This window comes from Cryptomeria japonica, chromosome 11 (assembly GCF_030272615.1).
Source record: "Cryptomeria japonica chromosome 11, Sugi_1.0, whole genome shotgun sequence".
Taxonomy (NCBI): domain Eukaryota; kingdom Viridiplantae; phylum Streptophyta; class Pinopsida; order Cupressales; family Cupressaceae; genus Cryptomeria; species Cryptomeria japonica.
This window is the reverse complement of record NC_081415.1, coordinates 736,539,689-736,683,867: the sequence shown is the minus strand read 5'-3', so window position 1 is coordinate 736,683,867 and position 144,179 is coordinate 736,539,689. Positions and strand designations below refer to the sequence as shown.

Below are 144,179 nucleotides of genomic sequence, written 5' to 3'. Positions count from 1 at the left end.
GTGAGGGGACATCACCGTGATCACTCCGTTCTCTATCCGAGTCACATGCTAATCCTGTTAATCTTCTAGCATATGTGACCTGGCCAAACAATACCCAGTTGATAAACCCCAAATTTCTTTCAACCCCAAACAATCTTCCAATAAACAACCTGCGCTAAGGAGCACCCTTCAAACCAAAAGAGGTTACACAAAAATGGAGAAAGAAAACCCCTTGCACATCTCTTCCTGATTCACTAGCACAAAATTTGGATGTAGAAGGTAGTGGGCAACTCTCAAATGATTCAGCTAAAGATGGTAGCTGGGCTCCAGTCTCGCCAAAGGTCAAGAATGCTGCTAATACTAGAGAATCAGGCAAATCGGAGGGCGTGTATAAGATCATTTTGCCGGACCATCTCATTCAGCCTCAAATAGATATGTTACATGCCACAACCCTCATTGGTAAACTACATTCTACTATTTCCTTTATGCAATTTTCATTTTGGGCTAAACGGAATTGGCTGGGCTTGAAGGATATTTTTTTTATGGATAAGCAATCTCTCTTTTTTATTGCCATTTTTTATTCCAAAGAACATAGAAATTGTGTGCATAGATATAAGGGATGGTTTTGTAAGGGGGTCGGTATTATCACTTTGGTGTGGGCTCCAACTTTTAGTCTGGATTCAGTTCCCCCCCTTTTCATGACTTTTGGGATTTCTCTCCCAGGGCTCCCACTTGAGTATCGAGATCTAGACATTGTGGAAATTTTGGCTAATCACATGGGTATTTTTATCAAGCATGACCTTATCCCATATGAACTTGCCCATTTAACCGTCAGGATATGCCTATTGCTAATCCATCAGCAGGGAGCTCAAAAAATCATCTTAGGAGGTGATTTTAATGCTATTTTATCTCAGGATGAGAAACGGGGAGGCAACTCTACTGCTTCTAAGGTGATTGATGACTTTAGATATTTTGTGTCTGATAACGCCCTTTCTGACATTTCACCTTCTAATGGTCAATTTACATGGAAAAACTGGAGAACTTCCCTTCAAATAGCAAGCAGATTGGAGAGGTTTTTCACTTCATATGAATGGATCCTTCAGAAATATACTTTCAACTCTAATATTCTATCCTTCTCTAGATCTGACCATTTTCCTATTTCATTATGCTCGGATAAACATGAAGCTTCTCATCATAGACCATCTTTTAAATTTGAAATAATGTGGTTTCAGCACCCACACTTTCATGCTCTGCTTGTCAATGGTGGGTAAGTGCCCCCTTCTGTAGGGGGAACAAAATGTTTCAACTTTATATGAAAATGTAGTTTGTAAAAGCAAATATCAAAGTCTAGAATAAGGAAGTATTCAAAAATATCTTTGCAGAGAAATGAAATGTAGAGAAGGAATTAAAGGACATCAACGAACTTATCTTTTCTAATGGGATTAACCCTGAAACCTTCTCAAGGCAGAAGCATTTACAAAGATACTGGGAAGAATTGTGCTCTAGAGAGGAAGAGTACTGGAGAAAAAAATCAAGGGAGCTATGGCTAAAAGATGAGGATAAAAATACTAAGTTCTTTCAGGCATCTACAAAGATTAAGCAAGTTGCATCTACTATCTTTTATATAAATGTCTCTTCTTTGGGGATAAAATTAACTAATGAACAAGAAATTAGGGAAGAGGGTGAACTCTTCTTTAAAAATCTTCTTGCTCCTTATCCTCCTTTTGTTCCTGAGAAGTCCAGTGTCGAGGTATTTCTAGATTCCATCCCTTGTTTGATTTCACAACGTGATAATGATTATTTGATTCAACCTTTCTCTCTTGCTGAACTTCAAGAGGTGGTAGTTGCAATGGCTCCTGACAATTCTCCAGGCCCTGACAGTTTCACCATGCTATTCTTTCAAAAGTGTTGGGACATTTTATGTTTTGATCTTTTAATGGCTTTGGAGGAGTCAAGACAAAAAACTTTTATACTCAAGAACTTCAATTTAACCCATATTTCTCTTATCCCAGAATCCAACAACCCTCAATCTTTTGCAGACTTTAGACCTATCTCCTTGTGTAATACAGTTTTGAAGATCTTCACAAAAGCTATTTATCTCTGGTTAAAATCCTTGATACTTAAAGTAATATCTCCTCAACAAGGAGGTTTTGTTCTTGGTAGGGAAACATCAGAAGGTGTGCTTGTGGCCCATGAAGCTTTGCACTCAATTAACTCTTCATAGTCCCCTGCTTTCATAGCTAAATTAGACATGTTGAAAGCATATGATAAAGTTTGTTGGTCTTTTCTTTTGAGAGTGTTTTAAAAGTTTGTCTTTTTAGATAAGTGGTGCAACTAGATAAAAAATTGTCTTTCTGGTGCACATTTCTCAGTTATTATTAATGGTAATCCTTCTGGTTTTTTTCGAGCCACTTAAGGAGTTAGACAAAGTGACCCATTATCACCTTTTCTCTTCATTATCATGGCAAAAGCTTTTAGTAGATTGGTCAATAAACAACTGACTCTGGGTCTTTGGAAGGGGATATGCATCCCAAATACTTCAATTTACATCACCCACACTTTATTTGCAGATGATACACTTATATTTGGTTGTTCCAACATTCAAGAAACAAGGCATATTAAGAAAATGTTGGGCACATATACTTTCGGATCTAGGCAGAAAATCAATTTTCAAAAATCTAAACTATTCATATTTAATACTTCTGATAAGGTGTCTAACAACATTATCCAAACATTGGGCTTTCCGGTGGATTCTCTTCCATCTTCGTACTTGGGCATCCCTTTCTTTGTGGGAGCAAGGAAACCCTCTTTTTGGAATTTTGTGATTGACAGATTAAAAAGAAGAATTTTTGTGTGGAAAGCTAGATGGTTATCTCTATCAAGCATAATCCTTCTTGTCAAAACTATTTTGGCTACAATCCCAAACTACTACATTTTAGTCCTTCAAGCCCCGAAATCTATTGTTTCCCATATCGAGAAAATTATTCGGAATTTTATTTGGAAAGGTAATCTTTTAGAAGATAAAAAGATCTCGCTTGTATCTCTCAACAAAATGACTACAAGTAAATCTATGGGCGAGGTTGGTCTACATGATATTTCAAAAAGGAACAAGGCCTTTGGGGGAAAGTTGGTTTGGAACATTTATGTAAAACCACATGCTTTGTGGTGTCAAATTATGCAAGAAAATTATTTAGATACTCCTACCCCATCACGTATTTTTACTATCCTTGATATTTATCTTGGCAAGTATATAATGGAAAAGATGTCAACTTTTGACATGATTCATGGAGTGGTCTCCCCCCCATTAATCTTGAGGAATCTCTAGTAAATACAATCCCCAAATTTATTACTCAATGGGGATCTTACCTTTATGATTACATAGATGATCTTGAGAAGCCTTCAAATCATGTCATTTGGAAGAATCCAACTTCACTCCCAATCTCCCCAGCTCAAAAGGTAAAATTTTCTTTGATTCTCAAGAACCGCATCAATTTTATCTCTAATGGTTCAAACAAATTGATATGGTGCCCTGTGAAGAATGGAAAGTGCTCTATCAAGGAAGGGTATAAGGAAATTCATCAGATGTCGGTTCAATCCTATTCACAAAGAGCTTATAACTTCTGTTGGAACAACAATATTTTTCCCAAGGCAGGGATGTTTGCTTGGCTTGCTCTACACAAGAGAATACTTACCAATGAGAGACTTGATAAATTGAACATTGCACCTCCATTTGCCTATGTACTTTGTGGTGAGCATAATGAAACGTTAGATCATCGCCTCCTCCAATGTGATTTTTCTCATAATTGTTGGATGTTTGTGCTTGCTAAACTTTCCTTTAGCATCCCTCTTCCAAATAATGTATGGGATTTGTTCCAGTCCTAGCCAGTCTTATGATCACTTTGGTGGGAAAGAAATAAGCGGATTTTTAGAAAACAGATATCTCCTCTTTCTAATGTTTTCAATTACATTGAAAAATCAGTGTCAGAATTGGTTAATGCTCATGTTTCAAATCAGTTCAATCCAAGTAGGGAATTTACTTCTTGGGATGGTCAAGTTATTAATTGCTGGTAGGGCATCTCTATTCCCGTATCACCTTGCTTTCCGAGAGTGACGATTACTAAAATTGACATAAATAAAATGAAATGGTGTCCTCTGAATTCAACACATTTTAAATTGAATTTTGATGGCTCCTCTAAAGGGAACCCGAGTGATGCGGGAGTAGGAGTATGCATTAGGGACCATACAGGGTGTGTTTTTTCTTTGAAATTTGTTTCCATTCCACCAGGTACTAACAATTACGCAGAGGCATATGATTTGCTTGAAGGCATTCTACTAGTTAAAAAATTGAACATCTCTTATATTCACATCGAAGGCAACTCAACTATTATTATCAATGCTTGCATAAAGAGAAATATTGACAATGGCAGATAAGATATTTGCTTGAACAAGCATGGGTACTCATTGATACATTTGTAAATTTTACTATTTCACATGTGTATAGAGAAGGAAACTGGGTGACAGATCATTTGGCAAATATGAGAAGTTCCAAGGTAGAACTTAATATGGTGGGGTTGAATTGTGATCTCGATTCTTTTCTAATCCTTAGAAAAATAATTTTGGGGGACATGGGTACAGGATAATATTGTACATGGTTATGCATATGTTTTCATAATGATAAAAATTTGGTATATGAGGTATTATAATTCCAAGGTTTCGTGGTTGTGTAGTATCTGAATGATGTGAATGGATGTCGATTTGGGCATCTATGAAGCGAGGCAGACTGTGGACTGCTATGTAAATGTGTACGACTTTCATGATGTTTTGATTCAGACTTCATCTAGGTCAACATACTTCAGGAAGCATTCGACACTTGGAGATGATTTGCGACATTTGGTATTCTGGACAGTATGATATATATTCTACTTTTGTGGCATATTAGGGATTTAAGTTTCACAACCTTTCTATGTAATATCGAGCAAGGATCGAAGTTTTTCTTCCTAGTTCTTTTCTTTGGGAGCTCTTTGAATCAACTTAAAGAAATATATAAATAAAATATAATAAGTGGCACTGCCACCTCTTTTCAAAAAAAAAATTAAAAAAATAGTTAACTATTGTATATGGTTTTGATTCAAACCATATAAATAAAATAAAATAAAAATTTAAATAAATACTTAAACTATTTCATTACAAGCATTACACAACAAATGTTTCTACTAGTAAACCTATCTTTAGAGGAATGTAGGTAAAGTACACCGAAATATCATATTTGTTCATTATTCCACTTAAAAAATTATTCTATCATCATATTATAATTAATCTTAAATTATTATAAGATATGATTATGTTATTATGTTTTAATATAATTATAATTATATATTTATATTTTCATTAAATTCTTTACAAAAGAAAAAATCTTTTAGTATCAAGTTATTATTATTATTAAATTGTATTTTTATGAAATTCTTGATCAAAACAAAAAAATTTATTAAGATTCATTGTTATTATTATATTATCATATCATTATATTTTTATTTATTATTTGTTATTATCCTTAGGATTTTATGTTGGGACACTTTCAATCCCCATAATTTATAGTATTATTTCTAATCTATTATTATACTACTATTTTATAGATTATTTGATATTGATTTTTATGTGGAAAACCTAAACTGAGAAAAACTATAGTACAAATCACATACAATATAATGAACTGATTACAATGTTTAGGCCAGAGGCCAAGGAGCTCACTGCCCTTGAGTGGACTTGCAAAACTAAGGCATACAACCTTAGGTCAAGATACAATAAGAACTTCCAAAAATTAATGATTACTTCTTCAGGGTACGATACACGAGTTTTGATACAAAAACATCAAAAAGGTTGAACTACAGAGAATGACATTCATTGAAATGTTGATCACAATTAATTATTCAAAACACGTCCCAAACTTCATTCATTACTACTCTGCTATACATATGAACCTCTATATTATTTCACATTCGCTTCAAACAATATACACAATTCATTCTTTTATCTACTTAATCATTCCATCATTTATATACCATCTGTAACCACAATATTATCAACTAGGTTAGCCAAAACAAGTGTAATATGTACATGCAAAATGGTCAGACCAAAAACCAATCTCCAAGACAATGCAGAAGACAAATGAAACATGTGAGGGATCACACCATGTTGGCACACCTTCTAGACACTTCCAAAATAGCTCTTATATAACTGCGCGCTACCACATGGACCAAAATACCATAGGTCGGCCCTAAATAATAACTTTGTTAACACACACCAACACAACTACTTTAGGCTTCAATGCGAAACACCAAACATACTTGTAGATGACCAAATTAGCTACACAAAACATCAATGAACTCAAAACAATGAACTACATCTCTCTAACCAACTGAAGGTAGAGGAATGCAATGCATTTGTGAACACTATTACTTTGTCATTGAACCAACTAGAACTCAAACCCGAATATCTTCAACTGTAAAACACATGAGCATATGAAATCTGAAATATGATGAGCATATATATTCACAAGTATCATACTACAATCACATGATCATCTGACACACATCTGTCACAATCCAGACTAAAGACTTGATTGATAGACTGTTTACCGAAACAATCATACTTCACTTAATCACAATTGTAGACCATAAAAACTATCACTAGAGGTTTGGAAACACCATAATAAATCATTATTTGTCTTCTTAAATATTTGCAAGCAATCTCCATTCATCCACTTAAATATTTTTCATTTAGTTATTAAAAAATACTTATTTTCATTTTATTATTTATATTATATAATTTTATAATTATTAATAGTTATTTTATTAAGGGCCTGTTAATGGGCCGCTGAGGGCTAATCTTCAGAGAAAGGGCAATACAATCCTGAAGTGGACTCTGCCTAAGAAGGGGTGGACTAAGATCAATTTTGACGGAGCGTCGAGGGGCAACCCAGGGACCTCGGGTGTTGGGGTGATTGCTCGCGATGATCGGGGAAACATTCTGGCCATTGCGGCCAGAAGATTGGTGGATGGATCGAATAATGTTGCTGAATGTCAAGCAACGTTGGAAACAATCCTAATGGCTGGGAAGTTGGGAGTCAAGAAACTTCATTTGGAAGGTGATTCTTAGGTTGTGGTGAATGGGATAGCTCGAGGGCGAATGGAAGCGTGGTTTTTAGACAAGCAGGTGCGTAGAATGCAACTTTTGTTGAACGAATTTGAAGATTTTAAGGTAACTCATGTCCTTCGAGAAGCAAATTTGGAAGCTGACAAACTTTCCAACGTGGGAGCAAATGGTTCCTTGGAAAATATGTTTAGTATGTTTGAGGACTTTAGAGATTGTAGTCTTCTTGAGTATGATATTGAGTAGATGGCTTTTTTGGAAAAGTGAACCCAAGCTCGATTTGATTTGTCCTTTCGTAACCTTGGTTCTGTGGGAATTTAAGTCCCTCGTGGTGTGTGTTCTTCAATTTTGTTGCAAGTGGCCTTGCGGTGTTGGATGATGATGGAGGCGAGCGGGGTGAGTGACCGGTGATGATGTTTTGAGTTTTGCGAAGCGTGTGAAGCTCTCATGACATGAGATGGAGGCGGCTTTAAAGGCCCTTGTGCGTTGATTTCTGGCATTTTGTGGTGAAAATTTGGTTTTTGGCGGAGTGCTCAGGGTTTCATTCTGTGCAACAATGAGTTAGGATGGAAGCAAATTTTTCGTTGGAATCGGATGGACAATTGCTTGCTTTTCATGGGCCGGTCTCGAGGATCAGGCTTTCGAACATCTTCAGAGTGTATGGAGACGTTCTTTGGAGGGCAGTTAGGCTTCTGTTGGGAGAGGAATTTCTTACCTAGGATTGGCGACCTCAAACAAATCTTGACATTTCGTCACTTTTTACTGCTTTGGCCCTGCAGGTGGGGAAGTCGATTGAGGAAGTGCAATGGATCACTTCCCTTGTATTAAGACCCAAATGGGTAGGAGGTTTATAGGATGTGGTGGCCCGAACTGTCATTGGTGTGGGGTTGAAGATGGCGAAAGGCTCGAGTAGGAGGATTGGAGTAGCCGTTGGGGGGCTGCAGCCTTTTCTCATCTGGTCGGCTTCTCGACCGGTCGCTTTGCAGGAGGAGGATGCAAGAAATGGCTGGGCTGAGATCGTGAACTTTATTCACCAGTTGGGACCGACTGAACGGGTTAAGATCCGCGGGAAGGTGACTCCCATTCGGTCCGAGGCCCCCCTGGACGAGAATGGGAGGGCTTTGGTGCAGCACCAGCTTCCAAAGAAAGTGGCGAAGGTGGTGGAGCGTGGGTCGCTGTGTGGAAGCAGGCCTGGAACGGTGCCAGGTGGAGGGAGTGCGTCGTAGGAGGTCGGTCCTAGCAGGGGTATTCCCAATTTCTCAAGAGAAGAAGCTTTGGGATGGTTTTGTTGCTAGGTTGGGTTGGTCGGGGTTGATGTGTGGTTTTTTTGTATATGTATGTGACCCTTTTTATGGCTATGGGTCTTGGTAGGATGATGCTTGGGTTCTTTTTTGTAGTAGGGGTGTGACCCCTTGGTATTGCAGATTGTCTATCTGCTCCTTGGATGTAATGCTTTTCTATTCTAAGCAATATAATACTCTATGTTATCGATCAAAAAAAAAGAAGTTATTTTATTAAGATTAGTTATGATTAATATTACATAAATAATATATAATCTTAAACTAATAATTAATAATTAAGTTTAAGATTAATTTTATAATTAAATTTATTTTTTTTATCATTAATGTTGTGATTTTTATTTATTAAGAACGCTTTTAACTGGAGCTACGAACTAGTGGGGGTCACAATGGGGGACCCCCTCCCCGAGGGATTACATGATGAGGTATTAACACCTCCTCGATGATTTGAATGCCACTCTTACATATATTTGTTATATCTATCTCTCCTTATCACTCCATACGCCTTATCTCTCCAAACATCTCCTTATCACTCCATTAAAATTCTCCTTATCTCTCCAACATGGGCTTTGTCACTCCTTAAACTAGTAGGGGGCATCATGAATCATCGATATTTTTTGGCATGAGAGGGACTGCAACACGAGGATTTTTTTGTGCTGCGTGGACTACGCACAATGAGGCATCAACACCAACTGCATCGTGGGTACCAATCGCCAGGGGGGACCACCGAACGTTTTGAAACAATCGGGCTTTCTCATTCAGCGTGCACAATACCTGCAAGGGCTCAAACATGAAACCTCCCTATCAACAGGGATCACAACATATCGTTGCACTACAGGGACATCCCCAATTTTATAATTATAATTATAATTAAATTAGGATTAGTATTCTTATAAAAAATACATATTTTCACTATAATATTTATTTTTATATTATAATTATTAATATTATTTTATTGAAGTAAGAGTTATAGTTAATATTACAAAAATATAATTAAAATAATATGATTTCAAATAACAATAATTTCAAATTATAATAAATATTTTTATTACAATACTATAAAGACAAGTATTCGCCAAACACTTGTTAAAAAATAAAAATGAGCATTTATAAAAACTTGCCTCTAATATTTATTTATTTTATTTAATTTTCTATTTTAAAGTGTATAAATAAAGTTATTAAAATAATAATAATAAAAACACAAAGATTCACAAAACACAAAGATTGCTTTGAAAAACCTAAAGCAAAAGAATGCAATAATAATAATCAGATCGGTGAAGGATTACAAATGGATCAATCCTTATAAAAAGAGATCAAAACCTAAAAGGAAAAATCCTAAAAACAATTAATAATTAATAATGAATTAATTATTATTATTCCTAAGTTTAGCTTCCTAAATTTAGCTTAAGTGAAGTAGAGAAAAGGTGACTTAATTATTAAATTAATATGATTTAATTAATTAAGTAAACTAATACCTTTTACTCTAACACCCCCCCTTAAGATGAAGTTAGGGAGAAGCTAAAAAAACTAAGGACTAGATGCTAGAAAGCTAAAAATGGGTCCCGACAACAAGGCCTGATGAGGTACCCAAGTACAAAGAAATCTCTGTAAAATGGAGAAAAAGGAGAAAACCCCATGAGAACAAAACTCCTCTCCAAGAAGAGATGAATGCTGAAGTGAAGGACTAATGACGAGGAGGTAAAAATAGAAGTTAGTCTCCTTTTTGAGATTGGTGGGCTTTTGTTCTCCAAGTGTTTCCCAAATCAATCCCTAGGCACAAATGGGATTCTCCTAAACCTTTCTCCTATCTCCTCCTCTCTATTCAACACTACTTGCACCCTATTGAATTGGACATCACTCCTCCTTACCTTCCATGCTAAGGCATTCAAGTCTGAAATGAGGTCCTCTTGTGTGTTACCAAAAATGAACAAGTTTGGTTGTCCAATTGGCTGAATCTCCTCTCTTCCGGGAATGGGCAACTGTTGGAGAACCATGGTTTACCTAATCTTAATTGCACCCTTAAGGATTTCAATCATATTAACCTGTTGATTGAGCATCTGGACAGATCTACAAAGATTGAGGACTGTACTTCACCTTTCAAGAATGAGAATTTCTAAATTGGATGTAAAGAACGTTGTATTACTCAAGCAACTTTCTAGGTTCAAATGATCATTTTGACCAAATGACTTAATGCAAGGCTATGGATATTGTAGTAGGGTGTCTCAGGCCTTTACTCATCAATTTTGATGATTTGAAACAACCAATTGCTTCCCCTTCCTTACCGATTTCATGAATTGGTCAAATTTGCTCCAAAAAGGCTACTAGAATTAGCCCTACTTTTTAATGAAATTTGTTCACCCTATTCAACCTGCTCAACTTCATGACAAACCCTTGGAGATGTGGTCATTTTATGTTGAAAGATCAAGGATTTTTTCTATGACAAGTACTGTACGGACTGTTTTAGTGCTGTCCCACAAAATATGCAATTTTCAAGGGTTTTTTTGAGGTTTCTAGTGAGGGTTTGCAATTTACAAGTCTTCCTCATGATAATAGACCAATTTAAATGCTTCAAACCTTGCTTCCACATATACCAAACACTTCCAAGGACTTAAACCTCATCTTCTAATATTGACATTTTATCAAATAGTTATCATATTGCTGCATTTTCTCAGAAATAACAGTCCAAAAACAGGGACAGCGATGTTTTCAAGGTTTTGTTTGCTTTGTTTAACTTTAATAACGTAAGTACAATGAAAATCTATCACATATGAATGCAATAATTCCTTGACAACAGTTGGAGTAACCTGCAAGCAAGTATGAAAGGGTCTTTTTATGACTGTTGGTCTCTTATCCGCCTTACTGCACTTTCACAGTCTTAGAAACTGTGACAACTTTAATCTCTCTGTTTTTGACCTGTTTCTTCATGCTGTCCCTGGCCTGCAAGAAGGTATAAATGGCATGATAGAGTAGTGCACATAACCTCTTCAAAGATCTTAATGAGTTGAGTACTTAAAGGATGACATAAATCATAAAAACATTATGTGACTGTGACAAAGAATACACTGTTTTTAGGATCCTTATTTAGGTCCTTTACAATCAAAATGTGTAATCTGTCTTCTTCACATTGAAACTATTTTCAAACACATTTCCATTTTGCATAAAAGAGGAATCCCTCATTTCACACTAACCATTTGGGAGGCTGGCAATGAGGTTTTATCCAATGAAACAGTGACTCACTGTTTTTTTTACAATCTGATTACACCTTTGTTTCTTGCCACCAACCAAGTCATGAGAGAGACAAGGATGGTAAAGTACAATGAAGACTCTTATCAACTTGATTCTTCTTCAACACTTCAAAGTACAGTGCTATGAACAACAAAGTACCATTCAAACAAATTTAAGAATACCCAAGCCAAGTTGCTCACTTCACACACTTGCCATGGGCTTATAAACACTTGTGCATTGCTAGAAAAAGAAAATAGATGTATGGTACAGTATGTACAGAGGATCCAACAAATTTCCTCAAAGCCATGGATGAAGAGACTTTGAAGAAATCAGTTGGACCAGGAATGTTCTTCCATTGGAACCACAAAACAATGCTTTACTCAAAAATGCTTCAACTAAAACTTATTCCAATCAATAATAAAACATCAAAGAAGATCACATCAACCAAAAACAGGAGTAGTACGGACTCATGGAGCCATGGTACGGACTGTACTCTAAAAAGTGCAGAAAACTAGTTAAAACTCACAGAAAATAAGAGCAAAACAAGTATTTTTCTTCTTTTTCCAATGTAAACTGCCCATACAATGATTGGAACATGGTTTTTATACATGTGCCAACTTGTTGAAGCCTTTGTACGGACAGGTACAGGCTGGAACTAACCAAAACCACCAAAAATCATTTTTTTCACTTTTTGACAGCTTTTTGACAACTTTTGACAACTTTTGTTGCTCAAAAAGTTGCATTTTGACTCCCGGTGACTTGGCACTCAAACCAATGACTCAAAATAATCTAGAAACACTAAATAAACATGCTCCAATGCATTTCAAGGCTTTCCAACATCAAAAATTCAAAAATGCTCATTTGGACCCAAAATTGACAATTTTTAGCCTGCCGAGCAAAAAAACAAAAATCTTGGAAACTCTTAAACACAAATGAGTTCCAAGCCTTATTACACCCCAAAACAAACCTATTAAACCTATTAGAAGCATAAAATAAACACACATGCTTAATTTTCAATAAAATGTTATACCTGCTAGGATTTGAGCATTCAGGTGCTCAGGTGCTCCTGCACCAACTAAGAAGCCTCCAAACAAGAGTGTTCCTAAAGATAGGAACAAAATACGAGCATGAAGAACCACTGAAGCATGAAGAAGTTGCAAACTCTATCGTAGAATGATTGCTAAGATGCTGAAATAAGAACCTCCTCTGAAACAAAAGATGATCAGGATCAAGAAGACGTGAATTTGCATGAGTGCCCTCAATGACACTACTCGAATCTGAATCAGATGACAAACACAAGCATAACATCTGGAATCCGAAGATACAAATGACATGAGTACCGACAGTCTGAAGAACTGATCAAATGAACAAATGGAAGGTCGCCTCCAGAAATAGGAATGCAAGAGTGTCCATATGGTAAGTATTCTATCTCACCAAAATGCATGGGTAACCAGCCACTGCATCTGCCTAGTACATAGGAACAAATATCGATTACATAGCTCACTCCAACGTGAAACCAAGGAAGCATTAGCACCAACAGTAGAAACCACCCCATAATGTTGACAATGGAGAGGTATGACATGTACACTGAATCTGAAAGCCATAATGTAGTGCATGAAGAAGAACCAAGAACATCTAATCTTGCAAAAAGTACAAGCAAATACAAAGGGTGTGCAAACCAAGGCACACACGTATGAGAAAGGTATGAAGGAAAACATCAAACCCCCATGACACTTTATATCATAGTGCGAGTACAATAAGGCACAAAAATGATGTGCAAGATCCCATAATACATGTGCAACAATGAGGCAGTTTATCTCAATGTGATTACAAAATCACAAGTGCTTACAATGAAAGCTTAGAATGTCAAAAAAAAGACATAAGACTGGAAATTCATGAAGAACGACAAAAAATGAGTCATCCCATGCAAACAAGACGTTTCCACGATGTCATATGTCCAAGTAATTCACTAGAGTGTGAAAACACAAAAAATTGAATAAAATATACCTGGAGTAAAATTTGGAAAAAGTGCATGGATGGTTGTGAAGAGCTCTGAAACACCGTCCCAACGCTGCTGCAATCGCGAAAAATAGAGAAATTGATGAAAAGTTATGGGCTTGAAACTGAAAACAACACCTCTGACTTCAAATGGCCATAGAATGCACTAGCAACAAAAACATGTGATGAAACCCACATATCTAAAAAAAAGACGAAACTAGATTTCTAACGATATCTTGTTTGCCAAAAAATGATATCATATGCCCAAAAGAAAAAGAAAAACCCTCTTTTAAGACACAATGAGGGTCAAAGGGGGCCATGCATGCCAACTGAAGGTACTTTTGTAGCCCATTGATTTTTTTAGAAAAAAAATTCTAACGCAAGTACTGACACATGTGCAAGCAGTACGACCGTACAATTTTTTGTGTCTAGTAAAGCGTGCCAATAAAGAATTATGCCCCAGATGCCCCTGTCACCGAAAATAGACAAAGTATATATCAAAATTCATGAAATCGGCCTTCTGAATCCAAACATGAGGTCCTTTTTTGCCCAAGTTGCTCCAAAAAATAGGTGCCCACCCGATTCAATAGTGAGGTCCAAATCAACCCAAATTGCACAGAAGACTCGCTACAGGTAGAATCTCCCAATCTAAAGAACATGAAAGCCTTAGGTCTGAAGCTCTTATACCATGTTAAAGTTGTGAAATACAACCTCACAGAACCCAGTGAACACCTATATGCAAATAACCTATCACAACAATGGAAGATTCATAAAACACAAAGATTGCTTTGAAAAACTTAGAGCAAAAGAATGCAATAATAATAATAATCAGATCGGTTAAAGATTACAAAGGGATCAATCCTTATAAAAGGAGATCAAAACCTAAAAAAGGAAAAACCCTAAAAGAAATAAATAATTAATAATAAATTAATTATTATTATTTCTAAGTTTAGCTTCCTAAATTTAGCTTAAGTGAAATAGAGAAAAGGTGACTTAATTATTAAATCAATATGATTTAATTAATTAAGTAAACTAATACCTTTTTCTCTAACAATATTGAATAAATGCAAAGAGATTACAATAAGAAATTTGTCAATTAGCTTACAAATGTAAAACATGATGGAAAATTGAAACTACACAAACATTCCAAAAATCAATAGAATTAAAAAAAATTGATTTTAACATTAATAGACATCAAATTTCCACAATTCATGAGATATTGATCTTGATTGTTTTCGGATTAGATTGTGTATGAGTTTTTTGCATCAACGTTTCAGATTACACTCCTTGATCCATCATCAAGATGATAGAGAGCATGCAAAATTGAAAAGATGACCAATGTAGCTAAAAAGAAGGAGGGAAGGGGCACAAGGAATGAAAAAGGTGTCAAGAGCCCTAAAAAAGGAAGGAGGAAAAGAACATAACAAAAAGAAAAAATAACAAAAACCAAAAATACAAAAAATCCCAAGACAACTAACAAAAAAAGATTAAAAAAAGAGAAAAAAAAAGAACCAAACAATAAAAATAAATATATGTGAGTGTGTGTACATATATATTTACATATAAGCGTAAATGTATATGTATATATATACACACATATCTATAAATATACAAACATACATGCAAACCTACACACATACATTGTCATAAAAATAATAAATAACTATAATAATAAATGGATGAGCACCAATTTTAATCCTAATTAATAAATTTTAATCATAATTAGTACATGACACGTGTTTCAAAGAAATGTGTTTAAGGACAAACTAAAATGCATGACACTAGTGTGTCATCTGGGTTTTGTTGTCAATTGATAATCATTCCGTTGGAATCGTTAATGTTTATGCTCCCAATGATGCAGTTGATAGATCATACCTCTAGCGCTGGATTGCAGATAATCTGCCACGTGCAACTTGGGTCATGTGTGGGGACTTCAATATGGTTGAGGTGGCGACTGATAAGGACGAAATTTTTCCCTTCCACTAGACAACTAGTGAGTGGGAAGCCTGGTACTATATGCATAATAAATTGGGTCTTTTCAACCCCAACACCAACCGTCGCCGCCCTGGTGGGGTCTGACACACCTGGTCTAATTTCAGAGCTGGCTCTGACAGAATTCTTAAAAGGCTTGATCGTGCTATGATAACTGCGCAATCTTTTTTTTCTTTTTTCTAGAAGATCATGATCTGCCTGTCACTCCTCTTGTTGATGTGACGTTGTCTGATCACTTCCCCATAAAGTTTAGCATTGAATGACAGCCAGCTAGGCAACGTCCTTCCAAAACACAGTTCTACCTCAACACATGTGAGATTTTGCCAAGATCAAGAGCTCAATGAAATGTACAAAATAGAGACATAATATGGGACAAGAATAAATAGTATTCTCATCAATAGAAAAATGATCAATAATAATGATTCAATTGTTACATACAATGTAGATGAGCTTGCTTATATAGGCAAGGCTAGGGATATGTGAGCACACAAACATGACATGTGGCTCAATAAGAAACAAGGGTAGGTAGAAAATAGGTGTGGATAGGTAGGAGAAATAATATAATAGTCCACATGAGGTGGATCACCCACTGAATGTGGAGTGTAACAACAAGATCAACACCATAAAAGGTGGAATTTCTCCTACACACACTATCCCAATGTGGCACAAACACCCAAGTGTCTCATACCCAAACTACTATGAAATGCATTATCCTAAGTAAACTTAAGTAAGTGTAATAATATCCAAGATGAATAATTATTTACACCAACACCCCCCCTTAAGTGCAACTTAGGGGAATGCACTTAAGTCTACAATGCAACTAAGCAATGCTAGATGGGTCCCGGCTACGAGGCCATGTTAGGTACCCATGTACAAATGCAAATGCATGCAAACCAATGCAATGAAATCTCTCACAAAGTGGGGAAAGAGAGAAAAACCCAATGGGAAAAAACCCTCCCCAAAAAGAGAGATGAAAAACATACAAGGGAACTCTCATAGAAGAATGTGAAGAACAAAACCCCATGTGAGGAAAAAGTCCCCCCCATATGAGAGAAGAAGAGAAGTCAAACTGTGACCCCCCCTCGATGGAGAATCTGCACCAATGATAGAAGCTCGATGTATGAAGAAACTGCTCCATGAACGTCGAACAACATTCCTTCCCTTAGGAAGAAACAAAACCAAAGGTGTATCCATGAAGTCTCCCCAATCATGAAGGGAATATGTATGAAGAAAACTCATGATGAATGGAATCTCTGAAAACTGCTCAAGTGTCCCCATGTCGATGCTGAAAGATACCCCTTCCAAAGGTGGTAAACTGTGCCACACTGCTGAAAAAGGCACTCCAAGATCTAGTGGAGATGGATGTAGAACATGTCCCAAAGACTCACATGTCTCCTCAAAACATAAAGAGACCTCCTCCAACTGCTGTACATAAGTATCCACAATCATGTCAACCTTGAAAGAATGATCATGTAGAGAATGAACAAGAGGGTCAGAGTGTTCCCTCGCAACAATCGAAGAAGGATCACCTTCATCAAAGAGAAGATGAATGTCATCAATGATGTCTCCCAAATCTGCAATGTAGGATTCCACAAACAAACCTGCAATATCTGTCAAGTAATCATCCCATGAATTTGAAGCTGGAAGACAATGAATATCCTGCTGCACTGAATCACATGAAGGCAAAACTGTCGCACTATCTGCATCATCAGGTGCAATAGGTGATGTGATATCAATATGAGGAGATGAAATACAAGGCTCAAGAATGGGGTCACATGTGAGAATCCCCATGTTCAAGTGTCCAAAGTTCTCCTCAAAATCTGAACCATCACAAGAAGTGTGATCATAATGTGTAGAATCATCAAATGTGAAATCATCATCATCAACAAAATCTGAAAAGGAGTATAACCGAGATGCATGATCAACCACCCCAGTCGCAATGATAGCTCTAGTCTCCATGTCTCTAATGAAAACTGAGTCAGGTGTGAACTCCACAACTCTCTTAGTTGCGCCATGTGTGATTTGATAGATAGAAAAGAGATTGTTTGTCAAGTGGGGTACACACAACACATCATTGAAGGAGTTATCCCCAATGTCAATAGATCCTTTCCCAATCACATCCATGTATGTATGATTGCCCATCAAAATCTATGGCATGGTGCAAGGCTCAAATGTAGAGAACATAGACTGCGAAGATGCCATATGATGAGAAGCCCCTGAATCTAGAAGCCATCTCTCTGAATTATGACTGATAGTAGCACATAGAGCTTTTCCTTTTCTTGTTCCAAAAGAGTGAGTCTTTCCACTTGTAGAAGCCATGAATGCTTGCCCTTTTCCTTTTGAATGTGAGGAAGTGGAAGTTGATGAATCATCCTTCTTGTAGACTTTAGGCAAATCAATGTTATGCTTTTTGATGATATGTGTGAGCTCATCAATCTTCTTAGAATGGCAACGATGCTCCTCATGACCAATCTTTTTACAATAAGCACAAGTAGGTCTCTCCCTCTTTGGTGAATTATCTCTCTTGGAAGAGGATGAATCTCCTTGTTGTGGAGAAGATGGTGCTTTGTCTTTAGGTTTTGATTGCCATTTCTTCTTGTTTGAGTTGTCCTTTCCTTGATTTGCTTTGTTCCCTTGATTTGCCACTAATGCTTGAGACTTAGAAGCCTTAAGAATGCCCATGCTTATCAACTTAGTTTGTTCCATCATCAACATTTCATTGAAAGCATCAAATGTAGGCATTTTGTAGCTTGAACCCATTGTCATCCTATGGGTTTGGAAGCTAGAAACAAATGCTGCATATTCTTGTGGAAGCTTGCCTATCAAGTTGAATATCAATTGAGTATCCTTTTTATCAATGCCACAATCTTTGAGTTGTGCCCTCAACTCATTTGCCTTAGTGACATAATCTTGTATAGTATCAAAGTTCTTAGGATCTAACATGGTGAGATCACTATCAATTTGATATCCCCTAATCTCATCAACTTGACCATACAAGTCTTGAAACTTTTGCCAAGCATCCTTGATTAGAGTACACTTCTCAATATGAAAAATGAGATCCTTTGATACATACTTTCTTAAGGTACCAATTGCCATGATATTTTTAGTGAGCCAATCTAAGTGACCAACTGGATCAACCTTAGGATCAATGGGAGCAACAATAGTTCCATCAATGTAATGTGTGAGTCCTTTTTCCATAAGTTTACTCCATGCATCAATTTTCCAAGCAGCATAATTATGTGGAGTTAAGAGAAGAAAATTAGAAGAACCCATAGCAGCAAAAAGGAAGGAACACAAGAGCACAAAAGCATAAGAGACACCCCCCCAAATTCACTCAATCAAAGTACCCCCCCCCCCCCCCAAAGTGATGACTTTGGCACTTTATACTTAGTGCGATTACAATGAGCCACTTGCAAAACAAGGCAAAGTGGGCTTATGATGCAAATTTTACAACTTCTCAAATGAGATACAAGAGACTTCAATCAAAAGTGCAATGAATCTAACTGAGATTCAAGCAAATATACAAGTACCAAGAGAGCCAAAATGGCCAAAATATGAAAGTACAATTTCTACTTACAATGGCATCAATCTGATAGCATCATGTGAAAGTAGACGAAAAAATACGCACTTTCAAAAAAAACGGCACCTGAAAAGGAGGTTGTATGACCCCAAACGAAGCCTCTGAAGTTGTAAAAACTGGGATTACTCAGGTACAGTCACCAAAAACTGCATTTTCTGAAAAATTCGTGCATCAAAACCAAAAATTTCTTCACCACTGCGGAGAGAATGAAATTCTAACCCATTTAAAAAAAAATTGCACCCAAAAAGGAGCAAAAATGAGCAAGTTATGGCCATTTGAAGTTGAACTGCAAAATCAAAAAGCTCAATGAGAGGGGCCTGCCAAATTTTTGAAAAATGCTGACGTGGCGCTGACGTCATCAAGTCACTGGGTTAAATTTGATGGCCGTATGACCGTCGCAAAAACTTCGCCCTCTGCTGACTGGGCGTTCATACTGTACGGACAAGTGACATGGCAGATGGCTGCGCAGGCCGTACCGTACAGATATGCTGACTGGGCGGTTCTGCGTGGCAGATGACGTGGCAATCCGTACCGATGACTGAGCTGTATGGGTTTGTACCTGTGGGCCAGTGGCCGCCTGCCATGTGGCAGGCGCGGGTCCTCCGGTCTGGTGGTCGTCGGCGGAGTGGGAGAGATCGACGGGCCCGGGCGCTGCCGACGGTGGAAGCTGAGGTAGCGGGTGCTGGGCGAAGGAGCTGGTGCGGCGGCAGCACTGGTGTCGGTCTGCGGCCAGGAAGCAGACAGAGTTCGGCGATGGCGGGTACGGGTCGGCGGCGCGGGAAACAAGTTCCGACAAACGACAGGTCCGGACTGACAGCGACAGGTCCGGACGACGCTGCAGACCTGCAATCTGCAACCTGCGGGTCACGGGGTTCACGGGGGGGGGGGGTTTGCGGACCCCCCAAAAACTTTTTGATTTTTTTTTGATGATTTTTTTTTTCGAAATTTTTCTAATTTTTTTGATTTTTGATTTTTTCAGAAAAATAAAAAAAATTTCTTCCGAAAAAATAATAAAAATTTTGGAAATCCGTACGATTATAGCAAAATTGGAGAAATTTTTTTTCTCACCAAAATAGGCCAACTTTATAGCCAAAATTCATGGAAACGACCTTCTGGACGCAATGGCGGGGTCGGATCTGGTCTAGGACGCCTCCAAAAGATGCTACTCCTCAGATCTGCCTCTTGACGTCGCAATAATGCCTCTTCAAGACGAATCAATGAAGCCCCAATGGCTCTGATACCATATGAGATTTTGCCAAGATCAAGAGCTCAATGAAATGTACAAAATAGAGACATAATATGGGACAAGAATAAATTGTATTCTCATCAATAGAAAAATGATCAATAATAATGATTCAATTGTTACATACAATGTAGATGAGCTTGCTTATATAGGCAAGGCTAGGGATATGTGAGCACACAAACATGACATGTGGCTCAATAAGAAACAAGGGTAGGTAGGAAATAGGTGTGGGTAGGTAGGAGAAATAATATAATAGTCCACATGAGGTGGATCACCCACTGAATGTGGAGTGTAACAACAAGATCAACACCATAAAAGGTGGAATTTCTCCTACACACACTATCCCAGTGTGGCACAAACACCCAAGTGTCTCATACCCAAACTACTATGAAATGCATTATCCTAAGTAAACTTAAGTAAGTGTAATAATATCCAAGATGAATAATTATTTACACCAACAACACGTCTCTCTGCATCATCAAACCACGATGGCCTACATTCAAAGGGTTTGGAATTTAGAACCAAGGCCCCATCATCACACTGGTTGGATTGCGTGGTGGCATGATACCATCACCCGCTCTGCGATGTTTTGGCACATTTATGGTAGACAACTTGCCATGTACAACAGGCGGTCATATGATGTGACCACCAAAGCTCTCTGTGCTGCCACAAAAGCTCTAGCCTTGAATCCTTTTGATTCTAACCTACAACTTCGTTTATCCCAGCTCTGCCATTAGAAACAAATTGCAGATAGCCACTTTACTAGAGGAGTTCAAATCAAAGCCAGGTTACACTGGCTCAAGGTGGGCGATAGGGCCTCCAAGGAATTTTTCCTAGCTTTGTGTTCCCGTCATACCTTTGTAGGGATCAAGAAAATCAAAGAGGGACAGGCTCTTCTCACTGAGCTGCCTAATATTCTGCAAGCCTTTGTTCATTGTTATGAGAAGGTGTTCACAACATAGGGAGACTCACCGACCAGAGCCCAAGCTTTGCAAGACTTCTTAACTGCTGTTCTCAAATGGCTTTCCAAGTCTCAACAAGCCTTTTGTGATCTCTTACTAACCATTGATGATCTCAAGGAAGCTACTTTTTCTATGGTAGATGATAAAGCCCTGGTTGTGATGGCTTCCCCTGCGAATTCTACAAAGCTCTTTAGCCTTGTATTGGTCCTGACCTCCATAAGGTCTATCTAGAAGCTTTTCATTCCCAATCCCTGGGAAAAATGATTAACCGATGCAACATCAAATTTATCGCTAAGGCTGGGGATCGAGAGGACATTTGCAATTGGAGGCCTATTACCTTGCTCAATGTCTCGTGCAAGATCATTGCCTAGTAAATTCCAAATTTGCTCTAAAGTGTTGGCCACCACCCATGTCTATTATTCCTCATGTTGGGCTCCTTCTAAGGCCTCTTACATGAAGTTGGAAAGACTTTTGTGAGCCTTTCTTTGGGCCTCTGGGTCTGACCATCAAGGCTTCCATAGGGTTGCTTGGGAGTATTGTTGTCTTCCCAAGGAGTCTGGAGGGCTTGGCCTTATTTCTACCTAGAAACAAGGGCTTGCCTTATGTGCTAAATGGATTATCAGAGCCTTATTTGGCGACGAGGCTTGGAAAATTCTTCTTCGACATTGCATTTCTTCAGGCTTTCTTGCCAACAGGATAGATTGGAAGGGGATTGCTTTTCAACCCTGCTCATTATGAAAGACCCTATTCAAATCTAGAGTAATTTTGTGGTTAAAAACATCTGGCGTGCTTGGGAAGTTCTCAAGCCTTGGCTTCAATGGGTCGGTGATGGATTTTGGGACGAGATATCCACGAACCAACACAACCTCTGGTGGTCACCTCTTTTTCAGATGCAAGGGTTGCCACTGGGCAAGATCCAAGGTGTTAGTGCTTTGTGTTTTCACAAACGTGACATTAGAACACCCAAGGATCTGTTTTTCAGAGCTTCTATGAGCCTCCAGTCATGGGAGGACCTCTAGGTCTAGTTTTGTCTGTCTTGGCCAGATCGATAGACTTATGACCTTCTAGTCTTGACCTTACCCTCAAATTTGTTACATAAGCTTGGCATTCAGTCTGTCAGACCTTGGTGGAAAGATTGGAAATGGTATCCTTGGACTCCTTTCACCAACTACAAACCCAAAATGGGTTATCTCTAGCTGGTTCCTCATTTTCCTATGGTCCATATTCTTAACCAGCAGTGGCACTTGCAGTCTTCTCAGACTTCCTGGAGATTCAGGTTTCTTGTTGTCTGGTCCGCCACCACTGAACCCAAGTTTGCACACTTTGCTTGGTGTGTGCTTTTCTAAGGGTTGCCTTTGGCTTCTAGACTTAAGTATTTGGGGGTTCTTGATGCCCGGTGTCCTTTTTGTGGTCACCCAGAAACTTTTATTCCTTGGCATAAAAAGACTCCTTGCCAAGAATACCCAAAATAGTATCTAGATGTGCAATGTATTTTGCCCGAGTCCTGACATACACCAAAATGTCATCAAAGAAGACTAGCACAAATTTTTGCAGCTGAGAATGAAATACCCTGCTCATTGTAGACTGGAAAGTGGTAGGTGCATTGGTTAACCCAAATGGCATAACCACAAACTCAAAATGACCACAATGACATCAGAATGTTGTCTTCTCAATGTCTTGCTTCGAAAGAGCTCAATAGTACTAGAGCTGGATTCATGATTTCTTTCGGCCTTTTCGGCTTGAGCCCTTTTCTTGGCATATGGCTCTTCTGGGCGATTCACCTAGAATCCCCTTTAAATTTTCCCAGATATGGCATGCTTTCAGAATGAAGATCCTATTCACTCTTTGGAAGGATAGAAATGTAGTTATTTTTACTCACAACTTTTTGGATATTAATGTCTCGCTTTATGCTAAAGCTTGCATTTGTAATAATGTATTAATGCAGATTCAGGTACAAGCTGACAAAGTGGCCCTGGAGGTGGGCCACTTATAGGAACTCCTCTAGCACTGGGGCAATGCCCCTTGTGCGGTTGCCAGAGTGCCGCTAGATTTTGTTTTTGCTGATCGCACTTTGCCGCGTGGCCGTTGCCACGGTCGTAGTTCCTCTGCCCGTCGCTCTTAGACCCCGCGGTCCCACGCTCCTCGGGCGGGAGAGACGATGCTTAGAGATGCCGCTCGACTTCTCCTCCGCGTCGTGGCTCTGCCTTTGGGTGGCCCTTTGCTGCTCTTGTGACTTTTGCTCCTCCCGCTGGTGATGGCCTTGGGTGGCCTTCTGTCACCACTTCCAAGTTTCCTCGCCTGGCTCTGGCGATTTCGCCTCCCAGGCAGGAGGAAGGAGAAACTGACAAAGATCCTGAAGATGGGTGGTCCATGCCGAACCCGACTCCTAACCTCGCTGATGTATGGGGCAAGAAAGATGATCTTGTTCCTCCTCCCTCAACTACCTTTGCTTTGGCTGCTTGAGGAAGTGTTTTTGATAAATAGCTTTGTTTTTTTTGCTTCTCGCCGCTGGCGGTGTGGCTCTTGCGGGGTGATCTTGTATCCCCGACCTTTTTTTGTGAATATGTACTTTAATATTTTAAATAAATAGAGAATACCTATTCATAAAAAAAATAAAAAAATGCATGACACTGTGTTTTAAATAAATGTGTTTAAAGACAATCTAAAATTCATTATTAAATAAAAATGTGTCTTTGAAATTACATTTTAAAATAGAAAATTGAAAATTTAGAAATTTCCAAATTGTTCGGCGTAATTACTCTATTGCTATTACTCTTTAATTGTTATTACTATTTATCTCGTAGCATTCCGTGTAGCATATCTTTCTAGGGCTAGGTAGTCCCACTCGGAGTTTGTTAGCCATGAATAATAGACGGTCTCATTAAAGAAACAATCTCAATATACCGGATTCAATATAAAATTGTTGGACCTTTACACTGCCATAGATCTTCGTCGGTCCAAAGGTTGCTCACTTTATCGTTATGTGTGAACGAAATCATTATTACTTCAATATGTCCGTTAATAAGTAGCTTATCCCGGATATCCATTTTTAATTACCGTGCTTTGAAACAAGCATCTAACCCGGGTTCGAATCTCAGCAGATTCGGAAGAGTAAAATCTTTGTTTATGTTTGTGAATGGTTTGAATTCCTGACCAAAATTGGTTCTCTTGTTCTGTTTATTAATGGCAATGGCACGGTCATTGCTGGGAAAACCAGATCCAATGGATGTACTATCGAATTCGTGGTATCATCTGAGGCTTTCGGTGAGGCATCCGCAGAGAGTGCCGACATGGGATGCCATAATTTTAACAGCGGCGAGTCCAGAGCAGGCGGAACTGTATGAGTGGCAATTGAGGAGAGCCAAGAGAATGGAGCGCATTGCTCACAGTACCATCACAATGGCTGTCCCTGATCCGCACGGTGCTCGCATTGGCTCTGGCGCAGCTACACTCTCTGCAATTCAAGCCCTCGCCGATCACATCGCCCAACATGATGAACCCCAGGTCTGCTCGACTATTCTCTTTTGCTTTTCTCTAACCTATTTTAAAGCAATTGCATCCTTGACCCGTAATGTGGAGATTGAAAACGTTGACGATGTGGGTTAATAATGCTTATTTGCTTATAAAGATGAATGGTGTACACGAATACACTTTTCTTTCTGTTGAAACAGTAATTTTATGTTGTTGTGCCTATCACAGAGGCCTGACACTCAAATCAAAGGAAGGCGTATCTTGTTTAACTGATATTTTAAGTACCCCCAGCCAAACAAAATTGTTTACTTCTGAAATTCTTAAAGATCTAATTTCCCCACACATTTTGTGACGCGTGTTAGTTATGCTTCTTTTCTTGTTAAAATGGAGATATAAAGCAAGAGTTGGATGCCATTTGTGACCTGATTTTAACACAATATTTGTTGTCAGAATTGAATAATCGGTGAAATTAAGATAGAAGGAAAATATATTCACCTGTGGAAATCTCAAATATATAGTTTTCCCTACTTCAATTATGTATGCTAGTTAAGTTTTTATTCTTGTTTAGGTGGATGCATGCATACCGAGAATTGAATGTGGTATATCACCTTATTTTGATATTTAATTTCTTCTCAGGATTTGAATCCCGGTATCTGCTATAAATGTTCGGATAAATTATCACTTAAAATTTAATTTCGCCCCTGTATCTTTTAAGATGGATGCATTTATACGGAGAGTTAGATGTACTATTTTACACAATTCCAACATTTTGGATGCCTCCTAGGACGTAAACATTGGGACCCAAGCTCTATCAAGTCGCCCCTAAAATGCTAATGTGCTTGTTTACTTGTTAAGATGAATTGATCTTTATCAAGAGTTAGATGTCGTATCTGACTTAATTTCAACACATTATTTCCCGGGGTTTAAGTCTTTCCAACGAAGGATCTCATGATTTGCAATCACTTAAGCTTATTCCATTAGAGTGTTGATAGATCTATTGAGTGATCACTGGCAGAGAGTGACTAAACTGAATTTATCAGTTCATTATTACTGGAAAGCATAGATTTTAGTTGAATCTTACTGGTTATGGAAAGTTTTACTCATTAGCCACCGGGTTAGCTCATCTAAGTTGGCACTGTAATGATAAAGTTTGAACTGTAACGCTTTGATACACTTATTGTTTCTGGATTTGATTGTGTGAGCAATTTTTATCATCAACCTCGAATCGCATTCTGTGAATCATCATCTTTCATCTCCTCTAAATTCTTGTTCATCCTGATGATCAATCAAGAGTGTGATTCGAAACATTGATGATAAAAATTGCTCACACAATCGAATCCAGAACAATAAATGTATAAAAAATGGATTGTGGAAATCTCATAGCTCTAACTGTACCGCTTTGTTGAAGGGTAGGTTGCCTAACCTTATTGAGTAGTACTTTGTGCTCTGTCGGGAAGGTGTTATTTAACGCAGGGCTGGTAAGCGTCATCATGGATCGTTTTACAACTTTGCTTCTTGATCCTCTGGAGTCACATGAAAAATACGGGGATCTATTTTAGTGAGATTTGAAATAAGCAGACCAATCTCCTTTTGCCCTTGAACCCCTTTCATGCCTTCCTTGAATACTGGAAAAGAACTTGCTTGACACTTGCGGTAGTAAGTTAAATGCTAGAAAAAAGGACGGCTGCAGCTAGGACACTGCCAGAGAGAGGACACTATTTCATATTGGCTTACTGGTGGTTTCAGTGATTTGTGATTGGACAAACACAGCAGAAGACTAGGGCCTTGCTAGTTGTTATGGAAGATTTATAAATGAGTTTTCACTATATGAATTGCGAAGAAAAACAATAAAGATCTATTTGGAGTAATGCAAAATCATTACAGATGTTCCTATTGTCGTTCCAGCAGACTCGTCTAATATCTTTACCATGTACACAGATGCCAACAATGCTATACGAAGAGGAAAGTTTGTAGCATATGTAAGTTGGAAATTGCTTATTGTGGAATTTTATATCTCATTTTGACCAAGAGCTTTGGCTACAGGAAAACATGAATTCTGAACAATGTACAGACTGCCTACAATTGCTGTACTTAACTCCTCAAGGAGAATTTTTAGACGATAAAACAATTTAGATGGTCATCAGTCGTTGATGAAGAGAGGGAAAAAATATTGTGGCCAATAGTTAATCATTTAAAACGACGTTGAATTATTATAAAGCAGTTTTTCCTGATAAATTATATCTAAGCAATGACTGTCAACTAATGCTGTAGTGTTAGTGTTTTCTCGGATCAATTAAATAAGTGTCATAAAGATATGGAAAGAACACAGATGAGAGCTAAATGGACACAGATGAGAGCTAAATTATACGATGATAAACATTGCTTTCTTAGATCTTTCAAGGTAGAAGATCAGTTTTTACCTAAATGTTCAAGATAAAGAGTTACTTATCTATAGGAAAAGATAGAAACTATCACCAGAAATAGTAAGATAAATGTGCTTCTAGCTTGCGGAAAAATGATCTAGTATTCTATGTAATTTTTATGAAGGCGCTATCTAGATTGTCCTTCCAACTTGTGTGCATGTAGCAGAGTAGCCGGATATGTCCATGCTGTTCCTTAGGCATGCGTACCACCAACCCTATATGGATACGGGTACTATATGGCTTAGATACGCGTTGGATATCATACCCTCATGTGCCCAAGAAACACTAATTTTTAGCTGTGTCGAATACTGTGTGATTTGATTTTTAGAAAGTCTAAGAGGAACCTTCCTAAACTTAATTTAAAAAACTTTATTCAGCAATTTTTTCTAATTTTTTTTGGTGTTTATAATTTTATATTTATATTTAACATTTTCTTTATGTTGTTGAAACGTTAGAGATTTAAAAAGAAATAAAATCTATTAATATATATTTAATTATTTATTCTTTATTAAATTATTAGTATTTAAATTTTAATATTATTTTGATTTACATTTTCTTATTTTATTATGGTTTTTAATTATCAATTAAGATTTAGAAAATTGAATTTGAGTGAATTTTTATTTTTTAAGTTCAAAGTATTATTGTTTATTTAGTTCTTTATATTTAAATTATTTAATGTATAATATATTTAGATTTTTTCTTTAATTTATATCCAGATTTTAGTTTGTTTTATTTTAATTTAGATTTAAATGACATCATTACAAATTTAATTATAGTTCCTAGTTTGTATATTGTAAATTGTTAAATCAACTTATTATTTATTTAGCAATTATGTGTCCATATTGCTTTAAAGTAATGGAAATCTCCTCTAATAACTTAGGAACTTGTGTGAAATATGTGTACATGTTTCTTATGAATGTTATATCCAACTATATGCATATTAAAGGTCTTTAAAAATGGTCGGATCCATATTCGATACCATATTCGTATCTATATTTGTATTCATGGCCATGCGACTTTGGCATGTAGAGGTAGTTGAATGAGAAGTACACGATCTATTTAGATTACTAGAAGAAAAGCAACATAATCATTGAATAGAGGAAGAATAGAGACATTATTACTTTGTGAGATCATGTGAGAGTCATCACATTTTGTGAGAGAATTAGGTCTTATCAAGGGAAATATGCCCATTCAAGGGGGAGGATGGTTATGGTCTTGAGAAAGTCAACCAAACATAAAGAATTTAGCAAATGCTTTTCTTTGACATTAAATGAATGCTTCATTGGCCAAACTAGGTGCAACAATTATTGTCAGTCAATTAATCTGTCATTCTAAATATATTTATAACATATTTCTTTTGATTGCTAAGATGGGATTTTTAGCCTTGCCCACACTTCTAGAGGCCACAAGGGGGGATCTCCTCTCCTTTATTTCAACATAGTTCCCAAAGGACACTAATTTAGTGAGAGTCTAGCTTGGGTGGGTGGCCAATCTCACACCAAGAGGTAGTGACCACCCTTGAGTGGTCATAGGTGACAACCATACCTAGGTGGCCAACCACACACAAGCTATGACCACACCTAGATGGCCCACCACACTTGGACAACCCACTACATTGTAAGCGGTGGTGACTACACTTGGGTGGTGTTGTGACGTTTTCACACATCGCCCCATTGCAAATGGGGACCCATGTTTTTTTTGCTCGTTTTGCTCGTTTTCGCTTTGTTTTTTTAGGGTTTTGTTAGTTTGTTAGTTGTCTGGATTTAGGGTCAAGCCTTAGGGTTTTAATTATCGTCTTTTCGGACCAAAATCCAGTCGGTTTTGAGAGCTTTTTGAATTTCCTTTTCTAGAATGCAAATTTTGAATGCAATGAATTTGCCAGAATGGTCTAATTTTCAATTGGAATGTTGATGCAGAGCTTAAATTTGTCTAAGTGTTGAAGACGAAATGTGAATTTTTGTCCAATTGAATATTTTTGACCAAATTTTGACTTTTTTGAATTTTGATCCTGGGCATTGGAATTGATTTGTTTTCGCCTCGTGAAGTGTTAAAATGTGAAAAATCTTGTTATTTTGGCCTGTAGGAGCAAAATCGCTCCTGTCCCTCAGTGAAGGACGGGAGCTCAATTTCAAATATCTCATCGTCCCTGCAGAGTCCAGACAAATTTTACGTTTGAAATAATGGAGAACGACGAGATCTTTCCATTGAATATAAATTGAAGATTTTCATGAGCACAGAAATGCCTCCAGAGGAAAGATCGCTCCTGTCCCTCAGTGAAGGACCGGAGCTACAAATTCAATTTCGCCTCGTCCTTGCAAGATTTTGATGACTTAATGATTTGAGGACGTCCAAAGGAAGATGCTTTGCCAAATGAATATAATTTGAGGTGCAAAAACGAAGGAGAATGACCTATATTGACCAAATCGCTCCTGTCCCTCTCCAAGGGACCAGGGCGAGGTACCTTGTAGCTCTCGTCCCCCTCCCAGGGACCAGAGCGATTTCCTTCATTATGCAAAATCCAGACAAAGGTCAAGGCAAGTTTACGTTCAAAAACAAGGAAAAACATGAGATAAATGCGTTGAATATAAATTGAAGATTTTTGGGACGTCCATAACAGTGCTAATTGCCTAAATCGCTCCTGTCCCTCAGTGAAGGACCGGAGCTACAAATCCAATTTTGCTTTGTCCTTGCAAGATTTTAACGTCTTGACGATGTGAAAAGGTCCAAAGAGGTACATTTTATCAAATGAATATAACTTGAAGTGCTGTCGGGGAGATCACATGGATAACCAAGTCCGGTTTGAGTGAGGTCCTGATCCTGAAATTTGGCTAAGTCTGGAATGTCCTGACCCTGAAATTTGACTAAGTCTGGAAACTGAAAAACCTCCAAAAACTAGATTTTGCAATATAACTCCTGGAGGTCTGAAACCACTCTCAAACATCCTGAAAGTATATATGGAATATAACTTAAAGTATAAGAAAGAAGAAACATAGAAGGAAATGTCACTTATACTTAAATGTTATATTCCATTAAAATTGTCCTGATTGAGAGTGCGAAAAGTCAAATTTCGCTCGTGTCCTTCTCCAAGGGTCCAGAGCGAAATGCGCTCGTGTCCCTCTCCAAGGGACCAAGGCGAATCGCTCGTGTCCCTCACCAAGGGTCCAGAGCGAAAATGCTTAGTTGAGCCATTCCTGACCTTGTTTGGACGAATCGAGACATCAAAGGCATGGTGAAGGACGAAATGAGCATGATAGAACATCCAGACTTGATCAAAAACAATGAAATGATGAAGTTTTGCCTAGAGGGTCAAATTCGCTCCTGTCCCTCACTGAAGGACCAGAGCGAAGTTCTTCATAAGGTACGATCTGGGCAAAGATCAAGCAAATTTTATGTTCGAAGGCAAGAAAGGAGGTCAATCGAACCCGTTGAAGACAAATTGAAGATTATCAAACGTCAACAAAGGACCAAAATGCTTAAGTTCGCTCCTGTCCCTCAGGAAGGGACCAGAGCGATTTTTGTTGTAGATGATTTTCTCGCCAAATTTCAACCGATCTCAAGGCATGAATGAATGAAAGGAGGCATTGCGAATCCGTTGAATATAATTTTCGAAGGTGATGAAGTGAAATGAGGCCCACAAGAGCAAAATCGCTCCTGTCCCTCAGTCAGGGACCAGGGCGATGAGGTACGTATCTTCCCACTTTTTCATTTTTGGGCGCTAAACAAATATTTTTTAAATTTATTTAAATGCTAGAAAAAAATCGATATTTAATTAAAAGCATTTAAATAGCGCATGGTATGTATTTATTAATTATTTTTTGCCTTTGTAAAAAATCGAAATTTATTAATTAAAAATAAAGGCATTTAATAATTAATTATTAATTTAATAAAAATCAAAAGGGAGCGCTTGGGTTTATTTTGTCAAGGTCGGCCTTTATTATTTATTAAAAAATCGTTTAATTTGCCTTATTAATTATCAAGTCGGCCTAAGGTCAATATGAAGGTGAGCGCCTATAAAGGAAGGTGTTTATTTCATTTTCACATCATCATTTATCATCTCTCATATGCAACTTGGAGAAGGCAAAAGAGGAGCGAATTTCATACAAAGGAAGGGCGAAATTATCATTCAAGAAGAGGAGCGAATTCAATCAAAGGTGGTGCGAAACTACTATCCAAAGGAGAGGCGAACTTGAAGTTTCTATTTGAGCGAAGTTGCCTAGGACGTCAAAGACATATCAAAGATGGCGAAATTGCTAACTTGAAGAGGAAATCACTTGCCAAGGACATATCAAAGGTGGCGAAGTTGTCTTTTTGAAGAAGAATCACGTTGATGACCATCTTACGTCAATTTTGCCTAGGCAATTGTATTCATTTTGCATTTTAGAGTTAAACTCTCAAGTAAGGTATGGCAAGATCTCTTGTTTTAATTTCAAATTTTGATTGTCATTGCCTTAATTTTGTTATTTTGTTTTGCCTTAGCTCAGTCTTTTTTAGGAAATGATTAATAAAGGACTTATCATTAAGTTTCCTAAAAAATTGCTCTCTAATTTATGTTATGTATTGCAAAATCATGGTACTAATTTTGAAATGTTGTGTAGGCATCAAATGGAGGTCTCTTCAAGGAAAATCAAGCCGGATCAAGGACGGTCTTCGCCAGGACGGTCTTCGCCAGGACGATCAAGCCAAGACATGGGCGACCTCTTTCAATCCAGCGTTCCAAGGCGAGGTACATCATCTTCCTGCACATCAAGGACGCAAGGAGTTAGAACAAGGGCTCGTTGAAGAAGCAAAATAGATCCAGAGGAATTAATTAAAGCAAGTTTCTCAACAATATCAAGATGAATATCTACCAAGTTCCAAGTGTCAAATGAGGTGGCGTCCTAGTCATCATTTCTCCAGTCAATGAAGTCCATCTCAGCATGTCCAGATTCAATGTACTTAACTCATGGAAGGTGGCACAAACTCCGATGTACCTACCCCGGCTATCCATTGGTCGATTTTTCTAAAAGGGACATGTGTCCAAGCAATACAATTTTATCATTGGTCAAGCATTAAATGTTATGTAATGGTTGTAACAAACCCTAATTAGGGTTTTTTATTGTAAAATCTTGGCCATTGATCTTAAATTGATCTAAGCCATCAAATTGTATTGTGGGCACTATATAAGCCCAAACATTTCATTTTGTAAGGGGAAAAATTTTAGATGATTAGAGAGAGTTGTAAATAGTTGGAAGAGTTAGAATATAGTTGATAGAATAGCAATTAGAGTAGAATAGGAGGACAAGGCAAGAAATTGTTGCCATTGATTGTAAACAAACTCCATTTTCATTGAAGTAATGGTGAAATATGTCGTTTTCTTGCAATTTGCATGGTTTCTTGTTGAGTCTTCAATCTTAGATGGTAGATGATTAAATGAATGGAGGGAATGTGATTGACTGATGGTGGAATTCGTACATCCATACTACTAGCAGTTTGTTGATTGCAGACTTGCCTTGCGTAGTCAACTGGAATCGTTCAGCTTAAGCTCAATTTCAATTTGTCGCCTCTTCATTGATATGCATCAACTTGGATGGTATCTATGCCTGCGGTGATGATTTGAACATCATAAAGCTCCCTTAGAAGATCGCACTAGTCTTGTGTAGATGTTCCATTGATGTCAAAACAAGATCTAGTTAGAGTTTCATCAAAAGGTCAAGTCATTGCTCCTACATTCTTAGTATTAGGATTAGATCCTCTCTTCGCCTTTATCCTTTTTCCATTTTTTTTTAATCTAAGTTAGTAAGAGCTTGTGTCCAGCAAAGCAGATCGGAAGTTCAATGTAAGTCCCCTTGTGATTCCAGCAAATCACATCATACCACTGGAGCTTGTCCACACGTGGAGACCCCACTAAAAGAACCTTGGAGTCTACCTAACTGATCCTTTACGCGAATCTTCAGCAGTTAGAGACTATTTTCTCAAGAGAGGATAAGATGCCTTTAGGTATTTTATTCTGTGTATGATTGTGTACAAAATACACGTCAACAGGTGGTCAACCATGTTAGCAACAACCAAGAAGGAAGACTGAGAGGGGGGGGGGGGTGTGAATCAGTCTTCACTGGATTAGCAAATTTAACTACAAAAACAGATCTGATAAACTGCAGTAATAAGACAGATAAGCAAATTGATAGCACAACACACAACACCAAGATTTTGAAGTGGAAAACCCGGTTAAGAGAAAAACCACGGTGGGAACCTACCCACAGTACGATGATACTTTGCAGTAGTATGTGAAAATATTACAATGGGGAATGCACATGCATTCAGGCACACTGCCTAGAGCTCACTGCTCAAATATAATGGCCCGGAAGGCTACAACCCTCAGGGAAGTCTCATTGACTTACAACAAGATTTAAACTACAAATCGGAAGAAATGAACTGAAAGAATAGCATCTCCAAATGTCTGATTACAGTTCTGGTTAAGCACAGTTGTCTGCTCTGCAACACCAATCTCCACACAACACTCCATCAAAGGATAAATCTCTTGTTCGCTCATAAACCTCTCTTTGATAATGCAAACACAACATTGACACCTAAATTACATGAATATATCACCTATATATATAGTTCATCAAGCTTTGATAACAAGGTCGGCTAAACCCTCAACCCTCAATTACAAAATTACATCACACGATACAAAGATCGACCACCGAACCAATATAATGATTTACATAGCACATCATGGACCTAAATCATAAGATCTTCCCAATCAGCAATCACCAGAGCAATACACAGGAATATGTTGATATCAATGACAACAACATATCCTAGCAACAACAATGACCAACAATATCCAACAACATATGAATGTGAAAAACAGTCAATGCAAAGCAAGAAGATATCTCCAACAAACTCCCCCTAAGATCAGGACATATAAAGTAGTTTTTCACATGATCTCTCTCCCCCTTTGACAACAATGCCAAAGATCTCAAAACAGAAAACCAAACTCTCTCTCCCCCAAAACACAGACTACACCATAGGAGCAACACCAACTCATCAATCCGGGTAAAAGAATAAGACTGTGAAGTCCACCGGATTGATGCAACTCAATGCATCTAGTTCTCAACAGGAGGGGTAGATTCCCCTAACTTGTTTCTCAAATAGACAAATGTATCTGCAGGCAAAGGCTTAGTGAAAATATCAGCTACTTGTTCCTTTGTGGATACATATTCCAGCTTCACCTTCTCTTCGCCGACTTGCTCTCTTAGGTAATGATATTTGATTGACACATGCTTAGTCTTTGAATGTTGCACTGGATTCTTTGACATGTTAATAGCACTGGAATTATCACAATATGTAACAATAGGCTCATCATAGATAACTCTGATATCTTTCAACATTTGCTTCATCCAAACTACCTGAGTGCAATTACTTGCAACAACAATGTACTCAGCTTCAACAGTAGATAAGGACATTGAATCATGTTTCTTACTAGCCCATGAAACCAATTTCTTACCCAAAAAGAATGCTCCATCAGTAGTGCTCTTCCGGTCATCAACATCACCAGCCCAATCTGCATCAGTGTAGGCACACAACATGAAATCATCATTCCTCGGATATCACAAACCATAATCCACAGTTCCCTTCAGGTATCTAAATATCCTCTTAACAACAGTGACATGACTCTCTTTCTGATCAGCTTGATATCTAGCAGCCATGCACACAGCATGCATAATATCTGGTCTAGTCTGAGTAAGATATAGTAGTCCACCAACCATAGATCTGTACAAACTCTGATTAGCTTTAGGAGATTCATCATTCTTGGACAATTTACAACCAGTCACCATAGGAGTCCCAACCAGTTTGGAGTCATCTAACCCAAACTTCTTTAGCAATTCCTTCACATACTTAGTTTGAGATATGAATATACCTTTTCCAGTCTGTGAAATTTGCAAACCTAAGAAATTTTTTTATCTCACCAATCATAGACATTTCAAATTCTTTCTGCATATCACCGACAAACTTCATGCTCAAGTCATCACCTCCAAAGATAATATCATCAACAAAGACTTATCAGGATGTTATCATTTTCTATCTTAAAATACAGATTACTGTCAGCAGCACCCTTAATAAATCCCAATTTCAACAAATATTTATCTAGTCTAGCATACCAGGCTCTAGTGGCTTGCTTCAATCCATAAAGAGCTTTCTTCAACTTACATACCATGTCCCCATCATCTGATAATGAAAATCCATCAGGTTGCTCAATGTAGACTTCTTCCTCAAGATCACCATTCAAAAAGGCAGATTTGGCATCCATCTGATATACCTTGAAATCTTTATAAGCAGCATATGCAAGCAACAACCTAACAGCTTCAAGTCTGGCCACCAGAGCAAAAGTCTCCTCATAATCAATTCCTTCTTTCTAAGAATATCCTTTGCAGACCAGTCTAGCTTTATTTCTGACAACTTCACTGACTTCATTCAATTTGTTTCTGAATTCCCGTTTAGTACCAATAACATTCCTATCCTTAGGTCTAGGCACAAGTTCCCATGTATTATTCTTTTCAATCTGATCTAGTTCTTCTTCCATAGCTTTCATTCAACTTTTATCTTTACAAGCTTCAGCAACATCTTTAGGTTCAACTTTAGAAATCAAACATACTTCTTCAGCAACTAACCTTCTTCTAGTCATTAAACCTTTATTCTTATCACCAATAATCAGATTTTCAGAATGATTCAATCTTACATACCTCAGAGTCTTTTGATTGTTCTGATTATCAAGTTCTTGCACTTCTTCATTGGCAGCAACAACATTCGGGTTAACTGCCTCTACCGGATCATTCTGCTTAGGCTCTTCAGTCTGAATAGGGGCTAAAATAACATGCTGACCATCATCATATCCACATGCTCCGATTCTTTCCCAAGGTTCTCATCCACCTTCACATTTGCACTTTCCACTATCTTTCTCAGTCTCTTATTGTAGCACCGGTAGGCTTTGCTCTTTGTAGAATATCCCAATAAAATTCCTTCATCACTTCTAGCATCAAACTTTCCTATATTCTCATCTCTCTTGATATAACATTTATTACCAAATACTCTGAAATATCTCACAGTGGGAACATGACCAAACCAAAGCTCATAAGGAGTCTTACCGGTATCACCTTTGATATGAACTCTGTTGAATGTATAAACAATAGTGCTAATAGCTTCTCTCCAGTAAATCTTTGGAACATTTTCCTCAATCAACATAGTCCTTGCAGTGTCCAAGACAGTTCTGTTCTTTCTTTCAACAACTCCATTCTGCCGAGGGGTTCTAGGAGCAGATAATTGTCTTCTAATCCCATGCTTCTCACAAAATGAATTGAATTCACCCGAACAAAATTCTCCACCTCTATCAGATCTGAGACACTTCACCTTCAACCCAGACTCAGTCTCAACCTTGGCTTTGTATATCTTGAATTTGTCCAATGCTTTTGATTTCTCCTTCAAAAAGACAACCCACATCATCCTGGAATAATCATCAATTAGCAGCATAAAATATCTTGTTGATTATAATTAGGGATGGCGGATTCCAATTGCCATGGGCAACATTGGAATCCACCCAAGGGGGCCAGTCCCTTCCCCAACGTGTAGGGCTGGGCCCTATACCTCACGACATCAAATGAAGATCCCACACTACACTCAAGCCAACACGCCACCATATATTGGGCCAACCCTATCCTAATGATTTCGGTTAAATAAATAAATTAAAGTCATTAAATCATAATGCAAGCCGACATGATTAAGATTATTATTCCCCATATAAATAAACTCCAACTTCACTCTATCATTCACTCATTAAGTTTTACATCCATGCGAAATTAAGAGGACGACTACATCTGCAATTAAAGGGATTTATCCCTGTCATATTAGCGAACTACACATGCCAGTTGTGGTGTGAAATTCATTAATGAAGAGAGCGAACTAAGGGATAAGGTTGCTGTCCATCAAAGAGCAAACTTCATACATTACAAACCTAGGGTTTGGACTTGATTGCTGTTGGAAGGGTTAAAGGTGCAGATGTGACTACTTGATGCTTTTGAAAGTGCAGTTTTGTGGAAGACATTATCAGTCCTAAGTGCAAACACCTTCAAGTACTTGAGATAAGTGTTGTAACCCTCATATGAACATAATTCATAATCAGATCTGATGATCTTTTCTGGCTGGGTTTTTCCTCCTAGGAGGTTTTCCCAGGGTAACCGTGTCTTGTTCTTATTTGTTCATTTCTTTGTTATGCCTAAATCTGGAAAACTATAAATCTTTCATTTAATCAATTTAGTTAGAAACTAAATTCTGGTTTTCTGAGTTTATATTAATCTGAAAGTGTTAAAACTAACATGGTATCAGAGCTATAGGCTAGATCAACTTTCAGATTTCAGATTTTAGGACTCCTTTATTTCCAGATTTTGTCTCATTCACAGGTCAGGTCAATGGGGTTGAAAGTTGAAGATAGGCTTGATGGGAATCTCAATTTTGCTGCCAGATTTAATCATGTAATTTCATTCTCTTGTTCCTTCCTTCTTTGGTGGTAGGTTAGTAAATATAAGGATCTCTCAATAAGACGACTTTGGTGTCAATGAAAACATTAAATGTTAAATGAATGAATCTTTTATTTAGTCCTTGTTAAACTGAATATTATAAGAGGATGTTTGGTTAATTAAAGTTGTTGTTAAGGGCTTATTATTTCGTTTGGGCTGCAACTTTATGTAGTGGTTAAGATCTGATTTAAATAAGAGTTGCAAATTTGATTGTGAAAGGTTGTGTCCCTTTCATAGGGCAGAAATAATGAAGAGTTGCACTCTTTCAAAAGTTGCTAATGGTGAAAGGGTGTGTCTCTTGCCAAAGAGCATACATGATGAGGAGGTGTGACCTCTCCCTCATATCGAGAGACATAAAGGAAAGGAATCAAAGCATCCAGTGATATCACCTCGGATCGGATCGGATCAGAACTGTTATTAAGTTACAGGCAGTAACATCTTTGTTCTAGGTGGTATGCATGGGGATGTGCTTAATATGTATGCTTAATATATGATACCTGATAATGTTCTTTTGCACTGCATTATGTATGACTGTTATACTTAATTTCATATGTATTCTTAATACATGACAAGTTAGTATACTTATAGCCTAATGCTTGTTACTATTGTCAGTATTTAAGAAAGTTGGGAATGGAGTTGTTTCCAAAGAGGGGCAGTCTAAATCCAATCAATAGGATGATTCCCAAGATAGGACAAGGATCAGCGTCCCGTAAACTTTGAGGGAACCTATTGTATTTTGGTCTCTGAGCGCTTTGGTAACATAGACATCCCCTTCTTCCTTAGAACTGAAGTCGTAACATAGGTTGACACTTGCATTAAGAATTATGGATGATAAACTAATTGAACCATGGAATATCACAAATTTGATTCATGTTAAGATAGAGTTTGTCTTCTAATCAATTTAGTTGAAGTCATAAGTATTTTGAAATAGATTAATTATGGTTAAAACATGCCTAAACCTAGTAAGGGAAATTTTGTGTACGTGCCTGATCAATTAAATACTAAAATTAAATATGGAATGTATGCCCACATTAAATATCTAGTGCTTAATTGTTCCAATGAGTGAGATCAAAACAAAGAAGAAAAGTTGAACTTCATATATTTGTAAAGACATTGTGAACTTGAATATTTCCTCTCTGTTTTGAACTTCGTTTAATTTTTTTATCTATGTGCATAAGGGAAAATAAGCCAGTTACATAAGTATCGCTGCTAATTGAGTAAATGAAGTATTCATTAAATAAATATCATAAATAAGTGAGCTAGGAATTTATTGTTCACAATGCTTGATCCGAAGATTAATTCCTTTGATGTATTTGCTGTTGGATATCTAGAGGTTTGATCTGAAATCCTTTATCAAAATTATTTTGATTATATATATTGCAGCTTACTAATTGCTATTGATTCACGGAAGTATAGGCTCTCACTATCATTGCTTGGTTAGTATCTTCATTGGTAAGTATACTTCACTCTCCTTGTAAACATTCTAGTAGTACTTCCTCACCTATGATCTGATTGAGTTTTTGAAAACTGATTTTTCAGTTGAGTATTTGCTATCATGAAATGTGAAGTATTATGGAAATTAATAATATACACTACATCCTCTATTGTTCAATTAGAATTATTCTAGTTGATAACTATCGTACTTTTGTGAGCTAATTGTAGACTCTATTAGGTCATACTAATGGTTGTATGCATGTACTCTCAAATCTGTGGAAACCCTGGTGAGGCAGAAAATGTTCATGACTTAACCCTTGTGAGTTTCTTTATGAAAATTAGATTTTTGTTGTAACCTGTATGGTGATGTACAAGTTTTCAAGGTTGTGTGTTACTGGCTAGCTCCTTTAATTTGTGTCACATAAGTATTGTCTCAGCATTCTATGTATCATTGGTTATATTGTTAAAGGTGATGTATGTTGAGGGCCAAGGCCATACTGACATCAGAAATCCATAAGCTTGGATTGATGTGGCTTCAGAGGAAGCTTTGAAATAAGGCATAAGGATCTTCACACTCATTTAGAAGAAGGTTGAGGATATGTCCTGATCATAATTGAGCCATGGGTCCAATTCATAAAAGGTGAAGTTGACATTTCTCATCCTTGTTTATGAATACTTATGATCTATGATTCCTGGCTATTAGTATGATATTGAGGATTAAGAGGGAGCCCTATGATCTTCAATAAAACTCTTGGTATGAAAGAGTACTTGATAAGCCTAGGGTTTTGTAAAGATTTTAACCTGTTCCTTAAAGTATTTGAAATGCTAATTCTGATTCTTTATGTGGATGACCTAACTTTGACTGATAAAGATAGTCTCATTTAATATAAGAAAGAATTAGCTCAGAATTGAGATGGAAGATCTAAACCTAAAATGTATTACTTTTAGGTTAGAAGTGTGGCAAGGATCTAATGAAATTATTATAAGTCAAGTTTTCTATTGTTATGTTAGAATTATGGATTGTAAACTTATATAGAAACTAACTTGAAGAAGTTGAGTATGTCTGCAGCCAACTATGATCTTACAGATTCATTTGAATAGTGGCAGGTTGATTGGTGAGTGCTTCAGCTAATCAAAGCTAAGCATATTGTTGCAGCCAAGCATTTTTTGATATTTGCAAGACACAATTGATCATAGGCTGAAGCTGCTTAGATTCAAATTGGTCAAGAAGTGTTACGGACAAGGAAAACACTTCAAACATTCACCCGCTGCGATCTCTTGGACCCACAGGGACAGTCCTCAGTCTCAGTTGCATTGAGTATTGCTGAAGCTAAATACATTGTTGCAAGTGTTGCATCAAGAGAAGCAGTGTGGTTTCTCAAAATTCTTGTTATGCTGTTTTGAATTATTATCAGGGTTGTATAGAGATACTTGACAATTCAGTGTTTTATGGCAGGACAATCATGTGTTGCAGATGTTCTCACCAAGTCTCTTGAAGCTTGAGATAGACTTGGAGCTGTGGAGAACACCGCCTTGGTTGAGAGGGAGTCTCAACCTCTATGATACATTGTGTTGTATCAACCACCGTCTGCGGACAATGTAAGGTGGTAGTGTAATCTTCTCAGGGAGAAGTGTAATTGTTAACCATCCTCTGCGGGCAATGTAAGATGGTATTGTAATCTTTTTAGGGAGAAATGTAATTGTTAACCATCCTCTGCGGGCAATGTAAGATGGTAGAAAAGATCCTCTCCACCCTCTGCGGGCAATGTAAGGTGGATCCAGTCTATGCTTGTGTGCGAGTTGGAAGACTATGTTATGTAGTTCCATTCTATGCTTGTGTGCAAGATGGAAGACTACAATATTCTGATTATGTCTATTCCATTTCTTGCTTGTGTGCAAGATGGAGGATTATGTTTATTAGACTCCATTCTATGCTTGTGTGCAAGATGGAGGACTATGTTTTCATTTTATGCTTATGGAAAGCAATGATTATGTATCTCCACTCTATGCTTGGGTGCAAGATGGAAGATTATGGTGTTACATTTTTCTTTGGGAGAAGACTGAGGTAAAGACAATGAATGATGGATATGCGTGATCGCTGGCATGGAAAGACTCCATGATGTGCATGAATAAGTTGTGTATGTATTTATGACTTGCAAGTGTGCATGTTAAAGTTTGAAGTATTCTCCACAGGTAGTACAAGATGGATACTATGGGATACTTGTTGTGATACTCTCTCAGGAGTATTTGAAGTTGACAGCTAAGTTCGGATTACAATTTAAACATTGTATGTATTACTTAGGGCTGGGCCTGAATCTTGTAACCTGGTTGTAAGATTATCTTTCTCCCTAATTAAGAGGGAGTGTTGATTATAATTAGGGATGGCGGATTCCAATTGCCATGGGCAACATTGGAATCCGCCCAAGGGGGCCAACCCCTTCCCCAACGTGTAGGGCTGGGCCCTATACCTCACGGCATCAAATGAAGATCCCACGCTACACTCAAGCCAATACGCCACCATATATTGGGCCAACCCTATCCTAATGATTTTGGTTAAATAAATAAATTAAAGTCATTAAATCATAATGCAAGCCGACATGATTAAGATTATTATTCCCCATATAAATAAACTCCAACTTCACTCTATCATTCACTCATTAAGTTTTTCATCCATGCGAAATATATGTGCCTACCAATGCGAATTGAAGAGGAAGACTACATTTGCAATTAAAGGGATTTATCCCTGTCATATTAGCGAACTACACATGCCAGTTGTGGTGCAAAATTCATTAATGAAGAGAGCGAACTAAGGGATAAGGTTGCTGTCCATCAAAGAGCAGACTTCATACATTACCAACCTAGGGTTTGGACTTGATTGCTGTTGGAAGGGTTAAAGGTGTAGATGTGACTACTTGATGCTTGTGAAAGTGCAGTTTTGTGGAAGACATTATTAGTCCTAAGTACAAACACCTTCAAGTACTTGAGATAAGTGTTGTAACCCTCATATGAACATAATTCATAATCAGATCTGAGGATCTTTTCTGGCTGGGTTTTTCCTCCTAGGAGGTTTTCCCAGGGTAACCGTGTCTTGTTCTTATTTGTTCATTTCTTTGTTATGCCTAAATCTGGAAAACTATAAATCTTTCATTTAATCAATTTAGTTAGAAACTAAATTCTGGTTTTCTGAGTTTATATTAATCTGAAAGTGTTAAAACTAACATATCTGTCACCTTGCACACTTCTAACATTTGTAGGTCCACATGGGTCAGTATGCACAAGATCTAGCAATCCATCTGATATAAACTGTTTGCTCTTGAAAGATATCCTTGTTTGCTTACCCAACTGACATTCCTTACATACCGGATTAGCAGGCTTAACAATCTTAGGCGGATCTCTAACAGCATGTGTAGAACTTATCTTAATCATTGAATCAAAATTTACATGACACATTCTCCTATGCCACAACCAACTCTCGTCAATTTGAGGAATCAAACAACTTTTCTCACCGACATTCAAATGAAAAACCTTCAGTCTTAGTTCCAGGTGCAATCTCTATACTGGAGGCATTTAAGATCTTGCATTTTCCATCCTTGAATTGTAGATCATAGCCTTTATCAACCATCTGTCCAACACTCAAAAGATTATGCTTCAAACCTTCAACATACAAGACATCATCAGTGTTATGCTTACCATCAAAAGAAATAGAACCTCTCCCACGGATTACACAGGCTTTGTCATCTCCAAATCTAACTATTCCACCATCATACCTTTCCATACTCACAAATTTGCTTTTATCACCGGTCATATGATGTGAACAACCGCTGTCAATTACCCATTCATCTTTCTCTTCAACCTTAGCAGCTAAAGCTTTCTCTTCAATAGTACAACTAGTGGTATCAACAAGTACAGGTCTATCTTCTTTAATGGCAATAAACAAAACTTCATCTCCTTTTGATTCTTCATCTGTAACACCTTCATCAACAACATAATAGCAGTTCTTCTGATTCCTAAACTTCCGGTTAGGCTTATAGGCTTATCATACTTCTTATGCTTTTCATTTCTATCATTCCTATCATGCTTATCAAACTTATCATGCCTGTCATACTTAGCCATTCTCTCTGGGCATCTAGAAGCAAAATGTCCTATCTTATTGCAAGAGAAACATTTCAAAGGCAACTTTCCATCATACTTATCGGCTCCTTTAGGCAATCTCCGGGCAATCAGTGCTTCAAGCTCATCCAACTCTCTTTCTTGCTCTTCCATCTCTCTTCTCTCTCTTTCATATCTTGCTTTTCTGCACTCATCAAGATCATACTTCTGCTTACCGGATACAGATGCAGATGCTCTAAATGCTATCTCAGACTTTCCATGTGATTCTCCAAATTCGCTCAGCTCAAATGCAACAATCTTTCCAACCAACATATCTCTTGTCACTCTAGTCACACTTCGGATCTCATCAATAGCAGCAACCTGTTGACGTGTATTTTCTACACAATCATACACAGAATAAAATACCGACAGGCATCTTATCCTCTCTTGAGAAAATAGTCTCTAACTGCTGAAGATCTGCAAAAAGGATCAGTTAGATGGACTCCAAGGTTCTTTTAGTGGGGTCTCCACGTGTGGACAAGCTTTTTTAGTGGTATGATGTGATTTGCTGTTTCCTCCAAGGCGTCTTACGGATTCCAAAGGCTCGAAGATTTTACTAATCTAAAAGGAACTTTCAAAAAATGGCAAAAGGACAGGGTTTAAGGAAGTCTAATCTAGCCTAACCCTATGAACGACTTAGCATGAATGAGATTTGGCAAGACTCAACCAACTTCAATTTTGCCATAAGATAACAACTCAATTGAAATTAGTGCGATCTTCTAAGGTAATAATGGTGTTCAATGCATCAAAGACCAAGGACACTACTATGAAGGTACATATCCTAGATACGAAAATGCTTGAAGGTTAAGGACGCAAAGTGTTTTCCAGTCGACCACGCAAGGCGTTCCTACAATCAGCAAGAAGCTAGTGGTTTGGATTGCGAACCCTACCAAATATCAAATCTCACACTTAGTCTTTCAAATTAACAAACTACTTTGATTGAGTGTGATTCAAGTACACCCAACAACCATGAAGATAACTTAAGAAATTTGCAACAAAACACCATAACTTCAATATTTTATTGATTTCCAAGTCATCATATACAACAATTGCTTGAATTTCTCTCTTCAAGACTCAATCTTGCTATAAAATAAAAATTGCTTCTAACTCTAATCTCTCTATTACATCAACTATTATCTCTTACACTATTCACTATTACCAAATGAAATGGAAAATGGGGGTATAAATAGCATCCCCAGTTACAATGAAAGGTCCAGATTGAAAATAAATCAATGGACAAGATCATGACACCTAAATCCTAATTAGGGTTTGTTACAAATGACCTCCTTTTTACTGAACAACTTTAAATACATAGTCAAATATTAAATTTGGCACAAAAATCTAGGAGGTATCAACCAATGAGAAATAAGATGTCATGTCATCTGTAACAACCTTTCATCTAGAATCTTATTCCCTTTCCAATTCTCTTTCTTAGCATATGCAATGAATTTTGTCACGATTCCTTCGATTTCTGTGCTTGGAATCTCGGGAAGATTCTTGATACTCTCTTCTAAGTGGATAACCTGATCAAATGCATCTAGAAGAGCTGCGTCCCAAGTAGGTTCAAGTTCCTTTGTTCTATCAATCAGGAGCATGGTGGCATACATCTGATCATACTGCTCATCTGTAACATCTGCGTCCTTGCGAAAGATGATCGTGATTCTATCCTCAAATTCTTGTAAATCCATATCTGTCTCGACCTCGATCCTTCTGCCAAGAATGGTACGAAGTACCTCAAATACTCTGTCCTGGATCGGATTGATCACCTCCTCAACTTGACCACATCTAACACTGATGTCCTCGAAGAGAACACTCTTTATATGGAGTAAGGTTGAGCACTGAAACAAACTGTGAGAATCACCTTCTAAGATCCTCTCTTGTGCTAAAATTCTTCTGGATGTGTGTCTTATAACTTTCAAGACAGGGATGACAACGTCCTTGGTATGGGCAAACGCAGCTACTGTTGCCATCAATCTGTGAATAATCTCAAGAACTTGGATAGCCTGATGGGTGATCTTCGACATCCTTGCAACAAACTCAATGGCCACCGTGTGAGATCTATCCATCCAACTACATGTACGTTGGACCAGGTTCCTGAATCTTTCTGCTTCATTGATCGATTGAAGGGGCAATGCCTGCAATGGTGATCTAACTGGATCCTGACGTCCCAAAGGTTCATTGATGTGACTGAAATATGTCCTCCATGCACCGACCTCTCTCTCAAGCTTTCTATTCTTTTCTACTTCTTCTCTAAGCTTGTCCTTCAATGCCTCAAATGTGTCGGTGGCATCATCTAAAGTCTGCTCTGCTGTGGATGGTCCTAACTCAATAGTCTGTATATGATAGTCTTCTGCTAGGACCTCACCCTCATATTTGTCTGCTGCCGGTGTAGCTATCTGCAGTTTTCTAGATCCAGTCTCATCTCGAATCATCTTGGACATCTTTGTAGCCTTCTTCTTCTCTGTTGTCATATGTGAACGTCCCACGAGGCTCTCTAAATCAATTGCACTGTCCTCGTCCTCAATTACGATCACCTTAGTCAATCTTTCCTTCAACCAATCTGGGATATTCGATCTTGTCTCTTGAACTTGAATTTCTTTGTGTACTATTTCTTCTTGTCTAGGAGGAGATGTTACTTCGTTATTTTCTTCTAAATCATAGTCTTGGAGAGATCCATCGGATGAAACATGCTGTGACTGTCCTTCCTCCTGTCTATCATTCTGTACCATCGATTCCATGGACTCTTCCACTCGAACTGTTCTATCCTTTGGTCTGGAAGAAGTACCTGGTGTTTGATCTTTGTTGGCACCTTGCTTTTTCTTGGAAGACTCTTTCTTTTCTGATCTTTCCTTTCTCTTCGAACCTCTCGAATGGAGATTGCCCTCACTGGCACATCGAAGGTTACCTTCACCTGAATTCCTAGGATTAGGATTGCCTTCACTAACACTGGCTCCACCTTCGGCTGGTTTCTCTTCCAAAGTAAAAGACATAGCTATGCCCTGTTCTCTCAACTTCTGATGCTGAACGTCTACCCATCTGCGAGTACAAGACAAGACTGGTGCCATCAAATCATCTAAATCCACGGCCTCGGGCTCATTCCAATTCAAACTTATTGTTTTGCTTTCTCTATCATATGAAGATTGGATGTGCCTGCCGTTGTCCTGAGCTTGGTCGGCCACTTTGTAAATCTTACATTTCCTGATGAAATCCAAAGGCAATCTAGAATGTATCTTTCGTTTCACTTCGAGATCATCTAGGAGATTCATCATAAAATCTTCAATCTGGTGCTCATGTCTAAATCTTCTACCGACCGTCTCCTCTAAATGTCCATGGGGATCAAAACTATTCCTCCAAGCAAAAGATGAAAAAGGATACAAGGCTAACTCCTTCTCTGCGTCATCCATGGCTGAGACATTGGGACATACCTCAACTGAATTACCCAAAATAATAGGTACCTGAACTCCATTCTGATGTCTGTGTCTGAATGCCTTCACATATGCTGCCAACTGCCTTGTTACTTCAAGTAACACAATTCTGTCTGTCGGGTACCTCGGCAACATGTATGGAGGTAAAGGACATCCATGCACTCTAATGTAAGTGAACTTGGGAAACTGAATGAACCAAGCACCGTACCTCTTGATGAATTCCTGGGCATCCCGAGATAATCTGTTGTGAATCCCTCCTTGCAACGTCCTTGTGATGTTCATCGTGAAAGTATCATTGACTAATTTGTAGTTCTTCCCTGGTGGATGATGCAAGTAGGTATAGGATTCACAAGCTCTGACCTCGCCGGGTCCTCTTCCAATCACTCCTCTGTGAGGTAGTCCTGCGTACTCAACGCTCCTGATTAAGGCATAGATGACGTATGAACTCATGTGGAAGGACTTAGTAGCCCTGAGTCTTCTCAACTGTACGTCTAAGCAATGGCTAATTATCCTAGCCCAATGTATCGTACCCTTTCCTTGAACAATCACCTGGATGAAGTAAAACATCCATTTCTCAAAATAGAAGGCATGAGGTGCTCCTGTAACTCTGTTGAGCATGGTAATCAAATCTCTGTACTCCTCTTGGAAATCAATCCGATGCGGTGTGTTCGGTACTTTGCTCAGACGGGGACGACTCTTGAGTAGCCAGTTCTTGTTGATTATACTTAGGCAAGCATCTGGATCATCATCGTACACTGATCTGGCTCCTTCAATGCTCTTGTATATCATGTCCCTGTGCTCTGGAAGATGGAAGGCTTCACTTATGGCTTCCTTTGAAAGGTACGCCAAAGTGTTTCCCTCATTGGACACAATTGTCCTGGACTGTGGATTGTAATGACGGGCACACTCGATCATCAACTCGTGGCACTGAATAGCTGGAGGAAAACCGGCCGCCTTAATGATGCCACTCTCTATTATTCTCCGGGCGACAGGTGATGGCTTGCCGATGTAAGGGACCTCTCGAAACTTCTTCGTGCTAAAGTTCCCCAAGTTTGTATCTCCAATGTTGCTCCACTTTGACACGATCTTGGTCTCCACTTCTTCGGTCTTCTGATCTTCTTTCATGAGAGCCGAGCGGCTGGTGGATGCTCCCGCCTTTGGGGTCGCCATACCTACACAACATTTCATTATAAGAAATAGATTTTGCAATAAATAGCGTAAATAAGAGAGAAAAGTTTTTAGGAAACCTCATGATAAGTCCCTAGAGTTATCATTTCCTAAAAAGCAACGATTGAGCCAAGAGATTCAAAAATTCAAAATTTCAAAATTTGAAATATGACGATGAATGAATAAAGCAATAATAATTAAATCGCCATACCTCGAGAGAGAGCTAACTCTAGAATGCAAAAACAAAATTTGCCTAGGCAAAATTGAGGTATAAAGTAATCTTCAATATGATCTCCTCAAAATTGACTTCGCCACCTCTGGAGAGAACGTGATCTTCAATTATCACCTTCGACGTGGTCTTCAAATTCGCACCACCTTTTGATAACTAAGCGCCACCCTTTGGATCGAACTCGCACCACCTTGGATAATATTCGCACTATCTTTGAACACACTTAGCACTTTCCTTCGTCTTCCTCAATTCGCATGTAGAAAGGTAAAATAATGATGTAGAAATGATAGTTTTTACCCCCCTTATATAGCGCTCACATCACAATTCACCCTCAAGGCCGACTTGATAAAATAAAGTAATTCCAAACGATTTTTAAATAAAATAACAAGGCCGACTTACATGCATGAGCGTTCTTATTCGACTTTTTAATTATTTAATTCATTAATTAATTAAATGCCTTTTATTTTAATTAATAAATTTCGATTTTTTAAATCAAGGCAAAATAATTAATTAATGCAAAACGCCATATTAAATGCCAATTAAATAGGACTTTAAATTTTATCGAACTTTGGCATTAAAATGAATTTAAAAAAGGTTTATTTGGCGCCAAAAAAATTTGAAAATGAAGTGGACGTACCTCATCGCCCTGGTCCCTTGGAGAGGGACAGGAGCGATCCACCATTTTGTCATGATTCTTGCGTTTTCAACGTTCAACTCCTTCATTTCCACGTTCCAAATCGATCATCTGGTTGGGTTCTTCGAATTAGATTGCCTTGCATGTGCGCATGAGTGTCTTTAGATGTATCATCGCCCTTGTCCCTTGGAGAGGGACAGGAGCGATCTCCATGTTTCCACGTTCATCTTGCATCTTTGATCTTCGAACTTCCATTGCTAGGCGAATAACATCATTGCTAGTCCATTCCGCGCACGTCCCACTTGCTTTTGCAAGGTACCTTCGATGTTATAAGGATCATCGCCCTTGTCCCTTGGAGAGGGACAGGAGCGATCCATGTTTTTTCTCCATTTTGAGCTCAAGTTGGTAACGTTTAACCTTGGTTCATTGTTTATTGCCTTTGAAATAACGTCCTTTACCTCGTCCATCCTCGCCTTGCCTTGCCTTTGAAGGAGTATGAGTGTTTTTGCAATAATCGCCTTGGTCCTTGTCCAAAGGACAAGAGCGATATAGACTCCTTAGCTTGATTAATAACATTTGGACGTTAAAAACCCTTGAATATCACTTTAAAAAGATGTCTTGAACCTCGTGTGACCTTGAAAAAACTTTGACTCAACGTAATTTTGCATGAATTGATCAATATACTCAATATCGCTCTGGTCCCTTCCTGAGGGACAGGAGCGAAGTTCAACATTGTGAGCTTGTTCTTGTTTTTATCAACTTGCAATTATCTTCAATGCGTGTAATGACGTCCTTTCGATCCTCTTGGTAGCTTAACACTTGCTTGTCTTTTGAAATCGATGCCTTAATGGAAATATCGCTCTGGTCCCTTCCTGAGGGACAGGAGCGAACTAGGCATTTAACACCGTTATGGACGTCCCAAAAATCTTCAATTTATATTCAACGCATTTATCTCATGTTTTCCCTTGTTTTTGAACGTAAACTTGCCTTGACCTTTGTCTGGATTTTGCATAATGAAGGAAATCGCTCTGGTCCCTGGGAGAGGGACGAGAGCCACAAGGTACCTCGCCCTGGTCCCTTGGAGAGGGACAGGAGCGATTTGGTCAATATAGGCCATTCTCCTTCGTTTTTGCATATCAAATTATATTCATTTGGCAAAGCATCCTCCCTTGGACGTCCTCAAATCATTAAGTTTTCGAAATCGTGCAAGGACAAGGCGAAATTTGAATTGTAGCTCCGGTCCTTCACTGAGGGACAGGAGCGATTTTCCCCCTGGAGGCATTTCTGTGCTCACGAAAATCTTCAATTTATATTCAATGGAAAGATCTTGCCGTTCTCCATCACTTCCAACTCGAAATTTGTCTGGACTCTGCAAGGACGATGAGATATTTGAAAATGAGCTCCCGTCCTTGACTGAGGGACAGGAGCGATTCTGCTCCTACAGGCCAAAATAACATGATTTTTCACATTTTAACACTTCACGAGGCGAAAACCAATCAATTCCAATGCCCAGGATCAAAAATCAAAAAAGTCAAAATTTGGTCAAAATATTCAATTGGACAAAAATTCACATTGACATCCAACACTTAGACAAATTTAAGCTCTGCGTTAACATTCCAATTGAGAATTAGACCATTTTGGCGAATTTATTGCATTCAAAATTTGCATTCTAGAAAAGGAAGCTCAAAAGCTCTCAAAAACGACTGGATTTTGGCTTGAAAAGGCAAAATTTAAAACCCTAAGGCTTGGCCCTAAATCCAGACAACTAACTAACTAACAAAACCCTAAAAACGAAAGCGAAAACGAGCGAAAAACAAGCAAAAAGAGGGGGTCCCCATTTGCGATGGGGCGATGTGTGAAATGGTCACAACACAACCTTATGTTTATAAGGAGGCAAAGATCTCAACACCTTAGCAACAATTTCATCTTCCTCAATGGTTCCATCGGCACATCTGATACCTAGGACAAGGTCATTCACCTTAGCCATGAAAGAATGTATGTTCTCATCATCTCCCATCTTCAATGTCTCATATTTTCCTTTCAAACTCTGCAGCTTAGCAACTTTCACTTGTTTATCACCTTCATACAAGATCTCAAGCTTCTCCCAGATCTCATGTGCGGTCTGAAGTCCCATTACATTTGTCATCTCAGAATCAGTCAGGGCACTGAGCAATGCTTCCTTCGCTCTAATATTATGTTCAACTTCCTTGATCTCATCAAGAGTAGATGGTCCATTCAGAGGAATAGTATAGGCATTCTTTGTAATCTTCCACTAATCCTCTCCAAGACATTTCAAGTGCACTTCCATCCGGTTCTTCCATATAGCATAGTTACTTCCATCAAACCTCAGATTGTCCTTCTTAAAGAAAACACCTTGAGCTGCCATCCCGGATCACCTCAAGCAGTTAAGCTTCTGTCAGAGGATCTAGCTCTGATACCAATTGTTAGCAGTAACCAAGAAGGAAGACTGAGAGGGGGGGTGAATCAATTTTCACTGGATTAGCAAATTTAACTACAAAACAGATCTGATAAACTGCAATAATAAGACAGATAAGCAAATTGAAAGCACAACACACAACACCAAGATTTTGACATGGAAAACCCGGTTAAGGGAAAAACCACGGTGAGAACCTATCCACAGTACGACGATACTCTGCAGTAGTATGTGAAAATATTACAATGGAGAATGCACATGCATTCAGGCACACTGCCTAGAGCTCACTGCTCAAATATAATGGCCCGAAAGGCTACAACCCCCAGGGAAGTTTCATTGACTTACAACAAGATTCAGACTACAATCTGGAAGAAATGAACTGAAAGAATAGCATCTCCAAATGCCTGATTACAGTTTTGGTTAAGCACAGTTGTCTGCTTTGCAACACCAATCTCCACACAACACTTCATTGAAGGATAAATCTCTTGTTTCGCTCATAAACCTCTCTCTGATAATGCATACACAACATCGACATCTAAATTACATGAATATATCACACCTATAACTTTGATAACAAGGTCGGCTAAACCCTCAACCCTCAATTACAAAATTACATCACACAATACAAAGATCGACCACTGGACCAATATAATGATTTACATAGCACATCATGAACCTAAATCAAATTCCCAAACGCACAACTCCATCGGAAATCACGCCAAGATCAACCGCAACACGCTACACCACCAGGAAAACCGCATAACACGAAAATCATCACCGGTTGATAGAAACCACCAAAAACTCGTACAACAATCAATGCGGATCACCAAAACAAATAGGACACGACTAAGAAAAACCAACAAGCACATGAGAATCATCAGAAACAGTTGCACCAATGCCACTTATCAAATCTTCATTGATCAACATTTGAAAGCTCAAGAACACAACCAATCGGCAACTGTCAGGAAGAAAGATAACTTGCAGAGCACCAAATCACGAACCATCTGAAATGAAAATACACAAGACCATCCCAAGCAATATCCCAAAATCTCAGCACAAGATTTGATCACACCGGAATATACCGGAGGATATACTGAACTTTGTAAAACAATGATTAACAACACAACACCGCAAACCGGATCATAAGATCTTCCTAGTCAGCAATCACCGGAGAATATGTTGACATCAATGACAACAACATATTCTAGCAGTAACAATGACCAATAATATCCAACAAACCACACGCTTAGAGGGGCCAACCACACACTTTGAGGTGCCAACTACAACAATTGAGCTAATATTAGATGCTTGCACTAGATTACTAATTAGATATATGCATTAGAAATCATGATGGAAGTCCAAGACTCACAACACCACCATTAGATGCCTCTTTAGGGATTTGAACATGGTTTAAAGTATGAAAACTCAATGCTTTAACTATTAGATCACAACCATTGATTGTTTATAACATATGTATCATATATAGACTTGACAAAATTTGCCACTTTCATCACCATTCTTTGCAAAAACATCCTATTAGTTATTTTGGAGATGCAAGCAATTGTGCAATATTCAAATGAGTATTTTTGTGCCCTTGCTTGACTACACAATTAATGACATCATATGTATTATGAAGTGACATTACCTAAAAGAGGGCATTTTGATATGTATTCTTGCTCTTACATTAGGAATGAATAATCACTCCAAAGAATTAAGGCATGCCCTAGCATCCAATTGCTATCTTTAAGATAGTTTATTTCTGGGCCAAGCTATGCCCATGACAATTTCCCACAACTATAGATGACTGCACAAAATAAATCTTTTTAAGCTTCAAAAATCACACGTCTCTAAAATGGAATTTCTCTCCATTCTTTTATGCAAGGGCAATGTGAACAATGCCTTCTCAATTCAAGTGGGAAGAGCTATCCCACCATACTTCCTATTTTTTCAGTGAAGTAAATGAAGAAATAGTTTGTCTCCCCCCTAGGTATGTTAGTGTTATGCCAACCCATACTCTTTGTCATAGAAAGTATGGTCCTAGAATAGTGAAGAGATTTTGGCAAGGATTCATAATTGAGAAAGCCAAATTTATCTTCCCTATGATTTTCAAGCATAGATTGCTATTACCTTTCACATCAAATCTTATCTCTCTCATGCATTTGATGAGTGAAATGCTAGGATAAGCAACCATTCCTAAATGCCATGTCATGGCCAACTCAACATAACACATTCTCACTTTGCCAAGCCACTATGACACATATATTGTCAAAATTTACCTATGATCAAAAGTATGTTGTAGCATGATATTTACACTGAAATATGCTAAAAGTTAGCATCTTAATTTTCTCTTTTAGGACAAATCAAAATGGAACCAATGTGTAAAGATAAATGTTTCTTCACATTGTTACCGATTTGTCCCTTGCCATGCGGTTTGTATCTACTTTAGAATTGGGGCCAACTCACTAGGGGATTCTATTAAGGCTTGTGTAGTCAATTGTGGGCTAGTCTTGGGTGAACCTATGAAGAACCCAACAAAACCCAATGTTACCTAGAATGAATCCACACAGGAAAGATTGAAGACCCATAGGTGGTTTCATTGGATTACTATGTTAGGTAAAGAGTAACGATATGGGTCACTAGCATTTCATCTATGCAAACCAATAGGAAAGGGAATACCATGTTTCTAATGATGGGCTTCTACCTTTTTATTCCTTCCAAAGTGACACTAAAAACAAGTATTACATATAAATTTTGCCCTATTTACCCCAAGGTATGGTTTTAAGAAAAAAATTATTATTATTTTTCTTCTAGGGTGCTCTCTTCCCAGAGTTTTCTATTGTTAATTGTTGTATCCTCTAGTGCCATCGACCTACTTTTTGTCATATGAGGACATTAATATAATTTCTTTCTTTCTTTTGTAGATAGTGTTCATACTTGCAACAACTTTATATATCCTTTTTCATGTGATTTTGGTCAATTACAAATTTTGGTAATTTTATGGTTGGTCATTCAAAATAATAGATTGTTCAAGAAAATATAAAATGTTTATTATTTTCTATTTGAATAATATATTTTATTTTTCATGTGATTTCTTTTCTGATTGCTGATATTATTTATTTTAGTATTGAACAATGAATACTTATCATGACAATAATTATATGGTGCACTATGTGTTATTGTGAACTTAACTCTTGTTTTTAGGCTGCAAATATGTATAATTTTTTCATTTTTCTGTATGGATGAACCAAAAACGAACCTAATCCCTTTTTTTTGTCAAATTTGCATACTGAACATCGGTACACAAATTTAAACTGGTTACCTAGTTTCTTCAAATAAGAAGGGGAAGCTCCTTTTGACAAAACTAAACCCAATAATTCTAAGTAATGTTTTATTTTTATTTTTTGTTTTTTAGTTTAATTAGTTGCGGGAATCTGTAAGGGTCATTGCTTGAGAAATAAAAACAGAACATATAAACATATAGCTAAGAAGCCAAAATAGCTAGAACAAAATTACAAAGAAAGGTAGAAGCTGCCAAAACATAGAAAAAGTCTTGTCACCTTGAGGATAGAAGGAAGAACTAGATGGCACTTGTGAACTAGATAGCAATCATGAACCAATGAGCTAGAATACATAGAAAAAATCCATAGCAACAATAGGTATTTGATAGCATGGAAAAAAGCCATATGAAACCACTTGAAAAACCAATAGCTAGACAACTACTCAATGCACACCCGAACAGCCTACCCTAGAGGCCTTAATACCTCCCCAGTTTGCCATTTGCTCCATCACATTTCCACTAGACCTAGCCATAGGTTCCTACGAATTGTATTGATTTACCATAGAACATTGGGATTGTATGGTCATCAGTTACTTTCAAACAATTTTTGTTGTGCATGACCATCACACCAAGCATGACTTTCCCCATATAAGAGTAGAAAGCGTAAAGCATTTGAACCTCCTATTGCAAAAATTGCATCATGTTTTGGCCTATGGCGGAGATTTTTTCTTTCTCATTCCACCTGTGTTGGAGCTTCTTCAAAATTCAGATCTTTGATGATTCTCATGACGAACATTCCGGATTAACTCTCGTGGAAATGAGACAATTCCAATACTTAAAGATTTGGCTTTTGATGGGAAAGGTAGTAGTTGATATTGGCAATATAACAAGAAAAAAACTTCATTCTTGGTTACAAAAATGATTCTGAGCAAAGTTTTCTAGGGGTACAAAAACTGGCACTAACAATAACATCTTTTTTTACTCTGAGCAAAACTGAACACGAGAAGAGTGTATGAATGCTTAAGAAACTCACAATGTATAGAATAACAGCATCAGAACTTTTAATTGATTTAGGCATGGCACTCCATTAGAGATCATGTTGTAATGAATAAATTTTTGGGGCTAAACTCTGATTAGGATATTCTTCAAAGACTTCACTCATGTTCACTATTCAATTACCACCATGTATCAAACCAACTGCATAGACTATTCTCACAGATGATTTGTGTTCTGTATGCTGCATTTTACAATTACCAAAATCATGAACTCTAAGAATTCATAAGCTATTTTCCTAAATGCTTGCATTGATTTCAATAGATAGTTATTTCCCTGGTTATCAACTCAAGTGTGTATCTTTCTTTTTCTGAACACGTTGACATATATATTTGAAATGCCAGTTTGTGCATTCACTAGTTTGCAGGTAATTAAAAAGATTAGTGCGTGTTTTTTATTTGTGCAAATGATATAGCTAAAATTATGACCTTTGGATCCCTGCATATTTGTAGTTAGATAATCCAAATAAATGGTTATATATTCTTGTTTTTACAAGTCTTTAGAGTGAAAATATTCTTTATGTGATTCTTCTTTTAACATCAAATACATAAATGCTGAGAAAACTTTGGAATCCTTACAGGGGTCTTTATACAATGACAAAGATCCATATGATTCAAGTATTTACAATAAACTGGTTAAAATGCGCATTCTTCTACTTCATGCTGGCGGAGATTCTAAACGTGTTCCATGGGCAAATCCAATGGGGAAAGTTTTTCTACCCCTACCTTACTTGGCAGATGAGGATCCTGATGGCCCAGTTCCATTGTTGTTTGATCATATACTTGCAGTCTCTTCTTGTGTGGTGCAAGCATTCAAGGATAAAGGTTTGATTTCTATGCAACATAGAACTTTGCTAATGCTAGATTTATATCTAGTTGGTGATGGTTTTGAAATTCATGTTTAAACCTTACAACATTCAAAACATTTTGCCATCAGGAAAGGTTATCCCCTTATTTTTCTACCATAATCAACATGTTTTTAATCTTTTAATATTTTTCCTGAAAAATAATGAATGGATTCTTTTATTGGTTGACTATTTTCAAAGAAATGTTCAATGTTGAGTGATCAAATCTAGTGAATAAGTAAACATATTGCTGTACCAATTATTCAATAGTAAAGGATATCGTCAACCAATATATGAATACTTGTGGACAAAACATAATAATCTCGTAGATAAATATATTTTTTTCCTAAAAATAAGTAGGGTTGGTGGACCCTAGAACGAAAATGAAAAACAGCTAGTGAGCTGGCAGGCAACACCCACCTGGTATTATACCCACCACCATGAGTAAACACAAAGATAGTAAATGTTGAGTTACAAAGCTTTTCACCAAAGGTGAAATTCCAATTCTTTCTAAAAGCAATTTTAGTTTAGACCATATCGTTCACATCCAATAAGATAGCTGACTCGTTGTTAGAGAATCTTTCTTAAGCTTTCAGCATCAGCATGAGAGAGTTCTAACCTCATTTGTGCAATATCTCCCACATTCAGAACCACAATTTATTTTTGTAATGTCTAATTGGAGGACTATATGCATATAAGATTAAACTTTCAATAGAACACGGCTAACTAGAATTATATTCAAAATGTCTTTGGCATAGTTTTTATCCAGCTACCTTTGCTGATCATTGATGAGATGAATGCAAATTGTCTATGAACTTTTCTCCTCAAGTTGATGAGTTTAGCCAACTTATCTAAAGAGAGAGATATAACAAAGGCACACTTAAGAATCTTCGATCTCTTTTTTTGTATTTGATGTTGGCAATCCGGGATTTGGAAAATGAGAACCACATTTGCCTTTTAGAGCATGCTAGGATGGTTATTGTGAAGTCAGCCAATTGGTTTATTCAATTTCCGATCTTCATATATATTAGGGTTTGTGGTTTTGATTCCTATCAATACAAGCTACCTCAATATCTGAGTGACCAAATTGTTTTGGAGTATTGTAGGTAGTTGTTGGTTGCTCATGAACATTGAAGGAAGACACACAAGTTGGGAGCCAACTTTCCTATGTAGGTCAAGCCATATAGGTACACAAATGCCCTAGATGCCTACAATATTAGTGTGGAACTTTATAGTTTCAATATTAAGTTCCACCATAAAAGTAGGTACTTTGATTCCAAAGATATAATTGTTGAGAGGCTTGGAGTGAAATATGCTCATGTACTTCACATTGAAGTTTTCTAGGTTAATCGTGTTGATGACTCTGAAGCTTGAAGAAGGAAACATAGTCTCATGACCTTGGATTAGTTGAGATATTTTACCTTAGAGACGTGTTGGTGTGGTTTTTATGCACGTTCAACACATAATAAAATACCTAGAGATATCCTATTCTCTCTTGATCAAAATCTTCTATGTGCTAAACAACTGAACTGTGTGATCACAAAGATGACTCCAAGGTTCCCAAATGTGTACACATAGTCTTAGTTGGTTCATTGTGATTTATTGGTAGTCTCAAGGGGGACTTACATAATTGTTTGAGGAGTGAATCAATCGAAGGGTTCTGCTGATTCAGGACTTTCTTTTTTTTCGAAATAATTTTGCAATAAGTTCTTTTGATCCTACTTCTACCAAGACTAGGAAAAAAAAGGCAAAAAGGATGAGGGTTTAGGAAGATAATTCTAATCCTAGTCTAATCCTATGAACTCAGGAGACAAAAATTGCAAAAGTGGAATTTAAACCAAGTCTTGTTTCGCCAAATTCAACAACTACACAAGAATGGTGCTATCTTCTAAGGAATTCAAAAGATTTTCATATCACTTATATTCACCAACATATTGAACAATGAATATAGTAATAGAAGTTAAGTGCTCATTTACTTGTTTAGGCTAACTTTGCAAAATAATTGAAAATCATCCAATTATAAAAAAGTACGAACACATCAACTCCACATTAAGCAATTTTATCAATCCTTCATTCAATCTATCAACTTGGAAATTAAATCTATTCTAATGAGAGTTGAGAAACCATGCTAACTTGTAAAAGTTGACAAAGATTACCAACATATTGAACAATGAATTATGTCTATTACTTAAGAAGCATCACTACAACAATTTCTCTGGAATCTCTCTCTTTACAAATGAGAGGAGGAGAGTTTATATAGACACCCCATTACAAAGCAACGACCCAGATTGATCCAAGATCAACGACCAAGATTAAAACCCTAAACCCTAATTAGGGCAAGCTACAACAGTTATCCAAAATGGACCAATGAGAAATAAATAACTAATAAATACAACTTTCTTCTACAAGTGGGCGTCCCTTATCCTTTTCTTTGGCAGCAAATTCAATGAACTTGGTCACTATGGGGTTGAGCTCTTCCATTGGGACACTTGGCAAAATGTCAATCTTGTATTCCATCAGGTCCATCTCATCTTCGCATGTGGGAAAAGTGGCTATCCAATCTATTTCCAGTTTTTGAAAACCATCCTCAATGGACAAAAATGAGGATGCCTTGCTAAAATGTTGCTTCTGGATTGGATTTGTAGAAGTGAAGATGTTGTTTTGAACTTTGGATTTCAAGTTCTCTACATCCATGTCCTTGTCTCAAACTATTTCTCTCTCAAGCACATCGGAGACTATGATGAAGCCCTTGTCTTGGACTGCTTTGATTGTTTCTTCAATTTTGGCACCATCAATTTTCATCTTTTCCAATGAATATTTATGGATTAAGAAATATTTCTTTGCCTTCTTCTTTTCTTGAAGTCTTTGAGGTCCACATGGCCAAGGTCGGTATCTCCAACCTTCTTCCACTTTGTCACAATCTTGGACTCCAGCTGTGGTCCCTCGTTATTAAACTTCATTTGTGTCTTTCTGGAAATCCCTCCTTGAGCTGACATCTACCACCTGAAAAACATAAAAAATTCCTAAGTTAAAGAAAAGGGGTTTGATGTTTGTTCCCAACTTGGAGTGCAAAATTTGATGGAATTTCAAAGGATAATTTTGAAGTCTTGAAATTGTAGAATTGTCAAAAAAAATCACTTAATGAAATTTTGGAAATTTGAAATTAAGTTTCATTGTGAAATTTTTGCCTCCAAATTTGCCTAAAAGCGTAAAAAGAGCAAGATAGTCTTGAGTAAAATATGAAGAATCCGAAGTGAAAGTTCTCTTGCAAGTCTGGAAAATAGAAATTCTGACTGAAAGTTGTCTTGAAGTTTGAATGAAATTGGAATTCTGAATGTAAATCTGCCTTCAATCCTTAGTAAACCTGATAATTTTGATGAAATTCTTTAAATTGCTTTAAGGAATCACTTCACAACTTTGTCTCCAAGTGTGGAAATTGATCTGAAACTTTCCTAGAAATTGCTTTGTACCTTTACTTCGAAATTTGCCTTGAGGTTTTAAAGAAATTGTTTCCCGAGCTTCAACTTCCAGCTTTGAAACGTGACGTGAGAAAATGAAATGCTGATGCTGATACTTATAAAGAAGGTGAACTCTTGTGTTTTCTTCTAGAAGTTTCTCTTATTGGCGAACTTCATCTTGATTTGAATTTTTTTTCCAATTCATCAACACTTAGCCAAATTTTTTATCCTCACCTTGGGCAGACTTGCTACTTGGACAGCGGATTTCCATGTTGCTAGGGTGGACTTCATGTGAACTTGTGGATTTCCCTCAATAGGGAGAGCGGACTTCATGCTTGGTTGAGGAATTTCCTTGATTCCTAGGCGGACTTCATGTGCAACAAGGAATTTTTCCAAGGAATTTAGGAATTTTCTAAGGAAACAAGGAATTTTTCCAAGGAATCAAGGAATTTTTCCAAAGGAATTTTCCATTCCTAAAATTCATACTTAGCCATTTTTCCTGTGATCTTCCATTAGCATTCTTGACAATGAAATGGCTCGACATTTCTTCTAACTCAGAAATTACCTACGGTCTCGGAAAAAGCAAAAAAACAACTTTCTATTTTTAGAAAAAAGCAAAACGAAAAAGAAGGGTTTTGTATTGGCCCCAAAATGCCAAAAACAAAATTGATCCTGGAAAATTGCATTTTTACTCCTTCGACTTGTCTGAGCGCATCCGTAGCATCAAAACGTTCTTTTGATCATACTTTCTCCTTATTGATTTGCTGACTCCTCAGAACTACTCATTTGCGAGGTTGAGAGATTAGAGACAAAACCCAAGACGCCAAAACGCTACCCTAGAAAGAAAAAACAAGGGTTGTCCATTTGCAATGGGATGATGTAATGTCCCCTACTAAGTTTAGGCATGTTTTAACCATAATCTATTTCTATACATTTTGACTTAAAACTAACTTGAGTAGGAGACAAATCTATCTTAACATGAATCAAATCAGTGATAACATAATCTTTTCCTGATATTGAATTGATAATTCAATCTGACTCATAGTTTCAGATTTATTTTGTTCATTCAAATTACTATATATTTATATATATATATATATATTTTTTTTTTTCAGATAGTGTTATAGTTCTTTATAAAATATTATTTGATTGATCAACCCTTGTATGTATATATATATATATATATAAATAAATAAATCAAATTATATTTCCTATAATATAAATTACTAGCACTGCCATTTGCAAAAACACTAATAATTATTCTACCTAATAGCTGTAGTGGTAGACAGATCTGACATGCATCAGATCTGATCTGCCACTGTATGTGAAGTTAAGTATGAATGCCTTACGAAATATAGTCTATATTAGTATTACCCTTAAATATTACTATTAAATCCTGCATAACAAATATTATCAGGCTGTATATATTAAGCACATCCCCGTGCATACCGCCAAGTTCTGATCTCTCCTCCTTAATCGATAATTGATGATGATTGATATTGCTATTTTCCAAAGATATGTTTTGCCGACTGCTGATCGATACTGGTATCTGAAGATGTGTTTTTTTGATTGATTCCTTCCCTTGAATTAATATTTCAATCTTCTTTTATACCTTTATCCTTCATAGAGATACCTCTCTTCAAATACACACACCCATTCATAAGACATGCCTCTTTTCCTTAATCACATCCTGTTGGAGAGTAATCATTAGTCATAATAAATCATGGCAATAATCTATATCGCACCTTCCCATTGTATGCTGTTCGTTGGCAATAGTTGATGGTTAACTAATCTTAGTGATTGGCTTTCGGTGTTTATGAATAGTCACTCCCTTACTAGCAATCTGTGATTATTAACTTTGCTGGCTCATCACATCTTATCGCAGTGAACAGGTCCATTGCACATCGCACCATATTGGATATTCTAGTATATAACTTGCTGTCCTTATGTTGACTTCTCATTGCTAGCTATTATCCCACAATGGGGATTACATGATTCTAGGTCAAGTTCTCTCATATCACAGCGATGATATTTAATTTGATGATTGATCTACCGTTGATGGTATATGGATAGTATGTCTTTTATTAGATTGGAGATGCATTGATAGTTGTCTTCATAGTAATCGGATGTATGCGATTGAAGGTGAACCATCTACATATCTTGCTATAATTATCTTAAGGGAATCATCAACCATCTTCTGTCTTGCATAGTCGTCGATATGGCTCTACTGATGTTAATTCTATACTGACCAAGGTATAATGATTACTTATGTCTTCTATACATAAGCTCGATTGTCTTCATCCAATCCTTCTTCCACGAAGGTGGTCTTCTCACTTGGTATAAGATAAGTAAGATGAAAGGAACATGTTACTTATTATCTTTGTTTTGAGGTAATGATTATTGTCACGATAATGTTGATGGAGATATGTAACGGACTATCTTCATGAAATCGACTATTGCATTCTCTTTGAGGAATCAGTGCTTATTATTCTCCACTTCTGTTTTATTGTATCATCGTACTATTTCTTATTCTCTAATCCATCACTCATTAGATAATCTTGGTCATTCTTGGGTATGATATTTATGGTTATTTTATATATTAATGTCTCAAGGTAGCGTCCCCTTTTTACCTCCCATTTTCCTATATTCTTTCTTCATTTGACGAGTCAAAGAGCCCATATAACTACTTCCTTTATCCACTTCTCCACACTCTTTTGCTTGGCGTAATAAAATATATTAGATATAATTGTAGTAGTTATCAAGTTTCAGTGCTTGACGACAGATAGATGTCTTCCTGTTCTCTTTGGATTATTATCAGCAAGCATATGTTTGTATAAGTGGGCAACATCATAATGTCTTCTGTAATGTCCCTTCATGCTTGGAATACCCATTATGGATATTCCACATATCATATTCTTTCTATTCCTTTATTACTACTCTATTTCTTTACATAGCCTCCCTTGCCTTTTTTATCTTTTGATATATTTTACAATTTTCTCTCTTTTAGAGACTTCACAAAATTGAGGAATGCTAGCGATATAATGTCCAAGTTTGGGGACATTACAGACTGTTGTGACCTATTTCACACATCGCCCCATCGCAGATGGGGACCCCCTGTTTTTTCTTTTTAGAGTTTTGTCCTAGCTTCCCTTGGTTCTTTTATCTTTTGATATATTTTACAATTTTGTCTCTTTTAGAGACTTCACAAAATTGAGGAATGCTAGCGATATAATGTCCAAGTTTGGGGACATTACAGACTGTTGTGACCTATTTCACACATCGCCCCATCACAGATGGGGACCCCCTGTTTTTGCTTTTTAGGGTTTTGTCCTAGCTCCGCAGTTTCATAAATCCATTTTCTTTATGAGTTTTGAGTCAGAGTTTTTGAAGTCATCCCAAGCCAAGTAGTGAAATCTTGCTCAGAATTGCATTTGAATGTTGTCAAAGTGTTTAGAAGATCTGAAGGACGATGATAACAATTTCTTCGAGTCATTTCTGACAACTTTCTATTTTTAGGAATTTCTACTTTTTTGCTTTTTCCTAAATCTAGAAAGTTTGATTTTTGGCACCTTGGGCACAATCCGAGAAGCAACTTTTTTGGCTTGCTTTTTACTTTTTGCTTTTTTTTTGCTTTTTTGAAAGTAGAACTTGGGTATTGTTCCCCAGTTCATTTGGTCAGTGCTCCCATGTCTTTAGATTCGAAATTTTTTGCCTCTTAAGTACAAAAAACAGGGTTACTTTTTTTCTGCTTTTTTGTGGAATTAGGGTTTTGATCCTCAGGCCATATCATTATTGCCCATATCAAAATTGAAGGATTTTGCCTCTAAGTGTAAAAAGCAGGTGGAAACCCTAATTAGGGTTTTGTTCCAAAAGATCATTCCTCATATCATATGATCAGTACCCATGTCCTTAGAATTGAAAAATTATGTCTCCAAGTGCAAAAAGCAAGATGAAATTCGCCTAAATTGCCAAGCATGGAAGCATGAACATGGAATGACACATTAAACACGAACTTCGTCTAGCTAAGATTAAAATGACGATATCAGATTTCCACAATCCATTAAGATAATTGCATAATGTTTCTGGATTCGATTGTGTCAAAGTTTTTGCATCAACGTTTCGGATCACACTCCGTGATCCATCATCAGGATGATACATGAGAGCAAATGAGAAAAATCATCCTGATGATGGATCACAGAGTGTGATCCGAAACATTGATGCAAAAACTTTGCCACAATCAAATCCAGAAGCATTATGCAAAGATTAAAATGGCAAAGCATTGGACAAGTCCGCCTAGACAAGAAGCAAGAAGTTTAACACATCTTCCAAGTCTGCCTCGCTCATGGAAGATGATAGATAGAAGGTGAACTCTGCCCAATTATGTTGGAGAAGTGGCTAGGTAAACATCAAGTCAGACAAGGCATAAGAAAGAATGTCCAGTGACCTTCCAAGTCCGCCTCCTGTACAAGAAAAGTTGTCCGACACTTGCTAAACTCCTACCTTTGGTTAACCAACTCATGTCAAAAGTTAGTCAAACTCGTACCTTTGGTCATGATTAAGCTAAACAAAGTTGGCAAAGGGTTTGAAAGATAAAAGAAAAACATGTTGGAAAATAAACAAAGTTGTCCAAGCTTCTCCAAAGTCCGCCTAGCTTGGAAAATATTAAAGCTAAGGCAAAGATGATGAAAGCAAAAAGAAAACAAGACATGGTATTGAAGCAACTCCAAAGTCCTCCCTTGCATATATCCAAGGAGCCTCTAAGTCTGCAAGGGAGAAAAGAAAAACAAAGGGATGCTGTCCAAATTCCTTCCAAGTCCGCCATAAGGAAGTGTGTCCAAGAGAGTTTGAAGTCCGCCCAAGTAAAGTAAGCAAGATGGCAAAGCATCCTCAAACTCCGCCCCACCCAAGGATGGCACAAACATGTAAAAAGTCCGCCTAGCTTGGAAAAACATGGATAAAAGCAGGGAATTTTGGCATACAAAGAATCAAGTTGGCTAAGGCATGAAAGAATAAGGCAAAGCCTATGTCAAAGTTCGCCAAGTAAAGCAAGACATGGCTAAGCAAGCCCAAAGTCCGCCTACAAGGAGAAGAATAAAACTATCAAAATTCGCCAAGGCATTGTAAAATATATGTCCAAGCTTCTTCCGAGTCTGTCCTTGGAAAAGCATGTTAAGGCCAAGAAACAATGTCCAATAGACTTCTAAGTCTGCCTTGACATCAAACACTTAAACTTCGCCTTCCTAAACAAAGATGGCTTGATCAACTTGGAGGCATGTCCAAGGCAATACAAACTCTGCCCAAGGAGATAAAGATTAAAGAAAAGTTTGCCAAGTCCATTGAAAGTTGAAGGAAAATTAAAAAAAGACAAGGAGGATTAAAATACACAAAAAGACATGTCCAAAGGGTTTGGAAGTTTGACCTTGGTGTATGAAAGAAAGCCAAACACAAGACATGCCCACAATCAAGGCATAAAAAATGTCCAATACACTTCAAAGTCTGCCTTCATCAGTTGAAAATGACATGACATGATAAAGACAAACCATTGTCCAAATACCTTGAAAGTTTGATCAAACACAAGATGGCAAGACTTAGACCTTCAACATTCGACCTAGGCATAACTGGAATATGTGAAGATGCCTAAGACAAGATGAAGAATTCGCATGTGATTTAAAGATTAGACATGAAGATGACCAACTTGCCATGGCGAAGGAAGAAAAATGGCTAAAGGAAAAATAATTTTGACAAAAAATTGCACATGAAATCAAGGGTCAATCAATGAACGGGTTGGAAAATAAACTTGACACATCAAATGTTTTTAATATTTTCCAACACTTAGAATTGTTTTCAAAGAGAAAATAATTTCAACACTTGAAATATTTTCAGAAAATTATAGAAATTGAAAGAAAGTTCTAGAAGATTTCTTAGCTAAGGATGGAATTTCGGAAGAGAAATAAAACTTTCCATTTTGGAAAGATTTAAAACATTAAAACACAAAAAAATAATAAAAAATTAGAAAAAACAAAAAAGCACAAAGATGAAGCTTCTAAGTTTAATATCCTTAAACTCTATATATTTTCAACTAGTCACTTTAAGAATTCACTATTTAGGTTGGAAATTTGGAGATCAATTGAGAAGAAGTTTTCTCTCAGATTTTTGTGAAAATTGATTTTTGTAGAGGAATTTTGAAGGAGTAATTTTTATTTGAAGTGTTGAAACACAAGAATAAAGTGCTTTTTCTGATTTTAAGACAATTTTCAGAATTAAAGGCGAATTTCAGTCACAGAGCAATTTCAATGATCCAAAATCTGAGTTTGACTGAATTCTTCTATTATTCTGTCTTATTTCTCTCAAAATTCATCAATTTCTAGACCAAATTCTTCACTTACAGTCTGCTTTTTCACCAAAGGAGCACCTTCCAGAAAAACACCAATGAAGTTTGCCAGTAAAAGAGTGCAACCAGAATCAAAGATCAAATCTAAATGGAAGAATGTCACAGACACTGACCTTGGACATGTTGATTCGGAAGAATTCAAAGAGAGAATGTATGGGCATGATATATACCTGCCAACACCCATTGCTTGCAGGATGATGAGAAATGGCATCGTCCAAGCAGTTGTATTTCCTCCGGCTAAGGAATGTGTTGAGCTGATAGTTGAGTGTGCTATACACTACAATGCACAATCAAGAGAGATCATTGCACCTGATGGAAGAGTTTTAGCTAATCTTTCAGAGTTAGCCATTCAAGAGATGTTTGGAATTCCAAATTACAATAAAACCTCCTACAAAACCAAAGAAGATACCAAGAGGATCTAGGATAACCAGTCTGAACTTTGTGCGGCAAATATTAACAAGTCACGGTTGGAAAAGAAAAGACTCCAAGGGAGAGTGCCAAAGAATCTGTTGCGCCCACACTCTAAAGAAGAATATGGTGATATCATCCTACTACTGAATAGGGTAATGGGCAGCCCTCAGGGAGCACTATTCAAGACATGGATGTACTATTTCATTGATGAAATTACCTCGGGAGTCAAGATGTACAATTGGTCCCACATAATCAGCAACAATCTTCATGAATAGTTGATAAATTTGGAGAAGACAAAGTCATTCTACATGAGCTCCTACATTATGTACTCATTGGCCAAATTTTTTAAATATTCCAGACTAATCTGCAGAGGCGTAGATGGCAATGGAGAAAATGAATTCAAGTATTATGACTGTTGTCCTCAGCTACAACTTAAGCAGAAGAGCCATTTCAAGCGAGTCAATGATGCATTCCTGATGTACATCACAAGGACATTACAAGGAGGAACTCACCAAAGGTTATCTCCTGAAGCCAAAAGTTTAATCAATATGGATCTTGGTTTATCTAGTTTTTGAAATTTACATACATAAGAATTCAAGGTTTTGACGGTCATCCTTACTGACTTCTGATCTATCCAACCAACAGGATGATTCTACTTGAAGTTCTCAAACAACTGGAAACACATCAGAGCTTCAAAAGAATAAGACAAAAGGCAACACTTACCTTTCCTTTCTTTATTGGAAATATGCAAGAGTCTTGTTTGGGTTGGCATTATGGATGAATTGATTATGTGTTGTATTGATGTTTTGTCATTGATGTCAACACTAGTTGTTATAGTTGGTTACCGACAGATAGGTTTTGGTTACCGGTAGAAGATCTAGTGTTACCGGCAGAAGGGACTATCTGTTGGACACTTCTGACATGTTTGGAGCAATGGAGTATGTTTGATTTTATGTGTTACATGTTCCTGGAGTATGTTTTGGTCAGTTGGTATTGACTTGGTGTTCATTTTAATTTACTCCTTAATGAGGGTTTAGAAAAAAAAAATAGGCCATCCCTTTATTCATAAACTCATTGAGGCCAAGTAAAATAGTCTTTTAAACCCCATTTACACTTTTTTCACACTCTGCCAATGCCATGCAAATGAAATGCTACTATGGATAGTAACAATTTAAATGCCATTTAATGATGTTTTTTATAACACGAAAATGAAGTTGCAGAATAAACTAGAAATTGAGCTTTCCCAAAATGTCAGGCATTGAGACTTTTAAAACAAAAGAGATGGTTAGTTTATTATTTAGGCATGAATTGATATGATTAATGATACTGCTCCACACATGTACTGTGGATACAAAACAAATAGTATAGACTGATAGTAAGTTGGCAATACTGTCCAAAAGGACAGTCTTGCCATTTCTTTCCAGTTTGATGTATATTTTTTATATCACCATGTTGATATTGACTGGGACTCGTATTTCTCTCAATCTGCTTGTTTCATTCTTTTTCTTTTTAAGATATTGTGTGCTGATTTTTTCCCTCATTACGAAAATCAATGATCATATTTCTAGCTTCATATGAAATGAACTTTGATATTGAAAGATTTTTCTTGCAGGTGGACTTTTCATTATGACTGGAGATGTTCTCCCCTGCTTTGATTCATCAAGTATGGTGTTTCCAGATGATGGAGCTTGTGTTGTCACTGTCCCAATAACACTTGATATTGCTAGAAATCATGGTGTTATCGTTTTATCATCTACTAACACAAGTGTAAGCAACAGTGACAAAAAGTTGCATTTAGTTGAAAATATTTTGCAGAAACCTGGTTTAAAGGAGCTTATAAATAATGGGGCAGTAAGATCCGATGGTAGAGCACTGCTTGATACAGGCATCTTTGCAATCAGAGGACAAGCATGGCAAGATTTAATTAAACTTTCTAGTTCATCATCAATCCTGATATCTGAGCTGTTATCCCAGAAAGAAGAGGTAACTTGTTTATACATGTGTTTCTACTTAAATGCATTATTGTCATGGTAGATTAATACATGTGTGGGCGCTGTTATTTTGTTGCATCACATCATTTTTTATATTTCTATTTTGCTCAAATATTTGCTGATTTATATCTAAAGAAATCAACAGGCTTATTTAATTAAGATGTATGAGCTTAAGTTATCCTTCTTTTTCCTCAACATGTAATGACAAATAAAAATGGCTCATCAAACATTTCCATCTCCTAATCTATGTTTAATGTAATTGAGTGGCCAATTGTATATATCTAATGACATTGATCGTCTAACTTTTTAAAAACAAGAAATGAAAAGTTAAGCAAGGTTTTTTAACACCTGTGAAACAAGGGTTAGACATTTCTAAGGTGTTATGAAAAATACCTTCAGGGCAATAATATCAAAGGAAGCCAATAGTTAGCATAGAAAACAGTAATTAATTTGAAAGAACTCATTTTCTTGAATAAAAAATAGATGCATACAATGTGCTTGTGTAATGTGTAAACATTTAAAACCTAGCTTCAATATAGTTTCCAGATTCTTGAAGTTATTTTCATTGGGATTGTTTTAGGGCAAGGGTATGTAGTGATTATCAGAAATGACAAGGACTCCTACAACTTAAGCTCCCCCAAAAAAGAGTCGTCTTCCAGACGACTGGATAACAAAGTTGGGAGCCTGAAAAGAACAAAACTATGCATCACTGAGGGGCTGGTGGAGAAGACGTCCTTGGAGGTGCATAAATTGATAAAGATAGAGTGGACTATTGGGAGATCCTCTGTTGCAAACAATATACTTTCTTTGTGTGAAGTTTCAAGTGATTGGCTGCCAAAACTTCTCGTTCGCAAGTAGTTTTCAGTAGCTGAATTGCCTTTGACAATTGATGCTCAAGTTTCATATTTTCAAGTTACAACTTGGAAAGCTTCATATCTTTTTCAGTGAGTTGGTTACCCGTTTCCATCAGCTGTTGAACCTTTATAGTCAATTATTTTTCTTTCTCAATGACCTTGGCCCTTTGAAGCTCTGTGAGTTGGATGGTTGAGCTAACTATTCTTGAAATCTAAGTTTTTGCTTGTCCATTGCTCCATATAACTTTTGAGAAACTTAGGCCGACTCATCTGCATGATCTACAAGATGGTGATGGGAGACTGAATAGTGCTAGAGGAGATACAAGACCTTGAAGATGGATTTGATGAGACAAAGTGCCTCATTGTGTTTACTCCCTACGGTGTGAGTTCTCAGATTACCAGAAGTAAACAAAATGTGGCAAGTACATGAACACTAACATGTATAATTCACAAAACATTTATGGCATAAAGATATAGCTTTATTTCATCGTGTAAACTGGATACAACAATAATGTCCCTATTCCCGTTACAATATAGCGTATATACTACCCCGCGGTTGGCAGAGATACCAATTGTCGCCAACTACCAACTAATCCCTACAGGAACATTACATGGCCAATTATTAACTAAACATAACAAGTATTATTCTTATGTCGGAAAATTACCACCAACACAATGAATTGACCATCAATCCCATCAAACGAAGGTATAATTATGTTGGTTGGTATGCCTTCTTTAGCCTTGGAGTATGAGTAGTGGGCCAACTCTTAAAGAGAAAGATTCTTGTAAACTCCTTGTAGCATCCTTCTTTCAGAAACTTCTAGACATAGTGAGCCTCTTGTAGGATGAGAGAGGGGTGAGAGTTGTCTAGTTATTTGGCAATGTTAGCCACTTCACTCATAAAGCCAACCAAAGTTGTAGGTCCTGAACATACCTCTGTAGGGTACCCAAAGGATCTTAAGGGTTTGGCTTGGAAAGTTGTATAGTGATTTCCTCATCACTATTGGATTCTTCTTGACATAGTGAGTCCTTCAGTGATGTAGATTGCTTTGGTAATTTGGAAGGACCACCTTCTTGCATAAGCTCAATACCATTTGCTATCTCCTGAAGAGTGGGAGGTTGAATATTGTCGGTTGGAAGGTTGGTAGTGGGCTAGAATGTTGTTTCTTCAATGGATGATGGACAATATCTCTCCACAAATCTGATTATATTTCCATGATAAAGATTCTACCCAAATATGTCTCTTAACTTTGCTCCAAGTCTGCTCAAATTCACATTAACATTATTACATCACTTTCATATGCTTTTCTTCAAATTTGCATGTTCTCTCCCCTTCACAAATCTGCCTTGAATGATAATAATTCTTCTCTAAATGATTCATACAAATCTGCTCTGATTCTCTTCTTGAATATGCTATAAGCTGACCATAAATTTGTCACAAAAAATCTGATCACTGTCTCCTTATAAATCTGCAAATAATCCTATCACAATCTCCTCATAAATCTGCAATTAATCTCCACAACTTGCTCTTCATAAGTCAGCAAATAATCTTTTTCATGAACCTGGTGTATATATTTATTCTTCACGTGTTCTTGTGATGAAGGATTTCCATATATCTTTTAATGACTCCCTTCTCAAATCTGCATATGGATGGTGTAACTTTTGTCATTTTATGACAACCTTGGTCCATCAGTGAGAACTGATCAGAGACACTATCCATGGACCAGCGCTGCCCTAGTAGATCAAGGAGAAAAGCAATGGAATTATGAAGTGTGAAGTGTTGTCTTGTCTGGAGGAAGTTCCTTAGTCCTTAACCCCGAAACTCCGGACTCCCGAAGTTCCCAGGTTGTGTTGACGTGTATTTTGTACACTGCCTAACACAGAATAAAATACCCAAGGGTACCTTATCCTCTCTTGAATAAAGCCTCTGATTGCTGAAGATATCGCGAAAAAGGATCAATCAGGATGACTCCAAGGTTCTTGTATGTAGGGTGTCTACGTGTGGATAAGCTCTTTGTGGTATGATGTGATTTGCTGGAATCACAAGGGGACTTACATTTGATGCCTGAACTTCTGATTTGCTTTGAATATTGCTGGACACAGGATTTTACTAGCTTAGATTTGAAAAAAGGAAAAAAGACGAGGGCGAGGAAAGGATCTAATCCTAACACTAAGAATGTAGGAGCAATGATTGATCTTTGATGGAATTCTAACTAGGTCTTGTTTTGACATCGCAGGACCATCTCCACAAGGCTAGTGCGATCTTCGAAGGAAAGCTTTATGATGTTCAAATCATCACTGCAGGCATAGACACCATCAGGTTGATGCATATCGATGAATAAGCGACAATTGAAGTTAAGCTTAAGCTGAATGATTCCAGTTGACTACGCAAGGCAAGTTTGCAATGAACAAACTACTAGTAGTATGGATATACGAATTTCACCATCAATCAAGCACATTTCTTCCACTCATCTAATAACATGAAATCAAATATGAGAAGTATAAAGACCATGCAAATTGTCGAATCGACCCATAAATTTCACCATTTCTTCAATGAAGTTACAAGTCTTTTACAACAACCTCTTGGCAACAATCTTTACCTTCTCTCTCTACTCTACTCTAATTGCTATTCTAATCACCTTCTAACTACTCTCTATTCACTCTAATTCCTAATTCTCTCTCATTCGCCTTTACAAATGAAATGCCAGGGCTTATATAGTGCCCTCAATACAATTCGATGGCTTAGATCAATTCGAGATCAATGGCCAAGATTTTACAATGAAAACCCTAATTAGGGTTTGTTACAACCATTACATAACATTTAATGCTTGACCAATGATAAAATTGTATTGCTTGGACACATGTCCTCTCTAGAAAATTCCACCAATGGATAGCTGGGGTAGGTACATCGGAGTTTGTGCCACCTTCCATGAGTTAGGTACATTGAATCTGGACATGCGGAGGTGGAACAATCCGACTGGATGAGCGATGACTGGGATGCCACCTCGTCTGACACTTGTAACTTGGTAGATATTCAACTTGATGTTGTTGAGAAGCTAGCTTTAATTAATTCATCTGGAACTATATGCTTCTTCAACGAACCCTTGTTCTAACTTCTTGTGTCCTTGATTTGCAGGATGATTGTTGTACCTCGCCTTGGAATGCTGGATTGGAAGAGGTCGCCCTTGTCCTTGCTTGATCGTCCTTGAGGAGATCGTCCTTGATCTGGCTTGATTTTCCTTGAGGAGAACCTTCCGACTTGCAGATCCTTCGAGCTTGGAGTCGCCATCTTGATACCTACACAACATTTCAAAATTAGTAATATATTTTGCAACGTGGAAATATAGACTAGAAAGAGGATTTAAGTTTTAAATTCGGAAACCTCATGATAAATCTTTGAATTATCATTTCCTAAATTTACTAAGCCACTTGAGATTGAAAATTGAAAATTCAAAATTGAGACTAGGAGAATCTCGCCATACCTCCACTTGGGAATTAACTCTAAGAAAAGATGCAAAATTAAGCAAGTTTGCTAGGCAAAATATGGATTGAAGTCTTCAAAATGTGCTTCCTCTATCAACTTCACCACTTCTAGCCTTCAACTCGCACTCCTTCTTGGACCAGATTTCGCACTCCTTTATTGCTCCTTCAAAATCGCACTTGGACAAATGATTGAAAGATGGATTAACATGCTCAACACACCCCTCTTATATAGGCGCTCATCTTGATAATTGCCTCTAGGCCGACTTGGAAAATAGGCCCAAAAAACAAATAAAATTTAATAAAAGAGGGGGCCGACCTTGCAAAATAATACCCCAAGCGCTCCCTTTTTTCAAAATTTAATTTAATAATAATTAATTAAATGTCTTTGTAATTAAAAACCTCGATTTTTTAAAGGCTTTAAATTAATTATTGAATGTCCATGTGCTATTTTTAAATACCAATTTAATTAAATCTTTCACATTTTTATCGAATTTGGCATTTTAATGTAATTCGAAAATATTGGCGCCTAAGCATGGGAGGAATAAGGGACATTAACCACATCGCTCTGGTCCCTGGCTGAGGGACAGGAGCGCTCCTTCATTTTGGCCTTGTTTTTCTTGTTTTTCACGTTCAGAGTCTTGTCTTAGACGTCCAAAATAGCATTTTAATTTGGGAATCTTGAGCTTAATTCGTCCCTTTTGTGGAAGGAGTGTGCTTTAAAGTACTTTCGCCCTGGTCCCTTGGTGAGGGACAGGAGCGAACTTGCCTTTTTCCTTGGGTCTTCATTGTTTATATCAACTTGCAACTGTCTTCACGGTGCAAAATGATGTTCTTTACTCCCTTTTGAACACTTGAAATGTGAGTGGCAACTTAAATTTGGACACACTTGAACATTTCGCTCTGGTCCCTGGGAGAGGGACAGGAGCGAACTTGGGCATTTCCATCACCTTTGCGGTCTTTGATACTTTACTTCCTCTCCGAGGCGTTCCAAACATCATTGCCCCTTTGTGTCTTAGCTTGGAGTGATTTAAGCTTGGAGGGAATATTAAATAACCTTGAGTTCGCCCTGGTCCCTGGTTGAGGGACAGGAGCGAACTTTCACTTGTAGGCTCAATCATGCTTTGCTAACTTTTAAAACCATCTTCAATGGATCCGCTATGCTCCCCTTCACTCATCCTTGACATGTAATTTGCTTCATCTTGGCGAGAGATTTGTCTAAGGAAGAAATTGCTCTGGTCCCTGGGAGAGGGACAGGAGCGCCTAGGACAATATGGGCTTCACTTGGCGTTTTTACAATCTTCAAATTATCTTCAACGGACTCATTACGCCTCCTTTGCTTGCCTCAAACTTAACACTTACTTGATTTTCGCCCAAAACCTGTCTTATAAGGAAAATCGCTCTGGTCCCTGAGAGAGGGACGGGAGCTATCACTTAAATTCGCCCTGGTCCCTGGCAGAGGGACAGGAGCGATTTTGCTTCTAGGGTCAATTTTCCTCATGATTGCGCTTTCAAGTTATATTCAACTGATAAAATGTATCTCCTTTGATCTTCTCAATTCGGGAAATCGTTCAAATCTTTCAAGGACAAGGCAATTTTGGATTTCAAGCTCCGGTCCTTCAGTGAGGGACAGGAGCGATTTTTGTCCTCCAGGCCCAAATGCTTCACTTTTCACCATGAAATGCCTTTGCTAGGACCATGCCTTTGATGTCTCAATTCGTCCAAACAAGGTCAGGAATGGCTCAAATAAGTATTATCGCCCTGGTCCCTTGGTGAGGGACAGGAGCGCTTCGCCTTGGTCCTCCTGGGAGGGACAGGAGCGAAATTCGCTCTGGATCCTCAATGAAGGACAGGAGCGAATTTTGACTTTTTGAACTCTCTATCAGGACAATTTTAATGGAATATAACATTTAAGTATAAGAAAGAAGAAAAACTTATACTTTAAGTTATATTCCATATATACTTTCAGGATGTTTGAGAGTGGTTTCAGACCTCCAGGAGTTATATTGCAAAATCTAGTTTTTGGAGGTTTTTCAGTCTCCAGACTTAGTCAAATTCAGGATCAGGACATTCCAGACTTAGTCAAATTCAGGATCAGGACATCACTCAAGCAGGACTTGCTATCCTATTGATCTCCCTGACAGCACTCAAAATGCAAAGGCTAACTAACAAAACCCTAAAAGACCTAGAAAACAAACCCTAAAAAGCAAAAAACATGGGTCCCCATTTGCAATGGGGCGATGTGTGAAAACGTCACAACAGGTTGCTAAGTCACCTTTCTCTTCCCCGGAACTTCGGAACCCTGAGGTTCCGGAGTTCCTTTGCTAAGTCTCCTTTCTCTTCCTCAGAATTCCGGAACCCCGACGTTCCGAAGTTCCTTTTCTAAGTCTCCTTTCTCTTTCCAGGAACTCCGAGGTTCTGAAGTTCCTTTGCTAAGTCTCCTTTCTCTTCCCACGAACTCCGAAACCCCGAGGTTTCGAAGTTCCTTCCTTCGCCTCTTCTTCTCTTCCCCGGAACTTCGGAACCCCGAGGTTCCGAAGTTCCTTTGCTAAGTCTCCTTTCTCTTCCCCGGAACTCCGAAACCTCGAGGTTCCAAAGTTCCTTCCTTAGCCTCTTCTTCTATTCCCCAGAACTTCGGAACCTCGAGGTTCCGAAGTTCCAAGCCCAAGTCTTCCCAACTTCCTTCCGGCTTGCAACACTTCTAGATGGTGTGATTAACACTTAAGGATTTTAATGCTCCAACAACTCTTGCAACCACTTTTCTATATAAGGCTGTTATGCCTCAGTGTAAAGGATTCTCTCCTTGTTGGCTTGAGCTATTCTATGCTCTTTCACTTCTCTTAAAGATTTGTATTTATCTTGCATTTCTGCAACTGTAAGTTTGGCCATTGGCCTTATAATGAATTGAAATCATCATTCTTGCCTTACTTCAGCTTATGTATGTTGTGGATGTGTTCTTACCTTCATTATAAGTGTATGTTTGTGGCTTTCTTTCACATATATGTTGTGGTAACCTATTTCTGGGTGTGACTTGTGGGAAATCTTCTTCCCTCTTGACATTCGACAAGTCCTAACCTCCATACTTGCGTTAAGGTCATTCATGCAATTGAAGTTTGTGCATCTTCTGGGTATTTTAGTTGATTCTTTGTGCCATTTCGGGTGGGGAGAGAAACATTACTTATCTTGGTGCATCACCTCCTTTCATTTTAAGTATTTCTCTCTTCCCTTTTCCTCTACAAGATGTTAGGATAGATTTAGAAGTAAGATTTGAAGTATTGAGTTGGTTCAACACTTGCACTTGGATTGAGAAGGAAGCCGACCTTCTCCGGAGATTCAACCCCCTTGCGCAAGGTCCCACACTTCGGGGTTGTTTCCATGTTTCACAAGGTTGTTGAGTTGATAGCTCAACAAGGGTGCAAACTTTTGTGATAACAGGTTTTGGCACGCCCAGTGGGACAGACTTTCGATGTACATGCTAAGGATTCAATGCTGTTCTTAGTGTCTCAACTTTTAGAGGCAGTCATCTTTCAAGCACTTGGCGACTCTGCTTACAAGTCCAGTCTCTTGATCATGACTTGTTCGTAACTCTGGAACCCCTAGGTTCCCAAGTTCCTAACTCCAGAACCCCAAAACCCCCAGGTTCCGAAGTTCCTAAGTCTTCAACTTCGGAACCCTGAAACCCTGAGGTTCCGAAGTCTCTGCTCACAAGTCCACTCTTGTTCATGACTTGTTGCAACTCTGGATTTCATGCCCATAATTCATACGAGGGCGTATTCTAGAGGTTTTTTCCAATTTATTGAACTCCCATCTTTAGATTCTAGAAGGCGGAGAGGTAGACCTTCATTGTCACCAGTCAAGGGGGTCAAGGTTGTAAACACCCCATCACCTAGGTCTCGTTCTACCCCTCCATTTACAAAATCATTATTGTCTCGGTCTCCCACCACTCATATCAATAGACCATTGTTTCACATGGCCAGAAATCAAGTTTTTGTTACCTTCAATGGGGGGAGTCCTCTTATTTTGACCCAATGGAATGATATACCAGTGGTTGCGTTAAAGAGTATACCATACTTTACTGGTGAAACAACTTGTTGTCCTCATTTTTTGTTTTCAAAAATGATGGACCATTACATAAAATTTTTGTCAAAAAAATTTAAATTTTACTCTATGGCATGCTTTCCGAGGCATAATTTCGCCTCACCCTTGGACTGGACTAATCCTTAGTCCATTCGCAAACCATGTTTCAAATTTCATCGTATTCTGGTTTCGTTTACTATGTTTTTCCTTCAATTTTGGTATTTTTCTCTTTGACTGTAGGTGGAAAATTTTCCTTGAATTGCAAGTTTTAATGTTTTCCTTTGTTTTAGTTTTTGTAGGGAAATTTTCAGTTAATTACAAGTGCACTTTATGAAATTAGAACTTGTAACTTACTTTTTATTTCCCCCTTGATGCTTTTTGGCTTTTTAAGTCATAATAGGAACTTTTTGGATAAGTTACAAGTTAATTTTGAATTATAAATTTAAAAGTCACTTGTAATTCTTTTATAAAGTTCCTATTTAAGTGATTTTACTTGTAATAGGGATTTTATTTTCCTCTTACATGTTATTATAATTTGTATTTCTCTCACAAAAACCCGATTTTGCCTTGTGCAATGAAAAGTAACATTTTAAACTTGTAAATGAGTTTTTAAAACTCGATTTGCTCTAGAAAGGAGATTTTTAAAAAAAATCTTGTAATATGAAGAAAGGAACCCGATTTTCACTATTACATGCAAAATTGAAACTTGTTGCATTTCTCCAAGAACTCGGCCAGTTTCTTAGGTGAATTTGTTGAAAGTTTCCACCAAGTTTTGTGGAGATTTTCTAGGAGGAAGAAGGCATTTTGAATTCTTAGCTATTTTCATGCATCTTGAAACTCTTTCCATGCCATTTGGTGGATTTATTTGCTGGTTTGAAGGCGTTATAACAGCAACACGTGTTTGCCAAAATACCAAGATTTTGTCCTCCAAAATGCCACAAATCTCTTCTCTCCCATATCGTTTTGCCTTCTCAACCCTAGGCGTTGAGATTTGACCGATTCTTGTGCCATTTTACAAGGCATTTTTGCTGTTAAAGACGTTTTTCAAAAACGTGGCTAGGGTTTTGAAGTTCGATTTGTTGCTTATTTAAAGGTTTTAAGTCTTCATCACAAGGATTGTTGCATTTCCTTGGAAGAGCATTTGGATTGAAGCAAGGTATGTTTTCTTTTCATTTTGTTCTTATTTCTTGTCTTCTTGTTTTATCTTTCTAGTTGTAAATTTGTATATATGTTGGTTTTGCCCTATAATCGTTTTTGTGAGAGAGATTTTCTGTAATGTCCCTGTTTTCGTGAGCATCAGAGTTCAAGGAGTTAGCCTATTTTTGGACCTTTGTAGGCTAATAGGGTAGGGATAAGGGGGTCAATAATGCAGTATCTTGAGGAGTGGCCTGTCTATTTGTTCTAGTTCAGTGTTGAGTTCAGTTTTGGTCTTCGTTTCATCAGTTTCTGATATTATAGGAGGATTTCCTAATTTTTAGGGAAAAACTCCTAAAAATAAACATGGTCCTATTTTCATTGGCGTGGCGAACTGTGGCCCCAGCTTTTGACAGATTCAGTTTCCGAGCAATAATGAAGGAGATATGAATTTTTAAGCAGTCCCATAGGCAATTAATATTATAATGAAATATTAATATAAAATCACAAAGTGCATCACTTAAATTTATTAAGTGAAAAATTAATATCTTCTAAGTTAGGCGTTGCTTTTAGGGTTAAGTTGGGAACCCTAAAAGCAAGTTATGATTTTTAAAACCCTAATTGCCAAAAATCGTACTTTTTGGGTATTTAGGCAGCCAAGATGGAAATTACACCTCATTCTTGATATTGAGCATTTGACATTTTCTTCTGAGCACTTGGCTATGGCGGCTAGGGTTTGGACCTGTTTTGGAGAGCGTGCATTCTTCAGAATTCAGTAGCTTTGAGATTGTGAAAGATCAATCGATTGTTGCAGCTTGGTTGGCTTCATTCAGAAGTCAAATTGAATTGAATTGGGGCAGATTTGGCTTCTTACAAGGCAGATTTGTTGTAGGGTTTTCCTATTTACTGTTTTGTTGTTGATTCTTCTGTGGTTTGGAGGCTTCTTTTCCCAAACACACAGCTTGCTCATTTATTGGCACCATCTTCCACTGTTTGGGTGTCTTAGTATTTAAATAAGAGCAGATCTGAATTGTTCCAGAATAAAAATCAGAACTTTGTAAGTTGCTGATTTATTCTTTCTTTTCAATAAATTGGCTAAGGACCTACGGGTATGCTTCTAAATTCTCCAATTCATTGTTTCAGTTGATTAAATTCATGTATTATTTCAATATGTGTTGCAATATTAATAAACCCTCTTCTACAACTTCTGTCTATTTCTGAAAGACCATCTTAATAATTAAAAATTACAAAGAAGATCTACAGATTACAGTAGGTTGAAGAGTTGAACCAGAAAGGGTTCATCATAGTGGTGTCAGAGCTTTGATCCTGCCATCTTGGAGGGTTAGGGGATTTCATATGCATCACCCACAATTTGGGCATCATGGGTTTTATACCCGCAGGAGATTCCTTTGACTGGGAAACTGTTGACGTGTCTGAAATCGCGAAACTACGACTTCATCCGGCGAACGCAGAATAGAATGTACTCGCTAAGTATCCTATCCTCTCTTGAGATAAGGAAATCCCTAATGCTGTTTTTTGTTTGACCAAAGGGGATCATCTCAAGGTTTTGATTGTCAGGTCTTGACTGCGGGATTACTCAATGGTTTGATGTGTTTTGCTGGAAACACAAAGGGGACTTACGATGAGATGAATAACTTTCAGGTGAGTTCCCTGAAATTTAACAGTCTCGTTATCGGTTAATTTCAGTTGGATTGATACTAATTCAGCTGGGCTGTGGGGTTTCTTGGTTAAAAAAAGGAAAAAAGAGGGACAGGGAAAAGAGATACAGAAAATCTAATTACTTAACTAAGATAGCATGTTCAAGAAAAACAGACAGACACCTCCAAATAACCAGATTTAACACTATCAGCTATTTAAGCACAATGTTTATAAGAATCTAGTGCGATCTTCAAGGAAAACTAGATTTTCATGCTATTAAACATAAATTTTGAATTTTAACATTCATTCACTAATTGTTTAATAACCGAACTGAGCATATGAGAGGGTTCAGATTAACCATGCAAAGGGAATGACAATCAGTCAGTCCTTAATGGTATGAACAACGAGGATTCTATCAGATGTTTATCCTAAAAATGCTATTGAAAAATAAAAGACACAACAAAATAATTTAAATGGTGAAGAAGGAGACCATGCACTCACAAAGAAATGAAAACAACCTTAATTTTCCATTAATCTTGTGTAAATTTCGCCAGAGCTTCAACAACAATCCTTGAACTTCTTACCAAAAAATAAGGGAAAACCAATCCCTTTAAATATATTTCCCAAAATAGATGAATGGCCAAGATTTAAACTAAACAAGTGGCCCAAATTCATTTGTACAAAAGGTACCCATACCCATAAATAGAAGGTAAATATCAGCAACCACCCAAAATGAGAGCAATAACTACCTAAAAAGGTAATTAAAAACCATCCATAACAATTCAAAAAGTGGACATGCACAGAGTTTAAAGTTTACAGCTGACTTGGCAGTCAAATATGAACTTTTGGCCAAAAAGTGTTTTTTCAAATTTGAAAGAAAAATGCATTTTAAGAAAGCACTTTTTTCTTTCCAGCTGCATATCACTTTACTAAAAATTCATCTTCGCCATGCAAATACTCTTTCCAAAGGTCTCGACCTGCTGCACGTTCTTCACGAACATACTCTTGAAACCTGATGCAAAGCTGGAACAACACCGTGAACTGAGGTATAGGGGACTGACGTATCTTATATTGCATGCCTTCTGGATCACGATCTACGTGCTTTAAACCATCTTGCCAGCTGAACCGATTAACCTCAAAACGCAAAATGTCTGAATGTAATTTATCGGCAAAATTCAGGTCCTCAGTGGAGTAGGCGATCTTATTTGTTCTCAATCTTTCCTCCCTGTCCGGTTGCACTACGTTATCAGACAGATCATTCTTCCAACCTAAAACCATTGATCGGAGGATTATCTTGCCAAGTTCCTCCATGTTCTTCAAAATTTGGTCAGATTCCGCTTGCTCTTTGTCAATGGTTTCTCTTGTCACGCTCTTCATGGTGATGGTCCAGTACCATTCTTTAAAAATGTTGATGTCATGGGGGTCTAGGATGGGGGCAATGTAGGAATTTGTGCTTGGGTCCATAAGAGAGCCCTTACGAGAGGAAGAGTTGTAGCAACCACCTCATGGACTTTGAGGCATTTTCGGTTCACCTCGAGCAGTTTGACCAAAATGGTCTCTCGGTAGTGGGCCATTTCCTTTACCTCTCCAATGATTTGTTCTCCCCTCTCTTTAATGCTTCGTATCCATTCCTTGACGGCCTTGGCGGTATCTTGTACTCCCTCAAATTCTGTGGTGGTCCTTTGTGCCAATGCTGTAGGGGGAATATGGGACTCGGGGGCATTATGCAGTGGTCTCAGGAGTTGATCAATGTACCCCTCGGCTTGCTTAGCACGAACTCGATACATGTCCTTCTCAGCAGTTATCTCTTTGAGTTGCCTGAGCATGTTTTGCACGGAGTCCTTGAACTCCTCCCTTTCTTGTTCCTTGGTGGCTCGTCCGATTGGGACGGTTGTGATGCTATAATCAGCTAGTGTAACTTGATCTGCTGGCTTATCAATAGGCAGGGTGGCGATATGGAGGGTACGGTTCCTTTGTTCATCTTTGGTTATTCGGGAATACACTTTAGGATTTTTCTTCCCCTTGGACTTTGCTTCGCCTATGCGAGAGAAGATGTCTTCCAAGTCGATAGGTGGCTTGGTGGCTGCCTTTTGCTGAGCTCGAGCAACTAACCAATCTTGAGGTATAGTCTGTCTTGATGCTATGGTTAAATTCCCACTCTGCTCTTTAATGTTTTCAGCTGGCTCATTGCATATTTGCAGCTGCTCTGTTACAGGAGGAGTCGAGGAAGTGTCAAGTCCTTTGCTTGTAGCTGAATTCTCTCCTACTTCACTAAACAATTGTCTGGTATCTTCATGTGATGGTTGTTCTTCAGTCCTTTCAGGCTCGCAGGTCTCATTTGTCCTTTGCTCTCCTTCAACAGTGGAGTCATCCTTGGCAGTACTATGTAGTTGTAATTCATGGCGGCTCCCCTGGGTGGGTTCATGCACCTCAAGCTCTTGAATGGATGGGATTTCTCCTTCCTCCACTTGATTCTCAGGTTCGGCAGACTCAATGACCTTCACCTTTGCATTTAGCATGTCTTGTGTAGGAGGATCATTAGCTCCGAATGCATCAATATCGCTCTGAGAAGGCGGAGCAGGTATATAATCTAGTTCTATTACATCATCAGATGAGCTGGGGTCTTTTGATGATGAAGTGACCTCCAGTCTCCTAATAGGGATCTTCTCCCTTCTTGTCCTTTTAGATGTTCGAGTCCCTCTGTTGGCTTTAGCCTTCTTCCTTTTTTTGGGCTTTTCAACCTCTTCCTTAGGTGCACTCGAGGTTCCCTCATCTTCAGAGGATTGAGAATCAAGGCTACCCATCATGTGGTAGTGTTGTGACGTATTCACACATCGCCCCATTGCAAATGGGGACCCCTACTTTTTTTGCTTTCTGGGGTTTGCTTTCTAGGTGTTTAGGGTTTGTCTGTTAGCCTTTGCATTTTGAGTGTCGCCAGGGGATCAATAGGATGGTAGGCTTTGCTTGAGCCAGGGGAGTCAGCAGGTGCTCCAGGTTAGGGTTTCTTTGAGAGTCTTCTTTAGGGCCTAGTTTTGCTCTTGTTGCTAATTGTGTCTTGCTTTGTGAGTGGGTATCATTCTTGAAGGTCCGAGCTAGGTCAAGTTGGTGAGTGATGAAGTCTGGAATGTCATCCTGATCTTCAAATGCCCTGAAATTTGGCTAAGTCTGGAATGCCCTGATCCTGAAATTTGACAAGTCTGGAAAACTGAAGAATCCTCTAAAAACTAGATTTTGCAATATAACTCTTGGAGGTCCGAAACCACTCTCAAACATCCTGAAAGTATATATGGAATATAACTTAAAGTAAAATGATCTTGACGGAGAGTCCAAAATGTCAAATTTCGCTCCTAACCCTTCCAAAGGGTCCAAAGCAAATTTCGCTCCTGACCCTTCCAAAGGGTCTAGAGCGAAATTCTCCATAAGACATTCTACTTTGACCAAAACCTAGAACTAATGCAGTCCTAGGCTTGAATGAAGGCAAAATCATTTGTTTGAATGAAGAAATGCGAAAAAATGAAGTCAGGATCATGGCCTAAGGTGAATTTTGCTCCTAACCCTTCCAAGGGTCCAAAGCGAAATTCATATTTCCTCTTTTTTTCTCCTTAGCTTGACCAAGTTTGTAGAATTTTGAGGCATAATTGAGAAGGTTTGATGCAACTTTGCCTTGGAGAGGAGATCTTAGACCTTGGGATGATGGATTCTAGCTTGGGAGAGGAATTTTGCTCCTGACCCTTCCAAAGGGTCTAGAGTGAAAATCCTTGTAGCTCTTATTTCCTTCTTTGTTTTGGCTAGGTGTTGGCGTGATGTAGGATAAATTGGTATGTTCTTGCCTTGGGAGGGAGTTGGACACTTTGAAAGATGAAGATTTTAGCCAAAAAGTGAATTTCGCTCCTGACCCTTCCATAGGGTCCAGAGTGAAATTCATCATAAACCTTTTTCGCTCCCTTGTTTTGGCTTGAAACCTTGCCCTTTTGATGGAAAACGATCTATATTTGCCTCCAGGAGAAAATTGAAGTTTAAAAAATGAACAATCAAGCCCAAATGGTGAATTTCGCTCCTGACTCTTCCAAAGGGTCCAGAGCGAAAATCCTCCTAAGGCTCATCTCCTCTCTAGTTTGACCAAATTTTGAGTTGCAAGGCATCTTGAAGGGAAGTATGGGCATGTTTGGACTTTGGAAATGTTTGAAAGCCTTGAAAAAATGAAGGATTCTAGCCAAGAAGGTGAATTTCGCTCCTGACCCTTCCAAAGGGTCTAGAGCGAAATTCCTTACAAGCCTACCTTTTTGACCTTGCTTGGGCTTAAGACTTTGTTCCTTGCATGAGAATGATGTTTAGTTACCTTCTAGAGAAGATTGGAGGTGAAAAGATGAAGGATCAAGTCAAGAATGAGATTTTCGCTCCTGACCCTTCCAAAGGGTCCATAGCGAAAATCCTAAATCCACCTATTCCTTTCACATTTGTGCCAAGTCAGGCCTAGACAAGGATGATAGAAGCCCTTAAGATTGCCCTTGAATGGATTTTTGTCTCAAAAAATGATGATTTTGGGCTAGAGGAAGAATTTCGCTCCTGACCCTTCCAGAGGGTCCAGGGCGAAATTCATTATAGGTCCTGTCCCTGGCCATGATTTCTAGTGAAATTCTCTTTTCTAGTCACTTTGAGGTCAAGCAAAATGTTGCAAGCATGGGAGAGAGATCCAAGGATAAGAGTCCAAGTAAACAATGTGAAAAGAATGGAATTGAATGAGGTAAACAAGCAAATCATGAAATTCGCTCCTGACCCTTCCAAAGGGTCCAGGGCGAAATTCTGCAAACCTATCTTTTCCCTCAAATTTATGCCAAGTCTAATGTGGGTCAAGATTAGAGGTGTCCTTAGGCATGTCCTTGAATTGTCAAGAGTCATCAAATATGAAGAAATGAGCTCAACACAAGAAATTCGCTCCTGGCCCTTCCAAAGGGTCCAGAGCGAATTTTCTCAAAAACCACCTTTTTTCCCAATTTTGTGCCAAGCCTAGTGCTGACTAAGGTGAGTTTTGATGGAAGAGGTCCTTATAAATAACTTTGACTTATCAATGATTATCAAATGTGCAGGAATTGAGCCAAATGGTGAAATTCGCTCCTGACCCTTCCAAATGGTCCAGGGCGAAAATCCTTCAATCACCTATTTTGCCTTGCAAAATCAAGATAAACTTGGGTTGGATGAGAGAAGAAAAGTGTTTCCTTGCCTTGTGAGGTGGATTGAAGTTGAAATGATGAAAAAATGAGCTACAAACAAGAAATTCGCTCCTGACCCTTCCAAAGGGTCCAGAGCAAAAAATACTAAAACCATCCTTTTCTCCAAATTTTGTGCTAAGTCAGGCCTGGACTAGGGTGAGAGAAGCTATTTAGAATGCCTTGGAAAGATGTTTCACCTTCAAAAATGCGAATTTTGAGCTAAAATTGGAATTTCGCTCCTGCCCTTCCAAAGGGTCCAGAGCAAAATTCATCAAAATCCCTATTTTCTCCTTGTGTCAAGTCAAGACTTTGAGTCCTAAGGCGTAGTTGAGGTTGAGATGATGTTTCTTTGCCATGTAGGATGAATTGAAGTGAAGGAGATGAGGAATTAAGACCTAAAGCTTGAATTTCGCTCCTGACCCTTCCAAAGGGTCGAGAGCGAAATTCTTAAAACCTCCATTTTTACCTCAAATTTACATCAAGCTTGGTGTTGGTTCTGAATGAGGACGTCCTTAGGCATGTATCTAGGCAAGTACGGTTGCAAAGTGAGAACAATTTGAGCCAGGAATGCAAAATTCGCTCCTGACCCTTCCAGAGGGTCCAGGGCGAAATTCTTATAGGGCCTGTCCCTGGAAAGACTTTTGAACAAACTTAATTTTGATGTCTTCTTGTTGATGATTTAAGGTATAAAATGCTATGTTGAAATGAATTTATTATGTGTCCTTAATCATCTTTTTGTTTGTCTTGCAGTTAAAAGAAGACCAGGGCAAGACAAGGACGACCTTCTCCAGTCCGGCATCAACAAGGACGACCTTCTCCAGTCCGGCATCAACAAGGATGACCTTCTCCGGTCCAACATCATCAGGGACGACCTCTTCCAGTCCAGCATTCGAAGGAAAGGTACACCATCCATCCTGCACATCGAAGACAAAGGAAGTTAAAGCAAGGGTTCGTTGAAGAAGCAGACAATTTCAGAAGAGTTAATTAAAGCTAGCTTCTCAGCAACATCAAATTGAATATCTACCAAGTTACAAGTGTCAGACAAGGTGGCATCCCAGTCATCACTCCTCCAGCCGGATTGGTCCACCTTAGACCTTAGCGTGTCCAGATTCAATGTACTTGACTCATCAAAATGGCACAAACTTCGATGTACCTACCCTGGTTATCCATTGGTCGATTATTCCAGAGAAGACATGTGTCCAAATAATGCAATTATTTCATTGGTCAGAATTAAGTTTGTTGTAACAAACCCTAATTAGGGTTTTCATTGTAAAATCTCAACCATTGATCTCAAATTGATCTAAGCCATTGAATTGTATTGAGGGCACTATATAAGCCCTGGCTCCTCATTTCTAAAGGCTAATAGTTAGTCAATAGTTGATAGTAGGTGAATAGTTAGCTAATAGTGAATAGTCAGTTGATAGAATAGCAATTAGAGTAGAATAGCAAGAGAAGGCAAAGATTATTGCCAAGATGTTGTTGTAAAAGACTTGTAAAACTTCATTGAGGAAATGGTGAAATCTATGGGTCGATTCAACAATTTGCATGGTCTTTATACTTCTCAAATTTGATTTCATGTTATTAGATGAGTGGAAGATATGTGTTTGATTGATGGTGAAATCTGTATATCCATACTACTAGCAGTTTGTTGATTGCAGACTTGCCTTGTGTAGTCAATTGGAATCATTCAGCTTAAGCTTAACTTCGATTTTTGCTTCTTCACTGATATGCATCAACCTGATGGTGTCTATGCTTATAGCGATGATCTGAACATCATAAAGCTTTCCTCCGAAGATCGCACTAACCTTGTGGAGATGGTCCTGGGATGTCAAAACAAGACTTAGTTAGAATTTCACCAAAGGTTATTCATTGCTCCTACATTCTTAGTGTCAGAATTAGATCCTTTCCTCGCCCTCATCCTTTTTCTTTTTTTTCAAAATCTAGGCCAGTGAAATCTTGTGATTCCAACAAATCAGACGTTCAGGTCATCGAGTGTAAGTCCCCTTGTGATTCCAGCAAAATCACATCATACCACAAAGAGCTTATCCACGAGTAGAGATCCTACATAGCAGGAACCTTGAAGCTTCTTCGATTGATCCTTCTGCGATATCTTCAACATTCGGGAGCTTTATTCAAGAGAGGATAAGGTACCTGGACTCCCTCATGAATTAGCTGCTCAATTTGTTGGTGAACTGGACTCCCTCATGAATTAGCTTTATTCTGTGTTTGGTCGTGTACAAAATACACATCAATAGGTAGGTGAACTGGACTCCCTCATAAATTAGCTGCTCAATTTGTTGGTGCAACCACTGATCAGTGTACCTTCCTGAAGCTGCCATAACCACCTCTAAATCAGTGATTGGATCTTGTGACCAATGGATGCCTGGCAAGAGATGCCTCACTGCCTCACTTTCCTAAACTTGTAAGCAATTTCCAGAATCCGTTAGCCGATTCGGGACCCGATGATATTCATACAGTCGCATTTGCTGCACACTTAGCCTTGAATATTTGCGCTGTCGGACTTCATAGTCATCTGTAGCGCTTGCCGTAGGCTCTCTTCGCCAGATTGTCATGATCGAAACATTTCCTTGGGAAATGTTCTTGTAATCCATAGGAGGCTAGCTTAGCAAGGGATTCTTCGGCATGAGCTGGATTCTTCAGATGGATATCGAGGTTACCTACAATCATAGGGAAGGCGAATCCGGACTGCTTCTTGTCTTTGAGTAAATTGTTCACCGAATGTGCCTGCCTTGCAACTTCCAAAAGAACTATTTTGTCGGTTGGATATCGTGGAAGTCGGAAAGGAGCGCCTTCAAAGCCAGCTATTCGGATGTAGGAGAATCTTGGGAACTAAATGAACCAGGTGCCATACCTTTGTACCAGAATGGTAGCTTGCTGTGAAAGCCTTATGTGTAGTCCCCCTTTCATCAGCCTGACCAGGAGCATTGTGAAGGCGTCATTGACATGGTCATACTGGCCAACCGCATAGGCAGGGTTGTTCTTTTCTCTCTGAGCTATGTCTTGATAGTGTAATTGTGAATAGCAATCGTACACCTTCACCTGATTGGGCCCATTCCCAATTTCACTCTTCATGATTAAATCGGGCAGTGGCTGGTTTCTAGCGAACATATAGATTAGATAGGATGTCATGGTAAAGTACTTTTTCTCCTCAAGTTCGACCAACTGGGTATGGATGTTGTCACTTATGATTTGGGCCCAGTCGAAATTGGATTTCCCAGGGAAGACCTTCTTTGTAAAGTAAAACATCAACTCTTCAAAGTAGTTAGATTGGGGGAGTCCCATAACCCTACTGAGCAATGTGACCATATCTCCATGCTCATTGTGAAAGTCACTTCTGGAGGTCTTTTTCCCAATTTTGATGCTTGGAGGTCTTCTCTCCTTGTACCACTCCTCATTTATCAATGTTCTGCATTTGGTAGGGTTCATATCATACGCCACTTGCGCTTCATCTATAGTTGTTGCTATGGGGTTGTTTGGGAAGGGGATGTCAAATGTGTCGCCAATGGCCTCAAGAGTGAAGTCATCGAGGACCATATTCTCAAGGAGCACCAATCTGGTGTTTGGTTGGTAATGCCGGGCAGCTCTACTACCAGCTCATAATTTTGCACTGACGAGGGAAATCCTGCTGCTTGGGCGATGCCACTTTCCATCATCCGCCTAGGCTTGCCATAGGCGTTAGGGGAGAAAACTCTGTCTCTAAAATCCTGAATATCAATGTGGCCCAGGTCAGTATCACCTACATTTTCCCATACGCTTTGAACTTTTGATTCCCTCAGTCCTCTCTGATATTGATATTTCATCTTTTCGACTTTACAAGGGATGTTTGATTTGGATGCTCGGGATGTTTCGGCTGCACCAGGTGTCTTTGAGGACTCTACCGCAGATTTAGGCATCTATCCTGCACAGTCGGACGCAGATTACGAGACGAGATGAAGGAAACAAAGTGAGTTAGATAAAAGGGATATGTTAGCACATAAGGATTAATTGAAAACCGAATTTTGAAGAAAGCATGATACTTCAGCTAAAGAGCTTGATTGATTTAGACATGAACATTACTAAGCTCTTTGATTAAAAAATTTACTTATTCAGCTGCAGTTCAAGGACTTGGGCGATTTCGACTGCTAAATTTGCACTTAGACACTTTAAGATCAATTTAAAAAAATGGATGAGGTTTAAATATTCCCTGTTTGAAAAATGCGTTTTTGGTTAACTCCTAGGAACAGACTCTGATTTCAATTGCTTTGCCTGATGCTTTTCAAATGGGAAAAGATGTGGTTTAAGGATTTAATCATTTAATCAATTTTGCACAAACACATCTATCCAATTTTGCATATATTTTAAACGATTCTAAGAGAGACAATTCAAACTTACCTAGCGAAATAAATGGTGTCAAATTCGCACAATCTGGCCTGCAGGAATGATTTCCTTTGAAATTTGGAAAATGCCTCTCTTATGCCCTATGCTTTTGAAAAGAGCAAATGCACAACTTGCAAATTTGGAATGGGAGAGTTCTGCAATTTCAAATTTTAACGGTTAACTCTATGTCTCTTATTTCGCGCCTAGGTTTGGAGGAGAATGCAATTTTGAAGACTTAGATTTAGCAACTTACCTAGGACGGAACTTCAGTGATTTACTTCTTCTGCAAGCTCTTACTTTGCAATTTTAGTGGCAAACTTCGGGGTTTGGAATGTTTTCAAACTTTAACCTCTGTGTTTTCTCTCCTATGGCGTCAAAGATGGGTTTTTTGAAAACCTTCTAAACCTTCAAACTTCTGTGATTTTCAAATGGCGATATAGCTCTCTTTGCAAAGTTCAAACTTCTTACGCAAACTTTGCCTTCACGCGAACTTCGGCAGACTCAATAGCGATGCAAGGTTTAGAACTTTCGCATGATCTTAACCCTACGCGAATTTCGGCAAATGAGGGGTTTGTGAAAGATTTGAAACTTCGCGATTTTGCCCTATGGCATGAAACTTGGGCGAAGACCTGCTCCTCTTCCAAACTTTAACCTTGGGATTTACCTTTGGATCGTGATTTCAGAGGTTTGAAGAGCTTTTTGGAGGCTTTATACTTAAACATTTACGCCCTTTCTGGCAAATTTCGGGGAATGGGGGTGGTCTTGAAAACTTTAAAATCATGATCTCCCTTACATTCGAGATTTTGGACGTGGTTGCTAGGTTTATAAACAAACTTATGGCACGATTTACCCTTGAACTTTGGAGTTTGGAGTCTCTTTTTTAAACTTCGGAGTTTGGAGTCTCTTTTTTAAACTTCGTAAAAATCGCGACTTCCTCTTGAATTAAAACTTTGGCATTTTTAAGCTATTTGCAAACTTCGGCGTTTGGGTCTCTTTTTAAACTTTGTAAAAATCGCGATTTCCGCCCTTTTAGTTGAAACTTTGGCATTTTAGAACATTTTGCAAGTTTTTAAAACATTATGACTTTCGCCTTATACAACGAATTTCAGAGTTTTGACATGGTTTGAAAACTTTTAAAAAACTCTTGCAATTACCCTCTATAATGCGATTTTCGGCGATTGGAGGTTCTTTTTTAACTTTGGTGAAAATAGACCATTTGAAAACTCTTTAAAATCTTTCGCACTTTTACGCTTCATGCAGCGAACTTTGGATTTTGTGGTTTTCGCAAACTTTCAACGTTTTAGCACTTTTAGTAGCCTTTTGAAAACTTCAAATTTCAACGCTCAAGCCCTTTATGGCGAATTTTAGGATTTTGGGAGGTTTTGAAAACTTGAAAATTCCTTGCAATTCTCCCTTGGCAGGCGAAAATCGGGGATTTCACCCATTTTGCAAACTTTTTAAAACTTTTGTAATTTCCCCCCTAAGTGCGAATTTCCGGATTTTGGGAGGTTTTGTCAACTTTTGACACTTTAACAATTTTTTCTCCCTTCTATATCCTTTGGCAAAAATCGGCACTTTGGGTCCTTCTGCGACCTTTAGACGTTTCATTTTTTTGGGGGATTTTGCAAGCTTCTGCCATTCCTTACCTAACTTAGGCGATTTTACAAGTTTAAGCGATCTTCTGGAATTTTAACGCCCGAATGTTAAACTCACCTTGTGGATTCCCAGGCTTCCACTCATGACATCATCATCTCCTGGACTGATTATGGGCATGCTTAAAAGGACGCGAGACACCCTGCGTAGAACTCAACAGGGCGAAGGCGAAAAGACAAAAAGAGGGGGACCCTGTCGGCGACAGGGAGCGTGTGCAACGCACAACAAAACTAGGATCAATTTGTAGAGATTCCATTGGGAATCATTGAGCTCACATGGTTGACATTTGAGTAACCAACACTCTTACATTGTTTCAGTATGGGTAAAACGAAGTCTATACTGATAAGGGGGTTAATAATGCAGTATCTTGAGGAGTCGCATGTCTATTTGTTCTAGTTTAGTGTTGAGTTCAGTTATGGTCTTCGTTTCATCAGTTTCTGATATTATATGAGGATTTCCTAATTTTTAGGGACAAACTGCTAAAAATAAACATGGTCCTATTTTCATTGGTGTGGCGAACTGTGGCCCCAGCTTCTGACAGATTCAGTTTCCGAGCAATAATGAGGGAGATATGAATTTTTAAGTGGTCCCACATGCAATTAATAATTTAATGAAATATTAATATAAAATCACAAAGTGCATCACTTAAAATTTATTTAAGTGAAAAATTAATATCTCTTAAGTTAGGTGTTGCTTTTAGGGTTAAGTTGGGAACCCTAAAAGCAAGTTATGATTTTTAAAACCCTAATTGCCAAAAATCGTACTTTTTGGGTATTTAGGCAGCCAAGATGGAAATTAAACCTCATTCTTGATATTGAGCATTTGGCATTTTCTTCCGAGCACTTGGCTATGGCGGCTAGGGTTTGGACCTGTTTTGGAGAGTGTGCATTCTTCAGAATTCAGTAGCTTTGAGATTGTGAAAGATCAATCGAATTGTTGCAGCTTGGTTGGCTTCATTCAGAAGTCAAATTGAATTGAATTGGGACAGATTTGGCTTCTTACAAGGCAGATTTGTTGTAGGGTTTTCCTATTTACTGTTTTGTTGTTGATTCTTTTGTGGTTTGGAGGCTTCTTTTCCCAAACACACAGCTTGCTCATTTATTGGCACCATCTTCCATTGTTTGGGTGTCTTAGTATTTAAATAAGAGCAGATCTGAATTGTTCCAGAATAAAAATCAGAACTTTGTAAGTTGCTGATTTATGCTTTCTTTTCAATAAATTGGCTAAGGACCTACAGGTAAGCTTCTAAATTCTCCAATTCATTGTTTCAGTTGATTAAATTCATGTATTATTTCAATATGTGTTACGATATTAATAAACCCTCTTCTACAACTTCTGTCTATTTCTGAAAGACCATTTTAATAATTAAAAATTACAAAGATCTACAGATTACAGTAGGTTGAAGAGTTGAACCAGCAAGGGTTCATCACATTATCCCCTTTACAAAGCAATTTGTAAATTACATTGATCTTCCCCATTTTACCTCTTTACTTGTATTCGGGATTTTAAATCGCGATTACAAGTAGGATGAAAATAATTGATCTTCCCATGTGATTAGAATATTTTAATCATCTTTTGGTAAAATTCCAATTTTCGAAGTGGAAAAATACCCATTCTAGGGTTTTTAGAACCGGATTAAAGTTCTTCCGATTTTCTTGAAGACGACATTCCCAAAATCCTTCCATTAAAAGGGAGTGGCATCACCACTTAAGGAGTGCGTTATGGGCCAACCGGATAACGCCCAAGCAGGTCTATGGTAAAGACGCACTGTTTCCCGTGTCTCTAGAAATCCCAGCCTTGCAATTACTTAAGTCTATTGAAGTAGCAGAGAATGGTCCCATGGACGTAAGGTTGGCAGAGATTATGGAATTAGAAGAGGCGAGGGAAGCAGCATTCGCGTCTCTTCAGAACCGTCAACAAACCATCAAGAAGTGGTTCGACAATAAAAAGTGTTCTATCCTAGAATTCAAACAAGGTGACCTTGTTTTGAAGTACAACGAAAGGGTGGCCAAGCCCGGTCAGCATGGCAAGTTCAATGGGTTATGGGAGGGACCCTTCTGCTTTATAGGTTCTAAAGGGTTCAATTATTTTGACCTTGAAGATATGCAAGGAGACTGTCTCAGGATCCCGGTCAGTGGGTTCCACCTTGAACTTTTTCATTAGCGGCGTTTCTCTAAATGTACATAATGTAAATAGTGCTTTTGTGTGCCTTATTTATTTAATTATGTTCCTTCATGCTCCCCCAAGGCCAAGTGAAAATCACAAGATACGCCATAATTAAGCAAAAAGAAAATCATTATATTATGAGTATTTTTACAATTCATTGGTAGGCCTCCGGCCTAATTTTAACAAAAAGAAGCAAGTTGAAGCCTTTGAAGACAGGCTGCCACTTCCTCAAGGATCCTCTTCATCCTCATTGTCTTCCATTTGGAAGTCAGAGTCTCCAACATCATCTGTAGCATCCTCTCCCTCTGACCACTCATGGTCAGAAACGCCACCAGGCTCCTCGGCTATGGACACAACAACCAGATTCGGTTGGACATGCAGCGTCAGGACCCGTGGGAATATGTAATCCCTGAAGTCGGTGTACCATTCGGTGCCATCCGAAACAGGAACTATCAGGTGAATTTGGAGGAGAAACTCTGCAACGAGCTCTGCTAAAAAACAATGAGACAACGTCATTGTTCTTAGACCATCGATAAGCGGGTGCTAGGTCACCTCCTCACCAGAATTGATGAAACGTCTCAAATCCGACTCTAGAGGTAGGGCTCTGAAAGGGACGCGGTATGCCACGACATCCTCCAGCCCCCCAGATAATCCTGGGAGAAGAGTGATTTGGTGAGCTCCGAGGTCAGAAGCCCAGTCATTCCAAAATCTAGTAGTGAAGACACGAAACGCGAACAAATGTCTGTGTTTACACGGTATTGGTCCACGTTGTTTATAAAATCCTCACCGAGCACCCATTTGATAGCAGTGATGATCAAGGGATTCTTTCGCCTTGTCATCCTTTGCAGCCTTCGGTCAAAAATATTTCCGAGGAAAGCGATTTGAGCCTTACTGCTGACGAGGCCTAACAGGGGTATCCATTTCCTGAAGAAGCTCCGTCGTTGAAGCTAATACTGTGTAAAGGAATGTTTGAAAAGACATATTTATAACGAATTCTCAGCTCTAGGTGACAATTGGTAAAAACACCAGTGCTCCTGAATTTCGACGCTCCTGTCATTCAGGCGAAGTCTGGTTGAGAGTTGGCAAATGCCCTGCCCAGTACCTCGAAGAAAGACGTGATGTCCTTAGATGTGACGCATATGTGTAGGTACATCATGTTTAAACCATAATTCTCGTAGGACTGTCTTAACTTGTGCAAGCCTTGCTGGCTGCTGATATTCTTCATTAAGGGGGAGATCCGTCCGGACAAGCAAATCGTCTCAAGTGGCTTCGATTAACGGCGGACTGAGTAAGTTTTCTCTTGGAAATCATAGATGGCGGCGCTCGTCCTCCTCAAGATTAATTGTGATAGTAAAATGAATTGGCATATGTGCAAATGGACGCTCGTCATTGAGCGTCTCCTTTTGCGAAGATCTAGGCATGTAGTGCATTAAAGGAAGAAGGTCGCCAGATATTCGTCTTATTGCTCATTTTTGCAACCTAAGTGCCCAAAAGCTTTTGAAGAGTCGAGAGAGAAAGGTTCTCTTATAGAAAATGGAAGCAGAAGCGACTCCCACAGGTTCTGTTCAGGGAGGATTATGGGTAGATGTTTTTGGTGAACTCTCTTATTCTTCCCACGCTATTCCCCCCAGGCCGGAATATCTGAAAACTAAGGCCAAGTTCAAGACGGTTACCTGCAACATATCTGCAGTGATAGATTCTTTTGAGAGTGTTGTCGAGCTTGAGCTCCATAAGCAGCCCAAAAACCTCAGAGAGGCCGCATGCAATAGAATGGTTCATCATAGAGCAGAGTCGCAATCCACGACAACTCATTTCTGGAATAGTGGCACCCCTCAATTGTGGTCCCCATGGTCCTGCACTATACAGAGTTCGTGGCTGTGTGTGCTGACGGGTTCAACCCCGTTTCTTGCTCAATTAGCGGCTCTTTCTTAAAAATGGTAATATCCTGAGAGGCCATAAGGGACATGATGTGCTGTCCCGTTTTTGAGGGGACAGAGGTGTTCTTCGAAGCTGTTATGGAAGAATTTTGGAACACCAGAAGAGATGCTGTCTCTTTTTGTCACGATGCCCTCAATTGAAGTTTGTCATCTGGACTCCCAAGACTCCCCTTGTCTTACAGTGACTTGAGGCACAATGACCTCAAGGATATTTCATCCACTCTTGCATGGTTATGCGGTCACGATAATGACCGGGAGATCACTACTGCTATGATGAGTTTCCTGTTCAAATGCCGGAAGCAGAAGGGGTCTTTCCATTTTGACTTCTTTGTCTTGATAGCCAGAGAAATGGTAAAGCAGCTATTTGAGTTTCAACAGTTTCGGCGTTTCAGATTCTTCTCAGTCCTTGTTCACCTGCTCTTGCACCAAAACGAGGTTTTCTACAGCCAATACATGTGATTGGCTATCTATGATGAGTCAAGGAACAAGATGTCGGTGTCAGCTTGGACGCCCATTCTATTGGCTTCTTACGACGCCTATCAATTTTCTGATTGTTTCTTAACTCCCGTCCTTAGGGACCTCGGTTCAATCCCTAATGAATCGCTTCCCCATTTCTCTCAAGTTCAAATGAACTGGATGTACAATGAATGCCCTCCTTGTGATTTGTTTTTAGGTAGCGACTTTTCTTTTATCCGAGTCCATGGTTTCTTGGAAGAACCCTTCTGCCTACCTACCTATGACATTGAAAGGACCCTCGCCCTCGAAATTGCACGACAGTTGGTAAGAATTGAAAGGGGCATAGGGGTGAGGAAGCATGACATCTCCATTACAGAGGACCACAAAGCTATTGGCCCCACCACCCTGGTTCGGAGAAACATTGCAGAAAACGTCCTGATATCTAAGCTGGTGCAGCTCGGCTTAGTGGTGATTGATGATACTTGGAGCTATGACCTAGATGGGTGCCTTTCTAGAAGAAAGAATACAATAAAACACGAACCACGAAGCTCCTGGGAAGGACACACTAATCCACAGGTGGATGACCCAAATCTCTATGTGGGTCTCAATGATTTTCCTGTGCTAAAGCGACCCCCGTTGTTGAGCTTCTATTCCATCGTGCAAAAGTACAATCCCGTGAAACCCATCCCCCGGACCATGCTGGAAGCCATGACTTTAGATTCTTGGCCTAGGAAAAAGAGGGACGATTTCTAGATCTACTGGCAGGAAGTGAGTTAGCCTAGGGCTAACATCGGGAACGCTCCTTTGGACGAGCGTTTTGAGCTTGAATGGCGCCAGTAGAACAAGTCTGATGAAGAGACAGGCAATAGCTCCCCACGTGGATACTCATCCCCCGAGGTGGCCCAACGGTAGGACATAGAGGTTATAAGTATTGAAGAGCAAGATAACGAGCCTCATATTCTTCTTCCCCTTGTCGGTTCTGCTCGTAGACCTCGTTCTCAGGCTGGTAAGAGACAAGTTGAGAAGCAGGCGCCTGACTCCCCTTCCAGTAAGAAGCAATATCTGGGTTCTGCAAAGAAAGGTTCGTCTTCTCGAGCGCTAGAGGTTCCCTCAATTCCTCAGCGGCCGGTGACTCCCACGGTTCAGGTACGCTCTTATTTGCCTTTTCCCTCTGCTCAGGCTGTTTCTTCTACTGCTACCCATTTCGTAGCTATGCATACCCAGATTCCCACCGCCCTTACGTTAGCTCCCGCCGAGACACCGGTTGACCCTCAAGAAGCGTTTTCGTAGGTCTCCATTTCGTTCCCAGCCCTCGATTTTATTCCTGCAACATTTTCCTCGCAGATGCCAGAAGCAGCTACCATCTCGCGTAGGCTTGGTTTTGGAGAGTCCACTCCTCCCCCAAATGTTGGAGCAGCGTCCGCTAATCCATTTTCCTCAAGAGCCTCTCCCTTCGTCCCATTGTTTTCCCCAACCACGCTTGCGCGCCCTATTCAGACTTCTTTTGGTGGCCCTATTTCCTAATTCCCCTTTGCAATTCCCCCTGGTGCAGCATTTGCAGGCCATGCTATTGCCAACCCAGATGATTATCAACAAGTTACTTATTCCAAGATGGCAGTATTGGCAAGACTAGTAAACGAAAAGGAAAAAGATGGTGCCAGGCCAGCCCGTCCGCACTTGCAGACACACTTCAGTGAGGAGAAGGATAATCTTTTCTTCGCAACCATGTTCCTCAAGGTTGACAAGCCAAAAGCCCAAATGAGACCCAATGATTACACTCCGCATGCTATCTGTGTCAACCTCCTGAATGCTACGACGTCTGACAAAGTTGAAATGATGGAAGAAACTTCGAAGGCCGTGTCTTCAGATTTCATCAAAAAGAGTCGTCGTCTGGAGAAGATGCAAGCAGAGAATGTGAACCTCCAAGAATCTTTGGCCCAATAGAGAAAAGAAGACAAAGCTCGGAATGCTGAAATCAATCTCTTGCAGGGATTGTTGATGCAGGCTAACTCGGAAAAAGGAAAGTTGTAGTCTGCCCTTAATAATGTGAGTTCTCAATTGAAAGGCCAGGAGGCAACAAGAAGTGTGGCCTTAAAGGAATTGCAGGAGAAAGACCAAGAAATTCAGCGGCCAAAGGCAACTTCCAGAGATGCCACCCAAATGCATGCATAGTTGCGTGAAGAGATCCATCTAAAAGAAGAGTACACTTGGCAACTGAGTGATGCACGGTCATGCTTTTGGAAGAGAAAGTGAAGTTTGAAATAGAGGTGTGTGGAAAAGAGAGTAGCCTAGAGCAAGCCAAGAGGAAATTCCTGGACACAGAAGTTTTATTGCAGCAGGAGCGAGATCTCGTGTCGCGAGTCCAGCAACCGTGCAGGAGGGAAGTGCCAGAATCCTCGCTCTGGAGAATCAGGTGGTTCTTGAACAAGATAGGTGTTGAAAGCTGCAACATGAAATAACAACAAAGGACGAGGAATTCTCACGGTTGTTAAATATTCCTCCCTCCGTGGAGGTCTCTCAAGATTTTTCTTCTATCCTGGTGGAGTTATATGTTTCCCATTGGGAAAGAATTAAGTAGTATAGCCCTTCACTGCAACTCGTGTTGAGATTCCTCAGAGAAACGCAATCCCTCTGTGCCGAGGCGGGTGCCCTCATCAACAACTCTATGCTTGTCGTTGGTCTCAAGCTCCTTGTGGCCCAGGACTTAATTTAGATGTTGTATGCAACTCAAGATGAAGAGTTGAGAGAGAAAGGGATAGCAGACCGCAGGCAATTGATCAGGAAGACCAATATCTTTGTCAACCAACATAGAGTGATTATGCATGCATCAACGGTGTTTGAACCATTACAGATTTCAGTCCCGGACATCAAGCAGCACATAGAGAGGTTTGTCTCGTTAGGTCTGCCTTCTCCGTTTCCTGCGAATGGTTTTGTACTGGGAATTGAGCAAGTGTTAAGCTAGGTTGAGCATTTGTAGCAAGATAGGACTGTCCTGCAGTGCCTGAACAATCCCATTTTGGCAGAAGAGGTCAAGCGTCTCTTGCATCCCCTGGCTTAGCTCTACGCGCTCTTAAAACTAGTTCATGATGAACCGGCAAGCTTGCCATTTGATGAGATAATTTGTTTGGATCAACACTACCAGAATCTGGAGGCGCAAGTGTTGCCCTTCGAGGAAGAATGGTTTCCATTGTAGCAAGTCTTCGATCTGCTCTACCCTATTCTGACATGAAGTCTGGTCTCCGAGCCAACAATTTTGGGTTCTAGCATTCTGCAGGCAGAATTCCCCCTATTCTGCAGTAGTCCGTAGCCGGCATTTTTGATCGGGTGGCGCCTGTTCTTTTCAATTTTTCAGCTATGCTCCCTGTTCATCATGCGAGCCAGATGTCGTCTCGGTGTTGTTTCTGATGGATTGCTTTTTCCATTTGAAGTTCAGGGAAACGCGGAGTTGCCAAGTGGCTCGGGTTTTTATGACATGGTATTCTCGGCCCCACCATTCATCGTGCGAGGATAAAGACACTTGGTGCCTTCGCGCTGTCCGATTTGTTTCTATTTCCGTGCTCTTTTTCAAATGTCCTCAGAGCTGCCGTGTGTCTTCCATGATGGTTCGTGAGTCAGGATGCGGTTCGCATCAAGGTTTTCTTGTTGAGCAGGTATGGAGATCGCCACGATATGGTGGAAGTAACAACTTCGGGGGTGGTTTTGCTGGGTATGATCTCGTAGGGTGCCACGGTAGGTTTTCGAGCTAGAAATGGTTGCTGATGCCGTGAGCTGTTAGTTGAGCTGAGGGCTCTATTTATGCTTATGTTTTCCTTGTTTTAGGGGTTCAGACTTTTAGAGAGTTTTGAGACTTGTGGCTCATTTGAAGAAGCCTTTATGTTGATTTTATTTAGAGAATGATAGATAAATCATATTGTGCTTATGGCCTCTGTGATGGTTTTATTTGAAACTTAATATATATTGACTTTTGTGTTGTTTTCAAGTTCATAAATTCTGTGATATTGGCTGTGAGACTTCGCGGATTAAACTATGTTTTGAGACTTGTTATCTGTTGAATGAGTGTTATGTTGGATTTTTCTCTTGAATGGGTCTGGGCAAGTAAATTGTTGAATGGGCTTTAAAACTGGATGTTTCTAGGTTTTATATGCTGTTAATGCTTTCCAAAATGTTTTGGCGCATCGCCTAAATAGTATAGATCATTTTGCTTCAAGTTTCTTCTTTCCCTTTTCCTCCCCAATTATAATGAAGAGCGGGCTTCTTAAACCCGGAGGTCATTCAGTGAGTTTTGTGCAATAGGTCCCCATCATTGAATTTCCCATAAGGTTGTTCACATTTCAGGTAAAATTTAGAGTCAACACATATCATCATATGTAATTTTGTAAACATTTATAAACTTATGCTGCTAATATACATTTTAGAGTTTGAAACTATGAGTAATGAGTATGATTCTATGAGTATGAATTATGAAATTTCAAATATGTTTCAATTATGGCTCTTATGTTCTCTAAATGCATTAATTTCTTTATGTGTTTTTGTAAAACTATAGTATTTTTTTTGCGGAGTCTTTTGCGAGTCTTTCATGAGTCTGAGTCCAAGTCCAATTTTTTGGTTTGCCGAGTCCGTGGCAAGTCCAAGTTTTAAAACTTTGGGTTCTAATATACCTTGTTCATAAATGCCTAACCCTTTGCCTTGATAATGCATGTTTTGACAAATATTTTTACCAATTGGATACTTGTTGCTTTTGAAACAAGATGTGAGTCCATTTTGAGGTGGATAAGGTATGGAAGGAATGATAAGTTCTTGAAATAAACGAGATTGGACAAAAGTGGAGGAACCCATTTGATATGTAAGGAGTTCGTGAATAGCTTGGATAGGGGTGATGGGATCTTGAGGTGGATTAGGATCATGACGTGGAGATGAAGGGATACTTTGATCTTGACTTGGAAGAGGATCATTGGAACTTGTGGTTTGCTCTTGATTTTGAGTGGTGTCATTGGATGGAATGGAAGAGATATCATGATCTTGTTTATTTTAAATATAAACATTGTGTTAAATGGATCTGTTGATGTGTTTTTTATGCACATGCAAACACAGAATGAAATACCGAAGTATCTTATCCTCTCTTGAACAAAGTTCCCGACTGCTGAAGATCTCGCTGAAGGATCAGTCGGAGTAACTCCAAGGTTCTGTTATGTAGGATCTCTACGTGTGGATAAGCTCTCTGTGGTATGATGTGATTTTGCTGGAATCACAAGGGGACTTACACTTGACAACCTAAACGTCTGATTTGCTGGAATCACAGGTCCTATTAAGTAACTGGAATACAAACAAATGACAAAAGATGCAGGGTTCAGGACGTCTACTCTACTACCTAGAATGCGAGAAGATGGATGAACGACTAGGTGGAGTCCTACTGGGCTGGGTCTCACCATCAAGTTGAACAATTCAACACCAACTCAGTGCGATCTTCTGGGGGATGCTTCAAATATATTCAAATTGGACACCATCAGATACTGATCATCATTCAAGTTAATGCATGAACAATAGACGTGTGACAACTTGAGATTAAGCTCATTTTATGCCAGTTGACCACGCAGGGTGCACTTACAATCAGTAAGAGGCTAGTGGTGTGGATTAGACGGATTCCACACAGGTGCATTCAACGACTTCTTTCATTCAATTTAATTATCTATCATCTAAAATGAAGATTCAACAAGAGACCATGCATATTGCAACGAAACGACATATTTCACCATATCTTCAATGAAAAAGAAGCCTTTACAATTAAAGCAACAATGTCTTGTCTTTTCTTCCTAGTCTACTCTAATTGCTATTCTATCTGCTATTCTACTACCTATTCACCGACTATCAACTATTGACCAATTATTGTCTATAGCTAACCATTGACTAACTATTAGCCTTTACAATTGAGTAGCCAGGGCTTATATAGCGCCCTCAATACAATTCAATGGCTCAGATCAATTTGAGATCAATGGCCGAGATTTTACAATGAAAACCCTAATTAGGGTTTGTTACAACAAACTCAATTCTGGCCAATGAAATAATTGCATTATTTGGACACGTGTCTTCTCTGGAATATTCGACCAATGGAGAACCGGGGTAGGTACATCGAAGTTTGTGCCATCTCCCATGAGTCAGGTACATTGAATCTGGACACGCTGAGGTGGACCAATCCGACTGGAGGAGTGATGACTGGGATGCCACCTTGTCTGACACTTGTAACTTGGTAGATATTCAATTTGATGTTGCTGAGAAGCTAGCTTTAATTAACTCTTCTGAAACTGTCTGCTTCTTCAACGAACCCTTGCTTTAACTTCCTTTGTCTTCGATGTGCAGGATGGATGGTGTACCTTTCCTTCGAATGTTGGACTGGAAGAGGTCGTCCCTGATGATGCTGGACCGGAGAAGGTCGTCCTTGTTGATGCCGGACTGGAGAAGGTCGCCTTTTAACTGCAAGACAAACAAAAAGATGATTAAGGACACATAATAAATTCATTTCAACATAGCATTTTATACCTTAAATCATCAACAAGAAGACATCAAAATTAAGTTTGTTCAAGAGTCTTTTCAGGGACAGGCCCTATAAGAATTTCGCCCTGGACCCTCTGGAAGGGTCAGGAGCGAATTTTGCACTTTTGGACAAATTCCATCATGTCTTTATTCCAAAATACCTTCCAAGGCAAGCATACACTAGTCTTTTCTCCACCAAGGCCTGGGAATCCATTTCTTGATTGTCATTGTGAGCAATTTAGGTGATACTGGGAATTTCGCTCTGGACCCTTTGGAAGGGTCAGGAGCGAAATCCAAGCTTTAGGTCTCAATTCCTCATCTCCTTCACTTCAATTCATCTTGCAGGGCAAAGTAACATCATTTCAACCTCAACTACGCCTTAGGACTCCTAGTCTTGACTTGATACAAGGAGGAAATAGGCAGATGAAGAATTTCGCTCTGGACCCTTTGGAAGGGTCAGGAGCGAAATTCACCTTTTAGCTCAAAATTCACACTTTTGAAGGTCAAACATCTTTCCAAGGCATTCCAAATAGCTTTTCTCACCCTAGTCTAGGCCCGACTTAGCACAAAATTTGGAGGATAAGATGGTTTTCGGGTTTTTCGCTTTGGACCCTTTGGAAGGGTCAGGAGCGAATTTTTTGCTTGTAGCTCACTTCTCTTATCATTTCAACTTCAAATCACTTCACAAGGCAAGGAAACACTTCTCTTCTCTCATCCAACTCTAGTTTGACTTAATTTTGCAAGGAGAAAAAGGTGATTGAAGAATTTTCGCCCTGGACCCTTTGGGAGGGTCAGGAGCAAATTTCTTCCTTTAGGCCAAAATCATCATTTCTGGAGACAACAATCAACTCAAGGGCAATCTCAAGGGCATCTTTCACCTTGGCCTAGGCATGGTTTAGCATAAATTTGAAAGGAATATGTAAATTTTAGGATTTTCGCTCTGGACCCTTTGGAAGGGTTAGGAGCGAAAATCTTATTTTAGGCTTATTTCCTCATCTTTTCAAATCCAATCCACCTCCAAGACCAAGGACACATCGCCTCACTCCTATCTAGGCCATAAAAACCAAAAACTTGACTTGATTTGCAAGGAAAAAGGGGTGATCTTAAGAATTTCGCTCTGGACCCTTTGGAAGGGTCAGGAGCGAAATTCTCATTTTGGTTTCAAAATTTGCATTCTTGGTGACTAAAATCCACTCTAAGGCAATCCAAATGACTTCTCTCACCCTTGTCCAGGTTTAACTTTGCTCAAATTTTGGAAGAAAAGATGGTTTTTTAAGATTTTCGCTTTGGACCCTTTGGAAGGGTCAGGAGCGAAAATCACTTTTTAGGCTTATTCCTCTATCATTTCAAGTTGCATTCACCTCAAAAGGCTAGAAAACACTTCTCCTCTCACGTCCAACCCAAGTTTGACTTGATTTTGCATGGGAAAATAGGTGTTTGAAGAATTTTTGCCCTGGACCCTTTGGAAGGGTCAAGAGCGATTTTCATCATTTGGCTCAATTCCTTCAAACTTGATAATTATTGACCATTCAAGGACATGCCTAAAGACACCTCTAATCTTGACCCACACTAGACTTGGCATAAATTTGAGGGAAAAGATAGGTTTTGAGAAAATTCGCTCTAGACCCTTTGGAAGGGTCAGGAGTGATTTTCAAGTTTTCCAGCATGTTCCTCCATCATTTCATCTTGAATTCACCTCACAAGGCAAGGAAACACCTCTCTTCTCTCATCCAACCCAAGTTTGACTTGATTTTGCAAGGAGAAAAGGTGATTTTAAGATTTTCGCTCTAGACCCTTTAGAAGGGTCAGGAGCAAATTTCCCATTTTGAGCTTGTTTTGGCTACTCCGTTACCTCAATCCAATATTCAAAGGCAAGAACACATCAAAGTCCACCTAACCATGCCATAAAACTCAAGAATTTGACCATCTCCAAGAAGAAAATATGAGTTTCCAAGAATTTCGCTCTGGACCCTTTGGAAGGGTCAGGAGCGAAAATCTTGTTTTGAGCTAAAATCATCATTCTTTGAACTTGAAACTTCATTGCAAGGTAAAATCTCATCTCCCTTTGCCCTAGGAACAAGGTTTTAAGCCTGAGAAAGGTCAAAAGGTATGCTTGTAAGGAATTTCGCTTTGGACCCTTTGGAAGGGTCAGGAGCGAAATTCACCTTCTTGGCTAGAATCCTTCATTTTTTCAAGGCTTTCAAACATTTCCAAAGTCCAAACATGTCCACACTTCCCTTCAAGATGCCTTGCAAATCAAAATTTGGTCAAACTAGGGAGGAGATGAGCCTTAGGAGGATTTTCGCTCTGGACCCTTTGGAAGGGTCAGGAGCGAAATTCACCATTTGGGCTTGATTGTTCATTTTTTAAACTTCAATTTTCTCCTGGAGGCAAATATAGATCGTTTTCCATCAAAGGAGCAAGGTTTCAAGCCAAAACAAGGGAGCAAAAAAGGTTTATGATGAATTTCGCTTTGGACCCTTTGGAAGGGTCAGGAGCGAAATTCACCTTTTGGCTAAAATCTTCATCTTTCAAAGTGTCCAACTCCCTCCCAAGGCAAGAACATACCAATTTATCCTACATCACGCCAACACCTAGCCAAAACAAAGAAGGAAATAAGAGCTACAAGGATTTTCGCTCTGGACCCTTTGGAAGGGTCAGGAGCGAAAATCATGATTTGACCTTGATTCTTGCTTTTTTCAACTCTAATTTTCTTTGGGAGGCAAACATAGACTACTCTCCTTTCATCTCCATCTTGGTCTTGACTTTAGCAAAGGGGAAAATGAGTGTTTTCAAGAATTTCGCTCTGGACCCTTTGGAAGGGTCAGGAGCGAAATTTCTATTCTAGGCTCAATTTACCTTCAAACTGACTTGACTTTGTCTTAGACTCGATGCTAGATCCATTTCCTTCCATATCCTTGCAAACTTGCTCGACCACTCTTTGACTTAGGCGAGATCTTGAGTCTTTGGTGAATTTTCGCTCTAGACCCTTTGGAAGGGTCAGGAGCGAATTTTGACATTTTAGCCTCTTCGTCAGGATTATTTTATGGAATATAACATTTAAGTATAAGTGATCTTATACTTTAATTTATATTCCATATATACTTCTAGGATGTTTGAGAGTGGTTTCGGACCTCCAGGAGTTATATTGCAAAATCTAGTTTTTGGGGGATTCTTCAGTTTTCCAGACTTAGTCAAATTTCAGGATCAGGACATTCCAGACTTAGCCAAATTTCAGGACATTTAAAGATCAGGATGACATTCCAGACTTTATCACTCACCAACTTGACCTAGTTCGGACCTTCAAGAATGATACTCACTCACCAAGCAAGACACAATTAGTAACAAGAGCAAAACTAGGCCCTAAGGAAGACTCTCAAAGAAACCCTAATTCTGGGGCCCTGTGGACTCACCCTGGCTCAAGCAAAGCCTGCAATCCAACGGTCCCCTCGACAGCACTCATCCTGCAAAGGCTAACAGACAAAACCCTAAAAGACCTAGAAAAGAAACCCTAGAAAGCAAAAAGCAGGGGTCCCCATTTGCAATGGGGCGATGTGTGAATACGTCACAACAGGATCACTGTCCTCCTTGCTCCATTATTTTGTCTTATTCATTTTTTGTTTTATTCTGATTTTGTCCTTTTGTGTTATTTGGTTTTTTTTCTGGTTTTTGTCTTACATATATTTATTTTATTTTTATTCATTGATTTTAACTCCTTTACCTTGGGTCATTAACATTTATTTAAATGCTCAAAGCATAGTCTACTATTGAACAAAGTAATTAACTATTCCTTCAGCATATCAAGCATTCTATCTGGTAATTAATTGGTAATTACTTTCCTCCTATGTATCAGGATTTCTATCTGCATCTTGGTATGATTGCTTTCTTGAAAGTATCTTCACCTAATGGTAAGTAGTCTGTGAATTATCCTCAACTTCTTGATATTTTGAACTAGTGCTTAACATGATATTACAAGACTTCTTTGTTGCATCTTGACACTAAATCATTCTTCTTCACAACAACCACTTTGTTCTAAATACTTTCTAACATGTTTGATATTGGATGAAGTCCTTGAATGGTAAGAAGTAAGCCTATCAAAGTCTTACTCATTTTGCCTTTGTTTCCATAATGTTTTCTTTTGTCTTTTTTACACCCGCAAACTCTTTTTCTCATTCACCCTTAGCATCATTGACAAACTCAGACAATGACTTTGACATCAATGACAACCAATCTCCTTCATACACCTTCGACATTAATGACAATGATCTTTGCCATACCTTTTGACATCAATGACAATATTCTAACAATCTTCCCCTTTGTCATTGATGGCAGCATAGTTTTCTTTCTTTTCTTTAAGTCTTCTACATTCTTTATTTCTTGCATTTTAAAATCAATGGAAAAGGGATATTCATTAAACTTCTATCCATACTTAGATCATGGGAGACATCCAATGTCCTAGGAATCACCCTCCCAGCATTTGTTTTCTGTCTTCATTGAATAAAATCGCTTACATCTGTATCCTTTACTTCAGTGATTCTTAATAGTTGATTCACCTTTTTATTTTCTTTATGCTAATCGATCCCTTCACAACACCAATATTCATGCCAAGTAGTAAGGGTGCAGGAGCACCTAAGGGTTGAAATGCCCTTAACCAATTTTGGCATGTACATACTATGGACTAGCTCTAAGTCCTTTTTGATTGCAGTTTTCAAAATTTTGCCTATCAGCAAGACCTACCCCGATCGACAGGACTTATCCCGAAGCGGTCGCCAGAGTTCGGAGCGAGTTATTGGGTATCGGAAGGAGCGGGTTTATTCTAACCCGATGACCCGATGAGTTAGCATCAGGAGCGAAGCACCTCAGAGATAGTCATCGGGTATTGGATGGAGTAGTTTTACGCTACCTCGATGATCCGATGGGAAGGCATAGGCGCGGACCGGGTGGTATCGATTATCGGCAGGCAAGGTTCTCACCTACGCCGAAACCTGATAGAAAGTGCACAACCGGAGGAGGTTCATCAGCCATCAGGAGGAATGCTTCCGTGTTACACCGAAGCCCGATAGGAAATGCGGAGCGCAATAAGTCGCCATCAGCCATCGGAAAACAGAAGTTGATGTTATGCCGAAGCCCGATAGGAAATGCGGAGCGCGATAAGTCGCCATCGGCCATCGGAAAACAAAAGTTGATGTCATGCCGAAGCCCGATAGGAAGTGCGGAGCGCGACAAGTTGCCATCGGCCATTGGGAACTAGGTTTTGATGTTACCCCGAAGGTCGATGGAAAAACAGCCAACAGAGGAGCCAGTTATCGGGTATTGGTGTAGGTGTGTTTTGGTTACCTCGATCATCTGATGGAAAGGTGTGGATTTTTGCAAGTCGCGAACGGGCATCGGAAGCCAGGTTCTAAGGCTACGCCGATGACACGTTATGGAACTGTTTTCCTTCTGTTTTGTAACCATTTGTGTTTCCACGACGGATGGATGAGCTATAAGAGTCCACAAAGATGAATTGTAAAGGGTTGGATCATTTGGATAAACAAAAAGAAATACAAAAGTCTGTTTTCTGGTTTTGATCTCTAAAGTACTGTTCTGTATTGTTTTGCTAAGTTTTTCATTAAAGTTTTGTAACTAGAGTTTCCTTGTTGTAGTTCGTTCTTTATTTTGAATCCACATTGTAAATATGGCTCTGTCTTGAAACTCTGCCGTGGGATCTATGCGGCCATTGGAGCACTTCAGGAAGAGCCAAAAATGTACAGTATGAGTAAAATAGCAGTAGGAGGAAACCAGGAAATGGCAATCGCTGTTTCTGCGTACTAAGCCTAGGCGAGCTTGGAAGTAGTCCGACTAGCTTTCAACAATGTAAAGAAGATAACTTGCAGGGAAGGAATCTGCTGAGAACTGGAAGAAGTTCCAGAAGGCTACAAGCCTGAAACCGTGACATTATGAATCCAATAGAGAAAAGTTTGCTAAACCAAACAAGATGGGTGGTGTTGCAATGAGGGAATATGTGTGTGTGCTGCATCCCTGCAAGGTTTTAGTGAGCAAGCTTACTTGGTGAGCTTGAGAAAAGTGAGATAAGCAAACAAATGGTAGGGAAGCCCTGATAAGTCTGGTGAGGTAGACGTGAACCTGGGAAGGGATAGAAACAAACCATTAAAGAAGCCTAATTGATGGTAAGCTAGGTAGCCTCCCTATCATATTGGTATTAGAGCCTAGTTTAGACTTGGGAAGAAAGTAGTTGATGTCTGATATTGAATCCGTAGGAGACAATAGTCACAGAATGGTGACTAATGCAGAGTTAGCTAAGAAGGTAGAAGACTAATTGATGGTAAGCTAGGTAGCCTCCCTATCATATTGGTATTAGAGCCTAGTTTAGACTTGGGAAGAAAGTAGTTGATGTCTGATATTGAATCCGTAGGAGACAATAGTCGCAGAATGGTGACTAATGCAGTGTTAGCTAAGAAGGTAGAAGATTAGGAGGAAGACAATAAACTCCTGAGAGAAAGATTAGCACAACTGGAGAGCAAATTAGACACAGTTGAGGATAAAACTTAGAAAGTAACAATCCAGGTCAATGAAGGGAAAGGTAAAGAACCAGTAGAAGAGGATAGGATACCAGAACCAGACCCTGTTCTACTCGAGGAACCTTTCCTGAAAGCAATTAAAGCTTTAGGTGGAAAATCTTTAGGAATGCCACTTTTTCATGGGAAAATGGAGCCTGAAGTAGTTATTGAATGGATTGAAGGAATGGAGAGTCACTTTGAGTGTGATGGAATCAGTGAAGCCCAAAAGGTGAAGGTAGCTAAAGTCTAGATTGAGAAGAGCAGCCTTAACTTGGTGGAAATTTCTCCAAGAAGAGAGGCAAAAAGAGGGTAAGAACCCCATAGCTACTTGGAAGGGCATGTTAGCCAAGGTAAGGGAAACCTATATCCCTGAAGATTATGAGATCCAATTACAGAAAAAGAGACAAAATCTGAGACAAAGAGACTTGGATGTGAGCAGCTACATTGCGGAATTTCAGAAGTTGTGTCTGAGATCCAAGGTGGTAGAAGATGAGAGCATCAAGGTAGCCAGATACTTGAATGGCTTGAGATGGAATATTCAAGAGGATTTGAGTTTGTTAAGCCCTAACACCGTGCATAAGTGCTATCAATTGGCACTAAAGTTAGAGGAAAAGAGCAAAAAGAAGCAAGAACAAAGCAACAGAGGAAGAGGCAGAGGAAAAGATGGTAGAGGCCAAAGAGGCAGTTTTGGTGGAAAAGGAATAGATCAAAGGTCCCAAGGAGAGTCGAAACTTATAGAGAAAAGTGAGGATTCACATAGCAAGAGGAGCTATAGAGGAAGGAGATCATCTAGCAACCCAGGAAGAGGTAGATCTAGTGGACCGGGAAGAGGTTCCTACTTCTCCACCATGAAGTGTTACAATTGCCAAAAGTTGGGTCACCCTGCCTATAGATGTCCAGAGAAATCCTCTTCATCTCAAGGGAGTGAAAGAAGAGTGACATATGCACAAGAGGATGCAGAAAACAACAAGATGTGAGCTTAGCTCCTGAAGATGGAGAAAATTTAATGATGAGAAGAGCCTTGATTAAGGAGCCAATCAAAGAAGAACTAACTCAAAGAAGAGCTTTGTTTAGAATCAAAATGCAAGGTCCTTGGTAAGGTTTGTAGAGTGGTGATAGACTCAGGGTCTACTGACAACATTATGTCAGAGGAAGCAGTAAGTAAACTGAAGTTGAAAAGAATTTCACATAGTAATCCATATAGGGTCACTTGGCTCAACAAGGAGCAGCATGTGGTAGTGAATGGACAAACATGGGTTGAGTTCAACATAGGTAGTTATAAGGATACAATCTTGTGTGACATCCTGCCTATGGATGCTTGCCATCTACTTCTTGGTAGACCATGGTAGTTTGACAGAAAGACCATTCACAACGGAGAGGAGAACTCTTATTCTTTTCAAAAGGATGGAGTTACATACCACATTCAGTCCCTAATTGAAGAAGGAGAGAGCAGTAAAACTAAAGGCCCAAATGTGTCTTTGGTGAGTGAAAAAGAGTTCATTAACACTCTCAAGGAAGGAGGAGTGGGATTTGCTCTTATAGTGAAACCAAAGGAAGCAAAGCAAGAAAAGAAGGTACCAATACTTCATGAAGTGCAGCAGGTACTAAACCGGTTCAAAGAAATTATAAGTGATGGAGCACCATCAACCCTACCTCCTGTTAGAGCCATCAGCCATCAAATTGATTTTATTCCTGAAGCATCATTACCCAACAAAGCAGCCTATAAGATGACTCCCGAACAGAACAAGGAAGTGGCTAGACAAGTCCAAGAATTGTTGGACCAAGGATTGATAAAGAAGAGTATAAGTCCTTGTGTCGTACCTTCAGTGTTAGCACCCAAGAAAGGAGGAATGTGGAGGCTATGCACAGATTCAAGAGCCATGAATAGAATCACTATCAGGGATAGATTTCCTATCCCAAGAATTGAAGACTTGATGGATTGCCTGGAAGGTGCAAAGTACTTCACTAACATTGATCTCAAGAGTGGGTACCGCCAGATCAGAATAAAAGAAGGTGATGAATGGAAAACAACCTTCAAAACCAATGGACTTTATGAGTGGTTTGTTATGCCATTCGGTCTTAGTAATGCTCCCAATACATTCATGAGACTCATGAATGAAGTGCTTAAAGATTTTATTGGTAAATTTGTTGTTGTATAGTTAGATGACATCTTGATTTTCAGTAGAATTAAAGAGGAACATCTAGAGCATCTTAGTATTGTATTGCAAAAATTGTATGATGAGCAACTAACAATAAACTTGGAGAAGTGTGAGTTTATGAAGCAGGAACTTGTCTATCTCGGATTTGTAGTTTCAGGAGGAGATTTGAAGATGGACACATCAAAGGTGGAAGCCATCACAAATTGGCCAACACCAAAGACAGGGAGTGCAGTAAGAAGTTTTCATGGTTTGGCACAGTTCTACAGGAAGTTTATCAGAGGGTTCAGTGAGATTTGTACACCCATGCTGGATACCATCAAAGGAGGAGTTAAGACTAAGTTTCAGTGGACCAATGTAGCTAACAAAGGGTTTGAACTTTTGAAACAAAAAGTAGCTACACAACCAGTACTCATTCTTCCTAGTTTTGATAAGTTGTTCACAATTGAATGTGATGCAAGTAATATAGCTGTTGGTGCTATTTTAAGTCAAGAGAACAGACCCGTAGCTTTTTTAAGTGAGAAGCTCAATGATGCCAAGAAGAAGTATTCATCCTGTGATCTTGAGTTGTATGCTCTTTTCCAAGTTCTTAGGAAGTGGAGGCACTACTTGTTACCTAAAGAGTTTGTTGTTTATACAGATAATCAGGCTTTGAGTTTTCTGAATTCACAAGATAAGTTGAGTCATAGGCATGTTAAATGGGCTTAGTATTTGCAGTCATATACTTTTTCTATTAAGCATAAGAAAGGACAGTGTAATAAAGTAGCAGATGCTTTGAGTAGAAGGCTACTAACAGTGCAAGAAGTGCAGATTCAGAATATTGGAGAGATTACTTCAAAGATTTGTACCCCAATGATGAAGATTTTGCAGCCATTTACAAGGTTTGTCAAGAATTTCAGAATCACTTTCATAGTGAATATGCTGACTTTACTTTGCAGAATGGTTTGTTGTTTAAAGGTGGACAGTTATGTGTTCCCAGAGGATCGATGAGGGAAAATCTAATCCAAGAAAAGCACAGTGGATGTTTGAGTGGTCATTTTGGCCTTAATAAGACATTGGAACTTGTTCAACAGTTTTACTATTGGCCCAGAATGCAGAGGGATATCAGAAGGTATGTTGAGCAATGTATGGTTTGTCAGATAGCTAAAGGTACAACTACTAATGCTGGAATTTATCAGCCATTACCTATTCCTACCAGGCCCTGGGAATGTGTCAGTGTTGTCCTCATTTTTGTTTTAAAAAATGAAGGACCATTACATGAAATTTTTGTTAAAAAAATGAAAAATTTCTCTCTATGGAATGCTTCCCAAGGTAGAATTTTGACTAATCTTTGGACTGGCTTAATCCTCAGTCCATCCTCGAACCATGTTTCGAATTTCGTCACATTCTGGATTCGTTTGCTATGTCTTTCCTTCAATTTCGGGTTTTTTCTCCCTGACTGCAGGTCGAGAATTTTCCTTGAACTGCAAGTTTTAATGATTTCCATTGTTTTGGTCTTTGTAGGGAAATTTTTGGCTAATTACAAGTGCACTTTATTGAAAAATAAGAACTTGTAATCTGTTTTTTATTTCCCCCTTGATGCTTTTTGGCTTTTTAAGTTAAAATAGGGATTTTTTGGATAAGTTACAAGTAAACTTGTAATTCTTTTCTAAAACCCCTACTTTAATGTCTTTTGTATGTAATAGGGATTTTTAACCTCTATTACATATGTGCAAGTTATTAAAACTTGTTGTAGGGATTTTATTTTCCCTTTACAAGTAAAATGTAACTTGCACATCTCTCTCCAAAACCCGATTTTGCCTAGAAATGAAATAAAGTGACAATTAAAACTTGCTATTTTGCCCAAAAAACCCGATTTTCTCTATAAAGTGCATTTTGGGGAATTTTGAACTTGTAATTTCATTTTCAAAACCCGATTTTGCCTTGTTGAAAAAAAGTGACAATTAAAACTTGTTATATGGTAAACAAAACCCGATTTTCTATTTTATATGCAATTTTGAACTTGCTATTTCATTTAAAAAACCCGACCAGCCAAGAAAAACGTTTTTGTTGGAGATTTCAAGCAAATTTCGTGGAGATATTTTAGGAAGAGGCGTTTGGGATTCTTCCCTATTTTCATGCATTTGCTAACATCTTTCATGCCAAATGGGATGCATGATTGCTGGTTTTTAGTATAGAACAGCAAACACGTTTTTGCTAAAACCACGATTTTCTCTTTCAAAGCTCCACGAAGTTGTTATCTCCCAAGTCGTTTTTGCCTTTCATGCCTAGGCATTGAAGTTGGATGGAGATTTGACTGCTTCTTATGCCATTTATTTTGCATTTGGTGCCACGATTTGCTGCTGAAAACGTTTTTGAAAAAAAACGTGGCAAGGGTTTTGAATGCGGTTCATTGTTTATTTAAGAGTTTTTCTTTCTTCTTCCAAAGATTAATCATCTTTTTGAAGATGCATTTTCAGTTTGAAGCAAGGTTTGATTTCTTTTCTTTCTTTGTTTCATTTTCTTGTTTTTCCTTTCTAGTTGTAAATGGTTGGTTCTTCCCCAAAAAATCGGTTTTGTGAGAGAGATTTTCCGCTTTGTAAAGCAATTTTAGAATTGCATTGTTCCTCCCCATTTCCCCTCTTTACTTGTATTCGGGATTTTAAATCCCGATTACAAGTTGGATGAAAATCATTGTTCTTCCCTTACGGATAAAAGATTTAACCATCTTTTGTTTAAATATGAAGTTGCAAAGATGAAAAATACCCATTCTTTCAAAATCGAGTTTTTAGAACCGGATTACATGTTGAAAGTTCTTCCCATTTTCTTGAAGACGATCTTCCCAAAATCTTTTCATTTTCACTCATATTCATTTCCATCATCCGTACATACCATTTCATCCACTCATTTCACACCTTCATTCATTTTTCCCATTCAAAGTCTACCCGCAGTCAGCCATCCAGAACCCGAAATTGGTCCAAAATGCACTCAAAAAACACTTGAAAATGAGTCTTAAAGGTCCAATTACAAGTGCAAACTTGTAGTTACCCATTACACATATGAAGTTGCATGTTTGTTCCCCGCAATTGCAAGTTAATGATCTTGTTTTTCCCACACATGTAATGCAACTTCCAAAACCCAAAATTCACTGGTGAATCCATTTTTGCATCAATTTATCTCTTCCCTTGTCAGTCCGGTTTGCACACACGATCTACCAAATCAATGGATTAAAGCATGGGCCTTATTTTGCAAGCAGATTTCAAGAATGGACGATGATACAAAGAAGAGATACAACAACAATTCATGGTTGAGAGCATAGAATGCTTTCAAGACAAAGATGGTCATGACATTGAAAGAGGAAGGCAACCCTTTCCCTCCTGAAAAGATAGTACTACCCCAAGCAAGAAGACAAGGATGCAAGTTCCCATTCTTGTTCAAGATGTCTTTACCAATCCAGAATACTTCAAGTTCTAGCATCCTGAAGCAACATGAAGATCATCACAGACAAAGGATGATGCAGTTAGACTTGTACTTGTGTCTTTAGACACATGGAATAGTTTTAGTTATGCATTTGTAATTTTGTTTTGACAAGTTACATGTAAAAAAATAACTTTGTAATTGTAAGTTAACTCATTACTTGCACTTTTGTAATTACATGTAAAGCAACTACAAGTTGTGTTCAATTAGGACTGTAGTTGGAGTAAGTCATAGTTAGTTATTGAATAAGTCTTGGTGGTTGAGAAAATTTCTCAAGTTAGTTAGGATCCTCCCACCCTTTTCTCATGACTCCTCTCCTATAAATACTTGAGGGGTCTATTGTAATTTTTATCTTTTAGAAAACAAGCAAAAACTCTGCCAAATTTGCAGCAAAGAAGTCTTTGAGCTTTTATGTGTAAATTGAAGAATTGAAAGGAATAGAAGAAAATTGCTTAAGATTTGAGTCTTTGTGCTACATTCTTGAGTTGATGTTCCATATTTTCTTCCTTGCAAGTGTTTCTTTGAGAGCTTAATCGAATTTGATTTGCAGTCTTTGAGCTGCAAGTATTGAAGATTAATTTAGTTAAAGTAGAAGTTCTATTGGAAAAAGCTGTAAGACTTTGTTCTTACTCTTGTTCTTAACAGAATTCAAAAGTAGATTTTGTGAGAAATAGCTGTGAGTCTTTGAGCTTACACTACTTCTCATTGTTTTAAGAAGAAAAGAATAAGGTATTCTAGTCTTTGAGCTGTTATAACTTGTCCTTTATAGCATTAGTATAGAAAAGGGTAGATAAGACTTCATATAATCAAGTCTTTGAGCTTGATATTGCTGTCCCATCCTGAAGGAAGTGACAGAAGTCTTTGTGCTTTCAGGAAACTTCATTTCCTTTCTCTCATTTCATTTGAAAGTGGTTACTACTGTTTATATTCAATTGCGATCCTTTTCTGTGAAGAGAAAAAAATATTGTCTTTCTTGAAAGAAGAAGAAAGACTACTGTCCCATCCTATTTTATTTTTCAAGTTATAGTTAGATAGGGGGAGCCTTCCCTTAATTAGGAGAGTTTTACTCACACACTGTGGTTGAAACCACAATTTTGTATATTTCCCCAAGTGTACAAAATTTTCAACCAACAGTCAGTATGGATTTTGTGGTTGGATTACCTAAAACGAAGCTTGGTTGTGATAGCATTTTTGTTGTTGTTGACAGATTCAGTAAGATGGCACATTTTGTTCCTTGCAAAACTACTCATGATGCTAGTCACATTGCACACTTGTTTTTCAAAGAGGTTATAAGAATCCATGGATTGCCGGTTAGTATTGTTTCAGATAGAGATGTCAAATTCCTTGGACATTTTTGGAAAACTCTTTGGAAAAGACTGGGAACTAATTTGTCTTTTGGTTCAGCCTATCATCCCCAAACGGATGGTCAAACAGAGGTGGTAAATAGAACACTTGGAAACCTTTTAAGGTGTTTGACGAAGGAATATGGACAGAGTTGGGATCAGGTTCTTCCCCAGGCAGAGTTTGCCTACAATGACAGTGTCAACTGGTCAACTGGGAAGAGTCCTTTTGAGATAGTGTATGGTATGCACCCACGAGGTGTTATGGAATTACAGAATCTTGGTGATCTGACTTACAAAAGTGGTCAAGTTGATGATGTCGCTCAATCTATGAACGAGGTTCATGACCAAGTCAGACGAGCTCTCCAAGATTCTTCACAAAAAGTTAAAACCAACGTTGATGCCACATAGAGAGATGTGTGATTTTCTATTGGAGATTTAGTGATGGTACATTTAAACAAGAATCGACTTCAGAAAGGGATTCCCAACAAACTACAAATGAGGAGACTAGGCCCATGTAAAATTTTAGCCAAGTATGGCTCTAATGCCTATAAGATCGATTTGCCATTTGATATTGCTTTGTCTCCTATTTTCAATGTTGCAGATTTGGTTGCCTACAAGGGGCAACTTCCCAAGGAGGATATGCGAGTTTCAAATGTTCAGCAGGCTCTTGCTGATCTGCCCTTACCTTCTACCATGCCTGAGAATGAGAAAGTGTTGGATTCTCGCGTTTTCAAGAAGACTAGATTCGTCTACATGGAACATTTGGTCAAATGGATGAATAAACCTGATTTTGAAACGACTTGGGTCCTTGAATCCGACTTTGTCAAGTCAGGAATTGATCTCTCCCTGCTGTTGCGCGTAGTCACCTGACTTTTTTGTTTTTGGGGGAGTATGGTGCAGGAGCACCTAAGGGTTGAAATGCCCTTAACCAATTTTGGCATGTACATACTATGGACTGGCTCTAAGTTGTTTTTGATTGCAGTTTTTGAAATTTTGCCTATCGGCAAGACCTACCCCGATCGATAGGACTTATCCTAAAGCGGTCGCCAGAGTTCGGAGCGAGTTATCAGGTATTAGAAGGAGCGGGTTTATGCTAACCCGATGACCTGATGAATTAGCATGCGGAGTGGAGCGCCACAAAGATAGTCATCGGGTATCGGACGAAGTAGTTTTACACTACCCCGATGACCCGATGGGAAGGCATAGGCGCGGACTGGGTGGTATCGGTTATCGGCAGGCAAGGTTCTCACCTACGCTGAAAACCGATAGAAAGTGCACAACCAGAGGAGGTTCATTGGCCATCGGGAGGAATGCTTCCTTGTTACGCCGAAGCCCAATAGGAAATGCGGAGCGCGATAAGTCACCATCAGCCATTGGAAAACAAAAGTTGATGTTATGCCGAAGCCCGATAGGAAATGCGGAGCATGATAAGTTGCCATCGGCCATTGGAAAACAAAAATGCGGAGTGCGATAAGTCGCCATCGGCCATCGGAAAACAAAAGTTGATGTTATGTCGAAGCTCGATAGGAAGTGTGGAGCGCACAAGTCGCCATCGGCCATTGGGAACTAAGATTTGATGTTACCCTGAAGGCCGATGGAAAAAGAGCCAACAGAGGAGCCGGTTATCGGGTATCGGTGTAGGTGTGTTTTGGTTACCTCGATCATCCGATGGAAAGGTGTGGATTTTTGCAAGTCGCCAATGGGCATCAGAAGCCAGGTTTTAAGGCTACACCGATGACCCGTTATGGAACTGTTTTCCTTCCGTTTTGTAACCATCTGTGTTTCCATGACGGATGGATGAGCTATAAGAGTCCACAAAGATGAATTGTAAAGGGTTAGTGGTTGGATCATTTGGATAAACAAAAAGGAATACAAAAGTTTGTTTTCTGGTTTCGATCGCAAGTACTGTTCTGTATTGTTTTGCTAAGTTTTTCATTAAAGTTCTGTAACTAGAGTTTCCTTGTTGTAGTTCGTTCTTTATTTTGAATCCACATTGTAAATATGGCTCTGTCTTGAAACTCCACGCGGCCATTGGAGCACTTCAGGAAGAGCAAAAAATGTACAGTATGAGTAAAATAGCAGTAGGAGGAAACCAGGAAATGGCAATCGCCGTTTTTGCATATTGAGCCTAGGCGAACTTGGAAGTAGTCGGACTAGGTTTCAGCAATATAAAGAAGATAACTTGCAAGGAAGGAATCTACTGATAACTGGAAGAAGTTCCAAAAGGCTACAAGCCTGAAACCGTGACATTGTGAATCCAATAGAGAAAAGTTTGCTAAACCAAACAAGATGGGTGGTGTTGCAATGAGGGAATATGTGTGTGTGTCCTGCATCCCTGCAAGGTTTTAGTGAGCAAGCTTACTTGGTGAGCTTGAGAAAAGTGAGATAAGCAAACAAATGGTAGGGAAGCCCCGATAAGTCTGGTGAGGTAGACGTGAACCTGGGAAGGGATAGTAACAAACCATTAAAGAAGCCTAATTGATGGTAAGCTAGGTAGCCTCCCTATCAAGTAATAGTGAGAAAGATGCCACAACCACGTGAGCATGTATAATTCACAAAACCAAGTTTGACCGACCAACTATGAAATCCACGAACCTCCAACATCCTCTTATTTCAACGGCTCTTGTAATATGACTCTAGTTTTGGTGCATTCTGACCTATAAGGTAATGTTCTTAGTAGGGGCATGACAGCCCGCTCTTCCCAAGATTGCTTGTCCTCAAGCAATGATTAAGATGATCCCTAATGGCTTTGGACTTTCAACTTCCAACTTTGCTTTCACTTTTGCTTATTCTGGAATTATCTTACGTTGTAAATTTGATACCAAGGAGTATCTTTGTCTTTACTTCAAAAGTAAGGTACCCCAATAATATTTTAGTAAATCTTTCTATAATCCTCCCAAAGAAGGAACAAGATCATCTTGTAATTGCATTGTAAATCCAAAACCAATCTCCTCCTCTATATCTACAGTTACTTTAGGGCCTTGTTATCATTTCCTTTCACATTTTATTGGCAACTTGATATACTCATCAAGTTTTTACACCATCACTTCATGGTGTTTGAGCATGTGTATTCTCACACATTCTTCCTTCCTATTCTATGGCACACACCTTAGAGATTTTCATGGCATTGTTATGTTCCACAATCCCTATGTTGTTATTTTACTAGTGTCTTACCAATTTTATTTGTAGAAAGATGGGTCTTGATAATCTAAAACGTGCATGAAATAGACTTGCTATGATACGATGCCTATTCAAGACATAAGGCATACCCACACATGAAGTAATCATGCTGAAAACATCACATAGAGATGCATAAGATACAAAGCATATTCATAAGTACTCGTAAATGCACATATACTCATCAAGTTTTTACACCATCACTTCATGGTGTTTGAGCATATGTATTCTCACACATTCTTCCTTCCTATTCTATGGCATACACCTTAGAGATTTTCATGGCATTGTTATGTTCCACAATCCCTATGTTGTTATTTTACTAGTGTCTTACCAATTTTATTTGCAGAAAGATGGGTCTTGATAATCTAAAACGTGCATGAAATAGACTTGCTATGATTGATGCCTATTCAAGACATAAGGCATACCCACACATGAAGTAATCATGCTGAAAACATCACATAGAGATGCATAAGATATGAAGCATATTCATAAGTACTCGTAAATGCACATGTAATGTCCTGGGATAACAATTCCAGCTTAAAGTGAGGAATGCAATATATTTATGAATACAATTTTATATAAAATATTTTATAATTTTATTTAATTTATAATTCGAAGAATAATTCGAAAAGGAGAACTTATCTTGATAGCTTGCTATGTATATAATGCATAATCCAAATCTGGAAATTATCAATAAAATAAAGTCTTCTATATAATTTCTTCATATTGATCTGGTGATCGATTTCTCCTTTAATTAATTCGTCAAATATTTTAATTGTTATGTATGGTGTCTCTTCCTCACCAAGATTGCTGCATTTGATATAGTCCAGCCCTTTTATAATGTTGTCGTTAGTTATATATTCATCAATGTCTCCAACTGCTTTCTTCGATTTCTTCCTTCCACGTAAATGTTTGAATACTCTTCCTATAAATTTCTTTTAATCCCCCCCCTTTTCCTCTTTCACATCTATCCTCCCTTTTATATCATCATTCTTGAATGAGGAGTTGTCTTGGACAGGACATGTCTCATGTCTGTCACCCTTCGTTATTACTAATCTCATCTTCACACTAATGAGGAATATAAACAATTATATTTTCATTGACTAATCTTTCTTCATGTAATTGTCGTCTTTGTTAAGCTGTTGAACTTAAGTGCTTCGTAATCCTCTTGATGAAGTGACTTCATAATCGTTGATTTTTCCATGATTGCTTTATACATGATTGCCTTGAATTTAATCTTTGCTTTGTATAATGTTGGCTTTTCTTGTTAGAAACAATCTCTTCTTCCTATATCAATCGCATTTATTTATTTGTACCGTTGCTGTCATAGAATGCTACCTAATCAGAGTCGCTGACTTGTACTGGACAAATTGTAATCGAGAACATTAATTGATGGATGATTGCTAGCATAACTTGCTGCCTTCTAAATACTCCTCTCGTGATGATATAGACATTTATCGTCACCTTATGGGCATTTCTAATGATATTCTCCTTCACGTTCGAATCCTTTGATGATTATCAGTTGTATGATCTAATTCTGGAATCTATATGTCGTTATTCCTCTATGATGGAATTGTTAAGATCTTTCAAAATTCTGTGATCAAAGAAGATAGGAGAGATGGAGATATGACCTGAAAGTTGTATTTTATCTACTATGGTGTGATTTGAAGGATGCACCACACTTATTGATTTTGGTATGTTCATCCTCCTCAATGTATGCATGTTATATAAGTGGATGAGGGGTTACGTAGTGAAGAGATATGTCTTCCCACATGGGAAGACACATCTCTTCCCTACGTACCTCTCACCACAACACATTAACAGGCATTATTTACTTGCCCGATCGGAAGGAGTGCGATTTGTTAAGAATCGCTTACAACCCGATAACATGTAACAGTGTAACCGTTGGTTAAATGCAATAATTTAATTTTGATTTATTCATCATTTGTTAACGTATATGCTAATAGTTAATCTATTAGTATATATTTTAACATGTAATCAAATTAATACATTGGAATCATGAAATAGCATGACCGATGTTACAAAAATTAACACTCCCTCTTAACTAGAGAGAACACATTTCATGTTAGAGAAAACATCACAATTCATCCATTGATTGTGAAGAGAAGAGATATCACACCATAGTGATATTCACAGATATGGTTCAACAATGAATATCAAGTCTCATGATACTCACCATAACTCATAGTTATGAAGTAAGGTATGTGCACTGGCATCAAGTCACACGATGCCTACCATACTGATAATGATTTCCTGGCATGTCCACGAATATTATGTTCATAATATTCACCATGAAGGTCTCTATCATAATTATGGTTTATTTAATGATATCAATCAACAAATATCTACCATAATGTCTCAGAGATATATATACTATCATGACATGTCCACAGATATCAAGTCACATGATATCCATCAAGATAGATAAATTGATAATTGTAAAATCGTCACCTTGCAATATCAATTTGAAACAAGTGTTCATTATTGAAAAGTCGTCATCCTTCAATAATGTTCACAAAAGGCCCATGAAGTCATGGAGTCACACACATGACAAATAAAAGAGTTTACACATTAAACATCTTTAAATATATTAGTATATTAGAATAAATGAGACTCTATCTCAAAATTAAATAACATTTTCAACCATACCAAGTTTATCTCTAAAGTGTTCAATCTTGATCCTGGAGAGAGGCTTGGTAAGAATGTCTGCAATCTAATCACCTGTACTAATATAATTCAGTCGGATCGCATTCCTTTCCACCATATCTCGAACATAGTGATAAGGAATCTCAATGTGTTTAGACCTGTCATGAAATACTGGATTCATTGAAAGCTTGATGCAACTCTGATTGTCACAATAGATGACAGTAGGATTTAAGGGCTGACAAAACAGTCCTACAAGCAATTTCCGGAGCCATACAACTTCTCTTGCTCCCATGGAGGCTGCAATGTATTCAGCTTCTGTAGAACTCTGAGCAACTGAAGACTGTTTTCTACATATCCATGAGATCATTCCTAATCCTAAACTGAAGCAACATCCTGATGTGCTTTTCCTGTCAACTATGCTTCTAGCCCAATTAGAATCAGTGAATCCATGTAGGTCAAGGTCTACATGTTTATATTTCAGACCAAAACCAATAGTTCCTCGAAGATATCTCAGAATATGCTTTGCAGCAACAAGATGTATTTCCCTAGGTTCACACATAAATTGACTTAGTGCATTAACAACATAACATATATTAGGTCTTGTGTTTACCAAATACATCAGAGATCCAATAATTTGTCTGTAGAGTGTAGGATCTGCAAACTCTGATTTTGTAGTTGTTTCATTTAGTTTGTGCAGATTTGTCTCCATAGGTGTGGTCATGGATCTACAATCCATCATTCCAAATATCTTGAGTATATCAATGGTGTATTTTCCTTGATTAAGGATTATACCATCTGCCTGCTGCCAAACTTCCAATCCAAGGAAGTAGTGAAGAATTCCTAAATCTTTCATATCAAACTCAGAGGCTAATTCTTTCTTACATCGAGAAATACAATTATCCTTTCCTGTGATTAGTAGATCATCAACATAAAAAATAAGAATTAATAATTCACCATTGATTACCTTGTAGTAGAGATTTGGATTTGCTTCATTCTTGGAAAACCCTAATTCCAAGAGATAAAGATCAATTCTTTCATAGCATGATCTGGGGGTCTGTTTTAGTCCATATAAAGCTTTCTTTAATCTGCAGACATGTGATTCAGCCTTATGAATCACAAAACTTTCAGGGTGCTCCAAATAAACTTCTTCTTCAATCTTACCATTCAGAAAAGCAGTCTTGACATCCATTTGATGGACTTTCCATCCTTTAGATGCTGCAATAGCCAAAACTGCTCGGACATAAGTGTATTTGGCAACAGGAGCAAATGTCTCTTCATAGTCAATACCTTCTTTCTGTGAGAAACCTCTGGCAACAAACCTTGCTTTGTGCATTCTCAATGTTGCAATCTGCTGCATGTTTGATTTTGAAGAGCCATGTAGAAGATACCACAGATTTGCCTTTAGGCCTAGGCACAATATCCCAGACATCATTTTTTAGAATTGACTGATACTCTTCTGACATAACATCTTTCCAAACTTGATGCTTGAGTGCATCTCCAACACAGGAAGGTTCCGCATCAATGATCTCACTCATCAAGGCAGTATAACTAGAAAATAGTTTAGGTCTTTTACTTTCTCTGAAGGTCCCCTTTGGAGCAGCATAATTTTCAGCTTCTTGAAGCATCTTTTTAGCCCAAAGTGGTCTCTTCCTAGTTTCGGGATAATGTTCTTCTAAAGGTAAGCCTTGAACTTCATGCTCAGCGTTTTCAGGGGTCTCCCTCTGAATCTTAGGGGTGGAATCCTCATCTATGCTTGCAGGAGGATCTTGGTGTTCTAATTCATTAGAGCTTTTGGACCTCCTGAATGCTATATCTTCCTCAAAGATGACATTTCTGCTTAGTTCAATTTGCCTTTGACTAGGTATATATACTTTGTAAGCTTTAGAGGTTTCACTGTACCCAACAAATACTCCTTTCTTTCCAGAAGGTTCTAACTTTAACCTCTTTTCTTTGGGGACATGAATATAGACTGGACACCCAAAGATCCGGAGATGACTTATGTCAGGTTTGTTACCAGTAAAGGCTTCTTCAAGGGTTTTATTATCAAGAAGAGAATGAGGACATCTATTTTGAATGTACACAGCTGTCCTAGATGCTTCAGCCCAAAATGAGGTTTCTATATTTTGGTCAAACAGCATAGCCCTAGCAGCTTCTACTATAGTCCTATTCTTTCTTTCAGCTACCCCATTTTGTTGTGGGTTATAAGGTACAATCAACATCCTCTTAATCCTAGCATTTATACAATAATATTTAAACATATCAGAAGTGTGTTTCCCCCCATTGTCTGTTCTTAAGGTTATGATTTTCTTACCTATCATATTTTCTGCAAGAGCTTTGAATTCCTTAAATTTAGAAAGGATTTCTTTAGACTCTTTGTACCTCAGAAAATATATCCAGGTCTTCCTAGAATAATCATTTACAAATATTATATAATATAAAAATCCCCCTGAGGGTACAAACATGGGTCCACATAAATCAGAATGAACTAATTCTAATACATTTTTGGATTTACTCTTGTTAGAATTAAAAGACCCTTTAGTATTCTTTCCCAAGGAACACCCTTTGCAAGCTCCTTCAGAATTTTGACTTAGCTTGGGTAAGCCAATTACCATCTTCTCTATCTTAGGTAGGGCATGGAAATGAAGGTGCCCTAATCTTCTGTGCCAAAGTTCATTCGAATCTGGAGTCTCATGAATCAAGGCTAGAGGTGGAGTGCTGCAAAGTTTGTAGAGGCTCCCTTGTCTTACTCCAATGGTGTGGGCTTTCTTGATGGTGGAGTTCTTTGGCCAAGCAAGTACCTTTTCTTCCATAAAGGTTAATCTGTAACCCTTATCTTCAAGTGCAGAAACTGAGACAAGGTTTCTTTTTATACCAGGTACAAATAGAACTCCAGTCAGCTGTAAGGATATGCCTGACTTTAGGTTGATATTGCAAGTTCCTATTCCCATAACTGGATAATTTGAGTCATCACCAATTGTCACTTCTTCATTTGAATTTTCCACAAGTGTATCTAGGTGCTCAAAAAATCCAGTGATGTGTCGAGATGCTCTGCTGTCAATCACCCATGTGTTGGAATTGGAGGTGACTTGACTAGAGAGGGCTGAGTAGAAGACTAGCTTCTCGGAATCACTCCCTTTCTTAATTTCTGCAATTGAAGCTTGTTGCTTGATCCTGTCTGGGCACTTCATTGCATAGTGTCCATATTGGTCACATTTCAAACATTGCACTTCAGAAATGTCTCTCTTCTTCTTTGAAGACCTCTTTCCATTTGAGCTGTTGTCCCTCTTTCTCTTAAAGTTCTTCTTCTTTCATTTCTTGTGGGAATTAGGAGTTTAGAACTTGAATGTCTTCATTACTCTTGTTTTGTTTTATTCCTCTTGTGACAAGTCGAGATTCCTCTTGAATGCAATCGCTTTTCAATCTATCAAACTTAGGAAATTTAGAATGAACACAGATTCCTTGAATGAACGATTCCCATGAGGTAGGAAGTCCATTTAGGGCCATCATAGCAAGTTCTTTGTTGTCTACTAGATGTCCAATAGTGGAATTGACAGCCTATATATAGGGGACATTACAAGTGACTTTACAGAATTGTCTCCACCACCTTTTGTACTTAGTCAAGTTTAGCAAATTGATAGAACCAACTCCCCGGGGTTGTTTCTGCCTCTTTTCCATGCCTCGGACAAATTTTGAATATATCACACTTCCAAACTCTGATATGTCTAATCTGATTCTTTGGAAACTATCTTTCATTGGCCACGCAATGACACTGATTATAACCTACAAGCATATCCAAGAATTAGAAGATGAAGATTCCGTAATGTGTCTGTAGAGGACAAACAATTTACATCAAGTCGGAGCTTTCAACTGTAAGCATAGAAAAAGATCAGGTATTTTACATCTTCAAAATTCTGAATTGTTTAAAGATAGTAGCATACATGCATGCAGAACAAAGAGTTACATTTTTATATTTGTTACAGTTTATAAAAAAATTTGGAACACCAATAATAAATCTCAGGTGCCTAGATTACATTTACTAGTTCTGATCATTTTGCTAAAACTGTTAGCCTTGTGGCATATAACTATGCAGTTCTGAATATTCATATGATATAAATCAAATCTTCATGGATAGAAACAGTTGTGTAAATGAAAGCCATTTAGACTAGGTAAACTAAAAATTGGTAATCAACATTTATGCAGTTTCATTTTAGATTTCTGATTAATCACTGACTAGAATTTCATGGCTAACAACATGTTGGAGTTTCAGATTGATGCATGTTTGAATTGACATCTAGCATTCTAAGTACCTGAAATCCATGGAAAATTGTGCAGCTGAGCTTGTATGAGGACTTGGCAGGGGCTTGGGTTTCTGCAAAACATGGATGGCTGAGGACGCGCCCATTTGGCATGGATTTGGTGAATGCTCTTGGAGGCCAAAAGCTCTTCACCTATTGTGCATGTAAGCATTAAAATTTTATAAAGCATAAGAACAACATTGCCTCTTTACATTTTTGTTTTGCTTTTAATTGACATTGTAGATAGAGAAAGCATGGATCTTCATTACATTGAAGTATAAGCATGATTTAATATGAATTGTGGTTAATTGTTTGATTGGTAAGTTTGTTGTACTCAATCCAAAACTTGATTGTATTGCATAATCATTTTTGTCCTCAGTAAATCAGTCGTGTGTGTGTCAATTGTGTATCAAAATCAGAAATGGTTGTTTCCAGTCGTATGGCAAGATTGTCATGTTAAAATCCAAAATTGTATTGGCAAACTTTACAGCTTATCCTCCAACTTTAATTTTAACATGATTTTATAACTAATAATTAATAATTAATATCTTATTATTAATTTTAGAATTGAAATTATGTTAATAATATTGTTTTTTAATTACCCCCATTTATGGGGCTCCCAAGATTGACATTAATTCCGATGAAATATCAAAGGTAGTGTGGCTTCCTCTTGAGGAAGGATGGATAAACATGAACTTTGATGGGACCTTTAGAGATAACCTAGGGCAATATGGTGTTGGGTGTATCTTCAGAAATTGTAAGAGCAAGAAGATTGGAAGAATTTTGGTTAAGCTTCCAATGGGCACCAACAATTAAGTAGAGCTTCAAGCTATGTTTGTGGTCTTTTTGAGTGAATAAATTTAGGAATCAAAAAAATAATTGTGAAGGGAACTCTCTTCTAATGTTCAATGCAATTCGAATTGAGAGGTTTAGGAATTGGAAACTTGAAATATCCCCTATGGATATTTGCTCCAGATTTTACCAAATGTTCCAAAGTAATTTAAACAAAACAGTTTTCATGAAAAGTGATTTCTATTCATTCAACAAATTATATTGAAAATCATATAATATCAGACTAAAAACGAGATCTCAAATTAAATATGAATATTATCACCAAAATAGATAAATCATTACAACCTTCAACAGAATAACAACAAAATTATCTTCCCAATTGTAGCCATAGAACTTACAAAATGATTGGATGCACAAGAAACCTCCCAATCACAGTTACAGGATGCACAAAAGAATTGGAAATCCACATACCAACAACAGTTTGATATCTTCAGCAAACACCAACCAGATTAGATCTTTCACCACCATAGCTAATCTTCTTCAAGAGGGATTTCATCCTTGTTGATGTGTTTTTTATGCACATACTAACACAGAATAAAATACCAAGGTATCTTATCCTGTCTTGAACAAAGTCTCTCAAATGCTATGCTTCGTGATCAAATGAGACAACTCCAAGGTTACAAAATGTTAGGTCTTGACGTATGGATAAACTCAATGGTTGATGTGATAATGCTGGAATCACAAGGGGACTTACGTTGTACATGAATGTTTGAATAGTTAGATGTTGCTAGAACTCGGGACTAACTCTTCTAACAAAGAAAGATCAAAAGGAAAGGGTTTAGAGAGTCTAATATACTCCTAGGAATGTAAGAAGAGGTGAATGACTTGGTGAGATTCTACTATACTTTGCTTTGACATCAGTGAACAACTCCACAAAGCTAGTGAAATCTTCTAAGGTAAGTTTATAGATGTTCAAATTATTACCATCAACATCAATACCATCAAGGCAATGTATACCAACGAACGGGCAATAGTTGAAGTTAAGTTTGATTCATATTCCAGTTGACCACACAATGCAATATATGTTATAGATGTTAAGTTTGAAGTTAAGTTTATAGATGTTCAAATTATTACCATCAACATCAATACCATCAAGGCAATGTATACCAATGGACAGGCAATAGTTGAAGTTACGTTTGATTCATATTCCAGTTGACCACACAAGGCAAACTTAAAATCAACAAGAAGCTAGTGGTATGGACTAAACGAATTTCACCACTAATCATCCACAAAATGTTCCATTCATCTAATCAACATAAAAGCAAATGAGAATTGGAAACCATGCAACTTGTTGAACAATACATTTCGCGATATCTTCAATGAAAAGAGTATATTCATTTACAAGCCTTAGCAACAATCTCTTCTTCTCCTATTCTACTCTACTCTAACTTCTAATGATCTAACTACTACCTTCTACTCTTCTACTGCTAGCTATTCTTCTATTGTTAACCTTTACAAATGAGAGTATTGAGCCTTATATAGATAGCTCATTACAAAGAATGGCTCAGATTGATTCAAGATCAATGGCTAAGATTACAAGATAAAACCCTAATTAGGGTTTGTTACAACCATCATTACATTGACCAATGAGAGATGAGGGTAGGTAAGAAAAATGATATCTGATGTAGCGCCATGTGTCATCTATTCCCTCCTTGAATGAACTTTGACTTGGTACACTTTGATTGAACAAATGATGACTAGAATGCCACCTCAGCTTGTTTCATAGACTTGATCAACTTATCCTTGAACATTCCTCATGATATTTGGAATTCCTTTAGATACTTTGCATTCCATCCTTATATTAAGGAATTGCTTGGATTAATTCCTCCTTAGCGTTCTATGACTTTGAAATTCCTTGATGTAGTTCTTGATTTCTTGATGTGAAATCCTTTGTGTTCATTTCTTGAACATCCTTGTCCTAAAATCCTCTTCCAATCCCGGAAATGTTGATCTTCCTTATCCGCATTTGTTAACAGACCTGCAAAACAAACAAACATTGAATCAAACACCTAGTATGATAAACTTGATTTCAACCTTGGTGGGAAATCCATCCACATATGGACGGTTCAGTCCTCAAAACTGAAAAATAAATTGAATGAATGATTCAATAATCGGATGGTTACATTGAACGATATACACACGTATATATAGAGGTTACAAGACGATGTTCTATAATTAGAACATAACGTTGAAGTAAAAGATTAAAGAGCTAAACGCTAAATTAAGCGTGAAAGCTAAATTAAGCGTGAAAACCAAATTAAGCTTAAAATCTAAATAAAGCTTAAAATCTAATTAACTAAAAAGAAAAAGCTAAATACTAAATAAAGCTTAAAAGCTAATTAACATCCACAGAATTAGTAGAAATCGTGGACTGTTTTTAAAATCCAAGGAAAATTTGCTAGCACAAAATTTGAGGCACATAAAACGAGGCACCCAGAAAAATTTGAGATCAACCCAGAAAAGCTCTCGAAAAGCCCACCAAGAATCTAAAACCAGAATATAGATCCGACGGTTCAAAAATTGAGGCACGAAAAACGATGCACCCAAAAATCTGACAATGACCCAGTTGAGGTCTCAAAAAACCCACCAAGAATCTGCAACCAGAATAAAATTTTGACTTGAACTGAAGGGTCAAAACCCTAGTCGAAAATTGCAGAAACCCTAGGAAAATTTTCAATCTGCAACAAAAAACCTCCAGGTTGCAGGGCCAAAAATCTCCAGAACCCTAAAAAAACATGAACTGCTTCCCATCACAAAGAAATTCACCCACGAACCAGAAATCCTCAAAACGCCTTCAAAAAAGCAAAATCATTTTTTTATAAAAAACAGTTAAAAAAATCTGAAAAATATTCCAGAAAGAAGGCCATGAATTTTTATTAAAAAATTTGCCAAACTTTAAAGAATCCCATCGACCCGCTTTGATACCATGAAAAATAAATTGAATGAATGATTCAATAATCAGATGATTACATTGAACGATATACACATGTATATATAGAGGTTACAAGACAATGTTCTATAATTAGAACATAACGTTGAAGTAAAAGATTAAAGAGCTAAACGCTAAATTAAGCGTGAAAGCTGAATTAAGCGTGAAAGCCAAATTAAGCTTAAAATCTAAATAAAGCTTAAAAGCTAATTAACTAAAAAGAAAAAGCTAAATGCTAAATAAAGCTTAAAAGCTAATGAATTAACAAGCTAAATGAGTCGACAACTAAAAATAGAAGATGACCATTATAGAAGATATTAATATTATTTTAACAAAAACATCTGCATTATCCTTGTCCATTTCTTCACTTGGTGGAAATTTGATGCCTATCTAGACCCTTCCTTTGATATTCATTTGAATCGATTTGCCCCTTCCTTTGTAATTTTGTCCCTAAGTGGAAATCTGACCCTCATCAGGACTCATTGTCCTTGAAAATCTTGTGTTGATTGGATCACTATTCGATGGAGTGGAAATCAGAACCTCATAGGGATTTTGTTCCCAACATTTGTCCCAACTTGTGATAGCTAATCAATCAATTTAACCTAGGTTTCGATTAGAAAATTGTAACACCAATTCTGGAAAATGTGAAGGGCCGGATTGAAATATAAAAAATTCTCCTCAAGAAAACCTGATTTTTAGACTTAAGATAGTCTGATTGCAATAAATAAGTCTGAAGACACCTTGGTATAGTCAGAAAATTATTGATTTGAAGCTCAAAAAGTTAAACCTGGGTCTGAAAATGCCACTTGGAAATCTGAATACACTTCAAAAGTGACTGATTTTTTATATCAAAGTTGTAATAAAGTCTGATTTTCTGAGGACTGAGTCTGAATACGCCCTCCAATGTCTGAAAATACTCAGAAAATGGTGTATTTAAGTATGACCAAGGAAACCAAAACAAACAAAAACAAGAAATGAAACAAGAGAAAGAAAAGAGAACATACCTTGATCAATCAAAATGACCTCCCAAGAATAAGAAACAATCTTTGAAAGAAGAGAGAAAATCTCTTAAATAGACAACAAACCACACTCCATATTAGAATAATATCTTTCCCTTTGTGTTATTAATGGTCATTTAAGTTGTTTCTAATTTCACCTCTAGTTAATGATTGTTTCTTTTAGAAACATCATCTTTGTAACTCTATTTAAAGGAGCTTTGTCTCCTTGATTAATTGAACAACATCGATTCTTTGAAATCCATATGCTTTTGCATCTGTATTATGGTATCGGAGTAGAAAGAAAATTTTTGTTTTTTCTAAAAATTTTCGAATGAAATTTTTCATCACTAAAAAAACAAATCTAACGCCTGTGATTTTTTCAGAATTCGAAATTCAAATTTTTTTTTTAAAGGGTTTTCTTTCAGGCGGGTTTTTCTACTGTTCTTCGTGTTTTCTGTGGCGGATTTGTTTTTAACCAGACCTTCGTCCCGCGACGCCATTAATCCTTTGCGTGTCACGCGATTTTTTCCACCTGCAAATTTTTTTTCTATCATTTTTAGACAGAAATCTGCATTTTTTATTAGAGTTTTTACCCTTCAGATCAAGTCGATTTTTTTTTTGATTGCAGTTACTTGGTGGGTTTTTCGAGAGCTCAACTGGGTTGTTTTCAGAATTTTGTGGGTGCATCGTTTTACATGCCTCAAATTTTGTGCCAGCGGATTTCAATTTTGATTGCAGATTCTTTCTGGTGATTTCGCAAGAATTTTTGGGCTGTCTTTGGATTTTTTTGGGTCAGCCGTAAATTTTTCTCGAAATTTGTGCCAGTTGTACTTCATCTTTTTTTGGAAGTCTGTACCTGTATCTGCCTCTATTTTTTGCATTGGAATTTGTGCCTGGACTTGTCTCAGTGCATTGAACCTCGTACCTCAAGGTTTGTGCACTTAGCATCTTCTCAGTACCTCGTTTTTCGTGCCTCGAAAAGCGTGAAGATGGCTTATGGGCATCAATGTTTGTTTTGGTTTTTAATATTTTTTTTGATGGGTTTTAATATTTTTTTCCCTTAAAAAAGTCTTTGGGTTTTTAAATATTTTTTGTCCCTGTAAAAAAAAATCATGGGAGGGTTTATGATTTTTTCCTCAAAAATTGTACTTTGCTGCAGTCTGTTTTTAGTCACACTTGGAGTTGTTGTGCGAATATCTGCACTAGTCTCTTGTTTGCAGTCTATTTTCGAACATCTTGGTCATCTGCATTAGTTTGGAGGGTTTGTCGATTTTTTCCTCAAAATCGTGACAATTGTTCTTGGTGTCTCTCTAGTTACAGGGAGGAACAGTTATCCAACATCAGATTGGACGGTTGGTGTTGTTTTGGGTATCTCCAGAAGTTCTGCATTTTCTGGAAGGGTTGGTGGCAGAGTCATCTCAAGTGGCAGAGTTAGTGGCAGACTCTTGTCTTCTGTTGCAACGTGTTCTGAGAAGAAGGGGGCAACCTTCTCTGTTATTTCTCTTGGTAGTTAGAACGATGACCATTAAGGGAGGGTATTAGAATAATATCTTTCTCTTTGTGTTATTAATGGCCATTTAAGTTGTTTTTAATTTCGCCTCTAGTTAATGATTGTTTCTTTTAGAAACATCATCTTTGAAACTCTATTTAAAGGAGCTTTGTCTCCTTGATTAATTGAACAACATCAATTCTTTGAAATCCATATGCCATATGGATCAAAACGCCCATTCAAAGCATGAAGAATCGGTCAAGACAAGTATCCAACCTCCACGCCTAGGCAAGACAAACCAAAATGACTTAGGAGAGGTAAAATTCGTCAAGAAGAAAATCGTGGCATTCAAGAAACACGTGTTTTGCTGTTTGAAGGCCATAAAACCAGCAACGACGTCTTCCAAATGGCATGAAAGGAGTTGAAAGATGCATGAAAATTGGTATGAAACCTAAATGCCTTCTTCCTCCTTGAATCTCTCCACAAAAATCGTTGGAAATCTTCAACAAAATCCTCCAATATTGCTGGTTGGGTTGTTGAGGAGGAATGACAAGTTTAAGATGCAAAGAACAAAAGAAATCAGGTTTCTTTAACCCATTTGCAAGTTAAAAATGTTCACTTTTTCATGTATAAGGCAAAATCGGGTTTGTGAGAGCAAACAACAAGTTTAAAATGCATGTAAAAGGGAAAAAAAACTCCCTTTACAAGTTTTAAACAACTCAACAAAAGACTAGTAAAGGGAAAATAAAATTCCTTTTACAAGTCACAAAAATAACTTAAAAATAAAACTTGTAATAGGGAAATAAAATCCCTATTACAACTTAAAGTGACTTTAGAAAACTTGTAATGGAGTAGAAAAACCCCTACCATAACATAAAATCACTTAAGTGGAACTTTTTAAAGGAATTACAAGTTTTATTTAAACTTTATAATTTAAAGTTCACTTGTAAAATGTCCAAAAAGTTCCTACAATGACTAAAAGCCAAAAAGCAACAAGGGGAAAACAAAAAGTAAGTTACAAGTTCTATTTTTCATAAAGTGCACTTGTAATTAACTTAAAATTTCCCTACAAACACTAAAACAAAGGAAAATATAAAACTTGCAACTTAAGGAAAATTTCCCACCTGCAGTCAGGGAGAAAAAACCCGAAATTGAAGGAAAAACATAGCAAACGAACTCAGAATACGATGAAATTTGAAACGTGGTTTGAGGATGGACTGAGGATTAGTCCAGTCCAAGGGTAAGGCAAAATTATGCCTCGAGAAGCGTGCCATAGGGTAAAATTTTCATTTTTAGACAATTTTTTAATGTATTAGTCCATCATTTTAAAACAAAAATGAGGACAACAAGAAGGTCTACTCAAACTAGTAGAAACCCGAGGGCACGAACTGGTGTGTTCAAACCCTAGCCACAACTAGAAGTTGTGCGCAAAAAGCAAAAACTTTAATCATTAGTGGCATGTGGCAGAATTGCGTCATGCAATTTGCAGAACCCTTCTGCACATAGAGCAAGCTAGGAGAAGGCAAGGCACAATGGTCATGATCCTCGTGGAGAGGGAAAACCCACACAAACAGTTACGGCCTTGTGTTTAGAGGTGATCGTAGCAAAAAACCTGACGTGTTTGTATAAAACACAAAAGAAGCCCTCGATGAAGAAGAAACCCACATGAAAACACAAAAGAAAATGCCTCCGAAAACATAGAAGAAGCCCTTGATTATTCGTTGCAACCAGACACACAAACACACAAAAAAAACTTTGCACAGCCGCTTGCGATGTTCTTTAGAAATCCGTGATTCTTTTAATATGCGTGTGAATTTTACTAAAAAAATCTTCAATTTTCTTCAATAAAACTGAATCAAAAACTTCTGAAAAACTTATTTTTAGGATTATCATTATTATTTTTATTTTTTTTAAATCGTAAAAAAATCTTACCAGCTTTGATACCATGAAATGGTAATTGAATGTATTAACAATGGAGACGAAAGGCTCCATGAATAAGAAATTACAAGACGATGTTTCTAAAAGAAACAATCGTGAACGAAAGATCAAAAATAGAAAGTTACTAAACTATCTAATATTTACATAAATGACAATTAAATAATAAATACGACAATATTACTTTAAAAAGAACTTCTTAAATCAAAAGGATCTCAATGATAGATAGCAAAAGTGGGTGAGTAAGCTTCAGTCTTATGATTTTAACATTGAATATGTCAAAGGGAAGAGGAATCTAGTGGCTAATGCATTGTCAAGAAGGCCACTTTTGTGCTCATTGATAGAGATTACAGCAGATTAGAAGGATCAAATTCTTGTAGAGTATGCCAAGAACATACTTGCCAATAGTATTTTGGATGATTCCTTGCATGATGACAGATGTAAGGTAAGGGATGAGTTCATATTTTACAAGGAGAGCATCTTGTTGGTTCTTGAATCAGGGCTTAAGTTGAAGGTATTGAAGGCATTTCATGATGCTCCTAGGCAGATCCCGCAAGGGCTTAAAAATGAAGACTTATAGTTATAGGCAGATCCATGAGAGATTTTCTTCGAAAGGGCTTAAGAATGAAGTCCTCAAGTATCTTCCGGAGTATCCTACATGCCAACATAAAAAAAATGAGCATACTTATCTTGATGGTTTGTTACAGCCCCTGCCCATTCCCAATCAAAAATGGGAAAGTATCTTTATGGATTTTATTACAAGGCTTCCCAAGGTGCAAGGGAAGGATTGCATATATATGGTAGTGGATAGATTGACCAAATTTTCTCATTTTTATGCCATTTCAACATTGTTTACGGCGGTATAGGTGGAAGGCTTCCCGAGGTGCAAGGGAAGGATTGCATATATATGGTAGTGGATAGATTGACCAAATTTTCTCATTTTTATGCCATTTCAACATTGTTTACGGTGGTATAGGTGGCTGATTTGTTCTTCAAGGAGGGATTTAGTTTACATGGGATACCAAACACATTGTTAGTAATAGAAATAGCAAGTTCATGATTTTTTTTGGTAGGAGTTGTTCAAATTGAGTGGAACCAAATTGACTCCTAGCACTAGTTACCACCCATAGACAGATGGGCTAACAAAAATCTTTTGCCCATGTAGGACACCTCTAACTCAAAATGAATGAAATCTAGGAGCACTTGAAAGTGTAGCAAGAGTAGCTCTTGAAATCTTCTCTTTTGTTTTGACTGTTTAAGCTCCATCTCCTCTATCTTAGGCTCAAGATCCTCTACCTCTGATTCTTCATCCAATATCACCTCTATGTAGTATACCCATTCACGATGAAGGCATCGATGGCCTAGTTCCCATGGTTCCTTGCAAGAGAAGCGCGATATATTCCTTAGTTTATTCCTTGATTCTTCTTCCTTGCTTTTTCTGATATCGCTTTGGAATGTGAAACTACCTTTTGAAATGGTTTCCTCTATGCAAATAGTGTTTCCTTATGTGGAAATTTGCCCATAGGAATTGATGTTTCTGAGGTTAGGGCTCTTCTAACAGTCTCCAATAGAGAGTGTGGATTAAGTGCCTCAACCCAACCACTAAGAAGCTTTGTCAAACCCTCCATTGAAAGCACTATAAGGCTCTTCTTTAAATCATTTGGAACCATGATGGATAATCTTACCATTTTGTCTTAGTTGAGCCAATTTGTAAAAGTAGATCTCTAAATCCTTCTAGTTAAATTTGTTAGTTAATCTTTGAGTGAGCTCATTAGAAATGCTAATCAAATTATGCCCTAGGGTGATCAATCCACGATATCACCACTCATGCTATACCCTTGAAGTGTAATATAGCAAACATGATGGATTTCTCCTCATACATTGGATTAAGTGAAAAGTATGTGTCCAATTTGTAAATCCAAGCTTGCGCAGTGCATATATTGTAACCATCAAATGTAAGAATGGATAACTCACCCAACCTATTATGTAGAAAATTAGCTCTTCTTACCTTCCTCCAATGCTTAAATTTCAATTACTTTTTTGTATAGTTTGTCTTATTGATCGGAGAAATGGTTGCAAACCCTCTCTTCACCTTTCAAGTGCTTTGTATGAAGAAACCTTTCTAAGGATATTTATTAGAGCAATCTACACCTATTTAGATTTGTACAAATGCTGGGTCATGTTCTTTTCTTTGTAAGTGTTCACAAAAAGGTGTTTAGACTGATGCACAGGGTTTTCATTAAGATGTAGGCACTCTTTACTTGTGGAACTAAAGAGAACAGATTGGCAGCTATACTGGTCTCCATCTATATCTTTGCAAATAGGGTAGCATTCTAATTGGGCATCATCATCCAAGATGATGGTGACCAAATCTTGAATTTCAGAGTTTTCGGGCAAGCAGTGATATCTTTGCAATTTTATTTTCTTCCTTGCGTGTGTTTTCAAAGGTTGGTGGCTAATCTTTAGGCACTTACAACCACAAATGAAGCCTCATATTTTTACAATTTTAAAGTCTTAAGGATTCTTCTAGTGGACATGGTTGCTTTAATTTTAGCATGAGTCAAATCTGAAAGCCCTTAGAGGCTTTGGCAATCATTGTAAGGTACATCCTGTAGGTTTCTCAAATCTGCATATTGTCAGGCCCCAAATTTGAGTGAAAGTACCCTGCAGTTAATGTTAGGGCAAGAGTGTCTTGTGCATTCAGTTCTACCCAGATTTGGAAGATCATCAAATCAAAAGAAAACCCTCGACAAGAACCCATTGATCCATACTTGAAACATTTAACTCATGTTCGCTGCTGGTGCTTGAACTTTGTGGGTAATATTTTGTTGTGATCAATGTTTGCTAAACAAATCCCATGGATTGATTGTCCTATAAGAAAAAAATACCTACATTTACTTGGAGACCTAATGTACTTTTAATACAATATTTGAAGTGGTTAATTGCCATCATTACCATGTAGAATGTAAACCAAGGTAAAGGTCTTTAAGGGGCTCATGTGCCAGTCTGCCACTAGTTAAGGGTGCTCTTATTTCATCACATGCATGTAGATTTAGGTTTTGTTTTGAAATAGACTAGAGCCCCATAGTCATTATGAATGCGAATTTGTGTTTAACTAATAGACAATGTGTATGGTGAGTGTTAATTTGGACCTTAGCTATGTTCCACAACAATTATGGGACGGGAATAGCAGGACGACAGGGGACACGTTTCGGAGAGAGAGAGAGAGAGAGAGAGAGAGAGAGAGAGAGAGAGAGAGAGATTTGTAAAAGTTTATGAACAACAGTATAACAGCAGCAATATATCGTGACACTGTTTAAAATAATGTGAGATGATATCTGCAGAGGCCTGCATGCTAACCACATTCCAAAAATAAATTGTTTGTTTGTACTTCTCACACAATGCCACACTGTACCAGACCATGGCAAATACACCGTTAATCTCTTTTGCAACTAACAACAATAACCAACTCTAATAACATATCAAGAATTTCAAAGTTTGAGACTTTTTTGAATGGTGAAACAAAAAATCCAAATTATTAATATTACTGTTAAGTCTTATATAACTAATATCGTTAACTAAGAATGTGAATCATGATATCAGATATATGTATTGCTGTTATGCTACAGTTGTTCCTATAAGTCCTGTCATGATTAATTTAATTGCTGTTGTACTGCTGTTATAATGCTGTTGTTATATATGTAACAGCCATTTATAATAAAATGTTTTTTCTCAAGGGATGTCTGGCTGTCCCCAGGGTGATTGAGGGACATCTGAGATGTCACCGGCCACCTTGGGGATGGCTAGGTGTGCCCTATGTGTTTCCTGACATCCTCGATTTTAGGGATGCATTCCGAGAGGTTTCTGGATTTTGTCATTTGGGAGCAGGGGGGATGGCTAGGGGACATCCCCGTCCTCAAAACGCCTCAGGGGACAGGGATGGGGATTTGAGGGGTGGAGACATTTCCCCATGTAACATAGGACTTTAGTGATATAGGAATAACAATTCAATTTTACCAAAACCAGGTGATTCAGTCTGACATGGAAGAGAGGTGAGCCATAGCTCAGTTTTTGGCTTCTTTCTCTTTTGACAAGATGATTTGGTTGTTTTACGTGCCACACATGCATATTTGTAATCCACATATCCATGGTTTAAAACCTGCTAAAGGTCGGGAAGGTATGTGGATTCTACAACAATCATCCACAATTATAATGGGCCACTCATTGTGACTCGTGGAGGATTGAAACCATCTTTTAAGCTGTCATGGGTAGACCAGGGTCACTGGGAGGTGGAAACTTTCACTTTTAAAATTTTAATTTAAATTCATACCCTACTTGTAACTTTATAGACTGTACTTGCCAATTTTAGATACACTTGTGGGATGATATTGTTTACTTCAAATTACTGTTGCTGTGATTATACAATGCTGGATTACAATGTATGACTTTGTAGTTGCTACATAAAATTATTTTATGCCAAATTATACTGTTTTAGATTACTTATTGTATACTGTCAAATGTTAGTTATCTAGTCCAGTGTGATAATCAATAGTATGATACATTTCAAAGCTTATATGATAAATATTTTACTTGACTCGATATTAAATTTTGCACATTACTGATGTATATTTTCCTATTCTTTGTACTGCTGTTTTCAATTTTAAAGTGTATGCATTGTTTCTCTCACATTTCAGCCAATTTTGTTTTTGAAGCAACGTAGCTGAACTCCACTAGTTTGCACAATGATTAACTGGGAGATATTTAGGGCAGGGCGGTTCCTGGGAAGGCTTCTGTATTCCGAATTTAGAATTAAGAATGAAAAGGAGATGCATAATTATTGTGAAGTGCCTCTTCTTATGGTACCTGCTACTCCTTTACAAGCTGCTGCTGATGTAATACATTTGCTTCTTTGACTTGTAACACAGATGATTTGTTATTTCTACATTTTGGTACCTCTAGTGAAATTCTGGACCATCTGGGTGAGGGCAATATAGGTCGTGTAGGACGCAGGCATTTAAGTTCTATACCTGCGTCTACATTCTGTGACTTGGCAACTTCATCAGTTATTCTTTCAAGTGAAATAGCAAGTGGAGTATCAATTGGTGATGAATCACTTGTATATGATTCAACCCTTTCCAGTGGAGTACAAATAGGTTCCAGATGTGTGGTTGTAGGAGTTCATGTAGACCAGGACATTAAATCACGATCAAACAGCAATAGTCCTTTACTTGTGCTTCCTGACCGTCATTGCATTTGGGAGGTGCCATTGATGGATAATGCATATGGAGTCATTCTTTGCTGTGGCCTTGAGGACAATCCAAAATCATCGTTTCATAAAGGTGGTACCTTCTGTGGGAAGCAATGGGAAAAACTTCTCTCTGAACTGGGTATTCAAGAAAGTGATTTATGGAATCAATCACAGAAGCAGCAAAGATATTTATGGAATGCAAAGCTTTTCCCAGTTGTGACACAGGTTGAAGGTCTGAAATTAGCTATGTGGCTTATGGGATTTTACTCAGATAAAAAAGCGAGTATATTGCATTTATGGAAAAATTCTCACAGGGTAAGTTTAGAAGAAATGCACCGCAGTATTGATTATCAACGGCTATGTGCAGAATCCAGTAATCATCGAGCAAAACTTGCGGCTGGAATTGCTAGAGCTTCCATTAGCTATGGGTTGCTTGGCCGTAATCTGTCTAGGCTTTGTGCAGAGATTCTTGAGGGAGAAAACTGCGGTACTGATATTTGCAAGAACTTTTTGGTTGTGTGTCCAAGTCCACAGAAGGGCAATTTGCTGAATTTACCACAAAGCAGAGCATATCAAGCTCAGGTTGATCTTTGTAGAGCCTGTGGGCAAGATGAAAGTGCAAATGTGATTGAAGAAAATGTATGGGCAGCAGTGGCTGCTGAAACGGCTGCAGCTATCAAACAAGGATTTGAAGGTAAATTTACAATTTAACATAAAGAAGGATAGATCACTGTAATTGTGAAGTTGCTTTTGATAAATTATTTCTCCAAATTGCAGTTATGTAAACCAATTTGAAATCTAAAAGATCCTTTCAAAATCTTCCTGGGTTAAACCAGTAATTCATTTTCATTTTTCTACTGTAAAATTTGACCCTTTAATTTGACTTTGCTTAATGAAGCGGACATTAAGATTGAGTTTTCGATCAAGCTTTTCTTGTTTCATAAGTGTCTGACCATTGTAACTTGAAAAATTTCAAAGTTTCATTAGTTTATTTCTCTATGGCCTTCCCTAACCATGTCATCCTTCTTATGCTGACCAGATCAGATCTCAAATTCTTGGAATAATAGAGCTTCACAAATATGTAATGGAAATGAACATCACATCCTGCCCAGCCAGCCGCTCCAGTCAAAATGTGCAAGAGTGGAGTTACCGGTTCGTGTTGATTTTGTTGGTGGTTGGAGTGACACTCCACCATGGAGCCTAGAGCGAATTGGGTGTGTTCTGAATATGGCAATTCATTTAGAAGGAACTCTTCCAGTTGGTGCAGAAATAGTTTTAAAAGCAGGAACTGGAATTCTATTTCGCGATGATGCAGGAAATCAATTGCATATCGAGGATCCCAGGTCATTTACTCCACCATATTGTGAGAAAGATCAATTTCGCTTGGTTAAAGCAGCACTCAATGTGACTGGTCTTGTCAGTCAATGGGATCAAACCATGTTATCAATGCGACTTGAAATAAGCACATGGGCAAAGGTTCCACGAGGGAGTGGGCTGGGAACATCAAGTATCCTGGCTGCAGCTGTTGTTAAGGGACTTCTACATGTCATGGGTGGAGATGAGAGCAAAGAAAATGTTGCAAGGCTTGTTTTGGTCTTAGAGCAGTTGATGGGTACAGGTGGAGGCTGGCAAGATCAGATTGGGGGTCTTTATCCTGGTATTAAATGTACAACAAGCTTACCTGGCCAACCCTTGCGACTCAATGTAGAAACTCTTTCACTCAATTCTCAACTACTTTTGGAGCTTGAACAGCGCATGCTGGTAGTCTTCACTGGGCAGGTATGGCTACCCCTTAATTTCTATCCATAGGCTTTGTGTCACTGCATTACTTGAGTTATCAGCTAATCTTAATTTTGTCTGTTCACAAAATTCAGAACATTTATGTAACGAATCTCCTACTTTTGATTGGAATAATCTCACGCTTCTTATTCTTTCATTAAAAAATAATTTTAAAATCTCTTGAATGCTTTCTTTTTATTTGAATTGAAGCTGAATAACAATCCATATTTATTAGAATAAAAGTCCATTGCTCAACCATTCATAGTTACAAGAAATTGTAATCATGCGTTGTTACTGAAGGAGACACTGAAAAGAGTCATTTTTTGCCACTATTAGATACCAAAGCTATCATGCAACCTGACATGTGAGAAAATTGCATTGTTTCTTGCTGCTGACTTATTACACAAACATCACTAGATGGCCTGGATTCTCTTTATCTAGTTGTCACAGCCAGTAGATGATTAGCACACTAATGATTCATAGTTATAACACTTGATCTCCACATGGCTTCATATTGTTTCACATACTGGTTTTCGGTATCCTGTAGTCCACATCTCTGATTCAGTAACTGGGAAAAAAGGAATGCTTGGACTGTTCTTCTCAAACTAGGGTAAGATCTTTCATGTTGATCAAAATGGATCAGGTTATCTTAACTAAATCAGCTAACACAGTCACTGTTCAGCTCTCTTGAAGACCCTAACTCAAAGACACCCCTAAGACTCAGTGTTGCACGAGAACTCCAAAATAGAGTTGCAAGGCAAATTCACAGAACATAATTGAAAGTAACAAAGGTCCTCTGAATGGTTCAAACACCCAGGATGCTGATGTTTGGAATTCAGGTGATGGGCTTCTCTTCAAAGTTTTCTTGCACTCTTGCATAAATGAACTTGAGAGCTTGTAAGAATTCCTTGTCGTACCAGTGCTTTGGAGTTGGGTGCAGGTAGTAGTGTGCGATTGACCAATTTGTAAGTTTAGTTTGCAGGTTTTGAGGAAGTTGCTTGTAAATATTTGGAGAAGATAGTGTCTTGAGGAGGCTTATACCTTACAGTTCCTGAAGTTTTTTACCAATCTCGGGTTTTCTCCAAACCAAATTCTGCGTATGGTCTATTTTTGGATGTGCACTCAGTTATATTTATGTTAATGAATTGTTTTTACATTAATTTTATCAAATTTCCAGTCCATAATCAAATGATGAAGTTGCTTCTGGATTTGACTGTCTATCTTTTTTGCATCATCGTTTCGGATCACACTCTGTGATCCATCATCAGGATGAGAGAGTGTCAAGAGATGAAAAATTAACAAATTGTAAGGGCTGTATTCCCAATTAATATGTGTTTGCTGTTAAATTATACACCACCAAAGAACATCAATTGCAATTATATCTGAAGTAACTGTATAGTTAAGAGAAATGATTTCTAGAAACAGAAAATCAAATCCAGAAACGATTTCCATATATCATTGCCATGGTCAAGCACCTTTATCAAAATACTGAATTTTCATTTGCTTGTGTTTCTCTATTGTTTATAACTTTATATTGTTGTCATTTCTGATCTTAATTGTATGGTTAAACATATGCAGGTTCGGCTTGCTCATCAAGTCCTTCAGAAAGTTGTGGTTCGATATCTTCAGCGTGATGCCTGCTTGATAACAAGCATTAAGCAACTATCAAAGCTTTCCCGAATTGGACGGGAATCTTTGATGACTGGTAATCTGGATGATTTAGGTAGAATCATGCTTGAAGCATGGAGACTACACCAAGAGCTTGACCCTTATTGTAGCAATGAGTTTGTGGATAGGCTATTTGCATATGTCAACCCATTTTGTTGTGGTTACAAGCTTGTTGGAGCAGGTGGAGGTGGCTTTGCTCTACTGCTAGCCAAAAATAGAGAAGCTGCAAATGATTTAAGAGCTTTGTTGGAAGCTTCAATCTTTCCTGTAAAAATATACAACTGGAGTGTATGTTTGGAGCAGTTTTCAGATCATTCTTAGAAGTTGCAGAATATGTGACATGTCATCTGTATTATTTACAACCCATGCTCCAGAGTCACGAATTTGATGTCATTATTTTATAACCTTCTCTTATATATAATTCTTTGTGTAGTTATCAAGAATCTTCTTGTGGATTTTGTGCCTTTGTTTACAAATATCAGTATTTGTATGATATTTAAACAACTGACATAATTTAGGACAAAATCTCATGGACACTTAACCTTGGTTTCAGCAGTGGATGCATGTTTATATTTGTTGAAACTGGAATCATGTTTCAGAAATTTTCTCAGCTTTGGAAATTTTTTTGGCTGTAAACAGGATGAATGCAGTGTTAAATTTATCATGTTCATTTGTAAATTTCAAATGTATTACCAATATTTTGCATCATTGAATTGCAAAATTCATTTTTTCTGAATTTACCAGAAAAATCACACTACATTTGGTTTTAGTACAGCCAAGCTGAATTTTAAATGTGAAATAGGTAAGGGCAGTTGGATTTTCCATGAGCACCATCAAGTGCATCATTTTATGATAATTTCTTAGCATTGGCAAGAAAATCTTTTTTAAGAAACCATTTACAATGGTCTCGCTTTGAAGCTTTGATTTCTCTGCATTCTGAGCTTTTCATGACAGATTTTGTTGTATTTCAGGAAAAAATAAATGAATGCCTTTCCAAATCATCTGTGTACTGATACTATAACTCATACCAAACCCACCCCTTAAAGTTATCTCTATTGCAGTGTTAGAAGCCTTGTCCAGAATTGTCAAGACTTGGTGAGTCCCAATGCAGGTGGAGCAAAATGGGTCCTGAGGACTCATGACCCAAGTTCCTAGTTAGCCCTAATAGGAAGACTCGGCTGCCAAAGTTAAAAAACAAAACCAATAAGAAGCATCAAACGTAATCAGTAACTTGCATGAAAATTGAGTGTTTCTTGAAGGATTTGAAGGGCTTTTGGATGATGGTTAAAAAGTGATAAGATTATGAAAAAATGGCATGCACCATGA

General features: G+C 38.1%; 1 protein-coding gene across 2 annotated transcripts; it reads left to right on the top strand.

The window, feature by feature from the left end:
* Nucleotides 1-24,355: 24,355 nt before the first annotated feature.
* LOC131030313 (bifunctional fucokinase/fucose pyrophosphorylase) lies at nucleotides 24,356-143,378 on the top strand. 2 transcript variants are annotated; one of them, XM_057961045.1, is made up of 8 exons: nucleotides 24,806-24,930; nucleotides 39,257-39,325; nucleotides 56,256-56,499; nucleotides 68,392-68,762; nucleotides 125,993-126,119; nucleotides 139,084-140,100; nucleotides 140,446-141,185; nucleotides 142,764-143,378. In XM_057961045.1, the coding sequence occupies exons 3-8, from the start codon at nucleotides 56,316-56,318 to the stop codon at nucleotides 143,172-143,174; spliced, it is 2,850 nt and encodes a 949-aa protein (XP_057817028.1). In that variant the 5' UTR covers nucleotides 24,806-24,930; nucleotides 39,257-39,325; nucleotides 56,256-56,315; the 3' UTR covers nucleotides 143,175-143,378. The 2 variants fall into 2 exon arrangements, with proteins under 2 accessions (XP_057817027.1, XP_057817028.1); XM_057961044.2 differs by lacking the exon at nucleotides 39,257-39,325 and having other exon boundaries at nucleotides 24,356-24,930.
* The last annotated feature ends 801 nt before the right edge of the window (nucleotides 143,379-144,179 follow it).

Excerpts from the sequence above, each read along its gene's own strand:
- LOC131030313 (XM_057961044.2), top strand. The coding sequence starts at position 24,610 with ATGGCAATGGCACGGTCATTGCTGGGAAAACCAGATCCAATGGATGTA. Across the intron at positions 24,931-56,255 it reads CCCAACATGATGAACCCCAG|GGGTCTTTATACAATGACAA; the intron begins GTCTGCTCGACT and ends GAATCCTTACAG. Across the intron at positions 141,186-142,763 it reads TGGTAGTCTTCACTGGGCAG|GTTCGGCTTGCTCATCAAGT; the intron begins GTATGGCTACCC and ends AAACATATGCAG.